Below are 131,548 nucleotides of genomic sequence, written 5' to 3'. Positions count from 1 at the left end.
TTCAACCTTTAGCTATAATTTCGTAATTGGTGGGTTAAACTTTGTGGCAAATTTACAGTAAAGTTTCCCTCTATAATATGATAATTAATTTTTCAAAACCCTAAATCATCCAAAGTGATAATAATTATAATGTACATGTTTTTTTATGGTGTCCCATAATAAAAGAGGCCATGTTTGTTAAGATCTTGTTTAAAAACTTTACAGTGCTACTGGAGCAGCACTGACGGTCCAGTGGTATCCTGTACCAATGGCCAGAAGTGAGAAGTTACACGTATTAAGTAATTACTTAATAAGCTATACCCTACTAAGAGAATTACATTGATTTAAGAAAAACAAAGTTAGGAGTTCTCAGGTGCTTGATAGTGGCTTTGTGCATAGATACTTATTATAAGTCTAGTATCTAAGTTTTGTGAGCCAGACCCCCAGTGGCTACAAGAGAAGTGAAAGAAGCAAGTTCACCTCATCGCCATAAGCACAATGTTTGATGTTTTCATGCTTCCTGTAGGCAGCAGACAGTGAGGAGCATTTATTAGGATAGGAATATTCCTCGTACTGTATGTCTGATACCATTCTTTCGCTTGATGGGCATAGAGTTGAATTATGTTAACAAATTAATATATAGTAGGGGTCACTACAATGAACAGTGCTTAAACAAGAGGACCAATACCCTGCAAAAGTGCAACTTTAATTCCTACTTTAGACATGCTGGTTTATCTCTAATTATAATTTATGTGTTTATAATGTTGAAATAAGAATTATATTTGCACTCAGATGATGATTTAAGCACTATGATCCCTACTAGCTTGTAACTTGTGACCAGGCTTAAAGGGGTCTTCCACACACATCCGATTCTATGAACCATAACTCAGTGCTCAAAAATCATATTAACCCGAAAAGTTTCTCCATCCACCAAGCTATGTTGGTGTTCACTACTGACCTAATTTCAAGTGAATAGCCTTTTCCAATCTGAGGTTACAAGTCGTCAAAGTTTGTAAATTGACCCCTTTTCGCAAATCTGGTCACAGTTTTCTTTACTTTTATATTTACTACTGTAATCATAAAAAGCTCTCATTTAGTGTTGCTTGCATGTATCCACAGCTTACTAGAAGATGTTGTACCAGATGATGATGACTACCAAGAGTCTGGTTTGCTTCCTGGTGGCCAGTAACATTACATAGTTTTGACTGAATTTGCACATACTTGTAAGCATTTGTGAGCAAAACATATTCCAAACTAAATAAGAAATTGTCATTATGAGGTAAAGTGCTGGAAAGAATGTGTAGGAAGCATGGTTCCTACACGTGTAGTACTTTATTGAGAATTTTGCCAGAATTTTGTAGGAAATATTCCCACACTGTTGAATTTTGTAAGAAAGATTCCTACACTTGGCACAAAGTGTAAGACATTTTCTTGCAGTGTAGGAATCATAATTGTTCCTACAAATGTAGGAATAATTCCTACACTTGTAGGAATTATTCCCACACATTATGTCATGTGTAGGAATCTTTCTTACAAAACTCAATAGAGCAGGAATATTTCCTACAAAATTTCTTAATGCTGCCCTACACGTGTAGGAATCATGCTTCTTACACAAGGGTAAATTTTGGTACATCACAGAAAATTTGCTGTGTTTTCGAGAAAAAATTGCCACAACTTAAAGTTTTGGTTTCTTATTTAGTTTGGAATATGTTGCAATAGTATGCGTATCCTGTGCAAAGGCAGTGAACATTTCCATTGGATGCACAGTTATACATCTGCTCTCTCCCCACTGCATATACATTGTATAACATGCAATAATAAAAATAATAAACATTTCTTTTAGCAATTGTGTAATTTTGTACATAAGCATGTTGTATAACTACAGCAAATGGTCACTGATACAGCCATTGGGTGACAGCAGCTTTACACTAGCTTACAGCCCAAGGTCTTCAGACTCCCTAACAAATAGCTTGAAGTGTAGTCCCATATACAAGAGGTGATAACACATCAGCCATCACACCATATACCCAATAAGATATAAATAGTAAGAGCACTTGCGACACACATCAGGCACCTGAGTATTCCACTGAAGACAACAGGAAGTAAGCCATGATCCCCGGCCATCATCCATTCAAAAAATATGAGTGCTACTAATGACAGACTGCTGACATGACATCAGTACTATCAGGTTGACAATGAAGATCTTATGATTAGGTTTCTGATTTCAGATAATGACCAAGGAAGGTCATAATAATCAGTTTGTCATGAGTGGCTTCTTCTCCACTTGACATTAGGAACAACCAGGACATATGGATGATCCTTCAATTTACTATAGGCATGTGATACTAGTATGGTTGAAACCTGCAATTTCTTGTCAGGGCACTGCCTGCAGCGCACAAGTAGGTCATTTATATTTCATTTAAAATTAAAAGTTTTATGACATTTGTCCTAACACTGTAAACATGTGTCAGCGCATGTCTGAAAAGTTATTTTGCACACTGCATAAGTTTTGGTACATATGTAGATGGACAAGGGCCACTACATATCATGGGCTCATTATAGAAATAGCTCGCCTGTAACATAAACAGATGCCAGCAAGTTCCAGGTAGAGCCCGAAAGAGAACCTGATTGCTTTAATTACTCTCTTGTGTCCTCCTGTGAATCCTCACTATCCTGTATACATTCTGTACTGCTCTAGTGCTGCCACGATTATAGAACAACTCTATATCATCATAGTATGATAGTATTGTATAGTAGGGACCACAAAGGAGTAGGCGTGGCCCACGAAATAACATCACTCAAAAACCAGCCTCAATTTTCCCTGATGATGATGAGGCAGTATTGGTTAGGTAAAACTAAGCCCAAACAAGCTTTCAGATCGAGCTGAAATTCTTTCAACAAGTTGCTACGGAATTTTAAAAATAAATTATTTAATGGAATTTTCTACTGACTGACTAACTGACTCACCTTCAGACAAGTGTAATTCAATAACGACTAAGGCTACAAGCTTGATTTTTTCACTGTTCGACGTCGCTTCAGCCTGAGAGGTGCCTTTTGGCATACCGCAGTACGTACAATGCATTCTTCATGGACTTACCAGTGTCCTCTTTTGTGTCCCATTCATCTTTGTTGACAGCGAAAAGTGTTGATTTGGCAATAGCACGCGATGGCTTCCCTTCTTAACGGAAATCGTCCATATTTTTCATAGTGGCTGTTTTGGTTGCAGAGGTGCTTTTCAAATAGTTCTCGATTTGTACTGCTGTGTAATGGGTTGAACACAGCCTACAACAAAGTGTAATGGATATTTCACTTTTCAGACGATAATTGATATAACTGGGCCACGCGGCACCATTTCTTTTGGTATGCATGGATTGCAGGTTTTTCGAACAGTTCTAGGTCTGAAAAATGCTGTGTGACAGGTTGAACATAGCTGACAATGAAGCATAATGGATACTTCACTTTTCAGATATAGCTGGGACACATGGTGCCATTTCGGATGCAGTATGTGTGGGTTCACCAGTCATAATAATAATATTTACAAAAAAAGTTAACAAACAAGCACACAGAAAAATTTGGAATTTTCAACTAGAGTAGAGACCATAGCACATTGATAAAAAGTACTGAAACAAGCTGGAGTAGTGCACGATATTAAATCACAGTAAAACAGTAAGAACTGTTGTACGTATATCCCTACTGTGCTCAAGATACAAATGCACAGTAGGGATATAACACTTCTTATTGTTTTAATGTGATTTAATATCATGGACTACTCCAGCTTGTTTCAGTACTTTTTATCGATGTGCTATGGTCCCTACTCTAGTTGAAAATTCCAAATTTTTCTGTGTACTTGTACATATCAAGACACACGATAGTGTGTCGTGCGGCCCAAGAAGCCGGCGCGCCACACCGTGAGTATATTGACAGGAAGAAAGAAAACGTCATTTTCACACATTTGTATCTCGGTGATACCTCATCCGATTGGAACCAAATTTGCTGCAGAGTTTCCCGCCAGCTAGGGGAGTCTACATTCCAAATTTGAAGGAAATCACTCAAGCCATTTCCGAGATACGAGTGGCCAAAGTTTCGTTTTTTTTTCTTCGTCTTTTCGCACACTTGCAAAAATTGCTATAACAAGCAAACGCGTACTCCGATCGCCTTGACAATTGGCACACAGAAAGGGAGTCCAAAGGCGAATCCTAGCATCAACTTTGGTACAAATCCGATGAATGGTTCAGGAGTTATGACCGATTATTCGCGTAAAACAAGATCGATTTGTTGTCACGCCTACAGGGTAAACCGCTTCATGGAATGAGTTGAAAATTGCTATGTAGATGGAGTAACCATCGTAGGAGTGCCTTTTGGTGGTTTAAAAGGAATCGAGATAAAGACCACGGAGATATGACACAAAACCCAACCTGTGTCACAATTACGCGGTCGATTTTTAGGAATAAAAAAAGTATTAGTTTTCACGCCTACTAGGCAAACCGCTTAGAGCAATGAGCTGAAAATCGGTGTATAGCTGGAATAATCTTCATAGAAAGTACTTGCAGTAGTACAGAAGAATCGGATTACAAACCACTGAGTTATGATTCGAAAGCCAACTCCGTGTAGCAAATGCGAGATCGAGATACTCTCATAGAACAGTCACCCTAATAGAGCATTCGGCTAATTTATTTACTCCATTATAGAATTTTATTACATCACAAGTTATTCTGTAGGGAGTTCAGCTGCAAACAGTTAATCTTATAGACAGTTCAGCAAGAAGCAAGTCACCATGTGGAGAGTTATGCAAATATATCACTATAGAGATTCAGAACATTACAAGTCACACTGAAGAAAGTTCAGCTATAAACAAGTCATGCACCCTGTAGAGAATTCAGCTACAATTAAGTCACTCTCTAGAGAATTCAGCTACACAGAATTCAGCTACACACAAGTCACTGTGGAGAGAGTTCAGCTACAAACAAATTACCCTTTAGAGTGATCAACAATGAACAAATCAACACAAATCTACCTGTAGAGAGATAAGCTAGAAACAAATCACCCTGTAGAGAGTTCAGCTACAAAAAATCACCCTGTAGAGACATCAGCTAGGAACTAGACACAATGTAAGGAGTTCAGCTACAAGCAATCACCCTGTAGAGAGTTCAGCTAAAACAAATCAACCTGCAGAGAGATCAGCTACAAATAAATCACCTTATAGAGAGTTCAGCTACAAACAAATTACCCTGTAGAGAGATCGGCTACAAACAAATCAACCTGCAGAGAGATCAGCTACACACAAATCAACTTGTAGAGAGATCAGCTACAAACTACACACAATGTAAGGAGTTCAGCTACAAACAAATCACCCTGTAGAGAGAGTTCAGCTAAAACAAATCAACCTGCAGAGAGATCAGCTACAAACAAACCAACCTGTAGAGCGATCAGCTAGAAACAAATCACCCTGAAGAGAGGTCAGCTACAAAAAATCACCCTGCAGAGATATCAGCTAGAAACAAATCACCCCGAAGATAGGTCAGTTACAAAAAATCACCTTGTAGAGAGATCAACTACAAACAAAACACTTTGCAGAGAGTTCAGCTACAAACAAATCAACCTGTAGAGAGATCATCTAGAAACAAATCAACCTGCAGAGTGATCAGCTACAAACAAATCAGCTTGTAGAGAGATCAGTTACACACAAATCAACCTGCAGAGAGATAAGCTAGAAACAAATCACCCTGTAGAGAGTTCAGCTAAAACAAACCAATCTGCAGAGAGATCAGCTACATACAAATCACCATATAGATAGCTCAGCTACAAACAAATTACCTTGTAGAGAGATCGACTACAAACAAATCACCCTGCAGAGAGATCAGCTACACACAAATCAACTTGTATAGAGATCAGCTACAAACAGATCACCCTGTAGAGAGATCAGCTACAAACTAGACACAAAGTAAGGAGTTCAGCTACAAGCAAATTACCCTGTAGAGAGTTCATCTACAAACAAATCAACCTGTAGAGCAATCAGCTACAAACAAATCACCCTGAAGAGAGGTCAGCTACAAAAAATCACCCTGTAGAGAGATCAGCTAGAAACAAATCACCCTGAGGAAAGGTCAGCTACAAAAAATCACCTTGTAGAGAGATCAACTACAAACAAAACACTTTGCAGAGAGTTCAGCTACAAACAAATCAACCTTTAGAGCAATCAGCAATAAACAAATCAACCTGTAGAAAGATCATCTAGAAACAAATCAACCTGCAGAGAGATCAGCTAGAAACAAATCAACCTGTAGAGGTACAAACAAACCAACCTGTAGAGCAATCAGCTAGAAACAAATCACCCTGAAGAGAGGTCAGCTACAAAAAATCACCCTGTAGAGAGATCAGCTAGAAACAAATCACCCTGAAGAGAGGTCAGCTACAAAAAAATCACCCTGTAGAGAGATCGGCTACAAACAAATTACCCTGTAGAGAGATCGGCTACAAACAAATCAACCTGCAGAGAGATCAGCTACACACAAATCAACTTGTAGAGAGTTCAGCTACAACAAATTACCCTGTAGAGAGATTGGCTACAAACAAATCAGCCTGTAGAGAGTTCAGCTAAAACAAATCAACCTGCAGAGAGATCAGCTACAAACAAATCACCTTATAGAGAGTTCAGCTACAAACAAATTACCCTGTAGAGAGATCGGCTACAAACAAATCAACCTGCAGAGAGATCAGCTACACACAAATCAACTTGTAGAGAGATCAGCTACAAACAAATCACCCTGTAGAGAGATCAGCTAGAAACTAGACACAATGTAAGGAGTTCAGCTACAAATAAATCACCCTGTAGAGAGTTCAGCTAAAACAAATCAACCTGCAGAGAGATCAGCTACAAACAAATCACCTTTTAGACAGTTCAGCTACAAACAAATTACCTTGTAGAGAGATCGGCTACAAACAAATCAACCTGCAGAGAGATCAGCTACACACAATTCAACCTTGTATAGAGATCAGCTACAAACAAATCACCCTGTAGAGAGATCAGCTAGTAACTAGACACAATGTAAGGAGTTCAGCTACAAGCAAATCACCCTGTAGAGAGTTCAGCTACAAACAAACCAACCTGTAGAGCGATCAGCTAGAAACAAATCACCCTGAGGAGAGGTCAGCTACAAAAAATCACCCTGTAGAAATATCAGCTAGAAACAAATCACCCTGAAGAGAGGTCAGTTACAAAAAATCACCTTGTAGAGAGATCAACTACAAACAAAACACTTTGCAGAGAGTTCAGCTACAAACAAATCAACCTGTAGAGAGATCATCTAGAAACAAATCAACCTGCAGAGTGATCAGCTACAAACAAATCAGCTTGTAGAGAGATCAGTTACACACAAATCAACCTGTAGAGAGATAAGCTAGAAACAAATCACCCTGTAGAGAGTTCAGCTAAAACAAACCAATCTGCAGAGAGATCAGCTACATACAAATCACCATATAGATAGCTCAGCTACAAACAAATTACCTTGTAGAGAAATCGACTACAAACAAATCACCCTGCAGAGAGATCAGCTACACACAAATCAACTTGTATAGAGATCAGCTACAAACAGATCACCCTGTAGAGAGATCAGCTACAAACTAGACACAAAGTAAGGAGTTCAGCTACAAGCAAATTACCCTGTAGAGAGTTCATCTACAAACAAATCAACCTGTAGAGCAATCAGCTACAAACAAATCACCCTGAAGAGAGGTCAGCTACAAAAAATCACCCTGTAGAGAGATCAGCTAGAAACAAATCACCCTGAGGAAAGGTCAGCTACAAAAAAATCACCCTGTAGAGAGATAAGCTAGAAACAAATCACCCTGTAGAGAGTTCAGCTACAAGCAAAACACCCTGTAGAGAGTTCAGCAACAAAGAAACCACCATGTAGAGAGTTCAGCTGCAAACGAATCACCTTATAGAGAGTTCAGCTACAAACAAATTACCTTGTAGAGAGATCGGCTACAAATTAATCAACCTGCAGAGAGATCAGCTACACTCAAATCAACTTGTAGAGAGATTAGCTACAAACAAATCACCCTGTAGAGAGATCAGCTAGAAACTAGACACAATGTAAGGAGTTCAGCTACAAGCAAATCACCCTTTAGTGAGTTCAGCTACAAACAAATCAACCTGCAGTGAGATCACCTACAAAAAGCACCTTGTACAGAGTTCAGCTAGAAACTAGATACAATGTAAGGAGTTCAGCTACAAGTAAATCACCCTGTAGAGAGTTCAGCTAAAACAAATCAACCTGCAGAGAGATCAGTTACAAATAAATCACCTTATAGACAGTTCAGTTACAAACAAATTACCTTGTAGAGAGATCGGCTACAAATTAATCAACCTGCAGAGAGATCAGCTACACACAATTCAACTTGTATAGAGATCAGCTACAAACAAATCACCCTGTAGAGAGATCAGCTAGAAACTAGACACAATGCAAGGAGTTCAGCTACAAGCAAAATTACCCTTTTGTGAGTTCAGCTGCAAACAAATCAACCTGCAGTGAGATCACCCACAAAAACGCACTTGTACAGAGTTCAGTTACAAACAAATTACCCTGTAGAGAGATCAGGTAGAAGAATTCACCTTGTAGAGAGTTCAGCAACAAAGAAACCACCATGTAGAGAGTTCAGCTACAAACAAATCACCCAGTAGAAAGATCAGCTAGAAGAAGTTACCTTGTAGACAGTTCAGTTACAAAGAAACCATCATATAGAGAGTTCAGCTACAAAGAAATTACCCCATAGAGAGTTCAGCTAGAAGAAGTCACCTTGTAAAGAGTTCAGCTACAAAGAAACCATCATGTACAGAGTTCAGCTACAAAGAAACCACCATGTAGAGTGTTTAGCTGCAAAAAATCACCTGTAGAGAGTTCAGCTAGAAATAAATCACCCTGTAGAGAGATCAGTTAGAAGAGGTCACCTTGTAGAGAGTTCAGCTACAAAGAAACCACCACATAAAGAGTTCAGCTGCAAATAAATCACTTGTAGAGAGTTCAGCTACAAGTAAATCCCCCTGTAGAGGGATCAGCTAGGAGAAGTCACCTTGTAGAGAGTTCAGCTACAAAGAAACCATCATGCAGAGAGTTCAGTTACAAACAAATCACCCTGTAGAGAGATCAGCTAGAAGAAGTTACCTTGTAGATAGTTCAGCTACAACAATTCACCCTGTAGAAAGATCAGCTAGAAGAAGTCACCTTGTAGAGTGTTCAGTTACAAAGAAACCATTATGTAGAGAGTTCAGCTGCAAACAAATCACTCTGTAGAGAGTTCAGCTACAAAGAAACCGCCATGTAGAGAATTCAACTACAACAAATCACCCTGTAGAGAAGAAGTTACATTGTAGAGAGTTCAGCTACAAAGAAACCATCATGTAGGGAGTTCAGCTACAAAGAAACCACCATGTAGAGAGTTTAGCTGCAAACAAATCACCTGTAGAGAGTTCAGCTAGAAACAAATCACCCCGTAGAGAGATCAGCTGGACGAAGTCACCTTGTAGAGAGTTCATTTACAAAGGAACCATCATGTAGAGAGTTCAGCTGCAAACAGATCACCCTGTAGAGAGTTCAGCTACAAAAAAAATCACCCTGTAGAGAGTTCAGCTAGACGAAGTCACCTTATAGAGAGTTCAGCTACAAAGAAACCATCATGTAGAGAATTCAGCTACAAACAAACCACCATGTAGAGAGTTTAGCTGCAAACAAATCACCTGTAGAGAGTTCAGCTAGAAACAAATCACCCTGTAGAGAGACCAGCTAGAAGAGGTCACCTTGTAGAGAGTTCAGCTACAAAGAAACCATCCTGTATATAGTTCAGCTACATTTCAAGTCACCCAGTAGAGAGATCAACTGCAAAAAAATATCCTGTGGGGAATAATGGGCATGTAATAAATATATGTATATAATTTGTATAATTACTAATAAAATCAAAAACAATTGAAGCATTAAAAATCTTCTTTAAGTTCTTTTCTTCTTCCTGTGGTAAAGAAAAAACACATGGGTTAAAAAAGCCCCAAAGCCAGCCATAGGCCGGCTTTGCAGTATACAAATACAAAAAGAAGTGATATCTAATCAAAAACAGCCAAGCTGTAAAAAAAAGGTGCGGCCCCCCAAAAGGCCATGGTGAAAAAAGATGTGAAGTCCAAGGTGGCGGCCAAGAAATGGCTGTGATGGTAGGTTAATGGTTACATTTTAATAACGACAATTCAGGTGAATTTTGTGCCGCTTGGTCTTGGCACCAAATTCACCTGAATTGTCATTATTAAAATGTAACCATTAACCTACCATCACAGCCATTTCTTGGCCGCCACCTTGGATTTCACATCTTTTTTCACCATGGCCTTTTTGGGGGCCGCACCTTTTTTTACAGCTTGGCTGTTTTTGATTAGATAATAACATCACCATTTATGCCACAATATGAAGGTTAAAATTTAAACTGGATGTATACCACAAGTAAAAGCTACTCATGTTTACCAGACAATAAATGCATTTCACTACTGCTGGCTTGTGGGCATCACTATAACTATCAACACATAATTAATTAAATTCCAAATACCATAGATATGGTCCCCCACATTACTACACGAAGCGCTGTCATCATAGTACTAAGCAACGCAACCATCAATATAACTGATTGGCTGTATCATACCACTTAAATTGATACTATTGATGCATCAGTATATTGTGGCAGCACTATACACTGTACCATTCGGATAATATGTAGCAAAGGCTTGGTGTTTACTAGAGGCTACGTGTTTTCAGCCAGCAGTTCCTCTGACAAGATTATTTGCCAGCATGCATATTTTATGATCACTGTGACATATTCAATTCATAATTTATCTTATTTAGTAAACAGTCAATAAATAAAGTATTTAGTGAACACAGTCAATAAACAATTAAAGTATTAAATGTCATTGAATTAACTTTCAGAAGTCAGAATCAAGGAGGAAAGAGCACCATTAACCAAACTAACTTCGTCCAACTTGGTTGGTAAACACTTTGCTGAATAACCAGCTGGTGAATTCATCAACACCTTTTCTCCATTCCTAATAGAGTAATACAAGTAAGCATCACCAATTTATGTATTTATATATTATCATACTGGGAATACAGCACTGCCAATACACCCAGGAATATTGTGTACTACTGCTACTACTACTACTGCATGTTCAAGGTATAAAAAGTTTGCTTTTTTGCAGTTCGATATCTATCCTCAAAATTAGCATGCACAATATGAGGATAGAAATTCATTCTATTGAAACCCTTCCAAAGCTTACATAATACTTCTCCTTTTTCGGTAAAAATTGGAGGTGCTTAAATCCTTCCCATGTTCTGTTTAACCATTTTAACATGGTCTTTTTCAATGGATTGTTTTTTAGGACTAATCACTACATTTCAAATTATTTCTGTTAGCTACAAGCAGTTGACAAGGTATAAATACTACGCACAGCTATACAGCATAGTAGCATGAGCAAGGTATTTCATAGAATTTGTTCATGGTGAATTACTCAAAATCACTGAACTTATCCACCAACACTAGCAACTGTTTGTTTGCCTTGTCTGTGAGTCTAGTAGATCATACAACTGTAGTTCCCTATAATAGTACTGTAGGTAATATAAAATCTATATGGCAAACAAGCATGTTATAATTATCTTAAAACTCACAACAAAATTACAAAAGATGGCTGATAATTAACTAATATCTTAGTGCAATGAAAGTAAAATCTCATTGATAGAGCCACCTATCAATGAGATTTTGTGACATGTTATAGTTATACGAAATCACAATATTGTACACCACTGATAAAGTTAAAATGGGTTGCATATTTTTGTAAACTAACCTTACTAATACACCAAACATTCCAACTTCTGGACAAGTCTGAAGGACCTGGTGTTTACTGTCACTACCAACAACCACAAATTCTTGTGTAGGATAGTTAATACGATCCATCAAAGTATAGGCAATTCTTGACTCTAACTTTTGTATTTGCAGTAGCTTTTCTCTTAGAACCTCATCCATGTAGCATTCTCCTACAAGAATTCAATATTAATAATAATGCTTGGAAAATGTGACTGGGGCTGCAAAATCATGCCATGTGGGGACACGAAATTTGTTTTTCATATAACTCATAACTTTTTGTGCATTTTATGGTCATGCAATTTTCAGTCCATTTAATCAGCTATGCCACACAATGCAATAATATACTCCAACACCGAATTATGATCTGTTGTACAAAGGGGTGCAGTTTAGTTTCCATGTGCCCTGTTTTTGCAGGCACAGTCACAAATGTAAACAGAAAAACTTGTGTACTATTATTTGTTGATCTAAACTTTCATTCTACAGCTTATCACATTTACTTTAAAATGTATCTATTTAACAATATTATATACTCTGAAACTGTATCACACATAATTTAAAAATTTGGAATTTCAAATATTGAGTGGGGATAGCAATAAAAGTAGTGGGGCTGCCTACATCTGCAGCTATATAGTGGACATTAATGATTTTAATCACTACTTCATTCATGTGACAAACTACACATAGATGTATGTCTGAAGTAGAGATTAAATGTGCAATAGCACAACTGCAGGAGTAGGCCTCAGGAATTATACTCCAAACTTCATTATTATTCTATTCTGAGTTTCTCCAAAAATTCTCAGTATGCTCTTATTATTCTTGTAATGTATCCATTATTCTTAATTTTCCAAAAAGAAAACAAACTCAACGTTTCCCAACTGATAATGTTTTGCAAGATTTTGGAGCAGTATAATGCTGTTCCATTACACAGGAAAGTTAGCTCTTAGTTGACAAGATGCTTAATCATTTTTGCAATTGAGTAAACATTTTCTGCTGACTGTTCTATTAGAGTAGGTGACTGCTCTATTAGAGTATGGTGACCACCCTTATTTCATTACTTGCTGTAACACAAATTATAAATTCTGGATTCTCCTTGTACATCAATAGCTAGCACAGAGCTATGATAAGCTCATGGAACAGTTTTATTTGAATGTTGGACAAGCCTGTTATATAAGGATGACTGCGCATCTCAACCTTGCTGCATGCTGATCTTGAGAGAGTCTCTACCCTTTCTTATAGTTGTGTAGATGCTTCAAAAATATTGTGGTGTTTATTGTAGATGGCAGGTAAAGAAGGTGTCAATACAACAAATTGGCATGGCTTCATAACATGAAGGACACAACAAAAAGAAGACAATAGGTAAAGGCACAATGCTGAGAGTAGGTAGTTATTAGACCCCCAATAACACATGCTACATGTGAGTTTAATATTGTAGTAAACAATGAAGGTAATGCAATGGTTTGTTTAATTGATCCCTAGTCTTTTGACTGTGGTCAGGCAGGCAGGTACACAGACTAAAGTTCAGTTCAGATAATTCTCAGTATTTGTCCTTTTGTTAGAGTTTTCTTGTTTTATACGTAGATACATCGAGATTACTCTGTAAACTATTTCTATGACAATTGTTATGTAGTGTTTTTGGCATCACCATTTTTTATGAATTTTTATTATACAGTACAACTATGATTAATTGTTCTTATAATTTTGTGTATTTTATTATTAGTATACAAAAGTGTTTTCTTTACTGCTGTTTTTGTAGTTTGTTCATTATGTTTTCTTAGAAAAAATTACACAGTAAAGCTGAAAAGCCATCTGTCTGTCTACATTTCTTTGGGGTCAAACAGTTACATTATGTATCTTGACAACTACTCTATACATTGTTTCTTCCTCATTAAGTGCTCACCATGTGGCTTCACTAAGTTTGTTAAAAGAAGATTCTCACTGTTTTCATTTGCTGTCTACAGTGCACTGAATGCAGAGTGTAGGGGGGACGTGCTGAAAAGTTCACATCAAAAATCCTCAACCAGTGCATTTAATGTTAAAAGTTAGTTAAAAGATTAAATTATTTTTGGCAAAATATTTCTAAATACATGTAGTTACGTCATCACAACATATTAACATTTTACTTTTAGCTTCTGTCTGAGTCTTCAAAACAAAATTTTCAGGATTTTTCAATGCCATTTCAACTACTTTATCACCTTCAGGTCCCTGCAGAAGAAAGTATCACACAACATGTAAGCTTAAGTACATATGTACCTAAAATGTAGCGACAAATGTGTGTGTGTGCAGTAACAATAATGTTAATCAAATGCTACAGTATTATGTTTACTTAAATTATGAATTTCATAGGCAGTAAAAAGGAAACAAGAATACACACATGATTCTGTCATTATACAGTACGATAGTAGCTGTATAGTAGGGACCACAAAGGAGTAGGCGTGGCCCATGAAATAACATCACCCAAAAACAGCCTCAATTTTCCCTGACGACAATGAGGCAGTATTGGTGAGGTAAAACTAAGCCCAGACAAGCTTTCAGATTGACCCAAAATGCTTTCAACAAGTTGCTACGGAATTTTAAAATTTTTTTATTCAACGGAATTTTCTACTGACTGACTGAGTAAGTAAGCAACTGACTGACTGATGCCTTCAGACAAGCGTAACTCGATAACGGCTAAGGCTATAGGCTTGATTTTTTCACTGTTTGACATTGCTTCGGCCCGACAGGTGCCTTTTGGCATACCGCAATATGTACAATGCATTCTTCATGGACTTACCAGTGTCCTCCTTTGTGTCCCATTCATCTTTGCTGACAGGGAAAGGTGTCGATTTGGTGTGAGCACATGATGGCTTCCCTTCAAAATGGAAATCGTCTGTATTTTTCATAGTGGCTATTTTGATTGCAGAGGTGGTTTTCAAACAGTTCTTGATTCGTATTGCTGTGTAACGGGTTGAACATAGCCGACAGCGAAGAGTAATGGATGCTTCACTTTTCAGACGATAATTAATAAATTGGGGCACAGCACCATTTCTTTTGGTATGTGTAGATTGTAGAGGTGCTTCTGGAAAAGTTCTTGATTCGAAATGCTGTGTAACGGGTTGAACATAGCTGACAACGAAGTGTAATGGATAATTCACTTTTCAGACAATAATTGATATAGCTGGGGCACACGGCGCCATTTCAGATGCGGTGTGCATGGGTTCACCAGTCATAATAAAAAAAGTTAACAAACAAGTACACGACAAAATTTGGAATTCGCAACTAGAGTAGGGACCATAGCACATCGATATAAAGTACTGAAACAAGTTGGAGTAGTCCATGATATTAAATCACAGTAACACAATAAGAAGTGTTATATCCCTACTGTGCATTTCCGTTATGGTATCTTGAGCACAGTTGGGATATAACACTTCTTATTGTTTTACTGCGATTTAATATCATGGACTACTCCAACTTGTTTCAGTACTTTTATTGATGTGCTATGGTCCCTACTCTAGTTGAAAATTCCAAATTTTTTCATGTACTTGTAAGTAATAGTTGTAACATGGGCATGAGTGATTCGTCTGATATATACACTCAAGTACAAGGGCTGTAGGCCTGAGTGTGAGTGTGTATAATATATCAGGCACATCACAAGTGCCCATGTTACAACTATTATGTTCTACTTGGTTGACACACCTGCAAATGTGGGGAACTGCAGGCATGCTTTGTGAGTGTATTTATGTATTAGGCCAATTTCATTTGTGGATACCCTCTGTAAGAATAACAACAAGGCATTACTGAGGCCAAATGTAAGTGTATCAAAGCAAGCATGCAGAAAATTTCAATTGTGGCTGCACAGAAAGCCTAACGTAAACTCATAATGATGTTTTAAGTGTACCAAAGTACTTACTTTACTACCCATGAAAAAACTAAAGTCTTGAATATGTTTACAATGCTAAGGCAACTCCAAATAAATTCTCTGTTTCCCGTCCACTGCCCGTATGAGTTTCCCTGCTAGTTCCACAAACTCCAAATTCTTTCATTATTTCTGGATTTCTCATGTATAACTCATGTTAATAGTGAATGGCAATTGTAAACATTAGTGTTCAAAGTCAAGAACAGTCATTCCTTGGACTATATTTGATTTGCAAGATGAAGATGGACTATCACAGACCTTTATCAGTTTGTTATAAAAGATGTTAATGTGGAAGTAGACACTAGGGTTGGAACAAGAATAGGATAGAACAAAGAATCTTTGGATCCAGCACACAGCTTGAGTTGGTTTGTGTAACTTTTTCAGCACAGTTTTCATGAAGCATGGCTAGTGTAGAGGCAAATCACCACTTTTAGTAACAATTGCTTTAGCCAGTAGCTACCAAACAAGAATTTCTCATTACTTTATACATAGGTGGTTCTTCCAATGATATTGCTATAGCACAAGGATGTGCACTAGTTAATGGATATAGCACTCACTATGTACATGGTAGTTGAAACCAAGATGTTACAGTATTTATGTCATCAATTTCATTCCTTGTGATGTTTGCCAGATTCGTTTCTTAAGACAGCAAAGATTTTAGTCATGTTTCCAGTGTAATCATACACTTGGTGAATTTTTCTCCTCATAAGAATTTTGAGTTGATCTAGCTATACATCATCATGGCAGACCATGCATACACATACAAAACTTGACCCAACAAGACCATTTGCACTGTAAAACTTCTGCTTTAGCTACGTTATTTGGTGCGTGCTATACTGTTTTAGCCTACAATTAAAATTTCACTGTTGTTATATCTATAGTTCATAGCCATTCATATGGTACACTCACTCATTGGTGTATGTCTTAGCAACAAAGGGACAGTTTTTGTTTGTAGTAGGTCAAAGAACATAGTGTCAGACCAAAGTTGATATAAGACATGACAGATATGAGTCTGATGACAGATGTGAATCTGATGACAGATAGTCTGATTATATAGATGTCTCAGGGGTCAAATTCACTGTCCAGTAGAATGGGTATAGTGGTTTTGACTTTTCCTGAGCGAAAATATGATATATGTAATGTGTATCAGCAGCTATGTATATTCATACTTTTTAAATTTGTTTTATAGATATATACAAGAATTATGTTACTTACATCAGTGCTTGGAAGTTTTATGGTCAGTGCGCACACCTGCTAGCAATGCATTTGCTATACCACAACACAGAAATGTCTTTGATATTATGATGGCAGCTGCAACATGACAGGCATCAGTCAAATATCTGCAGAAAATTGTTGTATCAAACAAAAAAAATGAACTATTTAATGCAATTTTAGAATGGTTTATTAAGGATGCTCTTTGGTGGCAGCCAAATAAAGTCGAATGTGAAACTGCTACAAATACTATTAGAAGCCTGCAAGAGGTGCTCTGGTATCTTGATGGACATCATGCTACTCTAGCTGAGCAATCATGTCATGTTCCTTCAGTGTTTGCATCATTTGTGGAATACAACCAGCCAGAAAAGTCAAAACATAGAAAGTGTTCCGTATCATCATCATCTGATGATATTTTAAAATCTCATTAACAATGATTATTTGGAAATTTGCAGTGCCTGTTTTGGTATAGGCAGTACTGAAATAATGTAAAAGCAGAAGTTGAATTATTGGCAAAGTCTATTGCCAGATATGCTGAACTTCTCAATGCAGAGAACAAAAATAACATCACTACAGCACTCAAGTGTACCAGCTAGAAGTGTTGGTAAATCTCTTATTGTAAAGTTAGTGGCATCAAGAGAATTGATGATGCTATTGTCACTGTTGGTTACAATGTATCTGTTGATCTTCAAGATCTTTAAATCATCAAAGACAATATGAAATGATACAACAGATAAAGTGTGGCCTCTCATTAACAGCTATACTGCTTACTAATGTATCTGGCAGTAACATAGGTATTATGGTTTACTCATGAGGATGATATTTCTTGTTTTACAGTACTGTCAGCCTGTAATAGAAGATGTTAAGAAGAATTTACCTTTGTTTCACACAAGGGCCATGACAAAGGCCATGTTTGAAAAGTTTGGCCAAATACGCACAATTTTTAATGCGACTTTTATAGAAGTTTAATGGGTAAACTCTTCAATGACTGAAGATGAAAGATTGTGTGCTGGAAGAACCAGATTTAGCTTATGATCTGCGAGTTGGAAATCCAGGTAGACCATTCTGGCAACAAAACAAAGAATTTCTAGAGGAAGGTGTTGGAACAGCAGTTGGTGACTGTCAACATTCACAAGGCTTGAAGTGGTTCATTTGGCAAAGGCAATATCTGTACAAGACTTCCGACAACAGATGGAACAGCAATGCCTTCTGGAAACACCAATACTATGTGACTGCATCAAAGTATACTACTTTTTTCTTCAGGTTAAAAACGTGGTTCAACAGCAACAATTGAGAATGGAGCATGAAGACTCACACTATGCAGGTTGTATTTTCAGACACATGTATGAATATGCAATGTTGTACCAATAGTTTTCTACCCTTGTAAGCTTATATGTTAAACACAAGATAAAAGTAGATTGTGCAGTGGCTGCAGTAGAACGTGGACATCAGGCGCTTGTATATTCATTTTCAAGCTTTCAGGTTTTGCAGACCATGATTTTACCAACACGTCAATCACTCCAACTGTAAACTTCCTTATTAATATTCAGGGAACATCAGTGAGTTTTGGTATGATGGACATGCACACATTCTTTTTAAGGACAATGCATTGGAACCATCTTCTCCATGTGTGCAATCTTGCATCAAAGTGCCATAGATTATTTAAATAGATGATGGACCAGATCATCGCTTGACATATGCTAGTGTTAAATTGATTATCCAACGGGAGGCCTACAACCTGTGAATACAAGGAATCTTGGAAATATCATGCCAGCTAGTGACATAATTGATTGCTCTATTAGAGTATATTCTATAGCTTGACTGCTTTGTTAGATTATCTCAATTGTTACTGTATTTCAATCCAGATGTGTGTATATAGAAATAATGGAAGTAGACTGCCCACCCACATGGAAATATGCTTGAGAAGAGGACAGGAAACAGTGAATTTATTTGGAGTGGCCTAATGGCTAAATCTTTTAAGCACCACACCCTATGCAATATGTGACAATGTGCTAGGTGTCCACTATCAATCAAGACAGCAACTTAATACCTTCTCCAGATAAAACAATGGACTACCTTCACTTGCAAGTCCACAACTTAAATCTGGCTCAACTTTACATTATTCACAATTAAAATCCACAATCAATCCTGTAAGGTGTCACTACATTATACCAGAAGAGATAACATCAAGTTTCACCTGATGATTTCTGGGAACACTTTTTTGCTTTGATCCTCCCATGCAAAGTTTATAATATATATATATATATATATATTTTTAATAATTAAACACGCTTACAAGGGATATGACAAAAATATACGCACGAGCGCCGGCACTCGTGCGTATATTTTTGTCATATCCCGAGTAATCGTGTTATAACTGTTATATTCTACACCCCAGTAGATGAAACGATTATAGATAGCAAGGTATAGTGAAACAGCACCTGTTGAGTAGACATCCTTGATGGATCAGACGTTTTAGATTCTTTAGCGGTGCCATGTCCATTTACTCGCGATTAGTGAAGGAGACAAGAGTTAGTTCATCAAAAATCCTCCTTGCTCAGGTGAATGATTCTAGGCTCTTGTCAGTATTAGAGGCTTGAAATCCTTGATGGATCAGACATTTTAGACTCTATAGCGGTGCCACACCCACCTACTCGCGATTATTGAAGTTAGCGATTGAGACAAGAGTTCATCGAAACTTGCTCAGGTGAATAATTATTGGTTGATTTAGGCGCTTGTTATTAGAGACTTGTTTACCGTTCAGATAAGGCTTTCGCGGAATGTGTGAAGTTACACCATATATGATAAGCGTAGCCACAAAGCATGGTATGTAATATATAAACCATGGCTACGAGGTGTATTGCACTTATATACACCCCGACTCCGAAGTCAGAGGAAGTTTACTGTTGATAAATGCCTCGGTGATGCAGTAAACTTCCGATGACTGAGGAGGAGGGGTGTATATAAGTGCAATACACCAAAGTGAGCCATGGTTCATATGATATATACTATGTTTCTAAATTAATCTGCACTACATTACTTACTAACGACCCATATACACACAAACCAACTTAAAGTATATACTTACACTTAATTCACCATAGTTTGGCATGGTAGACACACTGGAAGCATTCCTCTCACAATTCAGCTCTCACAATGAAGAATCAAACTGATTGTGGGACTTAGTAAACATATCTCCGTATATCGCCAGGACTTGTCCGTTCATATCAACAAATGTAGGAACAACGTTACTTGCTGCCACCCATCATCAAAGTCGCTAGGTATGGGTATAAAATGAGTCCAGTGGTTGGACTCTTACTGGCTGGGGTGATTGATTGCCTAGCGTGATGAAGGCTATTAGCCTGAGCCATCTGGGTGATTAATCATGCTAGCGTGGGCATTGTTCGCCCGCCCACGTCGGGTTATTAGCCCATAATCGTGACACAGTAATGTGTCGCGTGACATCCCAGGTGAGTATATATAAACTTACCTGGGTGAGTATATATATACTCACCTCAGGTAGGTATATATATACTCACTCGTGGGTTGGGGTGTATATGCCCTATATGCAACCAGCGGTGCCTTTGAAGTTTCATGTGATCATGGTATATATACCACAGCTTGCTGTGGTGTATCAGTTATATACCACAGTGCGGCGCTTTTGATCTCAACCACAGGTGTGGTATATGTAATATATAAACCATAGCTATGAAGTGTATTGCACTTATATACACCCCGACTCCGAAGTCAGAGGAAGTTTACTGTTGATAAACGCCGAGGTGAAGTCAAGGAATTTATCAACAGTAAACTAGCGATGACCGAGGAGGAGGGGTGTATATAAATGCAATACACCGAAGTGAGCCATGATTCATATGATATATACCATGTTTCTAAATTAATCCGCACTACATTACTTACTAACAACCCATATGCACACAACCCAACTTAAAGTATATATTTACACTTAATTTGCCATAGTTTGGCATGGTAGCTGCACTGGTAGCGTTCCTCTCGCAATTCAGCTTGCTCACAATGAAATCGAATTGATTGTGGGACTTAGTAAACATATCGCTGTATATCCCCAGGACTTGTCCGTTCATATCAACAAACGCAGGAGCAACGTTACTTGCTGCCACCCATCATCGAAGTCGCAAGGTATGGCTATAAAATGAATCCAGTGGTTGGACTCTTACTGGCTGGGGTGATTGATCACTTAGTACAAGGAAGGCTATTAGCCTGAGTCGTCTAAGTGATTAGTCATGCTAGCGTGGGCATCGTTCACCCGCCCACGTTGGGCTATCAGCCCATAATCGTGACACAGTAATGTGTCACGTGACTTCCCAGGTGAGTATATATATACTTACCTAGGTGAGTATATATATACTCACCTCAAGTAGGTATATATATACTCACCTGTGGGTTTGGGGTGTATATGCTCTATATTCAACCAGCGGCGCCTTTGAAGTTTCACGTGATCATGGTATATATATGTATCACTCTAGGCAAACTCACCTAATAGGTGAAAGAACTACAAAACACTCACCCTGTTCCTTTTACACATCAGTATCTGATGGTTTTAGTAGCATGGGCTAAAAGCCATTAGAACGTTGTCCATATATCATTATGCTTTTCACACAGCACCAGAAAAATTACGATTGTGGGATCTGTGTTAACATTTAGTACTAAATTAAGCCTATTAAGTTAGTAGTTAGGGCTATAAGTTACTTACCTATTTAATTAAATCTAGTTGTCCTCTTTGTGTTGTTCCATGGTCTGCTCAATGGCTGACACGTGGTAGGTAGAAATATGTGTCCACACATTGCCCAAGGGATTATTGTTATGGATCATATAGCATAGTAACTGCCAACTAGTAAAAACTTAGCAACTACACTGAACCTAGCCTAGCTTGTAAACCCAATTAAATGCTCCATGTTGCTCAATATAACGAGTCAAAGCATATATTGTACCTTTGAACTGGTTGGAAATCAAAGCCATGAGCAAACTGCTTTCCCATGATATTGCTTGGTCAATATCTAGATATTACCTGGAAAATATGCAAGTTAAACCCTGAGCGGTAACTTTGAACGCCCACACTATATTTTGATATACTACCTCGGTTTCTCGTTAAAGCATTCCTGAGCAGTGAATATACACCCAATCTTTCTTTTGAAGTAAGGTGTGAAAATACGTACATCTATGTATACTTATATGCACTCTCAGTGCATTTTAATTCCTTTAATGTAAGATTCAGCTACTGTAGGTACTTTGTAACAACTACATTAGCCATGAATACATACCAATTCTAATGAGTACTGTCCAACAAAGGTGGATCTTATCCTTTCTATCATGGCTGGATCATCAAGTAAGCTATTGCACAAATAACAATACATACACCTGGCTCAATAAGACACCTGTTTATAATCACAATGCACAATGATATTAACAACTAAGCAATTAGCATCTTATGCAGCATTAATAAACACCAAGCAAAGTGACATGTTTGTAACAACACAATTACAACCAAGTAATTATTTACACATGTCTCCTGCAGCTATTCAAAGGGGATTAAACCATTGTCATAGCTGGCTAGTACTTAAAGAAGTCTATTATATATCTTTAGAGCTTTCACCTTAATGTATATCGCTCTTAGATCACACAGCTGTCCTGGCATTAGCTTTTCAGCAAGTCCCTTTCTCAAAGATCCAAGAGACATAAAGTATTATAATGGTTTATAAATTTTATGAATATGTGTTTGAGGATTCACAGACATTTCAGAATGACAGCAACTGTGAATATTAAAAGCCTGAGGTGATATCAGTATAGTTACTGAGGCACAGCCAAGGTAATTATTGATGTCACCAATGGTTCAAAGATGCCATAATAAAATTGTATAATTGTTTTATACAATGGTATACAAACAATGAGTTAGTATAGAGTTCATATAGTAAACACCAAGGGTAGGAAGACACCTATTACAAGTGTCTAACTAACTACTACTAAGGGTTGTGGTAAGTGGTATAGGATGGAATCTGAGCACACTATTCAACCCAAGTTGTTCTCATATGTTGCACAATGTTAACTATCCAACACAAGTTTAATCCATACTTTAGCCAATACAGCTTCAATTAATAGCATGGAATTAAATGACTTGGCATGACAATCTCCTATTAAAGTACATTAAAATGCAGTTCATGTGATTTATTAAGCACTCTATTGCTTAAGCACTTAATATATATATATATATATATATAGATATATATATATATATATATATATATATATATATATATATATATACTAGCTTGTAATCCCTACACTTGTTTGTTAACTTTTTAATAACATAATTCATCATTTGTGACTGACTGAGCAAAACCGGTCATTTTCACACATCACTATTGCTACTCTGTTATCTATAGTAACAAAGGAGTGGACAGTCAAAGTTTCAGCATTATTAGTCTTGGAGATATAGTGATACACAGTTGGAATGTCAATATAAAAGAAAGCAGTTTTGCATACCCCTTCCACTAGTTGTGTATAGCTAGTCTACAGGTATGTCACCATTTTGTCATGAGTTTTGTTCTACTCAATAACTTAATACATACTTGGAATCAATCTGATGGCATTCATAGCAGCGTTGAAACCGGGTCACTACTGCTGACCCGGATGACCCACTGACCCGGATGTGACCTGGATTAATTAAAGCCGAGGCGTGCGATAAGAGCTATGTTTCGGCTAGTCTCGAGCGAGCGAGACTACGTTTTGAACGTTCGATTCGTGTTGAGTAAACAGGGGCGGATCCAGACTTTTAGAATTGCAGCTTCAGCCTAGCTGTAGGTTGAAGACCAAAAAAAAAAAAAAAAGGTCATCACCTACTAACAATAGCTACCCCTCACCATAGATACCCTCAGTTTCGTGCTACATACTGCACTTACTAATAAATGAGCGTGGCTGAGCGTATGTTTGTAACGCGATAAGTGGGCGTGGCTCACGAAAGAGCTACGCGATAGCATTTATAAGTTTCCACGTCGTCAAACGAACAATTTCGTTTCTCACGTTATCCAATCTGGGTCAGACCCGGATAATTTGTAAACCGGGTCAGACCCAGATGACCCGGAGAAAATGTTACCCGGTTGACCCAACCCGGTTTCAACGCTGATTCATAGCCTTTGGACTTCATTGCAAGATAACCTCAAAGTTTCTAAGTCTCGTGGAGGAGCTTCTCATGATTTTTGTTGGAAGTCTTGTGCTTTGCTTACAGCAGGTATAGCAATGTCTTAAGGCCTCAAGGTGTTGCTGGTCATGATGATGACTCTGCTTATCAGGATTTGTTTAAGTGCCACCATTCTGTGAAGTGTCTTCCTAGTCTTCTTTGACAGCTGAATCAATGCTTTTCCAAAAGGCACTCCATGCTCAACATTTATTACTGGGTCCACTGCTTCTGCTGCTCATGATTGTCTCTTGCCTCTAATCTGTCTGATGAATCACTTGATTTCCAGAAAAGCCCATTCTTGCTTTGCTCCTTGGTTATGTGGAGCTCCTTTGACAGCATTACATAAGAGAGGAGGAGATATCAGCCCCATTGCTGTGAGTTGAGGTTCTGCGATGCTCGGCAAGTAGATTCTACTGCTGTTTTGTTGTTCCCTTCCACTAAAGCAAGTTGGGGTGGGTACTCCTGGGGGGCTTGGAGAGTGCTATTCATATTACTCATCACTACATTTCCCAAAATGCTTCAGATTCATTATTGAATATTGATATGAAAAATGAATGTAGTCGTTTTTCTTTCTTCATTTGTAGAGCTAATAATTTCCTATAGATTTCTGCTGGGGCTCAGCCTGCCAAGCTACGATTTGGCTCACAGTGTATCCTAGCCTCCTCTGGGGTGCAATGAAGTGATCCTTTGGGTCCTTTGCTTTTCTCCTCAGTTTTAATGCAGTTCATTGATTCTGTTAACCTTCATGACCTTGTCAAGATACATCTTTGGTATTTAGATAATGGAACTTTCATTGGTTCAAGATAATTCTTGTTGAAGCTTTTGGACACATTCTCTTTTTATGGCCCTTACTTTAGTCTTCAGTTAAATCTGTCTAAGTATGAGCTATTTTGGCCATCTAGCGACTAGTTTTCCAATTTTCCATCTACGTACCATAAAAAGTGTAAGCAAAAGTTTGAGCTATTGAGTTCACCAATCTGGTAAAATACTGAATATTTTGATAAGTTCCTGTCTAATGCCTAGCAAAAGTAATAGCTGCTCAAGATAGTGTTACCATCTTGGAGGGCCCCCAAGTTGAACTCTATCTCTTACGCAGTTGTTTAGAAAGCTGCAAAATTGTCCATATTCTTCACACAGTTCCATTCACCATGTTATACATATTTCTTGACAAATTAAAAACTGCTTGAGTCACATTTTACGATGTAGCCTTCTGATGATTCATGGTGCCAAGCTATTTCACCATTTATCCTGTGAATGCTATCCTGCTAGGGACTTGTGATAGGGCTTAAAGCCTGTGAAAAGATTTCGTTTAGGTGATCTGAGTTTACGTTCTTGTTATTGTTCTGCTGCAGCATTTTTCTTGGGTTCATGCAACAGTATTCATTTTCTAGCTTCTCAACTTTTTTCGCTAATTATTATTCTTATTATTATTAGTAGTGTTTCACTTAGTTTTTGGCTGTGTTCAGCCAATTACACAGTCCTACATACAGAAAACAACACATGGAGTTTGCCTACAATAAATCTGCTTACTTTGACTGTTGGAGATGTGCTACAAAATATACAGGCGATTTCTGTTTTATGCTTACATGGCTGACAGCACACAAAGCCATTGATATGTTAATATCAACACTTTGTGCTGCAAGCAAAAAGAAATGGGACGACAAAGGGATGTAAGTCCATGACTCATGCATGGTAACTGTAAACAGACACAAGAAATCACGCAAAGCATATGGCATTAGCCATTATTGAGTTACACTCTTCTGAAGGTATTACTAATTCAGTTGGTCAGTCAGTAGAAACTTCCTTTAATTGAAAATATAAAATTCTGTAGAAACTTACCAGAAGCATTTCAGCCTGCCTGACTACAGGAGGCCAAACAAATCAGCACACAGCCACCATTTTATGCCACAATAACTAACTTACCAGTGGGATGTGTCTTTTGAGATTTCAACAAGTGTGTGCCCTAGCTCTGTACATTGTAAATGACTGTTCTATTAGAGTAGCTGAACAAAGCCCTGCATATAAATCAATGAGCTTCAGTTATCTGAACAATTTCACTTATCTGAACACTTTTAAGAACAAAGCTGTTCGGGTAACTGAGGACCCACTGTACCAGTAACTTCATGATAGGTTCAATACCACACCTGTTAACATGATCTTGGTTGATTAATAATTACCTCTCTAGAACAGTTGGATTAGAAATAACTTGTTGAACTCTTTTAAAAGTGCACAGATGATGAGAAACTGGTGGACACTTAATGGCTTTGGATTGTTCTAACATCAGGTATGCACTCCATTGCTTTTCAGTAGGAAAATGACTTGGATCATATCCTGATCTGTAGTAGACTACGGCTATCTCAGTATCATTTCTGTAGGGGGTAGACTAAATAGCTATATTTTATCATAAGATACATACACTAGTAATCCACTGTCTTCCTTGATGGTGGCCATGTTATACAATTCACCAAAAGTGTGTCTTATAACTTTGATCTGGTATCTAAGTAGAAAAACAATGTAAGTGCTTATACATATTATTATCATTTAATCCTACTCACTAGAACCTTTAGTAGGGCTTCCATGCAAAAATTCGACATCTTGAAAAAAATTTGCTAAGTGCTGTTACATGTTGGACTAAGTCTCACTTTAATACAGCTGCAGTGGTGATAAATTCCATTGCCTTCTTGGGGTAGAAATCGATTGAAATATCTGCAAAATGCAAGATTACAAGTTGTAACTCTCAGAAGCCTTGATCCTTTATCACAATACTGGAGTTTAACCTCCTCTGTGAGTTAACCTTCACCTAAATGCATTGGTAGCTTGATTGGTGAGGTCGCTGCATCATTTGGGCTTGACTTTGGGCCCCAACAACAAATTTTCTCCTACGGACGCCAAACGAATGATAGTCAAAACGTCCTCACACCTCAGTAGTAATAATCCATCAACAAAGTAGTCGCATACGAAATATGGTTAAATTTGAACATCTCTAACCATCTGGGTAAGCATGGCAAAGGGTAAAATTAGCCAAAAAGCACATATTAATTACATAACTTGTTCACTCAACTGCTTAAAAATAGAAATCCCGGTGTAAAACAACTGTATGCTCCATAAAGTACAACGAATAGCGAGATTATCGTTGCTGCGATTCATAAAGCACTTAGTCCTATATCAAATCAAGCTCATGTGACTAGGCTTGGGTGTGGTCAGTACTGATACACTGCCTAAATTCTGCTGATCTTTGTATTGAGGGATAAAATCACAGTGTATAGATGTTGTAGCACTGCACAAGACATCAAGTGTTCAAATCACGATTATGGTGGAAATCATGTGAATAACTGTCTTAGCGCCATTTAGTTTTATTTTACAGCTCCTAATGACGATAACCTCCCTTCTAGCCATACAGTACTTTATGAATCTTTCTGTTGTTTTACGCCAAGATTTCTATTTTTAAACAGTCGAGTGGGCAGGTGATGTAGTGAAGGTGTGATTTTCAGCTGATTTTCAGCTAATTTTTCCCTATATCGTGCTCACCCAGATGGTTAGAGATGTCCAAACTTAACCATACTTTGTATGTGACTTCTTTGTCAATGGATAATTACTACTGTGGTGTGAGGAGTTTGGGTTATTATTTATTTGGTGTCCGTAGATGAAAACCCGTTTTCAAAACCATGCTCAAATGATTCAACAACAGGGCACCTACCTCACCAATCAAATTACCAATGCTTTTAGGTGAAGGTTTATTCACAGAGGAAGGTTGAACTCCAGTATTGTGATGAAGGATCATGGATACTGAGAGTTACAGCTCGTAATCTCAGATTTTGCAGGTATTTTGATTGATTTCTACTGGAGGAATTTATCGCCACTGCAGCTGTGTTCAAGTGAGTGTAATTAATCAAAAATGTAACAGCATTTAGCAAATTATTTCGAAGATGTTGATTTTTTACACTGGAAACCCTACCTTTAGTTGATCAGTTTATTAGAAGTGCAAACATTTGTGTTATTAAGAAAATTACAAAACCACCACACATAAGCAATATCATACAGCATGATAGTACTGTATAGTAGGGACCCACAAAGGTTTGGGCATGGCCCCTGAAAACATCACCCAAAAACCAGCCTCAATTTTCCGACGACAATGAGGCAGTATTGGTGAGGTAAAACTAAGCCCAAACAAGCCTTCAGATTGACCTGAAACGCTTTCAACAAGTTGCTATGGATTTTTTTATTAAATGGAATTTTCTACTGACTGACTGACTGTGTGACTGACCGACTGATGCCTTCAGACAAGCATAACTCGATAACGGCTAAGGCTACAATGAAACATAATGGATACTTCCCTTTTCAGATGATAATTGGTAGCTGGGGCACACGGCGCTATTTCTTTCTTTTGATGTAGACAGCAAGATATGTAAGTGAGTGTGGCCATGTGCATACCTACAAACTTCCAAACTTCTACATTGATAAATTAGCATGGCTTATTATCACACATTCCCGGTATCACACATTGCCAATATCAATATGGGTGTATGGCTGACAAAAAAGTTGGCCTACTGCAAGACTAGAACAGATCTCATACAATAATAATAATCGATTAATGGGCATGGCTCAGTGTATGCCTGTAGACAGCAACGGTCATGGATTAGTGCACACCTACAGACTTCAATACTACTGATAATGGGCATGAATGGCTACAGACAGTAATTCTGATAAGTTCACAGAAGAAGCTGGGCTGCAGCAGGACTAGACTATGACACTGGTTGCATTAATTTACTTCTAACTAATTAATTTAGTTCATAGATTACCCAATCTGCATCAGACCCAGATACAGTGGAACCTCAGTTATCTGGACCCCACTTATCTAGATTCTTGGGTAACCGAACCATGGAAATGACTGCTCTATTAGAGTAATGACTGTTCTATTAGGGTAGTTGAAAATACTGATATTTTCAAAATTTTTCTTCATGCTATTTTAAGGTTATTTATACACAGTTTCAGAGATACAGACTTTTCAGACTTATGGACCACCTCTGGTCCCAAGGGGTTCGAATAACTGAGGTTCCACTGTAATCTGTAAAGCGAGTCACACCCGGATGACCCCGATGCAGTTTCATCGCTAGTAGTGGAGCCATTTAGGGGCGGATCCAGGGGGGGCTTTGGGGGCTGAAGCCCCCCTTCATATTTAGGCTTTACTTGATCAATATGCTGAGCATTATAATGAAATTTTGTCTTAGCATAATTATATGATCACTAATAATACAAATACTCATAAAACCACGTTATAAACATCTTTCCAAGGTATTATCAGTGGATTTATGCTAAAGTTTATGCAACAAGGACCTGGATCAGCATTGGAGGTGTACAAGATCGAGATACTCTAATAGAGCAGTCAGCTAACTACTCTAATAGAACATTCACTGGAAACATGTAGTTGGTTCTGTTATGGAATTTTTCCAAATCTGCCTGCACCTATACATACAATGAAGTGCATTGGTCTGTTTAAAGGGCTTCATTCATCTACTTGTGTAGTTAATATGTATGACAATACTTAATTCAGGTACACAATTACCATTGAAAATGCTCTCAGATTCAATCTTGTATTCTTCAAACTTCAAAATTTTCACTTTCAATGTTCTTATTCAAACATGCACATATTCTGTGTTGTGCAATTGTGAGAGGGGTGCATCATGTACTTGGTTGTCTGTACCTACCCAAACTTTTCCATTAGTAAAATGCTTCAGAGAGCCATACCTATAATCTAAAGGCAGTATATAAAATATCTACAGGCAGAAAATATTATGAATTTTAGGTGGAAATGTCTCCAAATTGCAGTATTTTAGCATCTATTTTTCAAAATTTTCCTGGGGCAGACCCCCCTAGTTGTGTGCTTTGCACACCTCTACCCAAGAGATTAGTGCCTTGAGTTAGCCCCCCCCTTTTATAAATCCTAGATCTGCCCCTGCCATTCTGTCTAACTGTATGGTAATTATAATAAAGTGAAGCATTTTGAGACTCACTGGTAATACATAACAAAGTAGCAATGGATATTACCTCTGGAATTGTAGCATGTTACTACTTTTCAATATCCATTGTAGCAAGTACCTGATTTAATTTAGTTAGTTGCAATTGGGTCAAGACAGTACTGGAAACCGCATAGCAGGCAAAAACAAAGAGTGACAATGAATGGGGATGCCCTTGAAAGTAAGGTAATATTATTACTAAAATGCACGTTTTGTTGTTAATCTACATGAGAGAAACACATGCTAGTTGTAGGCTTAGAGCTAGTATGGAGCAGTTTTGACTTACTTTATAAGAGTACTTTGTAAGTCACTGCTCTTGGAGTAATATACAATTAAACTTGTTACTTTTCTCTCTGACCACTTTGCTTAAGAACAACAAGTAATATGTGCAATTTACATTATTCAATATTATTATCTAACAAAATAAAATGCGTTATCCAGTACGTACACAAATTACTATGTAGGTAATTCTCCTCATTTATTCACTTACTCTAAAGCCATTTTAAGCTCGAAGTTTCCTAAATCAAAAACATTCCATTCGTTCTCATTTACCACCAATAGAATTGCTGCTCTGTGCACAAAGCATAACACTAATACATACATCACAACTATTGTAGTACTTACTTTGGTTTCCCATACTCTTTCCATGCTATGGCCATAGCACGGGAAATCACTGATATGGGATCAGGGTTCAATATCTATATTAACATGTGCAGATATAGATATATTATAGTTGTATACAATGGATACAATGGATAATATGACTTAATGTACACACAATTTCCAAGGGGGTGCACAGGAAAGAGTATACTAGTATTCAGAGTACTACAATTATGTCTAGTAGAAGAAATGGTATATGTAGGCAGTCTAATAGAATAAGGTTATTGTTTGTACACTGAACATGCCAAACATGTGACACTTAAGATGACTGATCTATGACACATGAATTGTATGTGCAGGTTTCACCCTTCCTGCTGTGATACTGTGCACATTTTTAATGTTATATAGCTATTGACCTTGGGACAGAAAATACACTGTACCACTGACAATTAAATTAATCTTGTACCAATGCAACATCTTTTCTGCAAAATAATTGACACATGTATGCAGAAAAGCGTGATACCCAAACAATTAGTTTGTAATACTGGGTCACATATATACATACTTTTATAACACTAACTACAGTAGTTATATACCTTAGTAACTAAATCTAAAACTTTAAATTCAAAACCCACAATATAAAAGTTAATGGTACAGACAATTCAACAAATCAAAGCATATCACATCTAAAGATATGGCTTGGCATCAAAGTCATGGGCAAACCACTTTCTCAGTATATTGCTTAAGTAATTTCCAGGAAATATGCTAGTTGACCCTGAGTGGTGCCTTTGAACACCAGCCCATTCAAAAAGGTATACCCACGTACATACCTCTCCTTTATAATGCTCCTTGAATTCGCTGTCTTGATAATTAGCTTGAAGGACCCTGTTTAACATATCATGATGCTTAACACTTTTATAATCATTTATCCTTACTTATGGACTTTGCCAACATTTAGGATACTACCTGCAGATGCAGGACCAAAGATGTTCATTTCTACAAGTTTAGGAGTCACTCTTCTGCAACCATCTTCTTCACTGTGTCCAATGTGGAGGAAATAGTCACATCGTTGAAGGCAAATACTGATAGGCTACACAAGAGAGTTCAAATGGTCTAAGCTTCATCTTGTGTAGAACAGCACTAAAACTAGATAAGATAATTCCCTTCAGTCTCTATGTGTATGTAGTATATAATCATGAAAATTAAAAAAGTATGATTCTGAATAAACATATTGCATGCACACACTTGAATTTCTAATTATATAATATTATACAGTAATGGAAAATAAATAAATAAATAGCAATATCGGCAATTGTGCACACTCCTAAGTAATATGCAGAAACATTAGGAGTAGGGATCATAGAAATAAAAAGCAAGGAAACAAGAGAGATCATTTGCGTACACCTGTAGCTATACTACTAGACATTTAATCCCTATACTTCAGTCATATATGAGCCTAAAGAATGGTATACACAAGACCACGTGCATTCCATTTGCTTAGCAGGCCATGCATGAGATAGTGCTGCAGACACTAGTTTTCATACTCAGCAATGATGGGGTTACTCAACAGTGTTGGGCAAGTTACTTTGTAAAAGTAACTAGTTACATATTACATATTACTTGCAACAGAACTATTTAGTTACAGTTACATATTACCCATAAAATAAAGTAACTGTAATAATATTACATATTATATTACTTTGTGTCCACAGCCTTAAGCTGTCACGTGTGAAACTACCACCTTATCACGTGACATGATTGCGTTGTTGGACAATGTACAAATCTTGGTTATAAGTAAGAAGCTAGTGAATAAGCTTCATTCAATAGGCCTCGTTACTCCATTGTGGTTAGGCGTTACTCAGAGGATTACTAACGAGAGTAGTAACTTTGTTACTTTTAGTAATAATATTACGTCATATTAGACTCGTTACAGTAATCATATTACTTAGGTAACGCGTTACGTTTATAAGTAAAGTATTTTGCATTATATTACCTGTTTTCATAGCGTATTTCGTTATATTACTTTGTTACCACAAAAGTAATAATATTACGTAACGCGTTACTTATGTAACGCGTTACTCCCAACACTGTTACTCAATGGTGTTATGTCTGGTGACTATTCTATTAGAATATCTCGTTATTGTATGTGTTTGGAGGGGGAGAGGCTGTGCCCCATCCTCCCCCCCGGGGGTCAGCCATTGCGTACATCCCTACTATCAATTACTGGAAGTGTCATTGCTATTTTCAGCTTTGTTTTACTTATTATACAGCACAAGCACCTCTGCAATCAATCCAGCTACAATGGAAATTGCACAATTAAATGAGCATCCCAATTATCAACTATTTGGATGCAAACAGCCACCCCATTTCGTTTTCAAGTATTTTCTACCCATTATACAGCATTACAAATGCAAAACACTAGTACAAGAAGGGCCTCTACAATTAATTCAACCAGAAGGGAAGTTATGGATGACTCTTGTGACATCCAGCTGCACTGAAGCCATGTTACCACCAATCAACACCTACGTGGTAGTGGAGAAAAATTTAGTAAGTCCATGATGCACACATTGTAGCTGTATGCTGCAGTTGGCTAAAGGCACATCTTAGGTTGAAGTGATGTCAAACAGTGAAGAAATCAAGACCTTAGCTTTAACCATAGTCGAGTTATGCTTGGCTCAGTCAGTCAGATAGCAGAAAATTCAGTTAAATTATAAAAATTAGAATTTCATAGAAACTTGTTGGAAGGGTTTGGGATTGCTCTGAGGGCTTGGTTACGCCCAATCAATACTGCCAAGCTGTTATGAAGGAGAAGTGAGGCTGGTGATACTTTTGGCCAGAAAAGCTCAAACTTCCTAATCTCTACTGTACCAACACAGTAGAGATACTATAAGATACATGTACAATTATTACTCAGAGCTTATGATAAGATATTTCTGCTGTCCAGCTGTAATGTCATGACAAACCAGGATTGGCTGGACATTTGTGTAAGCTGATTAACATGTGGAAGATTATTAGTATAGGCTATTAGTGTCCACTATAGCATAACAGAAGGATCTTATACTGTTATTATGTCACATGCCTTGCTGCAGCTGTTATGAGTTTAAGAGGGTTGGCAATGGGTAAATAAGTAGAATTCGAGGAAAACGGGAATGGGAAAGTGGGAACAATCTGATAAAGGTCATCATGCAATATACAATTGGATAGGTTGGTTTTACAGTAAAACATTTCTTTGCAGTATTTTTTGGATCCTGTCACTAAAACGATCAAAACACTCTAATACAGCAGTCACCTGCTGTAATAGAGCAGTCAAGAATGTTTCACTAGCTATCCCATCATGCAGCTATGGACCTGCATTAAAAGCCTAGTAATTGATATAGCTGTCATAGATAAGGTATATAAACTAACTAAGTCAGCAACATTAAAAGTTAGCTACTCCCTTGCATGTATACTCCCATCATATGACTTCTTATCTGGAAGCAGTAGGTGCAGTTTTCGAAGCCTACAATAGGACTGTCAGCTAACTAGAATACTTTGTGAATCTCAGTTCTCATTTAATGTTTAATTAATAACTAAATATTTTTAATGTTTATGGTTTCAAAGGAGTTAGTACCTAACTTTTAATATTGATGACTTTGATAGTCTATATATTTTCCATCAATTTACAGGCAATCAATGTGGGTCCCTGGTAACAAAACATTCTTGACTGCTCTATTAGAGTATTTAATGCAAGTGACTGCTGTATTACAGTGTTTCGATCGTTTTAGTGAAAGGATCCAAATAATGCTGCAAAGAAATATTGTGTTGCAAAATCCAACCTATCCAACTTGTATATTGCATGATGACCTTTATCAGGCATTTTCTGTGGGTGGTTCCCGTTCCTGCTTTCTGTTCTCGTCCGGTTCCAATTTTCCTTGAATTCTACTTGTTGGCAATGTGGTCACTCCCTAGAATGCATACTGTCTTCTAGCAACCGAGTTACTGTTATTATTATTATTATTAGAGTCAACAGACATGCCACCTCAGCTCTTAGGCTCCCTCCTTGTGCTTTGATGGGACACAGTTTCTGGAGAAATTGCAGATATTTATGTAATTTGACCCGGTGTCCGGAGGTTATCATAAGCTCTAATTAATGTAGGTTTAAATTCACCTGTTTCATCCAGTCAATTTTGCTATATACTTCAAACAGCCTTCTTATAAAATCGTCATGTTTCATAATGCTGAAATAAACAACAGAAATGATATACATAATGGTTGTACAACAAATCACAAGTGCCCATGTTACAACTACAATATTCCACTTGGGTGACTCACCTGCAAGTGTGGGAAACTGCATGCATGCCTCTTAAGTAAGTGATTTGTCTGATATATACGTACAAGCACATGCAAGTGCTGTATACCTGAGTGCAAGTGTATACCGTAATTCAAAAAAATTCCATGTAAAAAAATTTCGTATGATTTACATGAATGACTGCTCTATTAGAGTAGTTTGAGCTTATGTAAAAAATTTCATGTAAGACATTTTCATACACGTTTTGCATACAAAATTATTTTACAACGAAAAAAGCAAATTATGGTAACATGTGTTTGAGGCTTGTAACAGACAAGCAAGAATGGCAGTGAATATAAAGAGCTAAGGAATTATCCAGCTGCAACTTCATTACAAACCCAGACAATGAAAATGAAAGCCAGAAACAGATATGATGAAGCATTATTGTGCAAAACCCTTGGGGAAATTGAATAAATTATATGGATGTACTATCTCCAGATCTGTAGTCACAGGTGACAACACTTTTGCAGCTTTTTAATTGTCCTGTTTCTATAGCAGGGCCACCATTATCACCTCATTTAGCACACAAACCAGGTATAAAAATGCAATTTGTACCCAATGAACAACTTACAGTAACTTTGGCTCCAATTTGCACAAAACAAGCAGCAGTGTAACTTAGTCTTTGTGTGACAACACATGGATCTTAGTCCCGTTAGCACTAGCCTTTTTACCATATAGGGTTACCGACCATGTGATCCATGAAGGTTCGTTAATTTAAAGAGCCAAGAAGCTTCTATTTTAAATCCTAGAGATCTGCAAGATTGCCTGGCCTGAAATGTTGTATATCACTGGGCAGGTTAAGGATAATTAAGATATTATAGAAATCTTGAAATCTCACGTGAAATCGTAAAGATTTCAAAATTTCATCCCTGGTTTTGTTGAGTTTGTCGATCTCTCGTCTGAATCTGTGGAGTATTACTAGATGTAATGCACTACTATGGTTGAAAAGAATGTATTGCTATCACTTTTGTACATCAAGACTTCATTAAGAAGCAAGGAAGGCCAAGACGAACAGCAAATGTCATCAAAACTTTTGAACAAAGTGCTTGCGGAACAATCCACAGATTTCATTTCTTAAAATCTTCAAGAGAAGCCTAATGGTACCTTGCTTTTAACCTATTAATGAAGTATGAAGCAGTTAAAGTGGTAACAAAAATTCGCACAGCCACACAAGACAACTACAGTAACCCTCGGGTGTAAAATGATTACGGACTTCCATTTGTTCCTCATTTGTGTTCCAGTTCTTTTTGCTCACACCACAATGTGTCAATTCATAATAGCACAATATGGCTTCCTCAATTCATGCTAGGTCAAGTAGTGATGAATTGATTGCAGAGGTATTTCTCATACTGTTCTTCGTTTGTAGCGCTGTGTAATGGGCGGAAAAACCACTTAACTTTTCATTAATTAATTGCTGGATCATGCATTTAGACGTAAAAGATTAATTTTATAGCATGCCTGGCATTAATTTATATTGTTGTTTTGATTAATAATAGATATCTGCCGTAATGTCAATTATAGTACGTAATGTCAAGTATAGTACGTAATGTCAAGTATAGTTGTCTAGTATAGTACGTAATGTCAAGTATAGTACATAGTGTCAAGTATAGTAGGTAATGTCAAGTATAGTACGTAATGTCAAGTATAGTAGGTAATGTCAAGTATAGTACGTAATGTCAAGTATAGTATGTAATGTCTAGTATAGTACGTAATGTCAAGTATAGTAGGTAATGTCAAGTACAGTACGTAATGTCAAGTATAGTATGTAATGTCTAGTATAGTACGTAATGTCAAGTATAGTACGTAATGTCAAGTATAGTTGTCTAGTATAGTACGTAATGTCAAGTATAGTACATAGTGTCAAGTATAGTAGGTAATGTCAAGTATAGTACGTAATGTCAAGTATAGTAGGTAATGTCAAGTATAGTACGTAATGTCAAGTATAGTATGTAATGTCTAGTATAGTACGTAATGTCAAGTATAGTACGTAATGTCAAGTATAGTACGTAATGTCAAGTATAGTAGGTAATGTCAAGTACAGTACGTAATGTCAAGTATAGTATGTAATGTCTAGTATAGTACGTAATGTCAAGTATAGTACGTAATGTCTAATATAGTACGTAATGTCAAGTATAGTACATAGTGTCAAGTATAGTACGTAATGTCAAGTATAGTACGTAATGTCAAGTATAGTACATAGTGTCAAGTATAGTACGTAATGTCAAGTATAGTACGTAATGTCAAGAGTAGGTAATGTCAAGTACAGTACGTAATGTCAAGTATAGTATGTAATGTCTAGTATAGTACGTAATGTCAAGTATAGTACGTAATGTCTAGTATAGTATGTAATGTCAAGTATAGTATGTAATGTCAAGTATAGTACATAGTGTCAAGTATACTACGTAATGTCAAGTATAGTATGTAATGTCAAGTATAGTACATAGTGTCAAGTATAGTACGTAATGTCAAGTATAGTACATAATGTCAAGTATACTACGTAATGTCAAGTATAGTATGTAATGTCAAGTATAGTACATAGTGTCAAGTATAGTACGTAATGTCAAGTATAGTATGTAATGTCAAGTATAGTACATAATGTCATTAAAACTTATTAGCATTAACATCATTGCAGCCATTTCTTGGCCGCCACCTTTGATTTCACAACTTTTTTCACCCAGGCTTTTTAAGGCCGCACCATTTTTTCACAGCTTGGCTGTTTTGTGTGGATACTACTTAATGTCAAGTATAGTACGTAATGTCAAGTATAGTACGTAATGTCTATTATAGTACGTAATGTCAAGTATAGTACATAGTGTCAAGTATAGTAGGTAATGTCAAGTATAGTACGTAATGTCAAGTATAGTACGCAATGTCAAGTATAGTACATAGTGTCAAGTATAGTACGTAATGTCAAGTATAGTACATAGTGTCAAGTATAGTACGTAATGTCAAGTATAGTATGTAATGTCAAGTATAGTAGGTAATGTCAAGTATAGTACGTAATGTCAAGTATAGTAGTGCACTTAGAACACATTGTTATGAGCTCATTATGAGCTACTTTTTCAGTTTTCTGTGCTTAATTACGTACCTACAATTGAAGTTCTCTGCAACTGTATTATGATCTGTGATCACAAAAAGTCAGTCAAGATCTACTTCACCATTGACTTTTGTTGAAATTTTGTCTGGACAAATGACCTGATTCTATTCACTTTTGTTATATCTTTGTGTAATATTTACTTGTACAGTTTTGACTAAGGGGTGAGGCCATACCTATTTGAAAGGTTATTCTAACTGATCCAATTTTGCACATTATTTAAAGAAAACTAAGATCATGTGATACCTAGAAATTAATTTGTAGATATGTAGCAGCATCATCTGGGAGCTTAGCTACTGCTAGGTAACTTATATACCAAACAGAAGCCACACCAAATGTCACCTAACACGGATCCAGAGTCTGGAAAGAGGGGGGGGGGGGGGGGGGGGGGCTTAATTGCTGAAAAAAGTTGAAGAGCAAAAAAAAAAAAAAAAAAAGGTCGCAACAATAATAGCTAGTTATCCTGTACCAAATATATTATATCACGTATGTTATGTAAAATAAAATCCTTTTATAGCTTCATAAGTAAGCTGCACTGCCTCATGAACATTGTGACTGCTTTATTAGAGTAATTGACTGCTCTATTAGACTATCTCGATCTTGTATGCAATTTCTTGAAGGGGGGGGGGGGGGCAAATGCCCCATCCTGGATCCGCCATTGACTAATACATGAACTCAGTGCATACATCCTGTTACATCACTTTAGGTCACTATAGTACTGTGTTGCTTAGTAACCTGTTCTGTTCTGTTGGTGGCGATAAAGCAATGACGCGCACAAGAAGCCATAGCAAATACATATGACGTAACATATCATATACTACGTAATTTGTGGTAAATCAGGCGGGGGCTAATTCGGCGCAGAACCATAATAAACTTACCAAGCGTAAAAACAGCCACGAATAACAGGTGAGTTGTTAGCAAAAACAACAAGCAGCTGCTGTTACACATTTCAGGTGGAATGTAACTCACCTTTACAACAAATTGACAACCTCAGCAAGGCTGCGTCAACATGACGCGTATAAGACAGTGTATTTCTCACCGGACAGAACAAAATTCGAGCGTTTAAAGTACAAGAAGCTGGTAGAAGAACTTAAACAAAGAAAAGCAAAAGGAGAAACAAATCTGATAATCCGAAACAATGCCATTGTCTACAGGAATGCAAGAACTCAAACAAATCCTAGCAGTACTGCTCCTTCAAATGTCCAACCAATGGTGCCTGCCACAAATCAAATGCAGAAGCAATCCCAAAATTGACTATCTCAAGGGGCTGGTCTCCAAGCAAATTCTCAAAACCTACAATCATTGAATCTAGCAATTGTAAATTGTCGTAGTGTTGTAAATAAATGTCCTGAGCTTGAAACCCTACTCCATGTACAAAAGTTAGACCTCCTCATGGGAACAGAGTCCTACTTAGACGAAAAAATTATGTCCTCAGAAATTTTTCCCCCACATTACACTGTTTATCGAAACGACAGAAATCGACATGGTGGCGGTGTATTCATTCTAATTAGAAATGAGATCCCATCTTCTCTGTTACATGTTTCTACATCAGTCGAACAAGTTTGGGTGCATATCCATATGAAACACAAGCAAAGCATCATAGTGGGTTCAGTCTACTGTCCTCCAAACTCTTCTACAACTATCCTAGATGAATTAGAAAATACCATCAACGACATCAGAAATGCCCATCCAACAGCAAGAATATTTCTTGGTGGTGACTTTAATGCTTCTGGAATTGATTGGCAATGTAAATCATTAACAGAATCATATGTACCCGTATCCTTTAGGGAGAAACTCCTTTCAATTACAGAAGATCTTCATTTCGAACAGTTGGTTACCACACCTACAAGGGGTACAAACATTCTAGACTTATTCTTTGCTAGCCACCCAGATCTAGTGACATCCTGCCAAACTACCCCTGGCATCAGCGACCATAATGCAGTTGTAGCGGATATCTCCACTCAGGTTAAATTAGTAAAGAAACCTCCTAGAGAAATCTTCCTATATCATAAAGCAAACTGGGACCTTATACGAGAAAGAATGTTAGACATCTATGAGAGATATTTTGAACTAAACTCTACCACCCAGAGAAGTGTGAACGAAAATTGGGAATATATTTATGAGAAATGCTCACAACTAATACAAGAGATGGTACCCAAGAAAACTATTGGTAGTAAGTTCCACCTACCATGGATGAATGCTGCACTAAAACGACTGATCAAGAAGAAACAGCGAACTTATAATCGTGCAAAGAAATACCAACGTACAGAGGATTGGGATGAATATAAAAGACTACAACATCAAACTAAATGTATGACGCATCAGCAGCACAATCAATATCTATCTAATATTTCAAACCCTGAATCTGGTAATAACAAAATGAAACGTTTTTGGCATTATATTAAAAGTAAACGTCAAGACAATATCGAAATTGGCGCCTTAAAGGACCAAGCAGAGATTATAATTACTGACCCACTAGAGAAAGCAGAGATCCTAAACAACCAGTTTAAATCTGTATTTACCTCTGAGGACGCTAGTTGTATTCCAGATAAGGGTAATTCTCCCTATCCATCCATCCCAGACATTCACATTACACTAAATGGTGTGAGAAACCTTCTTGCTGAGTGCGATACAACTAAATCCCCGGGTCCTGACAACATACATGCTGCATTTTTGAAACAAGTTGCTTCTGAAATAGCTCCTCTACTGACACATCTCTTCAATCAATCATTAAGAATTGGCACTGTGCCTGACTCCTGGAAACAAGCTAATGTAACCCCAATATATAAGAAGGGTGATAAGACTGATCCCAGAAACTATCGCCCAGTGTCTCTTACATCTTTGGTCTGTAAAACATTAGAACACATTTTAGTTAGTCAAATAATGAAACACCTCGAGTCAAACAACATATTAACTGATGTACAATATGGATTTAGATCAAAGCGATCATGTGAAGCCCAGCTATTTCTTGCAGTTGATGATTTTGCCAGAGCAGTTGATAACAAAGTTCAGGTTGATGTGGCTATCTTAGATTTTGCTAAAGCTTTTGATAAAGTTGCCCATGCTAGGCTAGCTCACAAGCTGAATTTCTATGGTATAAGAGGTGAATTGTTACAGTGGCTACAATCGTTTCTTACAAATCGTACACAAAAAGTAATCATTGATGGTAGGCAGTCTTCGCCTTGCAGTGTAACATCAGGTGTACCACAAGGATCAGTGCTCGGTCCAGTGTTGTTTCTGATATATATAAATGATATTGTAACTAACATCCACAGTCAGTTGAGACTTTTTGCAGATGATTGTTTAGTTTATCGTCCTATCTACTCACCCGAAGATCATAAGATACTCCAAAGTGATCTTGACACATTATCATCATGGGCTGATATTTGGCAAATGGAATTTAATGTTTCAAAATGTTGCATCATGCAGATATCTACACTACATTCTGCTAGTGAGTTCTCCTATACAATGTACAAAATCCCCTTAGAAGTTGTTGAGAAACATCACTATTTGGGAGTACTTTTAGATAACAAGTTGTCATGGACCCCTCACATAACTTCAGTGTGCAATAAAGCTAATCGTCTACTGGGATTTTTGCGAAGAACTCTCCACCATTGTCCACCTCACTTAAAAGAACATGCATATAAACAGATTGTCTTGCCATCTATTGAATACTGCTCTTCTATCTGGGATCCACATCAACAATCACTCATTCACAAGTTAGAGATGATACAACATCGTGCTGCACGTTTCGTGTTAAATAGACCTTGGAGAAGGAATCATAGGGACAGTATAACTGAAATGTTAGTGGAATTAAAATGGCCAACACTGGAAGATCGTAGGAAACAGGCACGTCTGATGCTGTTGTTTAAGTTTGTAAACAAATTAATTTATGTTCCAAATCAGTATCTGCCAGTGTTATCTCCTGCAACAAGTACCAGGGCAAACCATCCCTTGAAGCTATTACAGTTGTATGCCAGAACAAATCGATATAGTAACTCTTTCTTACCAAGATCAATACCAGACTGGAACAATTTAGATATGGAAGATCTTGACAATATAGACTTACTTACTTTCAAGAACTGTTTGCAAAATGCATAGACACTAAAATTTTGTTTTTGTACATTAGCGATTTACCCAATGGGTTTTGCTAATCAATAATAATAAATAAATAAATAAATAAATAAAAAACCTTGACAACGTGAAAACAAGCGCTACTAATAATTATTATTTGTTTTGACTCACCTTACAGCCTGTTACAAACATTATCTTTTCTCTGTAGACACGGGTTGAACAGCCACGAAACCTCGTATGAATGGTAAGCAATAGTGTCTGAATAATTCTACGTATCGGTATATCATATGTCCATTCTATGGCTTCTTCGCTTGGTGCGAACGGTGAAACAAGGCTATCATCTGCTTTTAAACGCCATATATTTCGACTTGTAAATCGCTTCCACTTATTGATACGTAGGATGATTCTTGTAATAGTATGCTTTCATCATGTGAAGTATTGGAGCTAAAACTTGAGGTTATTGAGAGATAACGCGTCTTCTGTGGTCCACTAAGTACCACCGATTTCTTGGTTTGAGAGCAGTTCTACGCTTTATACTCTCTACGAATGATAGATTCCTGTATGCATAGTTTATTTGTATGCAAAATTAAGTACTAGCTTTCAATATGTCTTAAATTGAGACCATGTTGAGACACAGCAGATTTGTCATGGACTGACTGTATAGTTACAGCTAACAGTAATGCATAGTAGTAATATAAGTAACTTAGGCACTATTTAGAATGTGTGATGTAATTGTTGTCACGTGCGTACAATACAATAAGATGGAGTCGTAGCGTGTTCCTCGCGGTCTGGGCTGTATCCGACTGTATCGGCAGAAGACGAAGTAATCCTTCCTAGAAGCACTCCCGAACCTTCCCTACTATCACTCCGCCCCCTACATTGCTGGTGCTGTGACAGTGCTTCATTGCTGAGACGATCCTCCATTGCTGGTGCTACGACGATTCGCTACTCAGTCCAGAGACTGTCCGCCTCAACGACACTTCCAAGTTGTAACCCCATACGCAAACGCTGTTGTGCCGTGGCATTGGATGTTCTACTAACGGCACCCAGAGAGGCAAGCATCCGCGTAGCTAAGACAATTGTTTGCTGTTTGTGTTTTTTAGCGGACTGAATACTACGATGGAAGAACCTGCCCGTCTACGAACCTCGCGGAAAGCATACCGCGCGCACGTCACCAGAATCCTGAACAAAGTGGATGACACACTGGCCAATGACCTCGACGAACTAGCTCTGACTTATTTGAGAACTGCCATCACTCAGCTAGAGAAAAAGAAAGAGCAAATCACTGCCCTTGATCAACGAATCATTGACCTTATACAGAACCCAGATGAACTGGAAATAGCCATCTTAGATGCAGAGGAACTACAAGATCTGATTATGGAGAAAATCAATGAACTGAATCAACGGGTGGAGATGCAATCAAGACCGACTCACGTTGTCCCTGCAGTGTCATCAAGCGGCAAAGTAACCCAAGAAGCCATCCATGAGAATGTGAGTAACACAAATAACACACCTCAGTCAATTAACACCATTATCAATGACACACCTGCAGTTAGTGCAGCTAGTGATACCGTTGCAACCACATCATTAACACTTGAGTCAACCATTTCTAGTACACCACCCGTGGTTACATCACTTGAATCAATCCCACATCCAATTTCAGTGACATCAGTTTCCCACCCACTTGTGAGCCATGTACATAATGCAGGACCGCCTCTACTGATACCAGCAAACATGACTCAACATGAACCATTGTCAACCTCTGCTTATAGCTCACTACCGTTACCACCCTTGTCAACCCTTAACTTTGGGAGCAGTACCTCATCCACCGCTGCAACAGTACCGGTAGTAACATCTAGAGTAAATCCAGATTTGATGGGTGTCAGGACCACAATCACTGCAGTAGATCACCGTGACCACTCTCAACAATTTGCTGCAAGTAGGCTACCCAAGTTGACCTTACCGACATTCTCTGGAAACCCCCTAGCCTGGCTTACTTTCTGGGATTCATTTCAGGCTGCCATTCACTTGAACCCCAATCTCAGTGGGGTCCAGAAGTTTAATTATCTGAAGGCTCAACTTCAAGGAGATGCAGCACGAACGATTGACGGAATACCTCTCTGTGATCAGAACTATCTTCACGCAGTCACCCTACTTCAAAACCGTTTTGGGCAAACTCACAAGTTGGTTTCTGCTCACATGCAAGCCTTGCTACAGGTGCCAAACCCAACGAACACGTTAAGTAGTTTGCGCACATTTCATGACACAATTGAGAGCCACTCCCGTGGCCTATCGTCCCTTGGGAAATCTGAACAAAGCTATGGTGACTTGTTGGTGCCAATTATTCTGGGCAAACTACCCAAGGATATCAAGCAGAACTTGGCAAGAAACTCCACAAGTACAGAGTGGAAATTTTCTCAACTCATGTTAGCCATTCTCAGGGAGATAGAAATCTTAGAAACTGGTAACGCCAACCCTCACAGTTCCCCATTTACAGCTGCGTTTATGGTGAATTCCAAGCCACCTCGAAGCACCAAACCTCAGGACAAGGGACCACCAGCTTGTGTGTTCTGCAAGGGACCTCATACAGCCAACCAGTGTACTACAACTGATCATCATAGAAGACTAGACATTGTCAAGCAGAATAACCTATGCTTTAACTGTTTAGGGAAACACAAGGTCAGCACTTGCTCATCAAAACATCGCTGCCGCAAGTGCCATCGTAAGCACCACACCAGTCTTTGCACTGAAGTGATCACTGCCAAGAAAGAGGAAAACACTGAGACAACTCCAGTTGCCAAGACAACCTCAGTCACCAAGGAAGGGTCCTTTAGTACAGTGGTCTCTCAACCAGTAACAACTTCACTTCACCTGGCTAGTAACCAGACCTGTTTACTGAAGACTGCAGTAGCCACTATTTCAACTGGAGGTGTTTGTGTGGAATCCAACATTCTCTTTGATGAGGGATCGCAACGCTCCTTCCTAGCCAAAGGACTGGCAGACTGCTTACAAGTGCAGCCACATGACACAGTGGAACTATCTCTCTCTACCTTTGGCACTGGTACCAGTCGCACGGGCAAGTTTGATGTCGCCACAATCAATCTGCATAGTATCTCCGGACATTTGATACCATTAACTGTCTTGATTGTGCCAACCATTGCAGCACCGATACACACAGTGAATCAGAAGTCAATTGCTAACCTTCCTTATCTCAATGGATTACGTCTGGCACATCCAATTTCTTCAGGGGAACAATTCTACATTACCCTGTTAATTGGAGCAGATCAGTACTGGAAGATAGTAGAGGATCATGTGATCAGAGGCAATGGTCCAACGGCTGTAGGATCCAAACTTGGTTACCTACTTTCAGGTCCACTAGACACAGCCGCTTCAGGACAGTTAGTCACCAATGCATTCCATGTGGCAACTCAACCCACTGCAACCCCTGATTTAGAACAGTTCTGGAATGTGGAGTCAGTAGGAATTTCACCCAAGGATGAGTCACCAAACAATTTTCTGGACTCTTATATCACCAATAGTGTCGAACGCTTGAATGATGGTTCTTACTGCGCCCGTTTTCCGTGGAAGGACAGTCATCCTCCCTTACCCACGAATTTCTCAACTTCTGCTCACCGCACTAGATCACTGGCTCGCAAACTGGCACTGAACCCTTCATTGTTGACCAAGTACAGTGACATCTTAACAGATCAGGAACGCCGTGGTTTCATTGAGAGAATGACAGATCCAACCAGTACCACAAGATGCCATTACATACCACACCATGCTGTACGCAAGGACTCATCCACTACTCCAGTACGTATAGTGTACGACTGCAGTTGTCACCAAACAAGGAACCAACCTAGTCTTAATGATTGTTTACTTACCGGCCAACCCAAGCTTAATGATCTCTGCTGTATCATTTTAAGATTCAGACTCCACCCTGTAGGAATTTGCACAGATATTGAGAAAGCTTTTCTACACATACAACTTCACAAAGATGATAGGGACTGGACTAGATTCCTTTGGCTAAGTGATCCACAAGATCCAGACAGTGAGTTTGTTACATATAGATTTAGAGTTGTCTTGTTTGGTGCAGTGTGTTCACCGTTCATGTTAAACGCTGTCCTACATTGTCATTTAACTCAGTACAAATCACCAACTGCAGAGAACATGCTTGATGACTTGTATGTAGACAATATTGTATCTGGATGCCCAACAGAATCAGAAGCTATCAGTTTTTACAACAAAGCTCGATCCATAATGAATGATGCTCACCTCAACCTTAGAAGTTGGGCCTCTAACAGCTCCCGACTTATGGACCAAGCAAATAGAGACAAGGTTGCGGACACCAACAATCCAGTCAATGTTTTAGGACTACAGTGGAACACCCAGACAGATACATTAGCACTCACATCCAAGTGTTCCATCCCCAGTATCAACTCACTTATCACCAAGAGAGATGTCTTGAAGGAATCATCCAAGGTGTTCGACCCCCTGGGTCTACTATCCCCAGTAACTGTTAGAGCAAAGATCTTCATGCAGTCATTATGGCAGAGAAACATAGACTGGGACGAACCACTATCTGATGAGGACCAGCAAAAATGGCTTACAATTGCAGGGAATATCCAGGAGGCTAGAAGTTTACAGATTCCAAGACGATACTTCCCAACAGTTAGGGTTTCAGAACAACCTGACAGGCTACACGTCTTTGCTGATGCCAGTCTCACTGCTTATGGAGCTGTAGCCTTCCTTTGCAGTGGCAACAGCACATCATTCGTTATGGCAAAGTCCAGAGTCGCACCCCTCAAACCACTGACCTTACCTAAACTGGAACTGATGGGTGCACTGACAGCAGCAAGGCTATGTGACTTCATTGTTCAAGCTCTACACCCTCTCAGTCTGTCTACTCACTTTTGGTCAGACAGCCAGATCACTCTTCATTGGATCAAAGGAGAGAAACATGTCAATACATTTGTCACTCATCGTGTTGTCGAAATCCTCAACCACTCAAAACCAGATCAATGGCGATACTGTCCAACACAGGACAACCCAGCGGACTTGCTCACTAGGGGCATCACTTCATCTCAACTGAAGTTGTCAACGTTGTGGAAGCATGGACCTCAATGGCTCCCATCCGAGAACAGTTGGCCCACTTGGAGCTTCTCACCGACTATCGAATTGCAGGCACTGGCTGTTACCGCAACCAGTTTTAGTCCTTCAACTACTCCACAGTATGCAGGTACTTTACATATTAACTGTATTATTGACATCTCCAATTATAGCACACTGTCCAGACTTCTGGCAGTTACTGCATACGTGTATAGATTCATCTCCAATTGTAAGAAGCCACAGCAGGAACGAGAAACTGGATCATTGACACCATCTGAGCAACACCACGCTTCAATAATTTGGGTGAAGCAGTGCCAAGAAGAGGTTTACTCCAGAGAACTCGTGAACCTTACCACCAATCCCGCCAAGAGACTACCACTTGTTCGCCAATTACGTTTATTTGTTGACAAAGACCACCTGCTCCGCTGTGGTGGAAGAATCCACAACGCCCCCCTAAGCGAGACAGCAAAGTTTCCGCTTCTGCTACCACCCAAACATTGGCTAACATCTCTGATCATCCATAGTATACATGTACAGTTATTTCATGCTGGAACCAATGCTACCCTAACAGCCATAAGACAGAAATTTTGGATACCAACTGCCAGACAACGTATAAAGTCACAACTACGCCGATGTGTTATTTGCCGTAAACATAGCGGAAAGCCATACCAGATACCTGACCCTCCACCACTGCCACAGATTCGCACTTGTGCTTCAGTTCCCTTCACCATCACAGGCATCGACTTTACTGGGGCACTCTATGTACGCAGTAATCACACTGAGGAGAAAGTCTACATCTGTTTGTTCACATGTGCCACGAGTCGTGCCATTCACCTAGAGATTGTTACAGATTTAACAGTGGAGACTTTCCTTCTAGCATTCAGGAGATTTGCCAGCCGCAGGTCACTCCCACAAATTCTCGTGTCAGATAATGCTTCTACCTATCTGGCAGCTGCAGATGAACTGCAACAGCTTCTACAATCAGAACGTCTCACAGAAACACTTGGGAGGAAAGGTGTACAGTGGAAGTTCATCCCAAAACGTGCCCCCTGGTATGGTGGGTGGTGGGAGCGCCTTATCGGCTTAACAAAGATGTGCTTGAAGAAGGTACTGGGGAGATCAAAGATCAGCTTAGTTGTGTTGCAGACACTAATAGTAGAAGTAGAGGCCACACTCAATGACAGACCTCTGACACACGTATCCTCAGACCTCAGTGATGCCGAGCCACTCACACCATCCCATCTTTTACATGGTCATCGCATAACACCACTTCCTCATGAAGTAGTGGAAGGGCAGGACTTGACTGATCCCACATATGGTAGTATAACTGATGTTTCCCAGAGAGCAAAACTGCAAGCCTTTCTCTTCAACCAGTTTCAGTCACGCTGGAAATTTGAATACTTGACCTCCCTCAGAGAGTATCATAGAACCACAGGAAGCAACAATCAGCAGATTAAGCAGGGAGATGTTGTCCTGATGTGGGATGAAGCTCCACGAAGCACTTGGAGATTGGCGATTGTTGAAAAACTGATGATTGGGAAAGACGGACTGGTGCGTGCTGCCTACATCAAGACATCACAAGGAAGAACAAACCGCCCCATTGCCAAGTTGATACCGTTGGAAGTCTCATCTCCAACAGTTACTGAAACTGAAGGATCTACCAATGGTTGCCAGAAGGATACAATCAACAAGCCCACAGTGAAGAACACAGCTGATAAACGACCGAGAAGGGCAGCCGCTCACAGGGGCAGAGAGAGAGTTGCGAATTGGGTGAAACAGCTTGGTGCCCCCCCGGAAGATGTCATGGACTGACTGTATAGTTACAGCTAACAGTAATGCATAGTAGTAATATAAGTAACTTAGGCACTATTTAGAATGTGTGATGTAATTGTTGTCACGTGCGTACAATACAATAAGATGGAGTCGTAGCGTGTTCCTCGCGGTCTGGGCTGTATCCGACTGTATCGGCAGAAGACGAAGTAATCCTTCCTAGAAGCACTCCCGAACCTTCCCTACTATCACTCCGCCCCCTACAAGATTGTTGTCAAGAATGCACGTTATTACTTTAGCGCCACCTTAAGTGGTGGACTGGTGGTCCAACAAACATGCTCCTTCAATGGCGAGCAACTGCTTGCCCATGTGGTCCTTGCCACAGATACTCCATAGAACAGTCAACGGGTAAAATTTTAATCTCTAAAGGTAATGATGTTATCTATAGGAGGAGATCTCTTAAAACCAGTTTCTCCCCACCCCCAGTTGAGAAAATCTATCAAAACTTTAGCTGTCTATAGTTCATTGAGCTGTATAGCTACAGTTATGTGGCTTGTAACTAAAAAGTATTTGCATAGGCGATTCTAAGTTAGTTTTGAAAAATCTGAAAAGTAGGTGTCCAGATTCAGTGGTGGAATGGAATGGTAATTAGATAATTTCACCCAGTGGTCACCTCTTTATAAAGACAACCTCCTAACAATGACCAAGACCATTTTACTTTAAGGTTTAAATTGCTGCTATCTTGTTGTTTTAAAGTGTATCCCCATGCATAGTATGGTCTTGTTGATTAGTTCATGCCTAGAAAAATCAGAGTGGTATCTGACTTGTGATACAGCATTATGTCAGTGCAAAAACAGCTTAGCTGTACAAAAATGACGTGTCCATAAAACTAAAAGTAACTGACAACTAAAGGAGATAGTTATTATCTGGTAAGGCCCAATAAATGAATGTTAATACCAGAAACTAACTATAATGTACAAAAAATTGTGGTCGTTTATCATTGACTCGCACAGTCTTGCTTAATTTCTAATTGGCTAGTAATTTGGCTGCCTTTCTTCCTCTATAATGACTATTGAAAAAAGTACCAAATCACTAGCAAATTAGAGTTAACGGGAATTAACTAGTCAGACTGTACAAGTCAATGATAAAGGACCAATATTTTTGTAAATAATAGTTACAGCAGTTGCCAGCATCACCAGATATTAGTTCCTTAGTTGCCAGTTACTTTTAGCTTCGTGGACACATCTTTTTACATCGTATGGGGATGTATTCTAAAACAGCAATTTATACATTAAAGTAAAACACTCTATATAAAGAGATGGTCTTGTTAGGAGGTGGTCTTTATAAATAGGTGACAAATAGGTGAAATTATCTAAATACCATTCTATTTCACCATTTCATTTCACTGAATCCAGATGCCCAGGAAAAGTTGCAGCATAGATTCGCATTGTACATTTTGAAATGTTTTTAGCATAAATTTTAGACTGTTTTCGAGCTGTCAAATCGTAAAAATCCTGCAGCTTCTAGGGGTTGCCTGAAATTCTTACAGTCATACAATAGTCATGCTGTACCCTACTTAGTACCCTCTGTAGGTCAGGTCTAGAATCGCCACTGAGCATTGGACAGTGCAGTATAAAATAAAATACATACCGATCTATTTTGAAATACACGGCTTGTGACCATAAATCATAAACATGTCTGAAACTGTTTTTTTTTTTCTTCTTTATATTTTTCCTACTGACCAACCAATTTTGTTATAAAATATCACTAGGTATGGCCTCAGCCTCTTGGAAAATGCTTGACAACATTTTAAATTTGGCTGTCAAATTTCATGTGTCAATCCAAATTTCATTCACAAATTTCAGCAAAGTTTATATTTTAATCCAAATTTCAGTGGTGAAATTTCAGGGAACTTTTGTTTTAAAGTTCTAAATTTTAGTTAGGAGCCCACACAAAACACTGTTTGTCACATGATGACAAGTTATGCAGTAAATATTAAATGTCAGCGTTTCATGTTTCAAATTTCACATGTAAGGACTAAACCTCTCAGCTTTGACTGTCCAGGAAAAACACCTCAGTTGTTGCCGACAATATTCAGCTAGAAATAGCAAGGGGTATTACTTAAATTACCACTGCACTATGACTTGCAATCATTGTCAAAAAGTGAAAGTCATTAAACAAATTATTAAGGCCAATTTTAAGTTTATAGGTAGGCAAGAAGCTTTACTCCCATTTCTCCAGCCACCCAGCTGTAGATGGTTTGCAATTGCCTTTAAAAGACATGGTTGTTTTAACTGTAACTTTTCTGTACTACATCACCCCAATTTTGTTGGTAAAATATGTATTATGGCCTATATGGTAGTGACAAACATTTTGGATAATTTAAGTGTGTTAGTGCTATAGCCAGCTTTTAGTGTAAGGTTCAAGCTATAACATAACCATCGTGTAAGGCGAAGGAATGATTCCTACCCTAACACAACCTCCAGTTAAGCGGCCATAAAATTCGATGAAAATACTTTCCGTCAGACTTCACTGCTACTTAGAATGGTAGATTAACAGTGTATCTTACAATATTCCACATTGTTCACTAAAATATTCTAAAAATATATTATAAGACCACATAAACTTAATTTTTAGTTTCTCATCCCCACCCGCATCGCCATTTTTCTTACCTCATCAAGGATTGTGTGTACCACTGATGGCTTAGTACTAGTGCAGCCATCCAGTACCTTTTAAAGTTGGTACCCTAGAGCAGTCTAACAATACTACATTCTGAGTCATTTTAGCTAGCTAATTTAGTTTTTATTTTATTTATTAATGCTTTACAGCACAAGTGCTGAAGGTCTGTTATTTTATTTATTAATGCTTTACAGCACAAGTGCTGAAGGTCTGTTATTTTATTTATTAATGCTTTACAGCACAAGTGCTGAAGGTCTGTAGGGCACCTGGTCCTACAGCCTGCTCAATGACTTTAGCTACTTATAGACTTTAACTACACTACTTAAGGTGTGTTTGAAAAGTTGGAGAAAGGAGAAAAAATCCATGACTGGACCTAGGTGGCCTCGAACCTGCAGCCATCCGATTTACGCTCGAACGCTTACAGGAGTCTACCAGGTGGTCAGGATGTTTTCTCCTTGTTATTTTCATGTAATTATATCCATAGGAATTCTAGACAGTAACTCATTATCTCTAAGTACCCGAGTTATCTAGTTAGTAAAAATAAAATAAAAATCTGCCCTCCCGCACTGGTATTTTGAGTGCAGGAGGATGAGAAACTAATAATTTAGTTTATGTGGCCTAATGAATTCTCTGTTAATAGGATGAAACAGGCAGAACCAAAACATTATTATTAACCATTTGTAAAGTAATTGTTTAACTATTAACAAGGGGCAACATACTAATGTATATTACAGCCAGTAAGCTAGACTGAGTCCACCCACTGGATTCGTCTACTAACAAATCCGTCTGGAATATAAATTACATTATTGGTCCAGCTGGCGGGTGCTAGACTACCGTATGGAGGGAAACTTTGGCGGGGGTAAACTTCGGCGAGTAGCAAGCTAAAATATATTTGGCGAAATAAACTTTGGCGAATTCGAGCTCAATCTATAGCTATATAGATGCTATTCTCAGGCGATACGAGTAATTGGCGGGTTAAACTTTGGCGAATTTGTAGTGAATCGCAAATTCGCCAAAGTTTTCCCCCGCCAAAGTTCTCGAGTTTCCCTCTATACCTCGGTATTGTTTATTAAATTCACACAACTAACCATCGTAAAGAATCCATCAATAGCACACTGCCACTGAGCTTGTTTACTAGAAGGTTGTAGTCCATCTGTACTTGTAAGAGAAAATCATAATGTATTCGAGGGAAAACAGAGGGCCACAACGTAATCGGTACCAATCGCACGATTGTTTCCCCCGCAGACTGATCTTTATGAAGTACTCCATACTCGATAGCACGATCTGTAGCGTCCTGAATTAACTGCTTGAATGTTGTACCAGGCATCATGAAATCAACCAGATACGGTACTGAACCAGATACGGTACTGAACCAGATACGGTACTGAACCAGATACGGTACTGAACCAGATACGGTACTGAACCAGATGCGACACTGACTATTATAGTACGCTGTAATCTCTTTTTCTCGCTTTTTCAGTTTTATAGTCCTGTCCCAAGACTGTGAATCCACTAACTCCGGATGAATGTTATAAATGTTTAAAACCGCAAAAAAATAAAACTAACCCCGGTATATATTACCATAGATACTACGGAATGAGTTAATCCCTTGGTGGGGAAACAATCGCTGATCAATTGGAATTTGCTGACTCATGAAAGCTAGCAGTATTTTGTTTTATTTTTTATTAATACTTTACAGGACTGTACAGATCAATACAAAATTAAACTTAAAAGCGTAACTATTAAATATTGTAATTGTATTGTATTTTTTACTGTATACAGAAACCACCACAGCAATGATCACACTACTATTAATTTATACTAACCACTAACTGTGATAACGCAAGGCTTGACATTGTTGATGTCAGAATTTTTAACCCTAGCACACCCTCAAACCAACCCCTACACTCTGCATACCGACGTCATGACAAGGAAATGAGACGTGAATACCAACAACGGGTTCATGAAGTAGAGAATGCCTCATTTACTCCTTTAATTTTCACCACTACTGGTGGAATGGGTGATGCTGCTACTCAGTTTTATAAGAGATTGGCCAACCTTTTGAGTGCAAAGCACAGTCTTTCTTATGGAATAGTGATGGGATGGCTGAGATGTAAATTAAGCTTCTTTTCTTTGTTGAGATCTGCAATTAATGTGCATTTACTGCATTCGCGGTGCTAGGTCCAGTTTGCGCTGTCCCATTGTTGAGGCACCGATTGCTGTGCAGGTCACTGAGGCCCATATTTACGTTCACTTGTATTTGCTTATTATGTACTGTATTATCTTATGTATATATAGACAAGTAAAAAAAAAACTATTAATTTATACTTAGTTAAAATTTATATGTCAATAATATAATTGTGGAGGTATAATAAGAGTAGAGGTAAGCATTAATAATAGTTCTTGAGTGTGGCTGTAGAAGTCTTTGATTAATTATGGCCCCGTGTACGGCTTGCCTGTTTGGATTAGGTAGTTTCCACTTGCGTAGCTACTTGTACTTGACTATGAATGATTTTGTACATCATAGCTAACCAGTTTCCAATTTTTGTGTCGTTCTTCAGGAGTTGGTAGCTAGGTCAAGGTAGTCACAATACAGTATCTCAGTTACACTGGCCCAGGGTAAATATATAGTTGTTTGTAATACTGAAACCTGGCAGCTCTACGTTGCATGGACCATCTCAAACTCGTGTACATTACTGTTGGTGTGTGGAGACCATACAAACGATTGACATATATTCTAAAATGGGGGATAACCGTTGCTAAATAACACTTTTTTTTTCTTACTCTGTAGAGGGCAAGAGGAGGTGTTTCATCATAGGAAAGCCCATTGGCAGTGCTTGCTTTGCAGACAGCATGTTGGATATGGTTTGCCCAATTGAGGTGTTCATCAGTTGTAACACCTCAGCTGTATGTAGGTAAGTGGCGTTTTTAGATTGATGGATTTGATGTTGTTTCATAAAATATGCTGAATCAGTTGTTAATATCCTGTTAGTAATTTTGAGGTGTACACATTTAAAAAGCTGAGCTTTACTGAAAATGAGCATCTACAGATTCCCCACTGTTGTTGAGTGTTGTTGTTGCAAATTCATGAATGGTGTGTGAATCAGTTGTGTTTCACAGGACCTCTTTTTTCTGGAAACAGTGTTGCTCTTCCTGAATCATGGCTACACCTTTGCATAGCTGAACTAGTTAATTATTCAAGGCTGTGTCATGCATGAGTGTTGGTTTTTGTGATTGGGATCCTATGGTGAATTGGTAGCTAAAGTTTGATGCATGAGTACTGCTCATGCACCAAACTCTATTAGCTAGTAGCTATAGTATGGTGTATGTGAATCTGTACAATTTGTATGAGACATTGCACTGGCTGTATAACGCAAGGCAAATTTTTCCCAAAATTCTTTCAGAAGTTTTCCAAAATTTATGCTCTTCGGTGTTCCCATTATGCTTGCATTATGCTGCTAGGTTAGCAACATTTCTTACAATCATCTAGGAAAATTTTAATCAGTGATTGCTTAATTAGAGTATTTCACTACAAAGTGACTGTTCTATTAGATAGTATCGATCTATAAAATTAAGCTCCATAATTTGAAACATCCTCCTAATATGCTGGCATAGCACTCCCGTTCATTATCCTTTTTTATGCTGATATATATAAATAGCTATATCTGGGAATGCATATATTAGTATATTTTTCATGGCTTTAGGGCCATTCTCAAAACAAATATTTTTGAAATCAAGTCTTAGGAGGGTATTTCTGCTGATTGTTGATGCTATTTTGAATGCAAATAGGCTTAGAAAAATTAATTAGTTTAAAGCTATACTTTCTGGACTGAATTTAAGGACAATTTTTTAAAGTTTAAGTGTGCTATTTTGAAAACAAGCCTTGAAATTGGGTAAACCTACGCAATTGCTATTAACTTTAACTCTGATTAAACAAACACATTGGTATAACTATCAAAAATTCCCAGGAGAGGAGAGACATACTTATTTAAATATTATTAGTGAATTTCACTACTAATTTCTGCCACAATACTCACAATTAAGTAGTGACATTCACTACTTTTGTAGTGACCTTCCCTACATAGTAGTAGTGAACGTCACTACACAAAATAGTGAGTATTGTGGAAGACATTAGTAGTGACCTTCACTAGTTTGTTTTTGCTGCTTGGTGAATTGGTCACTGAGTTGAATACTAGCATCCATGCACTTAAACTTAATTGGAGTAGTTTGGCTGTCCAGAGCATCGAAATGGAATGAACACTGACAGCTGCAAACCTAGTGCATGGCATTAGCTATAGTATAAAAATGGTTTAGTTACTCACGGTTACTTGTATTGTATGGTAGCTGTGTTTCCTTATTGCTAGCTAATTGCTTATTGAGTAGTGTTGTTAATGTTTGTAGAGCTAAGCAGCTGGAAACATGATAGCTGTATAAATTGTGGTACGTAGCTATGCATGCTAAGTGCCATATCACTAGAAATTATGGGCTATAGCTTGTTTTATGTTGACTTGTGACTCATGCAGTGTTTATTGTAAATTTTAAAATCTCAGACTTCCCCTAAACTGAATTGAGTTACAATATTGATTTTTTAAATAGCACACAAAACTATCAAAATGCCCTCAGATTCAATCTCAGACAGTCTAATAAATGAATTAAAAATTACATACACAATCTTAAAATGCTCTCGGGATGGTCTATTTTTTAGAAGATTTTGAAATATTTTTAGCAGGTTAGGCAGTGCTACAAATGAGTCAAATTTCTAGATTGTATGTAACTGCATTCGTGAATTGTTAAATTTTTTGAGGATCCAGCTGCTCAATGCGTACATACTATATACACTACTATTGTACTGTATAAGTTGTGGGTGCTATTTGAGTAATTCATTGTGTGTATTTTGCTTCAAAGATGGATCAGTCGTATCACCCATGACAGCATATTTGATTTTATTCAAAGCTACATTAATAAATTATCAAATTTCACAATCAAAATCAGCCAGACTAGAATGGCCTGCTTTCACTGGCTGCTTTCCCCAAGCACAGTGGTGAACCGTACAAAGCATTAGTGGTCCTCTGGCCAGTGCTGTATGTCTATACAGCTCTGTGATATTAACTAAAGGCCTGTGCTGTAAATTTCCTTTCGTCGTAGCCAGTTTTGAGACCTAAATGGCCCATAGTTTGGCCTAATTCATTTCTGTGTATTCCTCTGTTATACAATTTCTTGCCCTCCCATCCCCTCCACCCCTCAACCCCACCCACCACCCGCCACTTGCACCACCCAAACACACCACCCCCAGCCCTATTGGAGCTTGCTTGATATAGAGTAAAACCTATAAAAAATTATGGGAAATTTAGTTACTTGTACAGTGGATGCTCTGGAAGGTAAGGATCCATATAAAAAGTGGGAAAGAATAGTTATATAGCTTCAACCATTGGCAAGCTACGATATTTAAACCCAGAAATTCTCAAGACTTTTAAATAAGCAATAAATAAGACCAGTTTTCCCAGACTAGATCTGCTACATTCACTGGAAGGGGTTCTAAGTTGTTTAAGAATTTTGTCATTTGGTGATTGAAACCTTGTAACTCAATAAGTACTATAGTAGCAAAATCTGAGGAGTTATTATTTGCTTTCATGCAATACTGTATAGTGGGAAATTTTTGAGGGATGAAACTTTCGCGAAACTGTGAAATACATTTTTCGCATTTTATAATTCATGAAAGTCTAGAAATGGTTTTGGTAAGGTAACTAATAGCTTTGTGTATAAACTAAAACATTTCATGATTATATTTTCATGAAGCTATCATTATACTCATGATGAAATTCCCAAAAGTTTTGTCCCTTGAAAATCTGTGTTGACAAGTGATCATTTTAATAGTATACATCAACACCAACTATAACACTGCATTGTATTGCTTGCAACTTTCTGTATCATCGTTGTTGCCATTCATGTGTGGATTCAACCATACAAGAGTACAACCCTCAATGTGATTGATACACTGGTCCTACTGACAATGGTGTTGGTCATCAACTCTCAGCTTATCAAGGCTTTCAACTATAGCAGTCATTGTGGTTATGGTAACTTTTCCCTTGTTGCTTACTTTCTTGGCTAAGTTTAAAGAAATAATCAACTTTATTGGCTAGAAAAAGTAGAAAATATCACAGACGACAAATATACCTCAGTATGATAAGAAATGAAGCTGATGATAATCAAGGTAAAGCAACACTGTTATAGACATTCATGAGTATAATGTAAAATAGTAAGGGAAACTTACAGATGAAGGGTGAAATATAGTTTAAAAATTGTATACACTGAAACCTCTGTAATCTGACACCTCTGTAATCCAGAATACCTCTATAATCTGACATTGTTCTGTATACCAAAAAGACGTAATACTACCTCAATAATCTGACATCCTTGCTAATTTTCTTATCCCAATGGGCATCGGATTATAGAAGTTTCAGTTATACACAATGCTTAGCACCTACTGTATGTATCGGAGATATAAATGCAATCCTCCAAAGTTATAGCTGAGTATATATGAAAACATGCGCCTGCAGCACCACCCATTGGCACATTTAACCTACTAGGAATAGTTTGCATATGAAATTCACATGGTCCTTTGTATGTGCCTCTGTTATGAATGCTCTATTAGGACAGTTTTGACTGTTTTATTAAAATAGATCTATATAAAACTATCTCAATCTGTATAATTATAAAGGTTTTTAATGCAAACCCCTAAACCCACCTTTGATGAATCAATGTAAATTACATTGTAGCTATACTGCCCTGCTCTATTCCTATTTATTCTATAAACTTGTGCTGCTAAACTAGCGTTTCTAGCTGCATGCTGCAAAACCTACAGTACAAGATTAACTTTCAGAAGGGGTTTCCCAGAACCCAGAAAACCCCCTAATATTCCACTGACTTTTTACCTGTAATTACAAGCCTATACAATGTTTAATTCTGGTCCTACCAGTGCTATACCATGCTATAATTGCACATTCCTTCACCATGCAATTTACCATGATGCAGGGATACCAGAGGCATTATTATATGGCCTAACACATCTCTCTGGGTAATGATACTATTATTTGTAAGATACTGTTGTTAATGTGTGCTACACATAATTGTAACACATAATGTTTTTTTTCTTTCTAGGATAAAGGAAGAGGAAGATTGTTTGACAAAAAAACTAAGTAACCAGTATTTCTATAAACAATTTTGTGCTGATTTGTTATTCTAACTTTATACACACCATTACATTCTTTTATCTCTTTTAATCACGTTTCTTCCCATAAATGTGATTCATTACAGTGCATTCAAGAATCATTACATTTGTTTGTTATCAGATGAAGACGCATTGCAGTGTTTCGAGTAGCATTAGTAGTTGGCAGTGTGTTAACAGATACGTACAACATCATGCAAACACATAATACATATCTGTGCATGCCTTTATCTTCAGAATGGAATGATTTTTCCATCCTTGATACTCCACCTAACACATTTATCCCAAGCAATATTGAGATGGAAGCTATAAATATATTCATCTTACTTTCTTTAATACATTGTAAACAAGGGGCATGCCGTGGTTTTCTGAAATTGTTAAAGTAAAAATGTGCATGTTTGTTTATTTGTACAAGTACACACAAAAAATGTGGAATTTTCAACTAGAATAGGGACCATAGCACATTGATAACTACTGTGTATTTCCACTATGGTATCTTGAGCACAGTAGGGATAAAACACTTCTTATTGTTTTACTGTGATTTAATATCGTGCACTATTCCAGCTTGTTTCAGTACTTTTTATCGATGTGCTATGGTCCCTACTCTAGTTGAAAATTTCAAATTTTTGGTGTGTACTTGTTTGTTAACTTAAATAATTATTATGACTAGTGAACCCACGCATACCACATCTGAAATGGTGCCGCACGCCCCAGCTATATCAATTATCATCTGAAAAGTGAAGTATTGTTGTCAGCTATGCTCAATCATATACATATAATATATACCTTACCCTATGGTTCAACCCATTACACAGCGTTTCAAATCAAGAACTATTCAAAAAGCACCTCTGCAATCCACACATACCAAACAATAGTGCCACACGCCCCAGTTATATCAATTATTGTCTGAAAAGTGAAGTATCCATTACAAGGGGTGACACACAGACACTCACTGTAGGTAGATCTGCGACTGTAGTCAAAGTCTAAGTCAAAGGTCAAGGCCACCAAAATTGTGCCAAATCAATGGTCAAGTGTATAAAAATTCCAACCCACAATCGAAAAGTACTGAAATATCATTGTTAAGTCACCAGTCAAAGATCAAAAAGGCTCTTAGTCACAGGTCAAAGTGAAATTTCGGCAGTCAAGACTTTGACCATGGTTACAGATCTACCTACAGTGAGTGCCTGTGGGGGCGCATTACACTTCATTGTTGGCTATTTTTAACCAGTATCACAGCTTAGTCTTACTTGCTGCAGTACAAATCAAGAACTGTTCAAAAAGTACCTCTGCAGTCAGAATAGCCACTATGAAAAGTATGGATGATTTCCGTTACGATGGGAAGTCATCACATGCTACCACCAAATTGACACTTTTCGCTATCAGCAAAGATGAATGGCACGCAAAAGAGAACACTGGTAAGTCCATGAAGAATGCATTGTATGTACTGCGCTGTGCTGTTGAACAGTGAAAAAATCAAGCCCGTAGCTTTAGCTGTTATTGAGTTACACTTGTCTGAAGGCATCAGTCAGTTACTTACTCAGTCAGTTAATCACTAGAAACTTCCATTAAATAAATATTTTAAAATTCTGTAGCAACTTGTTGAAAGCATTTCGGGTTGATCTGAAGGCTTATTTGGGCTTAGTTTTGCCTAACCAATACTGCCTCCTCATCGATGTCAGGGAAAATTAAGGCTGGTTTTTGGGTGATGTTATTTCGAGGGCCATGCCTCTTCTTTTGTGGTCCCTACTATACAGTACTATCGTACTGTCTGATACTTGTCTTCTACACCCGCATAAACAAAATGTTTATACTGAAAGCAGTTGTATGTGAGAAATATAAGCCATTATAGAGTCTATAATTAACCTTCAGGTATGTAAGCATTGCTTTATGGCAGTTCATATATGCCTGTTTGAACTACAGTTGAAGTGAGTTGTTAAAAATGTGTGAATGCCCTTAAATATCTGAAAATAATTCTATTATCTAGCTCTTATAGGACTCCCATCCTCTCCATTTTAGCTACATAGCTGTGAAATCCAAATATGTGTTCAGTAAAGAAAACAACACAGCTAACCTTGCCTGCAATAGCAATTCCAGTATTTTATACGTGGCAAAGTTTGCAGAAAGATTTTTCTGCGAACAATTCATTGGTGAACTGACACAAATGATTCACTGCAATGCAAGTCCTAATCAAGCAATCTGATCCTATATAGGGTATTCTGTGGGGTGAGGAATATGATGTTAAACAGTAACTCATTCAGTGTTTTTATTCTGATTTTAATAAAGGAATAGTAATGTATATACTGTCGCTAATTATACTCCAGGAGTGTGGCAATTCTTTAAACCTGAAATGGCTCACTATGCACAAATTATGCTTGTTCAATGAAATTCAGTCTAACTTATTATTCAATCTCAGAAAGGTTAGGTTTTTTCTGCGAATTAGGGCACGCCTCCAGACCCATATGATCCTTGTGCTGTTTATACACTCCTCTAGCTGGTTTTATCAATTAGTTACCAGTTTTCTTAGCTCTTTCTGTATACTGTTAGCAGTTTGCTAATTTCAATTGTCACTATCATCCTCAACAAAACTTATGTGGAGACAAAGATAAGCCTACGGTACATGCTGGCATTACACATGGCAGTAAACACCTGTGTGTATGACTGAAGCAACATCAAACAGGAAAAAATTGTGCAAATCGATATACATGGCTGTTACTGAACTGAGCTTGTCTGAATGCATCAGTCAGTTAGCCAGTTAGTTAGTTAAAATTTTCATGTGGTAAAAACGTTTCAGGTCACACTGAAAGCAAGTTTGGTTATGTCTAGCCAATATCACCTAGATAAATGAAGGTATTGTGAGACCGGTTTATGGTCATTGTCTATTTGTGAATAAATCATGATCCCTAATCCCTACTATAATCTCTGTACTGTGTGATTGATGTAAGTCAATGTTTTATATTTTCCATTAGCATCATGGCTGGATTAATTATCATGTGGATATGTTTTATTATGAGTGATCTAGTTTATGGTAAGGTGATCACCATTAACAACAATGGAAGCAATGCTACTGAGTGCTGTGTGGAATGACTGTGCTTATCAGGGGCGTAGCCAGGGGGGTTCAAAGGGTTCGGACGAACCCCCTTTTCAGAGTTAAGTTTTTTAAATCGTGATACTGCATGGTTAACTAGAACTGAATTACACAAATCCACTGAAATGGGTAGCTACAGGTCTTCAGGCAGAGGAATTCAAGTACCTCTATTCGCTATTGCGAATGAATTTATAAGAATACACATGTTTACACGTGTACACGTGTTTACATGTGCACACCTACGAAATTCTATACTAAGGGCAGAACCCCCCTTTTGGAAATCCTGCCTACGCCCCTGCTTATGTAATTCGATTCATACTGCTTTATCTTCCATTGAGAATGATGTCATTGTTAACATTACCTCTGAAGTAGTTTTATTAACCTCACATACTTATTATGAGTTTAATAGATGCACACAACATTACAATAACTGGTAATGATGCTATTATCATGTGTAACAATAGTGGAGGTATGTATATACTGTAAGTCATGTAGTGATGTCATCATTGAGGGGATCACATGGGACCAGTCCAGGAATCACATTTGCTAATACAACAAACATGTTAATTACAAGATGTGTTTTCCAATGGTTTAGGGTTTGTAGAGCCATTTTAATTATCAATCGATCCAACAGGAAACATCTCCATTATTAACAGCATGATCCAGTATACTGGCACTGAAGATGTATTATTGTGTTCTCAATATGGTGGTTTAAGTTTTTCATTAAGGAATCCTAACATGTACATAGATTTAACAATTTCTGGAACACTATTTCAGTATAATGGACATTCGGGTCATCTACTTTCTGATAATGCATTGACTGGTTCAATGATATTGTACACATATTATGATGGTTTAAATTTAGGCTTAATGACAAATATGACTATTTAGTAGAAAACACAGTGTTATCTTCAAATAGTATCCCAGGCATGTATCTTTTGGAAAGAGCTGTGAATTCTGAAATAACATTAGTTAATGTTACAATGTTTAACAACAGTAATGGTGGACTAAAAATTCTTACTGGAAATGAGAGTATCTGGCTCAATTTTTTGTCATCCAGTTTCAGTTACAACACTAATGAAGCATTGATGTTACAATTAAGCAAGCGAAGTGATCACTGTAATATTGTTATCACAAACTTTACAAAGGAATCAGTGATGGTGTGGCTATGTATATTTACATGCTTAATAACAACATTGATATTAATATATCTCACTGTAAATTTGATAGCAACACTGGAGACAGCAAAATAGTTTATGCTACATTGTACATGCCTGTGCAGCTGCTTGGTAACACTCAAGGAAAGATATATGCATCCTTTTGCAGTTTTATTCATATTAAAATTGGATCCACATTACATCTCTCACAAATGTTACTCAAGTTTTACGATTCCAATTTATTTCAAAGCAACTCGGCAAGGAGTGGCATAGCAATATACTTTGAACAGAACTCACAAGTTACAATTGACAATTGACAATAATACAACTTTACAATTTATTACCAACACTGCCTCAGTATATGGTGGAGCTATATATGCAGATGTGGAAAACTGTTATAATCATGGAACAGTCTTTATCAACATTTCAAATTACAATTCTTTTACTTTTGTTAACAATTCTCTGGTAATTCAATATATTTCAACATAACAGCATCATGTGATGTGGTGAGAGATAAAACTAGCAATGACTCTGTTGTTCATATTCCATACAAGTTTACATATACTCAACGTCGTGGCACTATTGGACCTGCAGTAGCTACATCACCTTATGAGATCAAGTTGTGTTCACCAGCTGATTGTAGCGTAACCAATAATGACAGGTCTACTTGTCTGATTGAAAGCACTAAAATGTTAGGACAATCAATTTACTTTAATGCCACAGTTTGTGATTATTATAGTAAGAATGCCGAGTCAGTGCAATTTCAAATGAAGTGTATTAACTGTGGTACCAAGTATCATTTACCTCATAATGAAATTCTTGTACACACTGGAACTACCACCAAATTTAATGTCCATTCAACAAATGCTGCCCATGACAACAGATCCTGTAAATATCACACTTGATATTTCTTCAGTTCTTTCTCATGAGTACAGACAATTGAGTGCAACACTGTCACTGACCTTATCATCTTGTTACAATAGATTTGTGTTTGACAATACTTCAAAACAGTGTGAATTTTACAAATATGACAAGGATATTGTACAGTGTTTTGAGGATCATGCTGAAATTAAACAAGGATATTGGTTTGGTGTCTTCTCTGACATACATACTGTTTCTATTTCTCCTAATTTCTATTGTTACTTTGTTAACTGACAAGAAACTAGAACTAGCTATTTCATTTTATCAAAAGTGATTGCTGCTCAATGTAGTCCACACAGGAGAGGACCAGCTTGTGGGGAATGTAGTCCAGGTTATTCATTATCATATGACACTCCTGATTGTGTTAGTAATGACAAGTGTTCTACTGGAATGACAGTACTAGTAGTAGTGTTGACAATGTTGTATTGGATTGCTCTGATAGTAATTGTCCTGGCTGTGATCATTTTAGAGACCAAATTTCCTTGGAGTATCTTTATGGAATAATTTACTTTTACAGTATTGTAGACATTGTTTTGGTTGATAAACTGTGTATTTCTGATGGAGTGTTTTACACAGTTTCGGTCTTGTCAAGCTTTGCAAAGTTAACACCTCAGTTTCTTGGTAAATTCTGCCTTTTACAGGAACTAAACACAATTTACCAACAGTTTATCCACTACTCTCATGTGCTTTGTGTTTGGTTTATCTTTGCAGTGATTCTTATTGTAGCAAGGTACAGCAATACAGTAGCAAGATATATCAATCGTTCTATTGCACGCTTCATTGGACTATTCATACTACTTTCATACACAACTGTAGCATCCACTTCATTACAGTTACTGAGAGCATTACAGTACAGTGATGTTGATGAGGTATATGTCTATTTGTCTCCTCAAATAAACATTTCACTGGTTGTCATGCAGTATATGGGAGTGTAGCTTTAGTCTGTGGACTTGTCCTAGTTCTTGGCCTTCCAGTGTTGCTGGTTGTTGAACCATTTTTGAATCAGAAAAAAACTTACCATGAAAAGAATTAAACAGGCCATTATTTAATAAATTTCAAGATTGCTACACTGACAAATATAGTTGGTTTGCTGCATATTATCTGATATGTCAACTAGTGATTATGTTGATTGTGTATTTTGCTAACAGTGACTATTCCAACATGGCTTATGTGCAGACAGCTTGTGTAATCATTGCTATGACACATGTATTAATGAGAGCTTACAAGAGTAATCTACTGAATATAATGGACACTGATTTTACTAACACTGTTACTAGTAATTAATCCAAGTGCCCACCATCTTCAGTAACAGTAATTGTGGAATTCTTTGTAATATTTCCTTTATTATTGGTTGTTGCCTCAGGATTTTATCTGTTCTTCAAAAATTACAAGCTGGCTCAATTGTTTTATATAAATTCTGGACTAAATGAAAGCAGCCAAGATGTTTGGATAAGGTAGGGGAGAACTATGTATAATAATGTGAATTATGAATAATTATAAGAGTTCATACGTAATATAAAAAGATAAACATTAATCTCTTTTTATATTATGAACTCTTGATCCTATTTTATGGCATGAATTGCTTTTATTCCCAAACTGTTTTTATACATTGAGTACCTCTACTCATCTATATAAATGTCCTTTGTAATTATATATTATTTTTTGTATTTCAGATTCCAACTGATAGGTATGGTATGTATAGTTACATTTAATGGTACTCAAAGGAACTACGTATATAGGGCTTGACTTCCAAAAACTTTAAAAAAATAGCTATATATATTTTATTGCTTTGGGTAATATTGTCACTGATTGTTACTGCTGTGTGCTCTCTGTATACAGTTTGCGTAGGGTAGCACCAGAAGATAAATTTGCTGAACTTCAAGAGTCTGTTGATGGTGGAAAACGAACGTTGACTAAACACATGCAACTATATTAACCAGTAGTAGTAGAACTAGAATATACTTGTAGATTGTTAGAGTCATTTTGCAAGCTCCTTATTATATATAATCATTGTATATTTGTTATCATGTACTAACCAAATGTACATTATATCATTATATATAAGTACATGTACAACTTTCACACCTCAGATCAAAGGAAAGCCAGTGCATATAATATAGTTATACAACGGCCACGAGTGCTCTGCCTGATATAAACACACGAGCCTGAGGGCCGTCAGGCCCGAAGGAATGACGGCCAGAAGGCAAGTGCGTTTATACAGGCAAAGCACGAGTGCACATTGTATAACTGTTATGCACCATCCACCTAATAGGTGGGGAGAGTCTCACAAGACAGCTGTAACACTTATAAAGGCCAGGTTTCTAACATCGATTGTGGGTAACCAAGCCTGACGTTGCGATGACGTTCCCCCTGCAGTACTGCAGCCACCTGAGATATTGAAAGCTAGTACGCTATGGGTTATATCACTAACCTGCATTCGCTGTTCCACTCTCATCATGTAGTGCTCAGCATGCCATATAGACAAGCACCAGACTAATCGCCATAGTGATTCTCTCGAGCGAAAAAAAGCAGCTAAATAGACGGTTTAAGTAAACAAAACCTAACTACTAAACGATACTAGTCTAATTCTTACTATTCACACTGGCTAAACTCGAATCTGGTGGCATGACAAAACTGGTTACCACAATCGAACGTAAAGGTTAATATTATTTAGAATATATTTGTTTTATTGAGTCATTGTCAAAGTGGACTACAGTTTAATTTGGGCTAAGATGGCACCAGACTAGTAAGGTGTATAAGTATGTTTATATATATGTAGACTAGAGTTGTGGCCACCCGCGTTGGCTTTTTCAATCGCCATTGGCTGTTTGTAAACATTATACGTATTGGTGACGTTATGGCCCACAATCGACCTTTACATGTCAGGCTATAAAAGAATTCAAGTGATCTGTGTAGTGTCTTTCCACCTATTAGGTGAGGTGTCGTAGTGGTCTTTGCCACCGGCACTTGTGCTATGCTGCACAAAACCGCAGCCAGTGCAATATCTGTATATTGCACTGCGGTCGGTGCATTATAACTTATAATGCACTCGTTGTGGTCTACAAAACTGCAATAGGGATAAGCCTATTTTGCTTTTTTTTCTACCTATTTTTCTTTCCAGCAATTCTTTTATTATTTACCTATTTTGCTCAAAATTTTTCTATTTTGCTGAACATCAGTAAAAATTAATTGCAGTATATCTAGCTTGCAAGCATGTGTGACTGCTCTATTAGAATTCATACATAGTGACTGCTCTATTAGAGTATCTCGATCTTTAGTCACCATTTCCTATTATGTTGTCCTAATACTATGCGTGACTGTTCTATTAGAGTATCTCGATCTTTATCATACAAAATGTGCCAAGTTGTCATTTCTTAGTACCCATTTTTCCAACTTTCCACCTAATTTTCCAGCATTTTGCTTTTTGCTTTTACCAACGTATTTTTCCAAAAATTTTTCTGGCAAAATCGGCGCATCTCTAAACTGCAACCAGTGCGTTATAAGTTATAATGCACTCGCTGCGGTCTGCAGCAGTGCAATATACAAATTATGGCACTGGCGGTGCCTTTGAACTGCCCACGCAGAATGGTACATATATCACATATTGCACTGACTCAAAATATGAATGAGATATACGCACTGCTACCAGTGCATATATCTTGTTAAGCCAGTGCATATATCTCGTTAACTCGAGACATTGCACACTATATCCAGAAATCATTAGATTTCTTTGATATCATACTTTATCTCTGTTCTCATATATAGGGAAGCAAGCAAGCTGTGATTGTGGGATTCAATTTTAATACATCAACAGTAGTTTTTTTTTGCTTTTGTAAATGTAGTAATTAAATTAACATAATTAACACTAGTCTCTTAAAATTGCTATATTAGTAACAGTAAAATCAAACTACTGTTTGATGTATTAAAATTGAATCCCACAATCACAGTTTGTCTGGCAAAATTCAATCCCACAATCACAGCTTACTTGGTTCCCTTTATAAGAGAAAAGTATGGCAACTAAAGATTTTGCCAATTAGGCAAGTATGCATGCTAAAGTAGAACATATTAGTTGTACCACGGGCACTCATGCTTTGCCTGTATATACACACTCTCCCTCGGGCCTGCGGCCCTCGGGCTTGTGCATATATATATCAGGCAAAGCACTCGTGCCCGTGGTATAACTATTACATAATTCTACATACTTATTTCAGTCAATGTGTATGGCTATAATCATTACTATACTAATTCTGTACAGTATACAGACATGTTTTTATATTCCTACTTCCTCAGCTACAAAGGAAGTGCCAGCCATCAACAAACAGATACTGTAATAGAGCAGTCAGAATAATTGAAACTGCTACCCCAGCATCTTCATATGCAAAAATTATATAGGTGCCTCAAAAAATAGTATCGTTTTATGTTTTAAAGCTATTGAAATTACTTCTAAAGCATTTCAAAATGCCTAAATAGTAAAATTGAACAGTGAAACATTACTATAGAGAGTAATCACGTGTTATGAAATATTACTGCTAGGTAGAAGCTGCAATTACCATGTTCCAGAGTGGAACCCCCCTTGTGAAAGTCATGGGTCTCCTTCTGGAAGGTGGTCTGTAGACTGAGATTACTGTATGAGGACAGAAGGAGAAGTTGTCAATGAATCCACACTTCATCAGCATTAAATGATTTATTTTTGGTGAAAATCAAGACATCATAGATCTAAACATGTACTTTTTGGTGTGCTAGTGTACAGTTAACGAATTAAAAGTTGACAAATTTAACTGATTTGTCAACTTTTTCTCTGGTCAAACTTCCATCATACATGTACAATAAATGATGTGTTGTTCATAAGCTTGACTTAACAAGAGGGCCAATTCACATGAAATGTCAGATGTATCCAGATATTTAAAACAGGGTGTTCCACTCTGGAATATGGTACTTGCAGCTACAGTATAGCTACCAAATAATTACCTCCAATTGAATCTTACCATTTAGGCATAATTAGAAATGCAACTGAAGCCTTTAGAAGTAATTTCAATAAACCATAATTATTTTTAGGGCTCCTATTGCATATGAAGATGCTGCAGTAGCAGTTTCAAGTGATTTTGCAGTAAAGAGAGGTAAAGTGCTTTGTCACTATATATAAGGGTTTGCAATAGATTTCTTTGACTGATCAATTGATTTTGGTGTCAGGGGTATTATACTTGAGAAAAACTTGGCACCAGCTCATCATGGCTCTTCCAAAAGGGGGGCCATTCCATGGAACCCTTTGAATCCTCTGGACCTGCTCCCTGTTGTGTAATGGTTCTCATTCTTATTCATATTGCAATTCCTTGTTCTCTTCTACAATTCCTTGTTTACTGCATTTATATAAGTTTTCCTTACTCTTGTCCTATTACCTTTATCTAGTGAACTCTAGTTGGTGGTTTCTCCCAGAAGAGCTTACTAAGCTCCTTTTGAGGTCACTGGTTACACCAGGGATGTAATTATATATGCTGTACAATTGTGCTGTTCAGCTAATCATTGATCTCTGTATGTATGTACACTATTATTGAGTACCATGCCTAGCTACCTTCAGTGGATAAAATGCAAATATCTGCTGCATCTGTGTTATGTACAGTCAGTTCATCTCTGTTACAAATATTCCATTAGGAAAATCATGCACCTATGTGGTATCAGTACTCCAGTGTATTTTTGTAAATTCTACCCATTGTCATTTTTCTTTTCCTCATAAAATTTTCAGACATAGCTAAAGTTATCTCTGTCACCAGAGCTAAAGGAAATCAGCATATACAATTATTTCTATACTGGTGCAAGAATGTTTGTACTATCCAATCAGTAACTGATTCTGTATATGTTTTCATTGTTTTTGTTCTGTAATTGCTTTGTGTTGTCCCACTTAGTTATTTGTCATTGTAACTGTACTGTGTGTTGTACAAATTGATTTTAGTTCTTTATGGTAGGAAGAATGGCTTTGCCAATTGTTGAAAGGTTAAAATCAATCAATCACAATAATCTTTTTACTAAATAAAGCCAGGAGCTTATAAGTGCTGAAGATGCAAAGGAGCGTGAAACTTTCATGAGGTTGTGTGGTAACAGTGCTGAAATCCAAACTTACTTTATATGGAACACCACTAATAGTGTTGAAACCTCACCAACCACACAGGCCACCCTACACGCCTACTTAGTGGGCTTCTGTCATTATAAACAAATTCACTAGTGCTGTGCAGCACGAGATGAGCAGTACCAGTCATGGATCAACAGTTTTAGCCCATTTGCTAGGTTGGTTAGCAACACTTCTCCTGTTGTTGCTGTCTCACACGCTATAATTCCATCACTGTCTCCCATCGCTATAGTTATCGATACAAGAACTGCTGCAATGCGGCACTTATAAGCTCCTGATAAAGCTGAGAGTGAAGCCCATGAAAGAGTGTACTACTGATAGCTCACAAATGCATGTGATATAATTTAGTTATTTCCCTAGAACAATTGAAGATTGGAATCACTTACCTCACCATTTAATGGGTCAGTTGGTTTATTTGTAGTCATTACATGTATGTAAGTAGTTAGCTATTCATATTGTACCTGTGTACAGTGGGACCTCGTTTATCCGAACCCTCTGGGGCCAAGCCCTATTCCTAACTTTGGATAATCCGTAACTTTGAATCATCCATTAGTGCATGCATAAATGCAGTCACTTATTCACTATATACCTGTTAAATGATGGTACTCAATGCTACTAATGGTCAACACTGCAATAAGAGCACTTAGCACTTCAATACAAGTAGGTTACCCCACTGTCTGCTAGGGTTTGGTCTGTGGTCACCACCAAACTATCAACAAATTAACCATGATTACCACCAAACCATCATCAATCCATCTAATTACATGCCAATGTCTTTGAATGGCTTCCCTCCAGCCGGCAAGCCTTTAATTATTAGTCACGTGCAATACTTCAGACCCGTTCGGTTAACCGAGTGTCCAGATGTTTGGGGTCCGGATAGACGAGGTCCTACTGTATTTGATTTTCTTGGGGCTGGTCCCCCTGGACGTATCAGCTGTCCAGTACAATATAAAGAAATGTGGGCTTCTGCTCCATTTTTCAGTAAGCCTGAATTCGTAAATTTTAGTATACATAGTCACCCCTGATGTGTGACATGATAAACTAGGTGGTGGTGTAATCCTCCAGCAACATGTAGTATAGGCATGTACGAAAGGAGCTACAACTGCATGGGACCTGAAACTTTCTCTGCGTTTTTATACACCGTAAATACAGTAAATACAGTACCTGCTGTTCTATTTGATGTTAATTATTTTGTGACACACGTGCACACACACACACACACACACACACACACACACACACACACACACACACACACACACACACACACACACACACACACACACAAGCAAGTATTGTGACTATGAAATACTACACAAACATACGCAGTAACATACTGTAGCAATATATACGTATGCCATCAAATTATATATTTGTGTTCATAGTGATAGATTAGAACTCAAAAAAGGTATTAAACACTTTCAAACTTGGACAATTTTCAACAGCTGTTGATATGCATAAATCCTGTTATACATGCGTACACTGAAACTATTAAGAGTAAGCATATATTACACATATTTTACTACAGTACATCATCCATCTATACTAATGTGAGTGATTTTAACTTGGAGTCAGCATCAGTGAGCTAACAGCACCACCAGTGGAATTAATCTCATCCATGTTGGGTGATATATGTCTAACCGAATAACCAGCTGATGAGTTCATCAACATCGTTTCTCCATTCCTAGTAGGTAATGTAATAAAACAACTAGCTAGCATAAAAAATACTGTAATTGTTAATATTAAAGTATGGGAAATGGCCGGCCAACTCAGGAAACTTGATAAGGGAGGTTCCACTGTATATACATATATCACTATCAAACAGGGTATGTACCATACCCATTGAGTCTGAATAGAGATCTAAGCATTATGGCCACATGACTACAGTCCTGATTGATACCCAATCACTTTATACCAATCACTTCATACAGAAAAAGTTTGCATTAAGTAGTTACCTCTATACCATGTATGGCTTAAAGCCTTTTGTAGTCCAAACTGAGCCTGTACTTTGCTATACTAAAGACCTTACGCAAAGTAGCCAGTGACAGCCATGATGATGAACCATAGATGGTATGGGTGAACAAACTAGCTGCACTACTTCATACTTCTATGACACAAAGAATGGTTTAGGACTCATAGTTATCTTCAGTACAGATCAGTTAAACATCAGAGGAGGTTGGTCATGCATCATAGTCCTATGATGTATTTCTATGTGTGATTACACAATAAAACATGGCACCTAAAATCAGCATCATTATTATGAAGCCCTTTGTCACATTCACAAGAAGTATGCATAATGTACTGTTTGTTTCTTGGTGATAAAAGCCACACAAAGTGTTGGACAGCTGATAAGAGGATACTGATAACTGCAATTTATCGACATCAATCGCACATTATAATACTTGATATCAATATGGATTAACTTTTCTTTGAGATCATGAGGTGTTTGATGACGCTTAACCGAACCTCCTCCGGCAAAGTGTAGTAGCCACTACCTTACCGCATGATTCTAATTAAAGTTTACCATGTGATCTGCAGATCTATGATTGTTTAGTTATTAGTTCATTGTTTTTATGGTCCAAAGATAAGAGGGCAAGTTCTACAGTGTCAACTACTGCTTTTGCTTCACAGGCTTTGTAAATAGCCAGCCTGGTTAGCTCATTCAACTGGTAGCTATTGTATACAGCTAGCTTTGTAGCTGTTGTTGGTCATCCCTAATATTCTACTATTTTGCTCATGCCTGCTATGTAACCAAGTGTATGCATGTGTAACTAAACCTGAGTACAGAAGTCTCCGACTAACAGTTGCCATTTCCTTCAAGCAAGGAAACTATGTCAATGTATTAATTTTCAATATTAACGTTTTCTAATGTACAACTGCATACGGATGCCACAAAATCATTTCAAGCGTGTAAGTGATAGCTGTACTCAGTTTACTACAGAATACAAAGCATGGCAATCATCCTCCTAAATTATCTATCTACATTTATAACAATTGGTTCTGCAACAAGAAGCAGAAGACCTTACCTCTAAAAATCCTGGTCACCTGGTCAATTTTGGAAAGCTGGCAGGACTACACACATAACGAGTGTCAAAATGTTCCAATAGAGCAATTAAATGTATTCTAATAGAGTAGTAGGAAATACTGTACCAAACAAAGTCAAAATAATATTCCCCTCTGGATCCAAAATCACGAGAAGTCAATATATCCTTCATGCCTTACTATAAAATTATTGCATTGCACTATCCTTGTCTTATTCAGTGCTTATAACATTTGCATATGCTGCTAAATGATGATATTAATTTTGTGCTCCTGCTGCAACAATTAATGCAAATTGCAAATTTTAAAGGGGGTTTCCAGAACCCCAATAAACCTCTCTCCTCACTCCATTCTACGTGACCAATTGTCAATCAAGTTTAGTCCTTTAAATCATATCTCACTGAAGAAAGGTCTGCTTTAGCTATATTTCAGCCATTCCATAGTTGTGGTCCCATGTTCATAGACTGATTCATTTTAATGTTCTACATGCTAGGCTGAGACCATGCGAAGTGGGAATTATTGACCACACTGGTACTTGTTATTGACCACATGTCCTGTATATAAATTATTGACCACGTGTTCATATCACTGCTCTGTCCTATCCTGCATTGCATGAGTGCTATACAAACAATAAAACACGGGTTGAGTGGCCGAGATGCTAATAAAGCACAAGGCGAAGCCAAGCACTTCATTACTATCGAGGCCAAGCACCATGTTTAAGTATTTGTATAGCATGAGCAAGGTGATGCATTAAATTAATCATTATGGAACATTCTAGTGAATTGAAGCCCCATGCTAAAATGGCAGCATACTTCCACACTTACATGCATGTATTAACAATTCTAGTCCAGGCAAGCGTAAAAAAATGCTGAAAGTTTTGATTGAGCTTTCTACAACTTTGCATGTGCCCAAAAGGTAGGTATCTGGTAATAAAATTAATATCATTTCTATCAACAGCAATGACTAAAGCTACAAGCCACCTTATGGGCCATTTATCATCTTCTCCACTAAAATGCAGTGACTTGGCTTCGTGTTATATTATAAATCCACAACAAGAAATGCTAGGCCAGGTATAATATTATTGTAAAATCCTTTTCTAATGGTTAAAAGTCCACAAAAGGGATAGAAACCATCAACAAACAAATGAAAGGAAAAGCGATGGGAGACATTCATTGGAATCCTAAAGGCCAGGTGCCACAGATGAGTTTATTATATGGCATAAAACGGTAGTTACAATAGACGCATGCCTAATAGATACAACAGACAAAATGCACACACAGCACAAATACACAATTTCACATGAAAATACCAAAAGTAACATCCATACAATTTGACCAGCAAATAAAAATTTGAATCTTTTAGAGATAATGTATACCACACAAAAACAGCCAAGCTGTGAAAGAATAGTGTGGCCTTGGGTGAAAAAAGTTATGAAATCAAATGTGGCGGCCAAGAAATGGCTGCAATGATGTTAATGCTAATAAATTTTAACAATGCACACAGCCATTATTAAAAGTTTTTAGCATTAACCTTATTGCAGCCATTTCTTGGCTGCCACATTTGATTTCATAACTTTGTTCACCCAAGCTTTTTAAGGCCGCACTATTTTTTCACAGCTTGGCTGTTTTTGTGTGGATTTCACTTCTTTTGTACTTTATAAGGCCCCAAAACCAGCCTATGGCTGACTTTGAGGTTTGTCTTTACTCACATTTCTTCTTTTCTATGTAGATACTATGATGATTATTGAAGACAGATTTATAAATGTATTTTATTGCATGATTCAAAATTCAATACTTGATAATATTATTGTAATACTCTAATAGAGTGTACAATGCTCTAGAACAATCTAGTACTTCTATTGGTATATCTGTGAAATTACAAATGTTTGATTATAAACAGATTTTACTAGAAATTTCATTTATAAAGCAGAAATTAAGTGAGGTGATCAGCCAAGGTAGCAATGGTTCAGTGGTTAAGGATGCAGGTGTTAGGTATGGAGGTCCCTGGTTTGAACTCTGGTTAGTTTGTTTGTTTGTTTTTGTTTTGACATTTTTTGTGCACCTTTTTTACCCCCGCGGTGACTGCTCTATTAGAGTATCTTGATCCCGTGATTTTACACTTGCTTGGTTTTTGCTTTATAACTTTATCGCTGTAACTCTATTGCTATTCAAACTATCAAAAGGCACTGCTACGATGATCAGCCTATCTACACACCAATTTTCAAGTTATTTCTATACTTGGTTTACCCTGTAGCCGTGACAGAAGTTTGATCTCTTTACGTGAACAAATGCTCATAAGTCCTTGAATATTCGCAACAAACTTGGTACATGAATCCACCGTTACATGCTCTTCATTTGTGCCCAAGATTGAGACAATCGAGGTACATGTTTGCATTTTATAGCAATTTGTGCAAAGTGCGCAAAAAGAAATTGAAGTCCCATAGCCCCCCTCCCCCAACCCCCCCCCCCCCCCCCACGTACAGCATAAGGAGAAAAAACAAAGAAATTAAAACAGAATTTTGAACGCCCATATCTCACACATGACTGTTGCGAATTTAATCAAATTTGCTGTGTGGTGTACCCTACCTGGGGGACAGCTATAATGCAAAAATGGTGGGCTTTGGAGAAGGGGCGGAGCTATGCATGCATGAAAAAGCTGTTTTTTTTCTTCCTGTTAATACACTCACAGTGTGGTCGCTGGCTTTCTTGGCCGCACAACACACTACCGTGTGTCTTGATCAATGAACACATACACCTGCACCAATAGAATGTACACCTGTAGACAAGCTACTCTAATTGAATGATCACTGTATGGCCATATGGGTGATCGAAATTAAGAATAACAGAATAACAGATTCACCACTGTGCTTATGTAAATTGCCTTGGTTGTAACTAACCTTACAAATACACCAAAAATACCAATTTCAGGGCACGTCTGAAGTAATTGATGTTTACTGTCATTATCAACCATTGCATATTCTTGTGTAGGATAGTTAATGCGATCCATCAATGTATATGTAACCCTTGACTCCATCTTTCGGATCTGTATTAGCTTTTCTTTTAAGTCCTCATCTTCATCCAAGTAGCACTTAGCTGAAAAGATCAAAATGTATTTTATTCTGAACATGTATTTGGCTTAGCTGTTCAAATTATAATACACTGCAACTAATCCAAAACAGCCAAGCTGTGAAAAAGGGTGTGTCCTTCCAAAAATAGGCTAATATAAAAAAGATATGATATCAAAGGTGGCAGTCAAGAAATGGCTGCAATGATAATTGACATAATATTATCATTTCTTGGCCACATCTTTTTTATACTAACCTATGTTTGGAAGGCCGCACCCTTTTTCACAGCTTGGCTGTTTTGGATTAGATATAAGTAAACAGTAAAAGTTCTGTTTTCTACATCAGCTTGACTTGCTGCCTTGTTGGATCTTGAATAGAGCACATGTAAAGTAGTGAGTGATGGGATCCATGCCAAAATAGCCAAGCTGTGACAGGTCATTAGCCAGATTTTAAAGTTAAATCAAATCAGCAACCCCTGAAAGTGATTAGATTGCAGCTCACTTTTACTTTTAGTTTATAACCCTGAATGGTACAGTTGCAGTGCCACTACACCCTTTTCACAGCTTGACTGTCATGAATTTATTGGAACGGAGCACTGTCTCAGTCTACCACTGTGTTTCATAGAACACTGTATATATGCAATAGAACACTGTATATATACAGTATACATAAGCATTAGAACACTGCATAACATTGTATATATATGCTGTACTGTATATATGCAATACATGTTTAAACACTGTACAAACAGAATGCAGAGTCAGCACATCTGTTATTAAGGCCACTCCAAATAAATTTTCTGTTTCCTGTCCTGGACTCAAGTATATTAGCATGTGAGCTGGCGGTCCATTTCAATTATTTCATTACAATATTGGCAGCTTTTCAAGCCATTATTCGCCTCATAAAAGCATGCTTAAGCTTGTTCTTTTCTTTTTAAGTTGCAAAATAGCACAAACATGACATCTGTGCCGACGTGATAGCACTGCTGACATGTAAGCTGACACTGTTTCAAGATAGCTTTTACAGAGTCAGTCAGTATGCAAGAATAACCAGAAAATAATGGAAAAATATGGAATAATGGAATAATTTAGACCTGACAGTAACCAGATGCGGGTGGTAGACGGGAAACAGAGAATTTATTTGGAGTGGCCTAATCAAACGCTCTGTGTGCCACACATATACATATATGGTATGTTATTGCTGCCCAGTGCTGTTGGATAAATGCCAATAAAACATTAGTGGAGCAAATAGGTTACAGCAGAAAAGACTAGTCAAAATTTTTATGTTGAATGCTTTTAAATAAACAACGACTGCAAATCATGCTTGCATTATAATGCAATGAATGCTTTAAATAGCTGGATTTGTGTCTTCCATACACATCCAATTGCATTTGCATGACTAACCTTGTTTTAAAGAATGTGAAATTTTCTTCATCCAGTGCTTTACATTATGTCTCATTATTGATCAAATTTCAACCGATGGCTTATTTCTAAAGTTATAAATCATTGAAATGGTTAAACATGGTGTGTGTGGAAGACCTTTCTTGCAAATTAGGTCACAAATCGACTGGTATGTTGAGCACTATTATATCAATGAGAGCTCTCCCTTGCATGCTAAATTACAAGATTACCAAAATGCTCATGCAAAAAGGAGCAGCATGTAAGTGTAGGAGAATGACATATCTAGTTTTGGAGGCTATTTTAGTCAAAATATCAAAAAGTACTATGAGCAGAAGTGATTTAGATCAATGCAAACAGACATAACTTCAGTACAAAGGATATGTCATTATATTTACCGTACATGAATATTGATGCAGAGGTTGATACAGTCATATATATGTGTGTTGTCTAGCTGTTCTTATAAAATATAGCCAGAGGCTCTACAGTAATACAGTTGGACCCCTCTATTCTTAGGACTCCACTAAAGTGTCCTTATTGGAAGGTTGTCCTGCTAGTGTTTAATACAAATGGAGCCATGGACAAATACCTGATTATCAAGGTGTCCACATTTCAGGATGGTTCAACTGTTTAACTTATGTAGGTGGTACAAGAGACAGCTACTGTTTTATTGTATCATTGCATGGAAATCTTATATGATGCCCCCCAATAACGCATAACTTTCATTATTTCTTGGAAATAAGATAAATTAGATGATAGTGGAACAGATGTAAAGAACCTGAGCACCATGCAGGCAATTAATAAGCTTATATGCTATTCATTGAATAGTGAGTGCTTTGTGACATCTTACTCCTACCTGTAGCTAGTAAGCAAGTACTAGTTGTTTGCTCTTTCATTTGACAATCAACATACAGGTATATATGTCAACTTCTTTAAGTATAAAACTCAAATTCTATCTTAAGCACCAAAGTTATGGTGAGTTTTGAGCATTTTGTTGTGTATTAATACTGTACCTGATAAATTATTTGCACTTCATGGACTTTAGCTGGTGTATTATAAAGTTTTTTTCAGCCAAAAAGAGGCAAAGATCAAAATCATTAAAGTATTTTATGAAATCCCTACCAGAAAACTGCAGTGCTAAATACCTGGTAGTGAGTCATCTATTAATGTTGTTCTTTCAGGTCTAAAAGTAATGGTAGCTTTTATAGTATAGCTATTAGGGACCTGCCTAATTATGCTTTTTATGTTACCTATTATGTTATGATAACTGCACTGCTCAGATTTTTGCCTATTATGCTCAAAATATGCTCAATATTTATGTCACAGTTCCCATATAAATTCTGTATTATATAGGCAAATAATAAGTAGTTGAAGCATACTTTTCTTGTCGAAATGCATGTCACAGAAAAGATCGACATACTCTAATAGAACAATCAGCTATCTGATTGTTCTATTAGAGTTATTGTCTGTTCTATTAGAGTATGTTGATCCGTTTTGTGATATGTATTTTGACAAGCAAGGATTTATAATACTACACAAGTTATCTGCCTATTATGCCTAGCATTATGCTCAATACTTTTAGGCACCTATTATGCTCATAATTATGCCAGCATAATAGGCAAATCTCTAATAGCTATCAAGCTGAAACAAACAAGTTATTTAAGCAAACTAAAGAAAGTCAAGAGAGTAAGTGATGACAGTTATTGAGGCATACATACTATGGTATGTATCATGATCCCTTTAGGAGTTTATGTGACTATTTAATTATTCAGTTTTTCGACATCAATTGTAATACTTCAGATTTGTTAAATGGTCAGGTTATCAAGCAATTTTGGGTAAAATTTAAACCCACAGAAGCTGTTTTGTAAAATTGGCATGGTTGCTCTGCAGCTAATTATACTTTGGTTGCTGGGGAAAAATTCCCAATGCTGACACCTCTCCAGCAGGTGGAATATTGTTTTTGGTGTACAGGACAATCCAAAACTGCATTAAGATAAACTATAGACCATTAATATTTGCAAACTTCACCCTGCTGTCTGCCGGACTAGTTGTAAATCACTGATATTTAAACAGGTTTCTTGAAGGTTTGTACAAGTTACCTGACACATGCAAGTAGCTTACATAAGTAGTTTAGCCAGTAGACATGACAACAAATCACAGCCAGGCTGACTGTTCTATTAGAGTAGGTCTATCTCGATCGAGTGACTCTTACCTATATTTTTTATTAGTACTCTAATAGAGTGCACATATTTCCTGAGCACTTCTGATACAATGCACATAGAATGTAATAATCTAAAGTTTCCATGGATAGAGATAAGGACCCTGAAATTTGCCTTTGAAGTTAGGTGGCTTCATGGTACATTTACAATTGTATATAATTATAACGCATTATCCCCAACTCTGTAAGTAAGGACATTAGACATCAGTGTTGGTGATATGTATATTACCAGTAGCTTCTCTTTGAGTCTTTAAAACAAACTTTTCAGGATTCCTCAATGCCATTTCAATCACTTCATCACCTTCAGGTCCCTAAAAAAGCATCGCAAATCTTAGTTATGAACACTACAGAGATGTACCAATCCAGCAAAATTAGCCAATCCAATACATATTTTATGAGTTATTTTACTCATCACTGAATTATCAGAGGGGAAATGGCATCAAAAACTGTCTTGTAGCATTTTAGATCACAAATGCTGGCTACTTACCAGGATCTAAATCCTTGTTATCATCACAACATATGTAGATACCTCTCTTGGGGAGGTAATAAAAAAATACAGTAATTATGTGCTTGTAACACTGGTAATACAGCACATGACATTAAGTTAATATTATTTAATTAGAGGGAGGTATACCAGCACATCTCAGTTGTTAAAGGGCTACGATGTGCTGTAGTCTAAATTTGTGGGACATCAAAACACAGAGTTCTGCATCATTTAGCAACCTTCAAGCCCTCTTCTACACTCAGGTGTTACAACTCAGAGTCTATGGGTCTACCCTTATGCTTACGTAACTGATGAGTCAATTAATAATAGTAATCAAAACCAATGGTGGTATACCCATACAATGAGGCACCCACAAATATTGCCCTTAACAAGACTTACTCATGGCTGGTAGTACGGTATGTGTGTTTTAGTCTATCCCATGAGCAGCATTGTATTTACTGTCATAACTGACAAGAAGCTTTGGTGAGTTTCAATAACTTACAGCAGAAACAGAATTATACACTAGAATACATTATCTTTAAAACAGCATATCAAACGGGCTTTCCACACAATATCAGTATCAGCACAAATATCACTCAAATAGTCTATAGCTACCAGGAGCTTATGTCCATACCATGCAGCACCAATTCGATCAGTGGATTGGTACATCTCTAATAAACACACAGCATTACATACCTCATCTAATGGGTATAGTCCAACTAAGGTTGACTTTATCCTTTCCAGCATAGTTGGATCATTAAAAAAGCTGAATAATGGAATTACATAAAATTATGTTTTTATTAGTGTAGCTTTAACATAAAGTACTGTAGGTGGAAGTTATGGTCATTTTTATTACCGTGTAGGACTCTATACAGAGTATATGACACACAGATATACATTAAAGACTAGATTTGCGATCTACAGTAAGTAATTATATAATAAATCTTTAAAACCGTTCAAGGATGGCTGGTTTGATCAAAATTTGGCATTGTAAGAAATATCAATTGTTTGTTTGAAAAGTCATCTTTACTCATTTTCCTCATATCTTAGCACTAAAACTGTATAGATTTCTTAGCCATTGAGTATTCCACTGAAATTTTATCTCATAGTCATATCTTATACATTTTAATTCATCCATATAGTCATCCATTGATGTAGCCACTTCAGTAAGCATAAAACAGAGCATATAGATATTGATAATCTATTTAAGTCAAATACTGTCCTCCCATACTGGAGAGTCTCTTACCAACTGTACATAACAATGTACTATATATATATATATGTGTTTCTGTATAAATTAAGCATTCTTATTTATAGTAGTCAAAAGACAAATATTGGTAGTTAATACACATGCAGCTGTACATAGCATACCTCTCTAGAACATTTGGATTAGAAAAGACTTGCTGAATTCTTTTAAGTGTGCACAGATGATGAGAAATTGGAGGACACTTGACAGCTTGGGATTGTTCTAACATCAGGTATGCACTCCACTGCTTCTCAGTAGGAAAAAGATTTGGATGGTATCCTGATCTGTAGTAGACTATGGCAATCTCAGTATCATTTCTGTAGAAAATTATAAAGGTGTAAAGATAATTTAGGAATTTTTATAGTAACAAAAAAAAGTGCTGAAACAAGGGAGATACACAAATTTAATCCCCATTACAGTCCAGTCATGCTTGCCATCAGTTATTCAATACGTCGTTGTGGTGGTGGTGGTTTTAATCAGTGATAATTTCAAATTTATGTATAGGGATCATCAGTGTTGGGAGTAATGCGTTATGTAATATTATTACTTTTGTGGTAACTAAGTAATACAATGAAATAGGCTATAAAAACAGGTAATATAACTCAAGTTACTCTACTTACAAATGTAATGTGTTACCTACGTAGTATAGTTACTGTAATGAATCTAATATTACGTGATATTATTACTACAAGTAACGAAGTAACTGATTTCGTTATTAATCCACTGAGTAACGCCTAGCCACAACGAAGTAATGAAGCCTACTGAATGAAGCTTATTCACCAGCTTCTTACTTATAACCAAGATTTGCACATTGTCCAACAATGCAATCATGTCATGTGATAAGGTGGTAGTTTCACATGTGATAGCTTAAGGCTGTGGACACAAAGTAATATAATATGTAATATTATTATAGTTACTTTATTTTATGGGTAATATGTAACTGTAGCTAAATAGTTCAGTTGCAAGTAATATGTAACTCGTTACTTTTAAAAAGTAAAAAAAGTAACTTGCCCAACGCTGGGGATCATTACAATGAAGTGATGAAACAAGTTGCAGTTGGGTAGTACACATCAGTTGATTATTTCCTTAGCATGTTTCATCATGAATCACGTATTTTCATCATAATAATCAGTACTAGATTATAACTTCTTAATCTTTCCTTACACTTGTTTTGTTGTTTTTTTGTTTTTTTTTTAACTTTTGAGACATAATTCATTTCATGCAAAGGAAAGAATGTGCCAGAAATCAGGTATATAGTGTTAACTATTGTTGAGTCACAATTGTATGAGTTGATTAGTTGCTCCATTAATGTTCAAATTACTCTGAAGGCACCATTGGGCTTACCAAATCATCAAGAAAGAAAGAGGAGGATGGTTTTCAGTTGACTATTTTTGAGCTAACAAATACAATAGCTAGCTATCACCCCATTCAGAATGGATATATTAAAGGTCCACTGAAATGGTAAAATACACTTTGGCTATTATCAATCCTTGCTACTAGTGGGATAGGTTGGTGTATGTGATTTAGTCAGATTTTGTTTTGTTTAATAGATATAACACTTTTTAGTGTATTGTGGTTAGTCAATTATATTACATCATAATGCATCAGACAAAGAAACTTTAGTATGCGTGAGGTACCATTGAAGCAACAGAAGCATCCATGTACAGCTAAATTCGATTTAGTTTTATGTCTAATACCATACCTGTTTCACTGCCCGTACAAAAGTCTCAATAGTAGCAGTGAAATTTATCCCGTATTTCACTGACAGCAGTGAAAAAGTTGTAATTGCAATTTCATTGGCTAGAATTTATGTTAACAATGTAGCGCCAATTAGTGTCGACGCGTGTTTAGTACATAGTGACAAATTGCGTACATAGCAAAGCTAATGCAGCATATGCAGCGAGTATGGTATTAACTGGGAATAGCATGGGTAGCAGTGAAATTTGGGATAAATACCACTCTTGTTGTATTGGAAATGGTAAATTTCACTCGGCTTCGCCTCGTGAAATTTATCCCCATTTCCAATACAACACTCGTGATATTTATCCCAAATTTCACTGCTACCCATGCTATTACTAGTACATATCTAACGTAACAACTCAAAACACGGTAAGAACTTGTACTGCAACCAGTTACAAGCCAGTAAGTGAATTTACGCTGGTCTTGTGGTGAAGTACGCTCGAGAACGTCTGTTAAAGGGACTGTAAAACAACAGCAGAGTGGTCGAAACATGTCTCGAGTTTATTTCTTAGATGTTTGAGTACACTGAAGGGTCCAATACAGCGGATGGAGGTAGAGAAACAAGAGGAAACAATTGCAATGGCGCCACTGGCTACCAGGCAGAGAAGCGACTCAGGAAAGTGTAATATAGATACCATTGTTTGTTTCATGGTACTGCTAACCCAGCTTTGTAAACAAATCAAACTAATCTTACTTCAGTGAAGCATAATGAAGCGTGAACTTCGATAGTGCGAAGCACACAGGCCAAGCTGCTACAAGTAACTACAGGACAACTCCGCTATTGTTTTCCAGCAGAACGTTCAAGTAATCTTGGAGCACTTAAAAGGTATTTTTATGCATTGCATGATACAAACAACCTATTTATTCAAGAAAATGGCAAGTGAATTTTCCATTTCAGTGGACCTTTAAGATTGTACTGTTGTGAAGATCTACATATGCAAGAAATCCATGCATTAGTTGCTGTTTTAATTGAACATTTGATCTTTTGACATCAACAACAAGCAATATTTTAAAGCATTCAGATAACTTACCTAAGCACACAGTATCAGCGTTGTAAGTGGGCCAGGTCATCCTGATTATCCGGGTCATTTGGGTCACATTTTGTCCGGGTCAAGTGGGCCTTATCCACTTCATTGAATACCTGGGTCTGACCCGGATGAGATCACATGTGACTATAAGTTAACAAGCTCGATTGTATAGATGAAAATGCAGTTGTAAACACTCAAGAAACTTACGTGGAGCCCACACCCACCATTCAGGAATATGCTTTGCTGTCTATGCGGGCTATGTAGAGCCACACCCACTTATCGGAATTGTACCAGCTTTGCTCTGTGGGCATGCATGCATCACCAGATCCATGTTGCTACTTGAAATGTAGGTAACTAACTTTTGAAATTCTGTAGCTGCATGTAAACGTACGTGGAGCCACCCCCACTTGATAATACGTACGTGGAGCCACACCCACTTAATAATACGTAGCTACTCACTTCTTGCAGACAATTTTTTATAGTGTAAAAAAATGTAGAGCTGACTAATGAAACTTGTGGACTTTCAATCTAGCCCTTGGGGCACACCTCTATTTTAATTAAACCGGGTCACATGCGGGTTAGATCTGGGTCCCATCCAGATTACTATTCGGGTCAGTGGGTCAAACGGGTCAGGAGTACAGACCCACTTAAAATGCTGCACAGTATGTATGTTCATAAATTTAGTAACTGGATCTTAACTTATAAGGAACTAGTATAGGCTGTGTTATTGGCTTATAAACTAGAGGGATGAGGTATTATATACCTTATAAATAAAATACCATACACATGATGGGTACAGTGGGGATAACCTCACTACACAATACTTATCAGGTGCAGTGGAGAAGGGGGGCTGTAGAGATTATGGAGGGGCTTAGCCTCTTCTAAAATTATCTCTTACTGTCATTAAACAATCAATTGTGCTGATTGTGTTCGCTAACTATACAAACAAGTACACAAAAAAAATTGGAATTTTCAACTTGAGTAGGGACCATAGCACATGGATAAAAGTACTGAAACAAGTTGGAGTAGTCCATGATATTGAATCACAGTAAAACAATAAGAAGTGTTATATCCCTACTGTGCTCCAAGATACCATAATGGAAGAGCACAGTAGGGATATAACATTTCTTATTGTTTGACTGTGATTTAATATCATGCACTACTCCAACTTGTTTCAGTACTATTTATCGATGTGCTATGGTCCCTACTCTAGTTGAAAATTCTGTACTTGTTTGTTAACTTTTTTGTAGAATAAAACTATTATGACTGGTGAACTCACGCATACCGCATCAAAAGAAAGAAATGGTGCCGTGCACCCCAGCTACCAATTATCATCTGAAAAGTGAAGTATCCATTACGCTTCATTGTCAGCTATGTTCAACCCACTACACAGCATTAAAAATCAAGCACTGTTCGAAAAGCACCTCTGCAATCAAAGTAGCCACTATGATAAATACGGACGATTTCCAATAGGTCAGGCAAACTTGATTAATTGTTTCTCATCACCGCCCGCATTCCATTTTACCCCACTGCCTCTAATTTCATTATTGCTGCTATCAATCATACACACACGTATTTTGATACTTAGAATTAAGGCTGGCTATCATTTTACTGCAGAGCAAATGTCACTTGCACCTCAGAAACAGTGGTAAAATCATAAATACTAATTGTTAAAAGGTTTTAACTAACCTTCATAGTAACATACAGCTTGATTTGGAATATTTTCTTTAATAATGAATAATGAAAAATGAACTCCTGCCCACATGGAAATCCAAGTCTTTGTTGATGAGAAACAAGTAATTAAGTTTGCCTGGCCTTACGAAGGGAAACCATCACGTGCTACCGCCAAGACAACGCCTTTTACTGTCAGCAAAGATAAATGGGTCACAAAGGAGGACCGGTAAGTTCATGAAGAAAGCATTGTACATACTGCAATATATGCTGAAAGGCACTAAGGTACATCATCCTCTAGCTACACCTCAGCCCCTTCCCCTGAATAAAGGGGTCTCCTCCACCCCTGATACTTACACTATTAATCTGTTATCATTGTTGATAGTAGCCACATTATCTATTTCACCAAATGTGTGTCTTAAAACCTTGATCCGGTACCTGAGCAGAAAAAATGATGCAGTAGACAGCATCAGTATATTATATGCACAGGTGTATTTGAGGAATAACTTCAAAATGCTTTCAGGAAATTACATCTTTATACATATACACACACATACACACACACACACACACACAAAGACTTTTTCATTCCCACCCAACCCTCCATGAAACATATTCACAAGGGATGCTGAATCACCTAGTTATATGTAACCCATTCTGGGAAAACCGGGCTTATCGCCTATTTAAAAGTATCGAGGAACACCGGTTTTAAGTATTTAGTGTGTTGTAGCTCACTAATGGTTGAAGCTATGTGTACCAAATTTTCACATGTTTTACACCAATTCCTTACCTTCCACAGCATCCACTGTGCAAATAGCCAACAACTAAGTTTCCCACCGTTTTAGATAGTTTTTAAACTGAGGTGGACTGTATCAGGCGAGCTGCAAAATGGGTGGGAGGCGGGGGCCTAGAAGGCAGGCAAGATGGTGTTCAAAAATTTAAAAGGAAGACGTAGGGATGAATTAGGCCAAGTTTTGGGTCATTGAGGTCTCAAAATTGGCTAAAATGAAAGGAAATTCACAGCAGAGGTACTTATTCAACACCACAGAGCTGTACAGCCACATACAGTCATCCCCAGGCTGACCAGAGCTCCATTAAGGCCCCACACCGCATATATGGATTGCCACTGGGCTTGGGAAAAGCAGCCAGCAAAATCAGACCACTCAAGTCTAACTGATTTTGATTGTGGAATTAGATAGTATATTCATGTAGCTTTGTGTCCTGGGTGAAAAATCGAATCTGCTGATATGGGCGATAAGACCGGTTTTCTCAGACTGAGTCACATACAACTGTGTCATGTGGGATCATGTGATCCACCCAATAATACAAAGTTATAAACTGGCTGCTGTGGATGTTCTAAGTGGCTAGTACTACTTCTGGATGTGTTTCATGGCTGAAATTGGTAAGTTACCTGTTATGGAGTATCTGGCTATAAATCTGTAGTTGTATGTGACCTATTCTGGGAAAACCGGGCTTATCGCCTATTTAAAAGTATCGAGGAATGCCGGTTTTAAGTATTTAGTGTGTTGTAGCTTACCAATGGTTGAAGCTATGTGTACCAAATTTTCACACGTTTTACACCAATTCCTTACCTTCCACAGCATCCACTGTGCAAGTAGCCAACAACTAAGTTTCCTACCATTTTAGATAGTTTTTAAACCGAGGTTGACTGTGTAAGGTGAGCTGCAAAATGGGTGGGAGGTGGGGGGACTGGAAGGCGGGAAAGATAGTATTCAAAAATTGAAAAGGAAGGCGTAGGGATGAATTGGGCCAAGTTGTGGGCCATTGAGGTCTCAAAATTGGCTACAATGAAAGGAAATTCACAGCAGAGGTACTTATTCAATACCACAGAGCTGTACAGCCACATATAGTCATCCCCCGGCTGACCAGAGCTCCATTAAGGCTCCACATTGCAAGTACAGATCGCCACTGGGCTTGAGAAAAGCAACCAGCAAAACCAGACCACTCAAGTCTAGCTGATCTTGATTTAGATAGTTTATTCATGTAGCTTTGTGTCCTGGGTGAAAAATCGAATCTGCTGACATGGATGATAAGACCGGTTTTCTCAGACTGGGTCACATATGTTGTATTATTGAGAGGACCTATGGACAGACCACAAACAAAAGCAGGGGACATGAGTCAGCAATCTAGTCCAGAAACAATAGCACTCCTGCAACATTGATAATTTGTCACATGTGTGTAATGTACTTGCTAGCACGATTGTGTAACAAACTTATGACAAGCATGTTACATGTACGTTACACAATGTATGTATCCTGTAACAACCTTGAATTTTTTATATGCATATGAGGACAATGGATCATTTAGTTAACTACAGATATGGTTTATAACACTGCATGTACCCTAGCTTGGTCAACAATTGTTTGATGTTTGCTTACACAATACTATTCCATTAGTTACCTGTAAGTGCACTGAGTCAGAATCAAATTTTAACTTTCAGTGCATAAAAATCCATGACCAGTACTGGTGGTTTGAAGCAAATTGAATAAGTGTAAAATTTAATGGATACCTTAATTAAGACTTACTCAATGGCCATTTTAAGTTCAAACTTTCCTAACTCAAAGATATTTGATTCATTCTCATTTATCACCATTAATATAGCTGCCCTGTAAACATAAGGTACAGTATAACATTGTTAACATGTTGATGTGTGTACTCACTTTGGCTGTCCATACTCTTTCCAGGCAATAGCCATAGCACGGCAGACCATTGAGATTGCATCAGGATCTAAAATCTGTTAACATACGTATCATTATACAGAAAATGCATTTACTTATATATCAAACACATGTGCATGTACATAGTGATCTACACGTACCTCACATAACAATACATGATGGTGACAGTGTCAGACATAGCCATCATAAATAGATTGACAACATTCAGGTGCAAAAACTTCTAGATGAAGCAGTATCATATTTTGACTGATCAGAGACATGCATAACCAAAAACTTAATAGGTTGAGGCACATGTGACTGCTTTATTGCAGTTATTGACTAACCAACTAAACCTTTATACCAGTACATACAAATGTAAAGACAGTAAGAATTATTAGATGAAGTGGGCAGTGATGGTATTTTCTATGTGCAATTATTGCAACAAAATATCCATACAATAATTGCATCCTAGCAGTAACACTAGCATACAACATCTATTTTTCAACAAGGCGCGTGCCCACATCTGGCGGCGTGTGTCTAGTGCATGTATGCATATCTGCAAGTTGGTATGTCTGTCCAACACCCACATGAACAAGCAAGCTTTGAGTTACAGAAAATAAACCTTCATTCAATGAATAAAGGCTGTTCATGTATTATAATAAAGTTTAGCTTTCTGTTTTCATTGTGTTAACTTGAAGAAGTGTAGCCAGTCACTGAAATGTGATAAAGTTTGTATATGTGCTGTAACAGGTCTTGTAAGCTACCAGGAAGTACATTTATTTTTTGAGTTGAAAGAGGCATGTCCCTTGTATACAAATGACAATTAAGAGTAGCCATGAGGCTTTGTGTAGAGAATTTACGTATGAACCATAAAACAGTTAAGAAGATCTAATCCAAAACAGCCAAGCTGTAAAAAAAGAGTGCAGCCCTCAGAAAGACTATGGTGAAAAATGATGTGAAATCCAAGGTGGCGGTCAAGAAATGGCTGTGATGGTAGGTTAATGGTAAAAATTTTAATAACGACAATTCAGGTGAATTTTGTGCCAAGACCAAGCGGCACCAAATTCCCCTGAATTGTTGTTATTAAAATTTAAATTTCTTGGTGATATCTTATCCGATTGGAACCACATTTGCTGCAGAGTTTCCCGCCAGCTAGGGGAGTCCACATTCCAAATTTGGAGGAAATCGCTCAAGCCATTTCCAAGTTACGAGCAGCCAAAGTTTCGTTTTTTTTTTCTTCTTATTCTTCTTCATGTTTTCGCACACGCAAAAATTGCTATAAAACGCAAGCGCGTACTCCAATTGCCTTGAAATTTGGCACATAGAAAGGGAGTCCAAAGGCGAATCCTAGTATCACATTTGGTGCAAATCCGATGAACCGATTATTCGCATAAAACAAGATCGATTTGTTGTCACGCCTACAGGGTAAACCGCTTCATGGAATGAGTTGAAAATCGTTTTGTGGATAGATCAACCATTATAGGAGTGCCTTTTTAGTTTGAAAGCAATTGAAATAAAGATCATGGAGATATGACACGAAACCGAAGGTGTGTAACAATTGCGCGATCGAGATTCGTGAATAAAAATACCAATAATTTTCACGCCTACCAGGCAAACCGCTTAGAGCAGTGAGCTGAAAATGGGTATATAGCTGAAATAGTCATCGTAGAAACTCCTTGCAGTAGTACAGAACATTCGGTTTACAAACCACTGACTTATGATTCTAAAGCCAACTCCGTGTAACAAATGCGAGATCGAGATATTCTAATAGAACAGTCACCCTATTATTATTATTATTATTTATCTGATTTGTCAAAAGAGACAGGGTGATACCAAAAGGCAGAGCCAGTACAAGGGTGTTTCCCTACAAGATACAAAACTAAAAACGGAGGGGACAAATACAGAGAAAAACACAGCTGCAAAAACCAAAAAAGAAAACATACACATAAATTAATTACAACAAAACAGTTTATACATAGCTTGGCGAAACTTAGACGAACTGAGATCAAATACATCACACGGTCCATAAGAAAACAGTGTTCACAAAGAAAGAGTGTCTATAAGAATTGATAGAAGACTGTAGTGGAACAAGGGAGAGAGGATGCACTCGGGTACAAGATGTATTGAAATTACAGTAATTTGATAGCTTCAAAGAATCGTACCTACCTTTTAGGATGTCATAAAGCATAGCCACGCTCAAATAATTCCTTCGAGATGACAGTGTTGGCCAGTTTACCTCTTGTAGACAAGCATTAGAAGATTTATTCCAACACTTATGTAATGGTGACCAACGACTTCCACAGGCCCAACATGCAGCACGTCGTTGGACAAATTCCACTGTGGATTTATTAGAAACAGTGTGAGGATTCCACACGGTGCAAGCGTACTCTAGTGAAGGTCACACTAAAGACTTATAAACCATGGATTTGGCCTCAGTTGTAGCACCCCATAAAGTGTGACGTAGAAAATTCAAGGACTTGCTGGCTTTGGCTGCAACATACTTGCAGTGGTGTGACCATAACAGATTTGATTGAAAGAAAACTCCCAAATATTTCACAGAGGATTTCCAGGATAGAAGAGAGTGGTTTATGAAATAATTATTAGATATTTTCTTACGTTTATTTGAAATAAGAAAAGCTTCACATTTGGATGCATCCAATCGAAGTTGCCACTTGTCTGCCCAATCACAAATGCAATCAAGGTCCTCTTGTAACAATTTACAGTCAGATTCACACTTAATTTCCTTGTACAAGGTGACATCATCTGTGTAGAGTTTCAATTTAGAGTGCTTGACAACACTGTGCAAATCATCAATATACAGTAAAAACAACAAGGGGCATAAACAGACCCTTGAGGAACTCCTGATTTCACACTTAACCAATCCGAATAAACATCATTCACAACAACACGTTGCCATCTGTGTGTTAAAAAGGAGCGTATCCATTGCAGTAGCTTATCTTCCCTAATAGAGCATTCAGCTATTTCATGACTTACTCCATTATAGATTTCTATTACATTGCAAGTTATGCTGTAGGGAGTTCAGCAGCAACTAGTTAATATTGTAGACAGTTCAGCTACAAGCAAGTCACCCTGTAGAGAGTTCAGCTACAAATATATCACTGTATAATTAACAAGTCACACCGAAGAGAGTTCAGCTATCAACAAGTCATGCACCCTGTAGAGAGTTCAGCTACAAACAATTCACTCTGTAGAAATTCTGCTACAAACAAGTCTTCATGCAGAGAGTTTAACAACCAAAATCCACCATGTAAAGAATTCAGCTTTACTAACAAGTTACTCTGTAGAGAGATCAGCTAGAAACAAGAGAGAGCTCAGCTAGAAAACATCACCTTGTAGAAAGTTAGCTACACACTGTAGAGAGATCAGATAGAAGAAGCCACCTTGTAGAGGGTTCAGCTGTGAAGTGATCACCCTATAGAGAGTTCTGCTAGAAAAAAAACACCTGTAGGTACAGTAGTTCAGCTACAAAGAAACCATACTGTAGAGAGATCAACCAGAAACAAGTCACCTGTAGAGAGATCAGCTACAAAGAAACCATCCTGTAGAGAGTTCAGTTACAAACAAACCACCCTGCAGAGAGTTTGGCTACAAAAAATCGCCCTGCAGAGTATTCAGCTACAAAGAAATCACCTTGTAGACTGTACAACTAGACACAAGCCACCCAGTAAAGAGATCAGCTAGAAGAAGTTACATTGTAGACAGATCAGCTAGAAGAAATCACCTTGCAGAGAGTTCAGCTACAAAGAAACCATCCTGTAGAGAGTTCAGCTACAAGCAGATCACCCTGTAGAGAGTTCAGATAGAAGAAGTTACCTTGTAGAGAGTTCAGTTAGAAAGAAACCATCGTGTAGAGAGTTCGGCTAAAAACAAGTCGCCCTGTAGAAAGATCAGCTAGAAGAAGTTACTTTGTAGAGAGTTCAGCTAAAAAGAAACCATCATGTAGAGAGTTCAGCTACAAACAAGTCACCCTGTGGAGAGATCAGCTAGAAGAAGTTACTTTGTAGAGAGTTCAGCTACAAAGAAACCATCATGTAGAGAGTTCAGCTAAAAACAAGTCACTCTGTAGAGAGATCAGCTACAAGAAGTTACCTTGTAGAGAGTTCAGCTACAAGAAGTCACCTTGTAGAGAGTTCAGCTACAAAGAAACCGCCATGTAGAGAGTTCAGCTGTAAACAAGTCACCCTGTAGATATATCAGCTAGATACAAGTTACCCTATAGGGATCAGCTACAAACAAATCACCCTGTAGAAATATGTGCTGGAAACAAATCACCATGTAGAGAGTTCAGCTAGCACTTTTGAAAAGAGTTCAGCTACAAACAACGGGAGTTTCAGCTACAGTTCAGTTATGTATAAGAATCACTTTATTACCTACAGTATGTGATTATCTTTCATTGTTTAAAATACAAATATTTTTAATCAGACAAAAAGCTGTACACTTTCTTCCTTTGTTCCACAATTCCTGCAGAAAAGAAAAAAAAACAAGTTAGAAGAAAGCACCAAAGCCAGTTAATCGCTGGCTTTGTGGCTTGCAATACAAAAAGAAGTGATATCTAAACCAAAACAGCCAAGCTGTAAAAAAAAGAGTGCAGCCCCCAAAAAGGCCAGGATGAAAAAAGATGTGAAATCCAAGGTGGCCGCCAAGAAATGGCTGTGATGGTAGGTTAATGGCAAAAATTTTAATTACAACAATTCAGGTGAATTTGGTGCCTCTAGAATTCAGCACCAAATTCACCTGAATTGTCGTAATTAAAATTTTTGCCATTAACCTACCATCACAGCCATTTCTTGGTCGCCACCTTGGATTTCACATCTTTTTTTCATCCAGGCCTTTTTGGGGGCTGCACTCTTTTTTTACAGCTTGGCTGTTTTGGTTTAGATTCTTTTCACATATAAAATTACGTTAGTGCATAGTTGTAACCCTACAGCATTTAAATGACAATCTGACTTCTTTAGCATGATCAGTACAGTTTTTCACTTGGCAAGTCAGCAGAAAACACAATAATATTGCACAAAATATTGCAGCATTTTCAAAAATGGCTGCAATACTGTACATCAATATAATATACAGGTGACAATATTGAAATATTGCTCAACCCTGGGTGAAACAATGGAGACCATCACTTGACCTCTAAATTTAATCTCTATTTTTAGGCCACATGGCTAAAGTAGATGTCATTGACCAACTGATGTCAATTGACAACTCCACTCTTGCACGGCAATCAACAAACACATGTCCCAAGTCCCAATACTATTTATCAGCAATCATGCCAAGTACTTCCTTTCTGCCAATTACACAAGCCTACATACAAACTTGAAGCATGCCTGGAAATGATCTGCTTGCTTCAACTTTGGAGGCATTGCAGATAATTCTCACTTCATTTTACGTGATAGACACTATATGAAGCTACTGATGTGCTACAATACAAGTATCTGTTAAATTAAAGCAAATGTCTTAAAATAAATGTCAAGGTAGCCATTAATGGATTACGCTTGTGTGAAAGACATTATTTAGTTATTTAGTCAACTTATTAGTTAGTTAGTTAGCTAGCTAGGTTAGTCAGACAGTCAGTATATTTTTCTAAAACTTATTGGAAGAACTTTAGGTTACTTGGAAGGGGTTGATTGTATCTAATATGGCATTATGAATGTGGGCATCAGGAAAATGCAAACCTTATAATTTCTACTGATTAGTAGTGTCAAGATTTCATTATATATATACTGAGGAGAGTATCCTACTCTCATATAACCCTGTAGAAGGGCGTATTGTGAAGTTATGACGTAACGACAAGATGTTGCGGTTTGTGACGTACGAGTAGCCATAAAAGTGCAAGAATTGTTAGCACCATTTTACACTCGCGACGCTCAGGATAATGGTATCCGCGAATGGCCTAACAAGAAACGCCTACGAAGCAGTCTTAACCCATGAAGGAACGATTGTAGTTCGGCGAGAAACACTTAAAACTGGAGATAATTTGGTTGCTAGCGATGTTGTTAGGCACGCGTTCAATCGATACAATGTTCAACTAACGACATCATTAATTATACAAAGAAAAACGGACGAACTCAGAATTTCTACGTCATAACTTCACAATACGCCCTTCTACAGGGGTATATGAGAGTAGAATACTCTCCTCAGTATATATATTATGAACTCTTGGTAGTGTTGTACTACATAACAACTGGAAAAAGTAAACTGGCAAATCAACATCACAAAGTGGATTTTTAATTCTTGGTCCTTTGATGTGACTATAATGCAAACAGACAATAAAGAAGTGTAGGTAAAAGAAAAACCAAAAATAGTACTATAGGGAATAGATGCACACAAAGTAGGCATAATTTATAATGTACTTTATTACATATCTAAAAGACAGTAAAAGTTACACACCTGTCCTCTATACTGCTCCTTGAAGTCACCATCTTGATATTTAACTTGTAAAACTCTATTTAAACATATCATTATCACTGAATAATCCTATAATGGTTTATCCTTACTTGTGGACATTGGCAACATTTTCAGTGATGGCCGCAAAAGCAGGAGCAAAAGTGTTCATTTCTACAAGCTTCGGTACTACTCTATTGCTACTGTCTGCTTCTTCACTGTGTTCAATGTGGAGCAAATAGTCACATCGTTGAATTGCAATACTGATAGGCTGTGCAACAGTAAACAAGTGATAATTAAATCAACAAAATGTGGTGACATTATAACTTTAGTTTTGCTTCATGAAAAAGGATGCATTAGCTCAATACTAATTCTGTGGTATATGTGACCGGATTTGCGAAAAGGGGTCTTCCACACACATCCAACTCTATGGACTTGGAAGACCATGACTTAGTGTTCAAGTAACATATAAGCCTGAAATTTTCTCCATCCATTAAGCTATGTAATGTTGGTACTCACTGCTGACCAAATTTCAAGTCATTAGCTTTTTCCAATCTGAAGTTATATGGATTGTCAAAGTTGGTAAACTGGATGTGTGTGGAAGACCCCTTTTTGCAATATACAATGATCATAAACTGGTAATTTTTGACAATATTTACTCTCAATAATGTGCTACTAATAATGTTCATTCTCTACTAACTGTGCAGTTTAGTTTAGATTCATACTGGGCTAGTATACTACATGTTTTGAAATGATAAAGCAATAACAACACTGGTGTAAAATGGTATAAAGCAGTTGCAGATATGTAAATGCAATATTGTCATGTAGTCACCTGCTGCTTAGTCAAAGAAACTTTGTTGTATATCTCAACTAGTCTCCGTACAAAGTCATCATGATGGATAATGCTGTAATTTAGTAGACATAACATAACTATATTAAACTGTATAAACAATTTTATGTGGTAATTGTCCTATATGTTGTAACAAGAGTTAATACTCTCCACTATTATTAACTCTTGGTTGTATGTTATAGAAGGCTAATTTTCAGCAATGCAGCAAAAGGCAAGATTACAACTTTACTAAAAGCATATGTAGTAATAAAACATTGCATGCTTTGACATATTGTTGTGACACCAAAAACTTGGAATTGTATTATCCTTTGATACCAAGATATTTGTATACCAGTTCTGGTTAAAAGTATCCATACACATAGCTTAATTGTGAAACAAGGTGTGAAAAAAGTGTGGCCTTCAAAACACCCTCTCCGTTATTAAAATGTATTAGCATCAACATCATTGCAGCCATTTCTGGGCTGTCACTTTTGATTTCACAGCTTTTTATATAGCCCAGATTGAAGGCCATGCGTGCTAGCTAGTGATGCACTCATACCACTTTTTCACTACCGATCCAATACCAATACATTTGAGGCCGGAAATGGCAGATACCGATCCGATACCGATACTTTGCCCCACAGCCATTTCTCACAAGAACCAGCTAGTGATTTAGCTTACTAAACTCATATGCTAATCTCATCAACTGGAGTTTGCTGGTTTTGTGGCTATCATTTATGAAGATAATAGTTTATGGCTTCAATGAATCTTATTTCGTGGCTTACTTCAGTTTCCACTGTACTAATAATGCTAGTAGCTGGCTTCTTTTAAGGAATTCATGGCTTATATCAGCTTTTGCTCAACTCTGTTCGATGTGCTATGTATGCCGCCATCTTGATAAGTAATTAAATGACATCATTTAAAGTATCGGTTGGTATCGAGCATTTATAGCTTTACCGATACAAGTCCAATACCGCCAAAATAAGGCCGATACCAATACTAGTATCAGTGCATCACTAATGCATGCCACTTCTGTTTACATGCATATGTAATAGTTATATACCATGGGCACGAGTTCTTTGCCTGATATATACGCACTTGCCCTCGGGCGCGTGCATATATACAGGCAAAGCACAAGTGCCCATGGTATAACTGATATGTTCTACTTTAGCATGCAGACTTACCTAATTGGCAAAATCTTTAGTTGTTCTGTTATATAGGGAACCAAGTAAGCTGTGATTGTGGGATTCAATTTTAATATACCAAACTTTTTTTTACTTTTGTAAATGTAGTAATTAAAGAAACATAATTAACACTAGTCTCTTAAAATTACTATATTAGCAAAAGTAAAATCAAACTACTGTTTGATGTATTAAAATTGAATCCCACAATCATGGTATATATAACTATTCCATATGGCCCCAAGTTGGCAGCTTGTGTTTACCCACATGTTATTTTGCCTACAGACACAGGGGTTATTGAAGGCAGAAATTATAACTGAAATAGTATTTCTGTATAACACTGTAATAGCCAGTACAATACACATAGAACTGAATCAAATGTTTCAGAATGTCCATTGGTATGTATATCTATGAAAACATGATATTTGAGTTCTAAGGTACAGTATAATTACAGTAAAAGTTGGTATATACCATATACACGTGGATAACCAATCTATTGTAGCATTTGCATGCATTGTATAAATTTGGAGAAGGGAATATGGAGTCATGTGAGCATAAAATTGTATTTTAAAATAAAATTGTTGTCATTAGTTAATAGCACACTGTTGTGACATGCCACATTCCTTGATCACATGCATGTGTCAGTTTTGATAGACCGGATGTCACTTGGTGTCTTTCTTCCCACAACAAAAAAAAACACATGCATTTTCATATGCAAGTACTCACTCACTCTCACTCACTCACTCACTCACTCACTCACTCACTCACTCACTCACTCACTCACTCACTCACTCACTCACTCACTCACTCACTCACTCACTCACTCACTCACTCACTCACTCACTCACTCACACTCACTCACTCACACACACACACACACACACACACACACACACACACACACACACACACACACACACACACACACACACACACACACACACACACACAAGGGTTCCATAAAAGTAAGGTATCTAATAATTACTAAACATGTAAAATACACTTTTCATTACCATAGAGATAGTTTACACTTCAAACCCTATCATTAATGGCTCAATTAATAAATGCACTGATGTGTGTAAAGCCATTTCTTGGGTTACAGCTCCAACAGTAATCCTAGAAAATCCATGTCACTAATTGCTACACCTATTCTATATACTTAAACTACTACATCTGTCCAATGCATTGTGTCCAGGTTAACTTGAGGCACCCCAGTAAACTATACAAGAAGCCACACTGCATTGTATACATATTTTAGTTTGGCATTATTGACAACATTGCCAATATAAGGACACATCCTTATATGAGTAATACGACGAAACTAAGTCAAATCACATATGATTAGATAATGTACCTCACAAAAAAGTACACATGTGCTTACTAGAAATCTTATCAGTTTTATACATTCTTCGAATGTATAAAAAGTAGACAAAAACAAATGGAAAGGAATTTTCTGGTAGGGATAATGATAAAGCGCATGTTAGGGAGATCATCAATTGACGTGTAAAGTAATTAAATCTCTACTTGGTTTACTGCTGTTTATTTGCTTGGCTAAAGAGATTAGATTAACCTGTCACTAGTTTCATCACTTTAATTTGTATTGCAATGACCCCCCAGATGACCCACTGACCTGGATAGTAAAATCAGATGAGTCTAACCCTAAGAGAGGCATGTACTAAGAATATTTTGGTAGGTAGCAATTAGACATGCATTACAGAGAAGTGCAGAAGTGGGCACAGATCCAGGTCAGAGACATACAACTTCTCCAGATGATTTAAAACTGATTTGTACTCCAGCTCAAGTCTTGTTCTCCAGTTCATATTCTCTGTGCTGATGCTTATTGACACTAATATCTAATATATAGGTGCCACCCCTTGCAAACAGGCTGGAGGACAAGACCGTGATTTATTATACTCTTTTTTATAACAATATCACCAGCAATGAACAGCTTCAGATCTAATAATATATGTACATCATCAAGTGCAGTTAAATACATCAGGCTTACAAAGAATTCATCACATGTAACCTAGTGGATGACAACCCTGGACAAAATGTGACTAGATTTCTCAACTTCAGAATTTGTGTTAAGGTTAAGTGGAGACCAGAACTATTCTATGTACCACTTTCACACTTCACTTCAAAGGGAAGAGAAGGTGCCATAAAGCACTGTATCTGTGCTCAACAATGCATTAATGAGAAACAAATGTAGTATATCATACAGTACAGTAGTAATGTATATTAGGGATTATGGAGATTCGAACTTTTTTCACAAAAAAATTGACCAGAAACCAGTCTCACAATATCTTCATGCTTGGCAGTATTGGCTAGGTAGAATCAAGCCCAAAAATGCTTTTCAGAGTGGCCAAAAATGTTTCTTATAAGCTACTGCCTGCCTGCCCGCCCGCCCGCCCGCCTGCCTGCCCACCCCCTCACCTGCCTGTCTGATGCCTTCAAACAAGTGTAACTTGATAACAGTTAAAAGGCTACGGGCTTGACTTTTTTTCAATCGCTTCAGCCCGATAGGTGCTTTTTGGCATATCACAGTACATAAATATACACATTATGGACTTAACTTTATCCTCCTTTGTGTCCCATTTCTTCTCACTGACAGTACAAGGTGTTGATTTGCAGTAGCTGGAGAATGATGGCTTCCTACATTTGTAACAGAAATTGTCTGTATTCCCCATAGTGACTGGAGTGATTGCAGAGGCTCTTCTCGTAGTGTTCTTTAGTTGTAACCATTGCTAAAGATGAAGATGTTCTGTTGGCTTTATAGTTCACTAAGTCATTAATTTTGTGTAACCTATTGAGTAGGCTAAGTTCAACAATTAGCTATAATTTTTAACTAGTGTAAAAATATTTTAAAATTAAAACATGGGAATAGAGATTGCTGAAAAAAAGTTAAGAAACAAGAGTCAAACAAGCCAGCATGTTAAACACACAGAGATCTCTATTCAGACTCAATGGATACAGTAGAGGCTAAGGAAAATAAACATTAGTTTTCATAAATCAGGGATAGGTAGCTAAGTACTTTTCCATGATCCATATTCCCATGTTTTAGTTTTATTTTCTATAAATATGGATAGCTTACATGATAATAACAGGTGCCGGTGGTGCTTGATATTCACAGTGCTAAGCATGTATATCAAGTTAGTAATCATGTACATTAGATGTTAAGCAATTAGCTAAACACCAGTGTGTTGTTTCCTTACAATTGAATGTACTTTGTACTAGGGCTGGGAGATAATTTAGATAAAAAATTATAAGATACCTATATCACCTATCATAAATAAGATGATGAATTTGCTTATCAAGATAATAATAAATCTTCGTAATCTATTGTAAATCAACCATAATCAGATGGAAAACCTGAGGAAAGGTGTCAAAACTAGTTGGGGAAGCAATAAAATTCTGACATAACAAACACTATGTGACTATGTCAACAAATATGTTTACAACAGTCCTGTGGTGCTACATCATTATCGGGATAGTATTGATGATTGAGGTAAAATGGTTGTCACTTATCGAGATACAGGTTTTACTATTATCACACAGCCCTACCATACTGCTTTGCTATAGTGAAGAAAGACATAGGAAGGAAAGTTATGTAGATTTTATCCCCAAAAAGTACTCACAATTTGCTCTAGCCCTGAGGAAAAATTAATAAGATGAACAAAACTGATGGATCAAAATGGCAGATTTCAGTTCTTTAAAAAAGTACTTTTATCTGGTCCTTTTGACTTCATCTTTGCTAGTGGACCTAAACTTCTTCCAAATTAACTTCTAAGGTTTCTTTTGAGGTTGGAAATTTCTAAGATGGTGTTTAGTTAAGTCAGTGTTCTATTAGGACAAGTGCACGAAAAAATTTGGAAATTTCAGCTAGAGTAGGGACCATAGCACATTGATAAAAAGCACTGAAACAAGTTGGAGTAGTCCATGATCCATGATATTAAATCACAGTAAAACAATAAGAAGTGTTATATCACTACTGTGCATTTCCTTGAGCACAGTAGGGATATAACAGTTCTTATTGTTTTACTGTGATTTAATATCATGGATCATGGACTACTCCAACTTGTTTCAGTGCTTTTTATCAATGTGCTATGGTCCCTAGTCTAGCTGAAATTTCCAAATTTTTTCGTGCATTTGTTTGTTAACTTTTTTTGTAAATAATTTTATTATGACTGGTGAACCCACGCATACCGCATCTGAAATGGCACCGCGCCTCCCCGCTATATCAATTATTGTCTGAAAAGTTAAGTATCCATTATGCTTTGTTGTCAGCTATGTTCAACCCGTTACACAGCATTTCGAATCAAGAACTTTCCCAGAAGCACCTCTACAATCTACGCATACCAAAAGAAATGGTGCCGCGCCCCAATTTTATTAATTATCATCTGAAAAGTGAAGTATCCATTACCCTTCACTGCCGGCTATGTTCAACCCGTTACACAGCAATACGAATCTAGAATTGTTTGAAAAGCACCTCTGCAATCAAAATAGCCATGATGAAAAATACGGACGATTTCCGTTTCGAAGGGAAGCCATCATGTGCTTGCGCCAAATCAACACCTTTCCCTGTCAGCAAAGATGAATGGGACACAAAGGAGGACACTGGTAAGTCCATGAAGAATGCATTGTACGTACTGCGGTATGCCAAAAGGCCTCTGTCGGGCCGAAGCGATGTTGAACAGTGAAAAAAATCAAACCCGTAGCCTTAGCCGCTATCGAGTTACACTTGTCTGAAAGCATCAGTCAGTCAGACAGTTACTTACTTAGTCAGTCAGTAGAAAATTCCGTTGAATAAAAAATTTTAAAATTCTGTAGCAACTTGTTGAAAGTGTTTCGGGCCGATCTGAAAGTTTGTTTGGGCTTAGTTTTTCCTCACCAATACTGCCTCATCGTCGTAAAGGAAAATTGAGGCTGGTTTTTGGGTGATATTATTTCGTGGGCCACGCCTACTTCTTTGTGGTCCCTACTATACAGTTATATCGTACTGTATGATTTTGGAAAAAAATAGGCAATCTCTATTATGAACCACTAGCTACCATGGTTCATGAATCAATTAATATTCACAAGAAACAATTTTCTAATACCAATATATGTGTTTTATTCAGAAATATTGCAGGGAAACTCCGGATACTGGCCACAGTGCACAGCACACACTGAACACATGTGACAGCTAGCACAAGGAACATTCAAGTCATATTGTTCATATGTTCATATACAGAAACCACTATTACCAGGGAAAATGAATAGGCAAGTTATATAGTGCCGGCAGTCACGTGCATTAAAAAAACTTAGACAAAAAACCTAAGAAGGTCTCAGCAGGGGCTCGAACCCGGGCATCCGTACTCATGAGCAATACTCGTAACCATTATACCAATGGTGCTGCAGCTACTCACCTCCCTTAGTTTCTACCTTATAAACATCCGACTGAAGTGACTTCTATATATAAAAAGAGTGAAGAAGAAACCAAAGCTGAACCCTAGCCTACCCCTAACGCTAAGGAACTACTTTTCGCATCCCCTATAAAGTTGAATGCTCCGTCGGGGCAACCCGCTACCAGACGCGTGCCCTGAAGTTGAATGCTTGGGGGAACCTACTAGACGCGTGCCCTAAAGTCGAATGCTCGGGGCATATTGGACGCGTACCAACTCTAGCTCGCCTAGAGACAACTGGTTTGTTTGATAGTCCAGCACTGAAATCCGGATGGACTTCTGCCGGTAAAATAGCCGTTCACGTAAGGCCACTCCAATTGGTAATTATGTTTCTGGTCCACCGCCCGCATACTTTTTTACAGAAAGTGAAATTCCAGAAATACATGGGGAATATGCCGCATCAGATTTCTGAAAAAGCTAGATTTCAGAAACAAATATAGGTTTGCTACAAACATGTTAAATCTAACTGCTTACGTGTCACTATATGTATTTTATCAGTGAAAACCTGCAAGAAATGGGCAGAGTACATAGTACGGATCGATATACTCTAATAGAACAGTCAGTAAATCACAAAAATACTCTAATTGAGCAGTCACTTCATTGTTGTTTTGTAGCTGAATTCCGCCCGCCCGCACCTAAAACTAAACTTCAGATGACCAGAAACATAAAAACAAATTGGAATGGCCTAAACCGGTGCCGGTACCGCTATATCCACTTTGAAATGAATATAGCTATCAATAATGGTTTTCCTGTAATACTGAGTATTGCTGAAAACTGACCGTTGTAAAGATCCCATCAATAGCACGTCACCACTAAGTTTGTCCACTAAAAGGTTGTAATCCATTTGTACTTGTAACAGAAATTTATAGTGCTTTTTAGGAAATACAGAGGGCCACAAAGTGATCGGGAATAACTGCATGACCTTCTGCTGTACAGTAGATGTTTCCTCGGATGTTTCTTTCTTTAATATCACTCCGTACTCAACAGCACGATCCGTCGCATCTTGACTCAACTGCCCAAATGTAATAGACATAGGTAGCTAGTCTTCCGTGGCTAGAACTAAAATCGCCTTTCAGTACAAGGCACAGATAGACCCCAAGTGGCAAACGATCTCACAAACGATTCTTTAGTTCGAGCTTTCGCAGGCCAGTTGCATGTAAGACCTCAAGAATGCAATCAAAAATTAATTGCGTATTGCGCAACCGTGGATGCTGTGGATGCCCAAAAAAATGTACACGCGTCATTGAGAAAACCACGACTGCCGCTACAAAAAAGTCCATCCTGTTCGATTTATACGGTATACCCTTATTTTCTGAACAGATTTAGATGCTGCATTAACCACGGCTCCTTCTGGTGTTGGTCCGAGTTGAATACGAAGAACCATTCGAAAGTTACGAAGCGATGAATTCAAATATTGTTGAAGTAACACTGTCGTGCGACGACATAGAGGAACTCACCTAATATCGGACGGGCTCCAAAATCGGACGCAATTACTCGAGCTACAACAGGAATTTTTGAACAACTCATATGTCTTTAGATAGTTCAAGGCTGTGGGACTTTGGGCACCAAGTATTAGCTTTCTCGACTTCTTTGTCTGGTGACAGCAACCCTACAAAGTCATTTCCGATTAATACGTATAATCGGAAAAAACAGTCGATTCACGGACACTCACCGTCTACATATCAGACTTGCATTCAATCAACAGTTTTCTACCTTAAAGTAGTAGAGTAACTCATCTACTTTCTAAATATCCCTGGTTTATTAAATCAAATCCTTTTAATCACGAATTACAAATCAAATAAAATGAGACGTCACTGGAGTAATAATCGCACTATGAATTTAAGTATACGGAAGTAAACGGTGTTTGTAAAAGTATACGGTGAACATTTCCCGTATACGTATCTCAAACAACGTATACTTAATCAAGTTTCCGTATACTTAAATTCATAGTGCGATTATTACTCCAGTGACGTCTCATTTTATTTGATTTGTAATTCGTGATTAAAAGGATTTGATTTAATAAACCAGGGATATTTAGAAAGTAGATGAGTTACTCTACTACTTTAAGGTAGAAAACTGTTGATTGAATGCAAGTCTGATATGTAGACGGTGAGTGTCCGTGAATCGACTGTTTTTCCGATTATACGTATTAATCGGAAATGACTTTGTAGGGTTGCTGTCACCAGACAAAGAAGTCGAGAAAGCTGATACTTGGTGCCCAAAGTCCCACAGCCTTGAACTATCTAAAGACATATGAGTTGTTCAAAAATCCCTGTTGTAGCTCGAGTAATTACGTCCGATTTTGGAGCCCGTCCGGTTTTAGGTGAGTTACTCTACCTGGATCCGAACTCAGTGAGCCGTTTTCCAAGCACAAGGCAGATTCTCTTCGCTGGTGGTTGCTGTGTCGTGGTATTAAAGTACCAAAATCCTGGAATAAATCTCGAATTATTGCTAGGTAAGTTAGTTTGGCAACTGCCATTTGTAGCAGTGTCTTAGTTGTTGCTTTAATACTCTCACTCTGTGAATAAGCATAGATTATAGCAAGAGTTCATAATATATATACTAAGGAGAGTATCCTACTCTCATATACCCCTGTAGAAAGGCGTATCGTGAAGTTATGACGTAACGACAAGATGTGGTTTGTGACGTACAGGAAGCCCTAAAAGTGCAAGAATCGTTAGCACCGTTTCACACTTGCGACGCTCAGGATAGCCGTATTCGCGAATGGCCTAGTAAGAAACGCCTACGAAGCGGTCTTAACCCATGAAGCAATGATTGTAGTTGGGTGAGAAACGCTTAGAGCTGGAGTTAATTTGGTTGCTAGCGACGTTGGTAGGCACGCTTTCAATCGATACCATGTTCAACTAATGACATCATTAATTACACAAAGAAAAACGGGCGAACTCAGAAGTGTTACGTCATAACTTCACGATACGCCTTTCTACAGGGGTATATGAGAGTATGATACTCTCCTTAGTATATATATTATGAACCCTTGATTATAGATAGGGAATATAAACTCCATGGTGTAATCGAACAAGCTATGGGCTGTTGTTAATGTAAGTCAGCAGTGGCATAATTTTTTTTATACCTTAGAATGTATGTAGCCCAGCAAGAGGCAGCACCATTGGTAGATGTTGATGGGTCATACCTTTATAAGAAACACAGGGCACTAGCTGAAGCTGGAAAACAAGTAGCCTCACTTCCATTGCCACCAGCTCCTGTATCCGGGTAGAGAGCTGTAAATCAGGACAGTGTTGCAAATGTTGGTCTACTCATTCCAACTGTTACAAATGGTTAGTTACTGTGATTTTTTTTAATGTAATAATAAATTGCATGTATAAATATGACGCATACAGATACATCAGTACACAAAATATTAATTGTGTCTCTTTAGGTTTGCTGTACTCGTACTTGGCCGGTCATGTGGGTCGAGAAGGTGATGTAGGTGCATTTAGAGCTCTCACACGAGGCTATAAGCACTGGGCATCTCGACAGCTGGAACAGCTAGAGATCAATGTAAACCATCCTGAATTCTGCCACATTAGATGCTCTATGAAGGCATCTATGAAGAAGGAGATTTACAAAGTTTACTTGCTCCTTGGACGTGATGGGGAACTCGCTAGTATTTTGACAGCAACTTGTGAATGTGCTGCAGGGTATGTTTATCAATGGTCAAGAAATGCAAAATTAATAATTGTTCATTGCAGGAAGTCTGCAAGTTGTACACGTGTGTCAGCTATACTTCATGCCCTCCTTGCAATGAAGCAGACATTTTGTTTACAGATGCCTATCATGGAATCAACTAACAATGAACTTCCATGTACATCACAACCATGTGTTTGGAAAGAGCCTAAAGCTCGGAAAACAAGTAACTTGCGTGTATCAGATGCAGTCTTCCAAAAGCATGATTATGCTAAACCTATCAAGCGGAAGATGCAACAGTTAGAAGATTATGATCCTAGGCCAGTGGAGTTTAGAGGCACTGCTGGTCTAAAGCTGCCTGAACTTTTACGTGATGTTAAAAGAAAAGGCCTAGGTGTGTCACTTTTACTTGATACTGATTACGTCGGTTCTGATTCACATGCTCAACCACAACAACCAGACAGTTTCAATGTACCAAATGATCAAGATCTACAGAGAACTATAGAGTGTTTTAAACAAAGTCTGGAGGTAAATCTTGATCAAGCAAGACAGATAGAGAGACACAAGAGAGCAGAGAATGTCATCAATGTGGTTTGCTGTCCGTAGGTATCGCCTAACAGCATCTGTATTTGGTGCAGTGATATCATGGAGGCCTAATACTCCTCCTGACAAGTTGGTCTTACGTATCCTCAAGCCAACTGATTTCTTAAGTCCTGCTATGCGTTATGGGATTGATAATGAGGAGTTGGCATTAGCAAGATATACTGAGCATCAAAAAGCTAGCAGACACCCAGAATTTCTAGTTACTAAGTCAGGTTTTCTTATAAATCCTGCTTGCTCGTTTCTAGGAGCATCACCTGATGGAGCAGTTTACGATCCATCGCATCACCACAACCCATATGGATTCCTTGAAATCAAATGTCCATATTCTGCAAGAGACAAAACCCCACTTGAAGCTGCTGCTGACCCATCCTTTTACTTTACCATAGGAGGTGATGGTGATCTGATATTGAAAAGGAGTCATTCGTATTATTCCCAAATCCAGGTGGAGAGCGTACATGGTGCGACTTTGTTGTATACACACCAAAAGGTATGAGCATCCAGCGAATTCCTTATGATCACCAGTATTGGACTGATAATTTACCTAAATTAGTTTCATTTTACAATGACTGTATTGCACCAGAATGTGTAAGTCCCTTAAATTGTGTACAACTGCCTATAAGAAAATTAAAACAATCATAGTGTTATATTATTCATACAAAGTATAGGAACTCCCTTGTAAGTAAAATAATCATAGTACATTATTTATACATAGTAAGGGAACTTACTTGCTTGGGACTTCTATATAGCTAGTCTAAGTTACTCATTATCACTGGTGTTGTCACCACCACTCAAGTCCATGTCAATGTCACTATCCATCAAGTCCATGTCATCATCGCTACTAAGCTGACTAAAATATTCTACTATTGCCTCACTGGATTCTTCTGGTATGGGTACCAATGCTGGTAAAAAGTTCGTTAACATGGAACAAACAAATACTATTTGGTTGCTAAGTCTTGCCATTGATAATGGCAAAGTTTCTTTCAGTATGGAAAACTGTTTAACTCTCCCAATAGCACGCTCTACATGTATACGAACAGAAGCAATTTTTCTCCCTTCCACCTCTCCTGCTGTGAGTTGCTGCCTGTCTTGCAAAAATGGTGGTATGTTTAATTCTATGTTCATTTCCTTCAAAGTATCCTTGATAGTAAATCCTCGGTCAGCCATTACTGCTACACCTGGTTTGTCTCATAGTATATCTAGTAAACCGCAACATTCTGTCAATTCTACATCTGAAATTGAGCCAACATACAAAGGGGATACAAAGAAAATTACTCCATTTGGTGTGCAAGCCACTAAACATTTAAATGTGTTGTGGTGTTTATATTGGGACCAAGTGGAAGATTGCATGTGTAAGTCAGTAGGTGTTTCAATAAAAATTTCAGTTGCATCAATAATGGTGTATGTAGTGGGGTATCTTTCCTTAAATATAGGTGGTAATGTAGACCACACCTGATCAGTTGATGGTATCCAGTTTATTTCCTTCAAGTGGTGGTAAAGGAAGCAAACCCAAGTAGTAAAATACCTTGAAGTTTGTGAAAAGGATAAACCAAACCTGAAAGCTAAATCCCTCAGTCTTAAGTTGAGCTTTAACTTCACTAATGTAAGGAACAGTTGGTTTTCAGGGTCTACTTTTCTTTTGCGTGTCCTCTGTCGGTCTCCTTCCTTCACTCCCCGGTAGTTAAGGTTATGTACAGCAGGTCCCAAAAAGTTGAAAAATGAACTAAACATGATGTACGATGCAAAACCAGTAAAAAGCTGAATGAGTTTATCATCCTGTTTTATGTCATTAATTCTCAGGTGTTGTCTGGCAGGCTTAGAAGCTTTAAGCCGCTCATTCTCAGCTTCAAGAAATTCAATGCGAGCCAATAGAGCTGCAGTAACAGATGGATTTTGCTCTGGTACCTCTTCTCGCTCAGGAGATGGTAAATCATGAACCTCGTAGTTACTTGTGAGGAGCTGTTCACCAATATATTATTGATGCTGTAAGTATGGATGGTGGAGTTTGGGGAGCCGGAGGCTGAATACTTGACGTTGGTGAGCTTACATTGCTACTACCTGCAAGACTAAGTGAAGAACTGGACATCATGATCCCTCTTTGATCCACTCGTTGTTTTGCTCTTTCCTTTCTTGGGCCAGGCTGGAGAAGCAAACCGTTTTCCTACAACAAAATATGGTATATCACACAGTATCATTTTCAAGTATATCTATCACACAGTATCACTTCGGGACCCACAGGGGGATTATCCATGGTTTATCTACAAAGTTATTCCAGTATTGGGGCTTTTGACACAGACTCACATGTACATGTACTGGCTGACCCACTTCCAAGTACATCATTTAGCTTGTAACCTAGGTTAGGGTCCGCAACGCGAAAAATCGATATCCTCCAATCAACTACGTAACTATTGTCATGTGTTAGGCTAAGTGTAACTTGAATAACACCAGCGTGGCAGCCAAGTTTGTCACTTTCTTCTGGTAGAAAACGATACAAATGTCTTAAAATCACGTGATTTTTCGCTGCAGCGGTTCGTAGGGTTCTTCGTATGCCACGATATTCACTCTCAACATTGTTCAAGTAGTCTATCATCAACTCAAAGTATTGGTGGTTTGATTTTATTGGTCAGTTTCTGGTGGCAGCACGATCTGTGCAGCTTTTTGGCGACAGACAAAATGTTTCTTCCTCTGGAGCACAGGACAAGCAGAGCAGCAACTGCGCCGTGGGTCAGCAATGACCAGTACTAGGTAAAGTACCTGCATGTGGAGTATGGTTATAATTGAAGCTTGTTAGCCATCTGGCTGAGCCACCTATATGCTGAAATTCGGCCAAAATGACGCGATTTTTGCAAACAAATACCAGAATGGTTGATACATCAGTGAGACAGTCTCCAACAGCAAGGATACGAAGCTTATAAACACCTAACAATACGGCTATCTCGCCCAGTAAACGCATAGAGCAATCCAGTGCATGAAATAGGCACTCACGTGATTGAAATTCAAATTGCGGAAATACCCATGAAATCGCTGAATAGGAACCATGCAATGTGCTCCTTTTGTAAATATTTGTGTTAATTGTTCACTCAGGCGTGGTCTGGGCCAGTGCAGGTGTGTTTTGTACTATGATGGTATCGTAGGAAGAGTCTTAGACTGCTGGGCTAGTCGAGATGCTGAACCTAACGAACACAAACTGATTGTCACTTGATTCCAAGTGATTTTAAGATCATTGGAATAGATTATAGTGGAGATTTGAATATCAATCACGTGAGTGCCTATTTCATGCATTGGACTGCTCTATGCGTTTACTGGGCGAGATAGCCGTATTGTTAGGTGTTTATAAGCTTCGTATCCTTGCTGTTGGAGACTGTCTCACTGATGTATCAACCATTCTGGTATTTGTTCGCAAAAATCGCGTAATTTTGGCCGAATTTCAGCATATAGATGGCTCAGCCAGATGGCTAACAAGCTTCAATTATAACCATACTCCGCATGCAGGTACTTTACCTAGTACTGGTCATTGCTGACCCACGGCGCAGTTGCTGCTCTGCTTGTCCTGTGCTCCAGAGGAAGAAACATTTTGTCTGTCGTCAAAAAGCTGCACAGATCGTGCTGCCACCAGAAACTGACCAATAAAATCAAACCACCAATACTTTGAGTTGATGATAGACTACTTGAACAATGTTGAGAGTGAATATCGTGGCATACGAAAAACCCTACGAACCGCTGCAGCGAAAAATCACGTGATTTTAAGACATTTGTATCGTTTTCTACCAGAAGAAAGTAACAAACTTGGCTGCCACGCTGGTGTTATTCAAGTTACACTTAGCCTAGGACATGACAATAGTTAGGTAGTTGATTGAAGGATATCGATTTTTCGCATTGCGGACCCTATCTAGGTCTCATCATGAAGCAGGGGGTTAGTAAGGGATTAGAACGAATACTTATGCCCCAGTGGTGAGGCTATTGCTCTTGCACATCCCCACTTTGTCTTCACATGGCCAGTACTGGGGCAGTGTGCATCCAAGGGTTCACTCCCTCCTGATCAAGTCACTTGTAGCTATTAATATAATATTGTTTTATTCATCAATAAGCACAGCAGGGTTGGGGGGTGGGGGCAGAGGCTTAACAAAGATAGATGGTAGGTACATAACTTGCTACTTTTGTCACAACAGCATAAAATGTGTAAAGCTATTTTAAATATATTAGCTATACCATACCACAGCGTGACTAGTAGGTAGTTACTACTGTACCAAGATTTAAACTCGGCTTCTTCTTCGAGTTCCCTCCTGGAAAGTGTCTAGAGCATACCCTAGAACTGAGTTTTACAGTCGAAACGCAAGCGGCAAAAAACGGGCGTATTTAGTTGCAGCGCAATTATTACGTAATGTAGAAAATGGCGATATTGGTGTTCCATGTCGAAGCGTAAATTAGTGCTGTAATTGTAAGATTCAGATGCACTTTCACCGATAAAATTGTCGAAAGATAGTTGTTGAAGACGACTGTATAAGTTAGGTCTTGTTGGAACCAGCAAATTGGAAGTATGTTACAAACAAACTTTTATACGAATTTCACCTCTCCAAACTTCACCTCTCTGTGGACCAAAGGCAAGGAATGCACAAAATCTGATCTCTTAAAAGCGAAGAGGTATGTATGTATTTCTCATGTAAGCAGTATGGCTACATGTACTTGTATGAAACAAATTTGTACTATGTTTTGCTACGAGATATAGTATAAGTAGCTGGCTATCATGCACTACACACAATTGCAAACTATTATTGGAGTGATAAAACTATCATACAATGCCATAATCACAGGTACTAAAATAAAAGTCATCATCAGTGATAATTTCTTCTTCTAGTTGCTCATCATTTTCAGACGTACTACTCCCAGTCTCATCAGTTTCATTTTCACTATCGCTACTGCTGCTACTACTGTTCTCATCATCATCATCCTCAGGTAAGTGTCCCATTTGTTGTACATTGACATTAACACAACCCTGGCATAGGCATCCAGGCCCACAAGTTAATGATCTTTTCTTGCAACCACAAGTAAGTGTTTTGCAGCCCTTTTTACAGCTGCATCCTTTAGTTAAAAAATCAATATTACGTTTTATTCTCTGTTGAACTTCATGCGCCTCCCAGTCGATTGTGTAAGTACTGTTGTTCTGTAATAGCCAGCCACTGCTCTCTGGTGATGGCAAAGCCATAAAGATGTCATGTTGACAAGATTGCTGCCACAGCTGACTTATCCAGCAGGATCTCTGCCAATGGCGCCAGAGAGATGAAAAGGTTGGTACCCTGTCTTCTTCATTTAGTATACGGTCACTACTTACCTCTATAATGTTCTGCAACCACTTCTCATGTTTTTCTCTTGGTTGTAATGAAGCCTCTAGTGAATTGTACAAATGTGTTGGGGTTTTGTGTCCCTTCAGTGCCACAAAAGCATTCAAGTGCTTTTTGAAATAAAATGTCCCCACAAGCCGTATGAAAGATAAAAAACCGATTTCTTTGTTGCTTTGTGAAGTGTTCTGTCGACTCCCTGGCATATTAGATCCAGCTATAAATGATGCATGTTGAAAGAAATTGTTTAAAACTTTTGCTTTGCCAATGGACTTGAAATAAGAAACATAATCGCACCCAGTGCAAATAAATAGTGATTGTAATATCTTACAAAGCCCATCTTGTGGAAGATTACTCAGATCTGGGTCTTTGAGCAGTGCTGCTCTCAAGTTGTTGAGATTGATGTATTTATGTTCACTTGAAGATGGTGTGTTGAGTTGCACTGTGTAGGAGGTAGTGGTTTGTTGATTGATGTAGCTTAACCCTATGTTGTACACATCAGTGTCTGGTGAATAGATAAGAATGTTGTCAGCCTGAGACTGTGTTGCATGTCTCCACATTCTGCTGTCAGCTTCTCCAGCTGTCGAATAATACTTTTCCAGCTGCTCTGCAAATAATTCACTAGGTTGCAACAGCCAAGCAATATTCTCACCAGAACCTGAAAAACACCCAGCTAAAATCAGCTTTTGTTGGCCCATCAAAAGAAAGCGTCCATTCTGCATCAGACTGAGTCCAACAGCTTCAACAATAGATCTTTTACACTGTTGACACTGAAGGTGCTCTTGCCATTTGGTAGGTACATTAGCATGTGGACTTATTGAACTGTGTTGATGTTCACTGTTGCTAGCAGAGTAATGCTTCATATGTTCTGGTTGTTTAGGATTAAAGAGTTGTTTGGCTGGCTTATCAAAAACTAGGTGTACCTCCAGTGTGCCTGCCTTAAAGTGCTTCAAAACAAATTGGTTAAATAGAAATTGAGTGTATTCTGTAAAAGACTTAGTTTGGTGTAGTGGTTTGGTGTTTACCATAAACATGGCATCAATGATAACAACAGAAGGTGTTGAAGGTAAGCACGACAAAAACACAGGGGGGTCTGCCATCTAATAACGATTCAGTAGCTTGTCAGTCCATGTACTCTTGTTTCCTCGGTGTGGGTGTCCAGCTTCATCTGACAGTGCACGAGGTAATTCAGAGTACTGCTCTTCCTGGATACTCTGTAGCTGTCTGTTGCTGCTGAGCCATGCAACGTGACGTCGCAAACACTTATTGACTTGCTTGGTTTCCATCTCCTTAGGTGTGAATCTGGTTTTTCGCATGGCTTTAGTTGTCATTGTAATTAGTTTGTGTTGCCTCAAAGGAGCTTTCTGAGCACTGGGGAACTGTAAAATATGATATTTTACATAGTTCAAAAATGCCTGTTCCCCGGTCTGGTAAAAAGTTAACATGTCACAGGTTTGCTCTTGTGTTGCTATTTGGCCTGTAAATACATTCATCAACCCCCTACAGTTGCTTTTGTCATCATGAAATAGTTTGTTGGTAACTATTAGTTCACACATACGTTTTATGTTGTCTTCAAATCTGTTAGCCTGGGGGGAACTATCAAGAAGGGCAGATGTTTCAGTTTGCTTGTCTAAGTATGGGAAAAGTTGATTTATAATGTTTTTATAACATTTGATGTGATAATTGAAAAACAAGCTAGTTTTCTGAAGATACGGTTTGGTGGAGCGGACCACAGCCATTTTTAAATCTTCATTAATACACATTTCGTGTGCTTCGTCAAGAGCAACTGCTCTTGTTGGGTGTCCTGTTAAGTTCACTGTAAATGCTCCTTTCTTGAAACAATGTAAAACTTCTGGTGGGTACTGTAGAACCTGAGCTAGGTGGTCAGGGATGATTCTCGCATAATACTCTCTATCAAATGCTGTGAATACAGGGACCATCTGCTTCAAGCTTGCTATGCGTAGCTCCCAGTTGCTGCATCTAACTGATAAATAGAGACCATAATAGCTTAAAAAGTCCCTAAAAACAAATTGATTCCAGAGCTTCCAAGTTTTGTCAGCCTTACTCATTTGGTCTGTGTAAAACTTTCATCAGTGTGGGTGTCTTCCACTAGCTCACGAATCCTATTGATAGTGTGAAATGGTGATTTCTTTGTCTCTATACTCAACTGAAGTATGCAGTTGGCATCTGTTGTGATACTGTTGGGTTTACTAGCTAAGTAAGTGTCTAGCATCTGCCTGAACATGGCCTCCCACACTTGCAGCAAAAAATTGTGAGTACGTTTGAAATTGGAGCATTGCTCTATTGACTTCAGTGTGCTACTGTTGTAGCCAGAGTTTTTTGCTATTTCCCGTAAGCCAGCTGCAAAATAAATTTTCATCAAAATGGGTTGAAAGTTTTTGAGTATATGCCAGTCGCCTGGGAAAAGTAGTAGCTTTGTTAGTGCTGAACTGTATTGTTTTTTAATGGCCATCAGATGTCTGTAAGATTTACCATCACCTACTAAGATCACCCATCCCTGTTGGACATTACCAAATTTGGCCAGTAAATCTTCTGCTACTAGCAACTTTCAGCACAGTCTGGATATTCATTTATTAGTTCCATGAGGTATACTGTCGATGGTTCTTGCAAACCTTGCTTATTGTTTTCATGCAGGAATGATCAAAACTCAGAAAGTGTGGTGTTTGTTGGACACAGCCTGATTGTTGATGTAGAGTGAACTTTTGAAGAATGTAAGAAAACAAGTTATTGTACAGTGTATTTCTTTCAGAAATCTGGTTTGCACTTTGAAGGAATTCATTTAAAGTAAGTGTTATTGACAGAGTGCGTGTGTGTAAATTTTGCACTGTAGTACTGTTGTCTGCACTTGATTTCAACTTGTTGACTGTCACAGTTCTTTGACGCTTTGGCCCAACTTCACATAGTTTGTTTGGCAAGCCATCAGGTGAGACCTGTTGTTGATGAAAATATTGAGATGAAGTAGGTAGTTGACAGACAGCAGACAGTGATTGATGGACAGCGGACAATGATTGATGGACTGTGGATGGTGGTGTTACATGGACGGTGGTGGCTGGCAGTTGTTGACGAACACTGTCTGGTAGCTGTGATTGCGGTAGTTCTGTGATGGTGTATGGTGTCAAGTTAGAAGGGTTGGAGCAAACCACAAAATGGCTAGGGTGAGGCTGTACCAACTGCACAGTAGTGCCATGATAACTTGATGTTGATCACCACAATACACTGCAGAATAACTCTGCAACATGTCAAAGTTGTCAACTGAGGCAATAGTAAAAACATTGCTAGGTAATTCATCCCAGACTTTAGCTTGACGTCTAGCCATTGCATGCTCGGTAACAAACCTATCATGGGTATCTGTAGAACTTGAACAACCCAACCTATTAAGTATCCTTATTAACTGGCGTGACCCTCCACAAACTTCTGTAATGTCAGCAATAAGGTCATGGAAGGGTGTTGGCTTCTTAGGATTTGTACAGAACATTAACTGGCTTAAAATACAAAACAGACGAATTTTCTTAATGTGTTCATTACTATCGGTGATTTCTCTTTCTCTGGCAGAGTTGGTTATGGAAGTTAAAAACTCAAACAGTAGTGGATTTATGTTGTCTAACTGCTCATTGATGTTTAGTGAAGTAAAATCAAATGATTTTTGTGCTTGAGACATCCTTTTAATTTCATCATGAATTAAATTGTTAACTATATGGCTTGCTTCTTTAAGTGTGTTATCTGCATCAGAGTGTTTCTGTTTGATTTCAGGTTCGATCCAACAACTATTTGCTAGCTGTGAATTGCTAAGTGCCCAAGACAAGGTGGCTAATATATCTGCACCTTTACGATACAAAATGGTACCAAATTTCATATGCATACACTTATGCATCATGCACATGTCTAGGTAAATGATAAGTTGGTGCAACAGCCAACGTGATGAAAAATGAACACTACCGTCTCCCACCTCTAGTACAACTTCTGCTAAGTTGATGTCTCCACTGTGCGAAGTGCCATAGGATTGAAGAAAAACAGTACATACCCAAGGAAGCAAAACAGCCATGTGTGGAAGTAAATTCTTGGCAACAAATAGTACTGATGTTAATAAAGCACTGGTTAGTCTATCAGTGTTGTGAGCTGTCTTAGTATCTTCCCATTCTTCAATAGATCTTGCCAGCATTTCATCTGACCCAATTTGTTCACATTTTATAGACTTGATGATGGTACAGTGTGAGTTATAACAAGAAGTGCATATCCTGTCTTCTGGTCTTATGTCTATGTCAGTTCCTGTGGAATCCTTAATGTACTTTGATACAAGTAAGGAATTGGGACTATGACGGCAGAATTTAGTGCCAGGTTTTGGCATGGCTCCACAAGAGGAGCAGTTTTGTGCAGGAGTACAGAGACGGTACAGTTTGGTGTAACAGGTTGGGCACAGAAGAAATGGCGTGTTTGTAGATGCCTGTGCCCCAAGCTGTCTTTTCATATCAGCAATACTAGCAAAGGCTGGTTTGATAAGCTTGTCGCTGAATCTATTGGTACACTCAGGATTTATGCAAAAATTTGGAGATGTTGGTGCTGTTAGTGTGGTGTCAATGTTTTTCCATATTGGTATATATTGAGTGTTATTGTGGTATCGTTTTGCCTCTATAAAATGCTTTTTACAAATATTACTTTCTTCAGGTGGAGATTCACTAAAGTGCTTACTTAAAAACTGTCTTTCTGCAGTTCCCCAATTGGTGTAACTAGTCATTTGATTGTCTTTGTTCCCACATAGGACGCAGCACAGATTTCTGCTTCCAGCTTATTCAGTAGTAGCCATATCCTGACACAGGGAGTCAACTAAATTTATATTGTTCATTGAAATGTGTTAAATAATACTGTATTATTAACATGACAGCATGTGTGAATTACAGCCAGAGTGCACAATTTTTTACTACGCCATTATTGTACCTATTTATTTGTCTACACTATTCAGCTGACTGTCAAACATTTAACAGTATGAAACAAATTTGTACTACAAATTAAAACCACATTGCAATTTCTTACCGAGTCTGTTCAGACGCTTGTAGCCCGTTGCTACCACGCTGCAGCTGCCGGATCTGGTTACGGTGGGAAAGCCAGATGACGTGCTTTTGCGTTGTGGCAATTGGAAAGCCATAGTAAAATCTATTACAGGAAGTATTATTGGTGCTTAATGTAAGGTGGTGCTTTACTGTAAGTAGCGCTTGTCTTCTCGCGGGCAAAGGTTGCGCTGCAACTAAATACGCGTAATAAAGCATATTTTTGCCACTTGCGTTTTGACTATTAGATCTTCCTCACGAATATCAAAGGCGTCGAGCCATATAGCTCTCCTAGTCCTGTCGTCAGGAAAGCGATGGAAACTGGCAGTCTTGTCTAATGCTTGGTTGTTTCCACACACACAACACTTCTGGCCAGGCATCACACTTTTAACGCTTCGTAACTTTCGAATAGTTCTTCGTATTCAACTCGGACCAACACCAGAAGGAGCCGTGGTTAATGCAGCATCTAAATCTGTTCAGAAAATAAGGGTATACCGTATAAATCGACTTTTTTGTAACGGCAGTCGTGGTTTTCTCAATGACGCGTGTACATTTTTTTGGGCATCCACAGCATCCACGGTTGCGCAATATGCAATTAAAAATCTAATCAAAATATTTCTGCTTACATGCAACTGGCCTATTAGAACTTAATTTCGTCCAGCTTTGTAAACGGCGCGCGCATGACACTCGCCCACACAAAGAAAAAGTAGTGGTCTGGCTAGGTTTGTAGCTCTGGGTTGAACAAAGGGGTGACACTCTAATATATCCTGTACTCCGATCTTCGTCCTCGGTCAAAGTCGAAAAATAAGCTTTGATCATTGACTTACGCTGTAGGAAATATGAGGCTAACTTAGCATCCAACAGAACCAGTAATATTAAGCAGTTTTGGAAATATGTGAATTCACACGTCTCAAGACACGCCCATCAATTAATTCATTACGACGTGATGATAATTCTGCTGCTGACACAGATCAAGAAAAGTGTGAGCTTTTCAATAAATTTTTCACTAGTGTATTTACTGAAGAGGACCGTACATCAATCCCCCAGTACCAATTAGATGGTTGCCATTCTTCACTTACAGACATCACAATTACTCCAGCAATAGTGTTTGACAAACTGACCCAGCTGAACCCCAATAAAGCTCCTGGCCCAGAGGGCTGGCCACTATTTTGCTTAAAAGAATGTGCACACTTGAAGAGCTAAGTAGTCCTTAATCTTTCCTGTATAACAAGTCCTTGGAGTGTTCAGTACTACCAAAGCACTGGAAGGAAGCTTTTATAACTCCAGTACATAAGAAGGGAGATCACTCTAATGCTAGCAATTACCGTCCTATTAGTTTGACCTCGCCTATTTGTAGAATCTTGGAATCCATCATTAAAGACAACATCCAAGAACATTTGATGACTAATAATGTGATACTTCCTCATCAGCATGGCTTTACTCCTGGAAGATCCTGTTCAACTCAACTGTTATTGGCCATGAACGATTGGACCAAAGCGCTTGACGATGGCCATTCTGTTGATATCTTGTATTTTGATTTTGCTAAGGCATTTGATTCCGTCCCACACAACCGTTTAATTTCCAAGTTGCAAGGGTGTGGCATATCTGGCAAGCTGCTAGCGTGGGTGAAGAATTTTCTTGTGGGAAGGAAGCAGAAAGTTGTACTGAACAGTCATGCATCAGATTGGTCAAGTGTCAGTAGTGGAGTGCCTCAAGGCTCTGTTTTGGGCCCTATTTTGTTTAATATATATGTCAGCGACATGCCCTTAATAGTTAATAGTCCCATTTTTCAATTTGCAGATGACGTGAAGATGTTCAGAACTATCAGGACTGTGGACGACTTTTGCCAACATCAACAAGATATAAATTTGCTTTTTGCATGGTCTAAGAAATGGCAACTGAAGTTCAACATTAGTAAGTGTAATTGGTTACGCTTAGGTAAACCTCACGGATTTGGTGAATATGTAATTGATGGCACTACTATTACATCTTGTGAGGACTTGGGAATAATGATTGACAATCAGTTAAAGTTTCATGATCATACCACCACAGTTGCCAAGAAAGCTAACAGACTACTAGCAGTTATTCACAAGACTTTTCAGAATTTCGACCATGCTACATTCATCAACTTGTATAAATCATATATCCGCCCAGTGTTAGAGTATGGTAACATCATCTGGGGACCACAATACATTCTAGATCAAGAACAAATAGAGAAGATATACAGAGAAGAGCCACAAAATTGGTCCAGGATCTTCAAAACTGCACATATAATGATCTCCTCACTGCTCTAAACTTGCCATCACTTAAATACTGCAGACTGCGCGGAGATATGATAATGTTCTATCAGCTATTACACAGCCATTTCAGTCTAGATACATCAGATTTGTTTACTACTGCAACTTCATCAACAACTAGGGGTCACAATTACAAGTTATTTAAACCTCAAGCAACATCAAGAGTGAGATCTACTTTTTTCACTGCAATGACTGGAACAGTTTACCCAATCACATAGTTAATACACCCACACTTAATGATTTTAAAAATTTCTTGACAGTGGCTGGTCTACTTTAATGTACGATTATTAATTAGTTAACTATTATTGTATATAAGTTTTTGCTATGTAGTTGCAAATTTGTTAAATTCTTTTTGTACAGATCAGGCTTTACAGGCTCCTTGAGCCTTCTTTACCTGTAACACAAATACTAATACTATAAAATTTGATTTTTTATGTTCTAATTCTAAAGTATCAATTGTGGTATATGCACTTTACAAACGAACTTGTCTTTTGACCTACTACAAAATAATTTCTTGCTTGACTTTTGACTTTCATTTTGACCGAGGATGAAGATCAGAGTATACATATTGGAGCGCCATCCCCTTGTTGAAGAAGTTCCTCTACTGCATGGTGTGCTACGTACCTAAGTTTTTGAGAACTGTTTGTGTGTGTCTCTTCTTTTTTCCCATAAAATCTAATATAGATATAGGCAATCTATATATGGTCAAAGTTGGAACTTCGGGGTGTTTAATGACACTAAGTAACATAGGTAGCACCAAAAGTATCTGGTAATGATAAGCCCAAACGTTACTTCCCTCCAGTGTAAGGGAATTGACAACTAAAAAGAGCAAAAGCCCCATGATGCCCTGCTAGTACATACAGCTATGTAGTATTCCCATGGACCTTGACTTTCCATGCATTTAGCTACATAGAAAGTGTGTACGGAGATATTATATTTTTAAGGTGGATGGAACTATACAGCATCAAAAGCTATCTAGAGGTGAATTAAGCATTTTTGGATCGAACATGACGTTTGATTGCTGCCTACTGAAGGACAGAAGGAGTAAAAGATTATCCAAATGCTGCATGCATGTGACAATTCCATGTTTTAAAATCTTTTGCTTCAAGAAGAGCTATTAACCATTTACATGGCCATGTACATGCATGTGTGCTACATACATGAGTGACCAGGATGATGCTAAATTCCCCAATGGAACAGTCTATGTATTATTAATCTATCTACCATTGATCTTGAAACATTTAAACAATTAACTACTCCTACTTTGTAATTGTAACTTAGCACCTACTGTAATTTAGCACTCATTGTAACCTGCACTTATTGCAACTTAGCACTAATCATTATGTGTGCATAACGTGTACATTAGCGTTAAAACTCAGTTGAGTGATTGCTAATAAATAAATAAATACACAAATTCATGCTTGTCTGCCAGCCAAACTGACTATACTGTTTGCAGGACATAGAATCATATTTGGTGTGGTCATTGACAAACTAATTGTATATATACTACGTACTTTAATTTTTGTGCTGGAAGAGGGCATCCAATTGTTTAAAGATTATATCCATTTCCTAAACAATTTATACAAGTTTATAAATGGGGTAAGGTAAATGGAGGTAAGTCCGGTACGTGAATATTTTATGTTTGCTTTCATAACTTATGATCAACAAAACTACAGGTAACGTGTGGTAATCTGTGTGTACCAAATTGCGAGTGATTCAACGTAGCTATTATTACTTTATAGCCTTGCTGTATACACACATATGTAACATACGGATTACACTAATAAAACTCTGTATATCCTTTTTCTCCATCCTTCTCTCTCTCCATTAGAAAAATATGACACAAAATATCTGATGGTGTAAAAAAACATGTGTATTGGACAGCTTTGTGAATTTATGACAGCCCATTTTTTTGCAAGACCATCAATCTTGCAAAAAAATGGGCTTACATATACCTTGTTAGAAAACATGCTAGAGAAACATATCAGTCTCTAACTCATGCAGCTGCAACTATCTTGCATAGTACTGCATTGACTTTCTCTATCAGGCAATACAGTAATTTCGATGTGCAATCATTCAATTGCATATGTAATCACCACGCATACCCTGGTGTATCTTCAATTATTTCATCTAGGAGGTAATTACAAAATCATCAAAGCTGAAATCACAAAGTTACCTCCATTTACATAACTATGCAAACTGTATGGTTGACATGCACTCACCAAGAGCGGATTTAGGGGGGTGCTTGGGGTGCTGAAGCACCCCCCCTCCAAAATTTTATCATGTGCAAGCTAGAAAGCTTCTAGAAGTTGCAGTACAGATGCAATTGCATCTTATATGTATGCATGGGCAATGGAAAGATGGAAAAAGAAGGTAGAATGGCTAATCTTTCTAAGAGGGGTTCAAATTATACTTTTGGTATGAGACTTAAAGCTGCTAAAAATCGAAATACTCTAATAGAACAGTCAACTACTCTAATAGAACATCCATCATAATGTTTTTTTTAAGAAGTTGCCAGTGTGTTTTCTTGACCTGTGTACTGCTATCTTACCATTGCTCCAAAATCCTGCCATATACTAATCACTTTCTGAGAACAACTTCTGTCAAATGGTTTAATATTATAGTGGGTATTTTCAGTTGTTGCTACAAACTTGACATGCTTAAGTAAAACGGTTAATTTCTTAGAATGTATACAGTTAACAAGGCTGTAACATCTGAGGACTGTTTGTTTTTGCTTTATCAGTACCAAAGTTCCATGCTACATTTATCTGAATCTATATAGCATCAATTGAAGCTAATAAAATTTAATGTCATACAGGGTTTGCACTCCCAAACCCCTTGAAGCTTTATAAGCTCAAATGATACTGCAGCATTTACGCTGTCACGTTATAAGGGGGTTAGTTGTGACTTTGGACTGATGTTGTAAAAAATTAATATGGTGATACATGGGGCCATAGTTGTAAAAGGTCAGAATGAAATAGCAACAGAACAGTCTGTGGCTATATTACTAAGTTAAAGTTATTTTTGTGTGCATTTTAAATCTCTACAATGACTTTGAGATCCAATTGACCTGTGTATACTGTCTTTGACAATTTACTATTATGTATTGCCTTATAATCCAATAGTATTTAAAAGTGTAACTAGCTTGTTCTGTTTTTCTAAAATTGCGTACAACTGCACTCATCCATCTTGTATCCACAATCTTTCAGTACAATAGAGTATTTGGTTAAAATAGCTTCCAGATTCAATCTTGTAATAGCTATGTTCCAAAAATTTCCAGAGGAAGCATCACTCCAGACCTTGGCCCCCCTAGCTGAAAAATTCTACATATGTGTACTCTACATGCACACTGATGGTGAGTGTATACAGTACTTGCCTTCTCAAGCCCTCTTCATTGTTACTGTTTGGACGTTATAACTTGAACCATGAGACTGTAAAGCACATTAGCTATACCTTAAGCCAAGCAATACACTAAATTTGGCAATCTTACAATATAAATTTTATTAATTCATGATCAATTTGCAAAAAAAGCCATTAAATTGCTAAATTTAATGTACCGCTAAATTAAGGTTTTTCAAACACAAAATTAATGGATCATGTATAGCTGGTCGATATTCATATCCTTCCCCTTCCTGTTCTTTATGTGAAGAATAGATTTTTAGTTACTGGCTGTGCCCTTATATGACAGCTAGTATTACAACTGTTCTGGAATAATGGTGTCATTTCATCATTATTACACTTAGGTGACTCACAATGCTTGTATGAATCACTTAAACAAAGTGGCTTCATTTTACAGTCAAAAATATTACCAAATTTAATACTGAATAAGCTAAATTTGCAAACTTATTCTGTGGGGGCATGCCCCCAGACCCCCCTAGATAGAACATGCTCTGCATGCTGAGTGTACTCTGTACACTATTGCTATTTGTATTAACCAGTTGTCGCTTTTCTTAGCCAACCAGCCATTCATGTTAGCACCCCCCCCCTTCTGAAATCCTAGATCCGCCCCTGACTCACCAAGCTGTGTTAACTCTATTGCTACATGGATCTGTAACACTGCTAGATATATATATATATATATATATGTACCACTCTGCGTGGGCAGTTCAAAGGCACCGCCAGTGCCATAATTTGTATATTGCATTGCTGCAGACCGCAGCGAGTGCATTATAACTTATAACGCACTGGTTGCGGTTTTGTAGACCGCAACGAGTGCATTATAAGTTATAATGCACTGACCGCAGTGCAATATACAGATATTGCACTGGCTGTGGTTTTGTGCAGCATAGCACAAGTGCCGGTGGCGAAGACCACTACGACACCTCACCTAATAGGTGGAAAGACACTTCACAGATCACTCGAATTCTTTTATAGCCTGACATGTAAAGGTCGATTGTGGGCCATAACGTCACCAATACGTATAATGTTTACAAGCAGCCAATGGCGATCGAAAAGCCAACGCGGGTGGCCACGACTCTAGTCTACATATATAAACGTACTTATACACCTTACTAGTCGGTGCCATCTTAGCCCAGATTAAACTGTAGTCCATTTTGACAATGACTCAATAAAACTAATATATTCTAAATAATACTAACCTTTACGTTCGATTGTGGTAACCAGTTTTGTCATGCCACCAGATTCAAGTTTAGCCAGTGTGAATAGTAAGAATTAGACTAGTATCGTTTAGTAGTTACTAATAGGTTTGTTTCCTTAAACCGTCTATTTAGCTGCTTTTTTCGCTCGAGAGAATCACTATGGTGATTAGTCTGGTGCTTAGTCTATATGGCGATTGAGTGATCACGCTGGCATGCTGAACACTACATGGAGTAGAACAGCGAATGCAGGTTAGTGATATAATTTATACCTTAGTGTACTAGCTTTCAGTATCTCAGGTGGCTGCAATACTGCAGGGGGAACGTCATCGCAACGTCCGGCTAGGTTACCCACAATCGATGTTAGAAACCTGGCCTTTATTAGTGTTACGGCTGTCTAGTGAGACTCTCCCCACCTATTAGGTGAGTGGTACATAACAGTTATACAACGTGCACTCGTGCTCTGCCTGTATAAACGCACTTGCCTTCGGGCCTGACGGCCCTCAGGCTCGTGCGTTTATATCAGGCAGAGCACTCGTGGCCGTTGTATAACTATCTGTCATAAATATGTGCATTATAACCCATGGCCAATTTTATCAGTAGTTACCCAGACTAATGTTTATTACTGCAGAGGGGGAGAGGCTATAATATGCACATGATTTGTGAGGTTTTTTCAATTTGAGGAACCTCTTCATTAGTAATTAATCCAAGTGCTTACCATTTCTCACCATCTTCAGTAACAGTAATTGTGGAATTCTTTGTAATACTTCCTTTATTATTGGTTGTTGCCTCAGGCATTTATCTGTTCTTCAAAAATTACAAGCTGACTCAATTGTTAAATATAAATTCTAGACTAAACAAAAGCAGCCAAGATGTTTGGATAAGGTAGGGGAGAACTATGTATAATAATGTGAATTATGAATAAAGTAATACCAAGAGTTCGTACGTAATAAAAAAAGATAAATATAAATCTCTTTTTATAATTATTATGAACTTTCTTATTATGAACTAAGCTCATCTACATATACCTGTCTTTTGTAATTTTATTATTATTATTTTTTTGTATTTCAGATTCCAACTGATAGGTATGGTATGTATAGTTACATTTAATGGTACTCAAAGGAACTACGTATATAGGACTTGACTTCCAAAAACTTTTTAAAAATAGCTATACTACCTGTATATATATATATATATCTAATCCAAAACAGCCAAGCTGTAAAAAAACAGTGCGGCCCTCAAAAAGTCTATGGTGAAAAAAGATGTGAAATCCAAGGTGGCGGCCAAGAAATGGCTGTGATGGTAGGTTAATGGTAAAAATTTTAATAACGACAATTCAGGTGAATTTTTGTGCCGCTTGGTCTTGGCAAAAAATTCACCTAAATTGCCGTTATTAAAATTTTTACCATTAACCTACCATCACAGCCATTTCTTGGCCGCCACCTCGGATTTCACATCTTTTTTCACCATAGCCTGTTTGAGGGCCGCACTGTTTTTTTACAGCTTGGCTGTTTTGGATTAGATTTCATTTCTTTTTGTATTTGTATACCACAAATAGGCCGGCTTCGGGACTTTTTTAACCTGTCTTTTTTTTCTACCACAGGAGGAAGAAAAGATGAAGCAGATGTACTTTAAATATTTCTGATTTTATCAGTAAATGTACAAATTATATATATAATACATATATTTATTACAGAACTCTCCATGGTGGTTTCTTTGTAACTGAACACTCTACAAGGTGACTTCTTCTTGCTGCCCTCTCTACAGGGTGAATTGTTACTAGCTGAACAATCTACAAGGTAACTTCTTCTAGCTGATCTCCCTACAGGGTGATTTGTTTGTAGCTGAACTATCTACAAGGTAACTTCTTCTAGCTGATCTCTCTACAGGGTGATTTGTTTGTGGCTGAATTTTCTACAGGGTGATTTCTTTGAAGCTGAACTCTCTACAAGGTAATTTCTTCTAGCTGATCTCTCTACAGGGTGATTTGTTTGTAGCTGAACTCTCTACAGGTGATTTGTTTGCAGCTGAACTCTCTAAATGATGGTTCTTTGTAGCTGAACTCTCTACAAGGTGACTTCTTCTAGCTGATCTTTCTACAGGGAGATTTGTTTGCAGCTGAACTCTCTACATGATGGCTTCTTTGTAACTGAACTCTCTACAAGGTGACTTCTTCAGCTGAATTCTCTACAAGGAAACTTCTTCTAGCCGATCTCTCTACAGGGAGATTTGTTTGTAGCTGAGCTCTCTACAAGTGATTTGTTTGCAGCTGAACTCTCTACATGATGGTTTCTTTGTAGCTGAACTCTCTACAAGGTAATTCCTGTTAGCAGATGTCTCTACAAGGTCACTAGTTTGTAGCTGAACTCTCTACATGATGATTTCTTTGTAACTGAACTCTCTACAAGGTGACTTCTTCTAGCTGATCTTTCTACAGGGAGATTTGTTTGTAGCTGAACTCTCTACAGGTGATTTGTTTGCAGCTGAACTCTCTACATGATGGTTTCTTTGTAGCAGAACTCTCTACAAGGTAATTCCTGTTAGCTGATGTCTCTACAAGGTCACTAGTTTGTAGCTGAACTCTCTATATGGTGGTTTCTTTGTAACTGAACTCTCTACAAGGTGACTTCTTCTAGCTGATCTTTCTAGAGGGTGATTTGTTTGTAACTGAACTCTCTACAGGTGATTTGTTTGCAGCTGAGCTCTCTACATGATGGTTTCTTTGAAGCTGAACTCTCCACAAGATAACTTCTTCTAGTTGATCTCTCTACAGGGAGATTTGTTTGTAGCTGAACTCTCTACATGATGGTTTCTTTGTAGCTGAACTCATTACAAGGTAACTTCTTCTAGCTGATCTCTCTACAGGGAGATTTGTTTGTAGCTGAACTCTCTACAATATGGTTTCTTTGTAGCTGGACTCTCCACAAGGTAACTTCTTCTAGCTGATCTTTCTACAGGGTGATTTGTTTGTAGCTGAACTCTCTACAAGGAAACTTCTTATAGCTGATCTCTCTACAGGGAGATTTGTTTGTAGCTGAACTCTCTACAGGTGATTTGTTTGCAGCTGAACTCTCTATATGGTGGTTTCTTCGTAGCTGAACTCTCTACAAGGTAATTTCTTTTAGCTGATGTCTCTACAAGGTCACTAGTTTGTAGCTGAATTCTCTACATGATGGTTTCTTTGTAACTGAACTCTCTACAAGGTGACTCCTTCTAGCTGATCTTTCTACAGGGTGATTTGTTTGTAGCTGAACTCTCTACAAGGAAACTTCTTCTAGCTGATCTCTCTACAGGGAGATTTGTTTGTAGCTGAACTCTCTACAGGTGTTTTGTTTGCAGCTGAACTCTCTACATGATGGTTTCTTTGTAGCTGAACTCTCTACAAGGTAATTTCTTCTAGCTGATCTTTCTACCGGGTGATTTGTTTGTAGTTGAACTCTCTACAAGGAAACTTCTTATAGCTGATCTCTCTACAGGGAGATTTGTTTGTAGCTGAACTCTCTACAGGTGATTTGTTTGCAGCTGAACTCTCTATATGGTGGTTTCTTTGTAGCTGAACTCTCTACAAGGTAATTTCTTTTAGCTGATGTCTCTACAAGGTCACTAGTTTGTAGCTGAATTCTCTACATGATGGTTTCTTTGTAACTGAACTCTCTACAAGGTGACTCCTTCTAGCTGATCTTTCTACAGGGTGATTTGTTTGTAGCTGAACTCTCTACAAGGAAACTTCTTCTAGCTGATCTCTCTACAGGGAGATTTGTTTGTAGCTGAACTCTCTACAGGTGTTTTGTTTGCAGCTGAACTCTCTACATGATGGTTTCTTTGTAGCTGAACTCTCTACAAGGTAATTTCTTCTAGCTGATCTTTCTATCGGGTGATTTGTTTGTAGTTGAACTCTCTACAAGGAAACTTCGTCTAGCTGATCTCTCTACAGGGAGATTTGCTTGTAGCTGAACTCTCTACATGATAGTTTCTCTGTAGCGAACTCTCTATAAGGTAACTTCTTTTAGCTGGTGTCTCTACAAAGTCACTAGTTTGTAGCTGAACTTTCTACATGATGGTATGGTTTCTTTGTAACTGAACTGTCTGCAAGGTGACTTCTTCTAGCTGATCTCTCTACAGGGTGATTTGTTTGTAGCTGAACTCTCTACAAGGAAACTTCTTCTGGCTGATCTCTCTACAGGGAGATTTGTTTGTAGCTGAACTCTCTACAGGTGATTTGTTTGCAGCTAAACTCTCTACATGATGGTTTCTTTGTAGCTGAACTCTCTACAAGGTAACCTCTTCTATTGATCTCTCTACAGGGCGATTTGTTTGTAGTTGAACTCTCTACATGGTAGTTTCTTTGTAGTTGAACTCTACAAGATGATTTCTTCTAGCTGAACTATCCCTTTCCATAGTTGCATGAACTCCCTATAAGGTAACTTTTCTAGCTGATCTCTCTACAGGGTGAATTGTTTGTAGCTGATCTCTCTACAGGGTGACTTTGTTTCTAGCTGATCTCTATACAGGTTACTTGTTTCTAGCTGATCTCTTGAATTCTCTTCAGGGTGACTGCTCTATTAGGATGACTGCTCTATTAGAGTATCTCGATCTCGCATTTGCTGCACCAAGTTGGATTTCGTGTTATAACTCCGTGGCTTTAATTCTGATTCCTCTACACCATTGAAGAGCCTTTCTAAGATGATTACTCCTTCTATACAGCGATTTTCAAAGCATTCGCCCTAGCGGTTTATCTGGTAGGCGTGGCAAGTAGTCGTTTTTTATTAGCTAATCACGATTGCATAATTGTTACACACTGTTGGTTTTTTCGTTGTATCGTCCTGGTTTTCAACTCGATTTCTTTCAAACCACAAAAGGTTTGAGGTTCAATAGTTAACCTATTCACCCACCGATTTTCAGCTTCTTCCCATACGCGGTTTACCCTGTAGGCGTGACAACATATTGGTGTTATTTTTCGTGAATAATCGATCATAACTCTTTTCCTGTTTATCGTATCCTAGCCAAAGTTGGTAGAGAGATGCACCTTTATACCCCCGTTCTGTGTGCCAAATTTCAAGGCAATCGGATATAGCGTTCGCGTTTTATAGCAGTTTTTGTAAGTGTGCGAAAAGAGGAAGAAAAATAAGAAGAAAAAAAAACGAAGAAACGAAGCCAATTTTTGAAGTCGCATATCTCGGGAACGCTTGAAGCGATTTCGCTCTAATTTGGAATGTGGAGTGCTGAAGGTGGAGGGAGTGTCCACAGCAAAAATCGTCGTGTTTTATCAAGGCAGCACAGAGCTACGGAGGTGCAAAAATTGCATTTTCTTTCTTCCTGTCAATATACTCACGGGTGTTACGCGCCGGCTTCTTGGGCCGCACGACACACTACCGTGTGTCTTGATATACATTTTATTGCTTTGGGTAATATTGTTACTGCTGTGTGCTCTCTGTATACAGTTTGAGTAGGATAGCACTAGATGATAAATTTGCTGAACTTCAAGAGTCTCTGTTGATGGTGGAAAATGAACTTTGACTAAACACATGCAACTATATTAACCAGTAGTAGAACTAGATTATACTTGTAGATTGTTAGAGTCATTTTGCAAGCTCCTTATTATATATAATCACTGTATATTTGTTATCATCTACTAACTGAATGTACATTATATCATTATATATAAGTACATGTACCACTTTCACACCTCAGATCAAAGGAAAACCAGTGCATATATATATATATATATATTACATATTGCACTGACTCAAACTGTTAACAATATATACGCACTGCTACCAGTGTATATGTTCTATACCATATGCGTATTTTGTACCGTACGCGTATGGTATGTACCATACGCGTATGGTACATACCATACGCGTACGGTACGATTTTCCGTACCATACGCGTACGGTATAGACATACGCGTATGGTATGTACCATACGCGTATGGTAAATACCATACGCGTACGGTACGATTTTCCGTACCATACGCGTACGGTATAGACATACGCGTATGGTACGTACCATATGCGTATTATGCCTTTTCTCAGTATCTTCTAGTCTTGCCATCACCTAGCTACAATGGGCTGTCTTTACAAGCATTTCTACACTGTTAAAAATAAAGAGTAACCACCATTCTGAGAGTTCCCAGTGTAGGGAGGATTTAACACCCCATAGAGAGTAACCAACACTCTGAAGAGAATAACCATTACTCTGAAGAGTAAGTGACACCACCTTCAGAGCATGTGTTACTCCCCAGTTACTCCTTTGGAGTAATGGTTACTCTCCAGGGGTGTTAAATCCTCCCTACACTGGGAACTCCTTGAGAGTTGTGGTTACTTTTCATTTTAACAGTGTAGCTGAGCAAACTTAGAACACAACACAATAATCTGCTTACTACTGAGCTGTAACTATAAATTTATTTATCAGCACACTGCATGCATTTTATCCTTGCCATGCATGCCCATGCATTTCCCACTATAGTCCTATACTAATGTACCTAAATCTTATGTACATGACCTCACTTTGTCTGCAGAACTTTACATAAATGGTACTGTGCATGTATGCTACTTTATACAGTAGCTATCAGAAGCATGCAGATGGTCTTATATATATACTCAATTATAAGTGTGGATAACTGACAATTTACAACAGAATTGGGTAAATAAGCAAGGAGAGCAATTACAACATGCATGGTAGCTAGTAAGCTCTAACTGAATTATACATATATGCATATACTGCTTGTGCAAAGCAAATAACTGGAAAAATGAACTTCGTAAGTGTCATCAGTTGTGCAGCATGGCTCCTCACTGTATTTGCATTTTTATATACTATGTACACTCTTCTTCTTTTGAAGATCCAATGTCTTATTTACGTACTTTTCTTGTTTATACATACCGTAAATAGTATATTCATCACACTGGACCTACAAGCACAAATTAATGTGGATGTTGTTAACTTTAAAGAGTACATTCAGATAAGAGTAGCTAAACACATTGTCTTCCCATCCACAAGTATGACAGTAAGTAGCGAGTAGCTATACAACGCACTTAATAATAATAAAACAATGCTACTTAATATACATTCATTACTGAACTATACATTAGAACTCATAAACTCACCATAAAATCTCTGCCACGTTGTGTTTTCCTACTTCATCTCAGCAGGCAATGTACATGCCTCATTCAATAGCAAAGATTCAGCGAACTACAGTTAAAAAAAATTATTGCACAATTAATTACTATGCACATCAGT

At 37.9% G+C, this 131,548-nt stretch overlaps 3 protein-coding genes and 1 long non-coding RNA gene across 6 annotated transcripts; 1 reads left to right on the top strand and 3 right to left on the bottom strand.

Moving 5' to 3' along the window:
- Window positions 1–10,827: 10,827 nt before the first annotated feature.
- LOC136248269 (glutathione synthetase-like) lies at window positions 10,828–53,204 on the bottom strand. The gene is made up of 12 exons (XM_066040068.1): window positions 52,935–53,204; window positions 34,941–35,010; window positions 31,729–31,883; window positions 31,624–31,678; window positions 30,818–30,891; window positions 30,684–30,764; window positions 26,596–26,676; window positions 26,357–26,548; window positions 22,267–22,336; window positions 13,986–14,067; window positions 11,846–12,035; window positions 10,828–11,050 (listed from the first exon to the last, which is right to left on the bottom strand). Exons 1-12 carry the CDS (start codon window positions 53,174–53,176, stop codon window positions 10,924–10,926), a joined length of 1,419 nt encoding a protein of 472 aa, XP_065896140.1. The 5' UTR covers window positions 53,177–53,204; the 3' UTR covers window positions 10,828–10,923.
- Window positions 53,205–71,787: 18,583 nt separating this feature from the next.
- LOC136250925 (glutathione synthetase-like) lies at window positions 71,788–103,907 on the bottom strand. Its single transcript, XM_066043271.1, has 12 exons — window positions 103,553–103,907; window positions 96,155–96,227; window positions 95,436–95,593; window positions 95,329–95,383; window positions 88,924–88,997; window positions 88,789–88,869; window positions 86,600–86,680; window positions 81,929–82,120; window positions 81,254–81,323; window positions 80,303–80,384; window positions 76,291–76,486; window positions 71,788–72,039 (listed from the first exon to the last, which is right to left on the bottom strand). The coding sequence occupies exons 1-12, from the start codon at window positions 103,804–103,806 to the stop codon at window positions 71,916–71,918; spliced, it is 1,440 nt and encodes a 479-aa protein (XP_065899343.1). The 5' UTR covers window positions 103,807–103,907; the 3' UTR covers window positions 71,788–71,915.
- Window positions 103,908–108,206: 4,299 nt separating this feature from the next.
- On the bottom strand, window positions 108,207–109,269 carry LOC136248506 (uncharacterized). Its single transcript, XM_066040281.1, has 3 exons — window positions 109,243–109,269; window positions 109,066–109,179; window positions 108,207–108,977 (listed from the first exon to the last, which is right to left on the bottom strand). The coding sequence occupies exons 1-3, from the start codon at window positions 109,267–109,269 to the stop codon at window positions 108,207–108,209; spliced, it is 912 nt and encodes a 303-aa protein (XP_065896353.1).
- Window positions 109,270–111,874: 2,605 nt separating this feature from the next.
- LOC136250920 (uncharacterized) lies at window positions 111,875–117,387 on the top strand. 3 transcript variants are annotated; one of them, XR_010698817.1, is made up of 7 exons: window positions 111,875–111,971; window positions 112,021–112,063; window positions 112,189–112,303; window positions 116,126–116,214; window positions 116,262–116,469; window positions 116,522–116,584; window positions 117,132–117,387. It is a non-coding gene; the product is annotated as an uncharacterized lncRNA (long non-coding RNA). The 3 variants fall into 3 exon arrangements; XR_010698818.1 differs by having other exon boundaries at window positions 116,328–116,469; window positions 116,522–117,387; XR_010698816.1 differs by having other exon boundaries at window positions 116,522–117,387.
- The last annotated feature ends 14,161 nt before the right edge of the window (window positions 117,388–131,548 follow it).

Source organism: Dysidea avara, chromosome 3 (genome assembly GCF_963678975.1).
Source record: "Dysidea avara chromosome 3, odDysAvar1.4, whole genome shotgun sequence".
Classification (NCBI taxonomy): domain Eukaryota; kingdom Metazoa; phylum Porifera; class Demospongiae; order Dictyoceratida; family Dysideidae; genus Dysidea; species Dysidea avara.
The sequence above is the reverse complement of the archived record's forward strand: the minus strand, read 5'-3'. Positions and strand labels throughout refer to the sequence as shown.

Bases quoted from the DNA above. Each gene is read 5' to 3' on its own strand.
- LOC136248269 (XM_066040068.1), bottom strand. From the start codon at position 53,176: ATGATGCCTGGTACAACATTCAAGCAGTTAATTCAGGACGCTACAGAT. The intron at 22,337-26,356 runs GTAATTATTAAT...TTTGTGCAATAG, and splicing joins AATCCAACTGTTCTAGAGAG to CTTACTTGATGATCCAGCCA. The intron at 12,036-13,985 runs GTAAAATGTTAA...GAATTCTTGTAG, and splicing joins GACTCAGACAGAAGCTAAAA to GAGAATGCTACATGGATGAG.
- LOC136250925 (XM_066043271.1), bottom strand. From the start codon at position 103,806: ATGTCTATTACATTTGGGCAGTTGAGTCAAGATGCGACGGATCGTGCT. The intron at 82,121-86,599 runs GTAAGTATCAGG...AATTTTCTACAG, and splicing joins AATGATAACAGATTAATAGT to AAATGATACTGAGATTGCCA. The intron at 80,385-81,253 runs GTATGTAATGCT...ATGCTTTTTTAG, and splicing joins GACTATACCCATTAGATGAG to GGACCTGAAGGTGATGAAGT.
- LOC136248506 (XM_066040281.1), bottom strand. From the start codon at position 109,269: ATGGATAATCCCCCTGTGGGTCCCGAA. The intron at 109,180-109,242 runs GTGATACTGTGT...ATTTTGTTGTAG, and splicing joins ATCCCCCTGTGGGTCCCGAA to GAAAACGGTTTGCTTCTCCA. The intron at 108,978-109,065 runs GTAAGCTCACCA...ATTGGTGAACAG, and splicing joins GTCTTGCAGGTAGTAGCAAT to CTCCTCACAAGTAACTACGA.